The 144,179-nt window shown below is 39.8% G+C and overlaps 4 protein-coding genes and 1 long non-coding RNA gene across 13 annotated transcripts in view; 2 read left to right on the top strand and 3 right to left on the bottom strand.

The window, feature by feature from the left end:
- The window catches only part of si:rp71-68n21.9 (kelch-like protein 9), a 10,652-nt gene extending 7,345 nt beyond the window's left edge, over nucleotides 1-3,307 (bottom strand). The window contains exons 1-2 of one of the 2 annotated variants that reach the window (XM_040034666.1): nucleotides 3,289-3,307; nucleotides 773-826 (exon numbers count right to left, since the gene is read on the bottom strand). In XM_040034666.1, coding sequence (XP_039890600.1) covers nucleotides 773-777 — 5 coding nt within the window. In that variant the 5' untranslated portion in view covers nucleotides 778-826; nucleotides 3,289-3,307. Of the gene's footprint in view, nucleotides 1-772; nucleotides 827-1,703; nucleotides 2,257-3,288 lie in introns of those variants that run through there. The other variant, XM_040034665.1, reaches the window with a different exon arrangement.
- Nucleotides 2,377-29,919, bottom strand: hao2 (hydroxyacid oxidase 2 (long chain)). Of its 7 annotated transcripts, none has more exons than XM_040034683.1 (9): nucleotides 12,438-13,036; nucleotides 10,789-10,842; nucleotides 7,348-7,500; nucleotides 5,970-6,121; nucleotides 4,623-4,906; nucleotides 3,999-4,220; nucleotides 3,493-3,651; nucleotides 3,289-3,358; nucleotides 2,377-2,830 (listed from the first exon to the last, which is right to left on the bottom strand). In XM_040034683.1, exons 2-9 carry the CDS (start codon nucleotides 10,833-10,835, stop codon nucleotides 2,775-2,777), a joined length of 1,143 nt encoding a protein of 380 aa, XP_039890617.1. In that variant the 5' UTR covers nucleotides 10,836-10,842; nucleotides 12,438-13,036; the 3' UTR covers nucleotides 2,377-2,774. The 7 variants fall into 7 exon arrangements, with proteins under 7 accessions (XP_039890617.1, XP_039890618.1, XP_039890613.1 ...); XM_040034684.1 differs by having other exon boundaries at nucleotides 3,999-4,217; nucleotides 12,438-13,032; XM_040034679.1 differs by lacking the exons at nucleotides 2,377-2,830; nucleotides 12,438-13,036 and adding an exon at nucleotides 29,858-29,919 and having other exon boundaries at nucleotides 3,120-3,358.
- A 34,013-nt stretch (nucleotides 29,920-63,932) lies between these two features.
- wars2 (tryptophanyl tRNA synthetase 2, mitochondrial) lies at nucleotides 63,933-98,273 on the top strand. Its single transcript, XM_040034689.1, has 6 exons — nucleotides 63,933-64,108; nucleotides 86,405-86,665; nucleotides 89,202-89,282; nucleotides 91,490-91,572; nucleotides 93,916-94,034; nucleotides 97,307-98,273. Exons 1-6 carry the CDS (start codon nucleotides 64,004-64,006, stop codon nucleotides 97,753-97,755), a joined length of 1,098 nt encoding a protein of 365 aa, XP_039890623.1. The 5' UTR covers nucleotides 63,933-64,003; the 3' UTR covers nucleotides 97,756-98,273.
- Nucleotides 69,607-73,084, bottom strand: LOC120735354. Of its 2 annotated transcripts, XR_005696233.1 has the most exons (4): nucleotides 72,479-73,084; nucleotides 71,273-71,327; nucleotides 70,936-71,031; nucleotides 69,607-70,392 (listed from the first exon to the last, which is right to left on the bottom strand). It is a non-coding gene; the product is annotated as an uncharacterized LOC120735354 (long non-coding RNA). The 2 variants fall into 2 exon arrangements; XR_005696232.1 differs by lacking the exon at nucleotides 72,479-73,084 and having other exon boundaries at nucleotides 71,273-72,465.
- A 6,904-nt stretch (nucleotides 98,274-105,177) lies between the features above and the next one.
- tbx15 (T-box transcription factor 15) lies at nucleotides 105,178-137,316 on the top strand. Its single transcript, XM_040034667.1, has 8 exons — nucleotides 105,178-105,699; nucleotides 111,772-111,979; nucleotides 114,730-114,831; nucleotides 122,472-122,643; nucleotides 127,821-127,988; nucleotides 128,238-128,302; nucleotides 132,890-132,987; nucleotides 135,491-137,316. Exons 1-8 carry the CDS (start codon nucleotides 105,513-105,515, stop codon nucleotides 136,321-136,323), a joined length of 1,833 nt encoding a protein of 610 aa, XP_039890601.1. The 5' UTR covers nucleotides 105,178-105,512; the 3' UTR covers nucleotides 136,324-137,316.
- The last annotated feature ends 6,863 nt before the right edge of the window (nucleotides 137,317-144,179 follow it).

Genomic DNA, 144,179 nt, shown 5'->3' with positions numbered 1-144,179 from the left:
CGTTTTTTTAAAAAGTGCACTATGTCTCCTCTTAAAACGGTTTCCTGCTGTGGGTCTTACACTCAGGTGAAAAGGCATCTACATGTTTGTTCCATCGACAATAGGAAGACGTGGCCTCACATATAGAATAAAATCCAAATCTACGACACATCAACAATCTACAGAGCACCGCTCAAAAACATGTTCCCGTGTTTTCGAAGTGCAACTATAGACAAGCAGATCCTAACTTGGTTACTAATTACACGTGTGATGAGATGCAATATGTTACAAGTTATGAGTAATCTTTCAGTGAAACTGCACAACGAGAGACTTCTCAGAACACAATCATCTTTTAAACTCAACCTCCACTCTGCAGCTTTGTGATTGCAACGCTCTCAGCTGTTGACAAAATCTGTCTTCATACAGATATAAACATGAAAACACCTGCAGATGAGCTCAAAACTACTTTTTCGGGTGGGTGTTCCTGCTGCAGCAGGTGTCTCCACAACCACATTTCCCCAGACAGACACACACACAGACACACACAGACACACACAGACACAGACACACACACACACACACACACACACACACACTGAGTGAAAACGTCAGCCTCGTTGTTGTGGCTGGTAAAAACGTCTCTAAAGAATTTTCTTCTGCTCCTTCTTCTAAAACCTTCACCTAAAAAAATATCCTCAACTCATTTCTATTGTATGTTTCACAAAAGTGTTGAATATTGATTAACCAGATGAGAAATGATGAGATCTAATGTAATGATGAAAACCTTCCTTACCCCATGTCATTGGCCTCTTGGGGTTGAGGACTGTTGTTTCGCTGATGAGACTTCCTACATGAAGAAATAAAAAAAAGTAACAATGTATTTGTGTTGCATAAATGTATCTGCGGACCACAAAGCACCTTTTTGCGGTGTCTACTTTACTACAGTAAATTCTTTCTAGCTTAGGTCCGCATACAATGCGTTTCTAAGTTAGGCAAAGATTTGTACTTGTGTGAGTATGGATTCAACACAGAAATAACACTTCTCTGTTAGGCTGTTTTGTTGGTCTCGCACGATAATTTAGTCAGATGTGCTTCAAAGTTTCCTATTGCAGCATTCTTGTTTTTTCACAGCATATTTGATGTGGCCTCACATGATGGCAGACAACACAACCTTCACTGAACTTCACTTCAAATGTTCTCGTCATCATTCCCATCACAGCTCTCGCATTTCCTCGTGAAGAAAACCTCAAATGTGCATGCAGAAACTGACGTACAGTCTGTGAAAAATTCTGTAATATTTGATCTTGTTATGCACAAAACCCAACCCAACTTCACAGGTACTGTTCAGCAATCTGAAAATATGATTAGCATGCTTGTTAGCAGATAAGCAGATAAGATCAGCTGTGTGACAAACGCTTTGGTTTTGCTTTTTGAAAGGTTGATATTGTTGCGTTCGACCTTTATTGACCTCGTACATAAAGCTCATTGTCAACGATTTGTGCGCACACTTGCACTTTACCTCAACTCTTAATAATAATGAGAAGACTTTAATACCAATAATATCTAGGTAACTGGTTATAAATAAGTGAAACGCTACACTTCTGTAGTATCCTTGTACAGCTGAAATATGCACACGACTTGGTGGCACTTTGCTGTGTGCTGTGCAGCTGCCTCACCTGCACTTTTGTAAAAGTACAAAAAAGGGACATTTGTGGGTGACCTACCTGGAAGAAGAAAGCTTCCTCAGCAGACTTGACCCGAGCCCTCCCTCCAGCCTGGCAGTTGATCCAAAACAAACTCTAAAAAGAAAGACTGAGCAGAAAATGTCTGCTCCACTGTGCCAGCTGGTTGAAGAGTTGAAGCGTCTGAGTGAGCTTCACCGTTTTAGCTTAACCAAGACCTCAGTTACTTCCTGTGCTACTTCTCTTTCTCACTTTAGGTTTCTTTCCGCATTTTGATGCTCTCCACCCGACAGTGTCACACTTCAGATCATGTCAGCGAAATAAGAAAAGTTGTTTCAGAAGCTGTTTTTGCTTTTAGGTTTTTAATGAAACATGTTGACACACACAGGGCCTTTAGTGACCTTGTGTACTTGCATGATTTTGCAAATGGAGTAACTGCACTGTTCAAATTAGGGTTTTAACTTGATGGCATTTTAAAGTCTATAGTTAAAAGATGAATGGAAGCCAAAAATATGCAACATACTGAACAAGACATAACGCAGTGACAACAGACAACATGAACTTTTCAACTTAGAACTTCTCTGGTTCTGATGAGAACCTGACCTGCAGCCAATCCACTTATTAGAAGTTCAAACATTAATTTTCATATAGATCAGATCAGATACTACACTTCAGTTATCACATGAAATTAATAAATCCAGGAAAGAGCAACAGATATTTGCCACATGCTAGAGTTTATTCAGCCATAAGAAATGGCAGCATTTCAAACCACAGTGTACAGAGTGCACTCATGTTGATTCATTACAGCAGAATAGAAAAAAAAAGATTTCATGGTAAGTGCCTCCATCCTTTCCTCCCTTCACGATCTAAAACAGCTTGATAAACCTTGAACTGACTCCCAGCTTTCTAAAACACTCACTCACTCATGTAGTCTGGCATGAATATATATCAGAAGTCCCACAATTTATTCCTGATGATGGTTGTTTTCATGTACTGCGTGAGGTAAACTTGTTTCTGTTTGTTTTTTTGTTATAATGAATTCTCAGGCTCTTTGTTTAAGTCTCAGTCTGGTTTAGTGGGATAATTGTCCTCAGTGCTGCCCTCTGCTGGCGGTCACAGCTTGGAAAACTGAATGAGGTTCCTGTTGATTTCAGCTACATTCCTGCAACCTGGATCAATAAACATATATGGTAAATGGTAAATGTATGGGTGGATGACTGTATTTGTATAGCTCCTTTACTAGTCCCCCCTAGGGACCCCAAAGCGCTTTACACACCCAGTCATCCACCCATTCACACACACATTCACACACTGGTGGAGGCAAGCTACAGTTGTAGCCACAGCTGCCCTGGGGTAGACTGACAGAAGCGAGGCTGCCATATTGCGCCATCGGCCCTTCTGGCCAACACCAGTAGGCGGTAGGTGAAGTGTCTTGCCCAAGGACGCAACGACCGAGACTGTCCGAGCCGGGGCTCGAACCGGCAACCTTCCGATTACAAGGCGAACTCCACACTCTTGAGCCACGATCGATAAAACAGTAATAAAAATAATGCTGAAATGTTCCCTGAAGCCTGTTTGTATATTAGCATGATTACAGCCATGTCCTTCAAGTTTGCATCAGACTCACCTGACAGAGCCATAGACAGACGGAACTCATCGTTTAGGATTTGCAGTACGTCCCTCACTCCTTCTTCTCCCTAAAAGATCACACAGGGCTTATTTAAATTAAAAGCAAATTGAATTCTGTAATCTCAAATGCGTACTTGGTGTTAACTAAATAATTATTACAATCAATGAAAACAAACACCTCAATGTGCTGTCATAATCGTACCTTGTATGCGAGGCCCCACACTGCTGGACGGCCAATGAAAACACACTTGGCTCCCAAGGCCAGCGCTTTCAGTACATCACTTCCTGTTCTGATTCCTCCGTCAACATAGACCTCAATTCTGCCTTGTACAGTGTCCACAATCTCTGGCAGCGCATCAATCTGTTATAACAGAGACAGAGATAACCTTACTGCACCATTGAACACTCAGATATGTATCTGAGTAAGCTACTATAGGTCAATGAGCGAACAAACAAAAAGAAAAAACGTGCTGAAATTAGATTATAGCAACCCCGTACTTTCTGCAGCTCGGGTTATTGCTATGAAATTTTACTGCTGTGAAGCGGTAACATAATTTGAAAAATGCTGTGAAATAGACTGAAAATCTGTTTTGTGAAGAGGTAAACAAAAAGACTAATAATCCCAGACTTTCACTGGTTATCTATCGTACATTTTATGAATATGACCTTGAATAAAAGAATGTAGCAATGAATGTGGTCAGCGAGTACCGAGGCTGGGCCTCCGTCCAGCTGTCTCCCCCCGTGGTTTGACACGATGATGCCCTGAACACCATGTTCCACGGCCAGCTCAGCATCCTCCTTGGTCAGGATACCCTTGATAATGATAGGTAGGCGTGTGATGGACTGTAGCCAGTAGACGTCCTTCCAGCTGATTGAGGGGTCCAGGGTGTTTGCTGGTATCCCATACTCCTCTGGGCCTGCTGTCTCCTGCTTACAGTGCATGTTTGTGATTGTACAACTCTTCTTAAGTGTTCACTTTGGTTTATAAATGTGCTGTTTTTACTGAAAATGCAATAATGGGACAACTCTGACACTGCTGGTGCATTTAAGTAACATTAGAGTTTGGATATCTTGTACATTTAAGTTGAAGTCCACCTTCCTGATGGACAAATACTGTACTCCAGACTGTAAGGTAATAGATTCTTAGAAATTAGCATTGAAATTACTGCCAAGGGGCAACGATTGCATCTGTGCCATTTATGACGGTATAAAATCAACATCAAAAACACAGTTGAATATGAGTAGTCTTTGTCTTAGCTCATTTTGTGTTCTTAGAAAAGTACTTGCATGTTTTGGAGCACAATGAATATAGAGAAAACTGTTGGCTGTTACCTGAAATACTCCATCAAAGTTCTTTACTTTGAGATGTGGTGGAAGTTTGAACTGGTTGCGAATGTCATTGCGACGCTTTCCAGTATAGGGGACGTCGACAGTGAGGACCAATGCCTTGTACCCGAGCGCCTCTACGCGGTGCACCATTTGTTCCGAAAGCTTCCTGTCTCGGTACACATACAGCTGGAACCAGCGGTAACCGTTGGGTGCTGCCGCCACGATCTCCTCCACTGAACATGTGGAATATGTGCTGGTGATGTAGCAGGTGTTGAGCGCCTCGGTGGCTGTGAGATGAAGGCTGGGGTGTTACTATGACCCCCGCATTTAAATGTCCAACTTTACAGCAAAAGCATACTTACAGCCTCATGTAAAAAGTGTTTTTGGTGTCCACAGCAGATGTGGGTGAGATTCTCAATAACACACATCTCAAGGCTTAAGGTTATGAAATATTAGGCTTGAAGCCTCCTAGAGTGTTTTCAGTGTTCAGTGTGTTTAATTCAAACTCTGGTTCATTTTCCCCCTTAGTGTGTTTCCCTTGTGCAGGTGTTAACACGGTCATCATACTCAGGTGTGGACCAAAACAACTCCAACAACCACACCAAGAGCTTTTCGAGGAGTTTGTCTCAGTCGGGCTCCAAACGAACTCCAGAGTGATTAGTTTACGGTGTGAACGAGTGCCAACCAAAGTTCAACTCTGATCCAACTACCAGAAGTACATTACAAGTTTGAGCTAAACACCTTTCACTAGCCATGTAGCCTGATGCTGGAATGTATCAGGGTACCATAGATGCCAGCTAGCAGTGAAATTAATGTAATTTCTCCACAGTCTCCAAAAGTCCATAACATGGCACTTTTTCTCTTGCATTCACTTTTGTTGCTCTTGCCCCAGACACATTTGGCCTATAAGCTCAGTGAATGTTCTCACTTTGTGTATAATGATGCATTTTAGTTCGCTTGGAGTTCGCTTGAATTTTTCTCTGTGTAACAATCTAACCATGGGAAAAAGCTACAAATTTACAAAGTGGGCAACTGATTCAGACCACAGGAAACAAACTACAGGTGTAAAAACACCCTTAAACAGTTAAGCTGCCAATGAAATTCTCTGACAAATAACGGCTTGTCCCAAGGCTCACGCCATCTGCACTCCAGCTTCAGTCAATTAAATTCTACTATTTTATTAGCTGCTACTAAGTACTAGTTAGCAAGGATTTAACTCTGTGTGAAACACTCTTAGACTTTAAAATAATCTAGTAAGTAAAAAAAGCACACAGACAAACAGAAAGACTGATTCATATAGATATGAAAACCATTCACCGACCCACATAATCTTGACACAAAAGTCCTTACCCCGAGCTGTGGCTACCTCTCCTTCATGCCAGGCCAGGCAGTGAAAGGCAGTAGGTGCGATACCGACAGGAAAGCTGATTTCTGTCCCCTGCACAGTGGTCCGTGTGTCGCTCACTGACACGTCCCGCAGGATACGAGGCCTCAGACGGATCCTGAGCGTGAAGCACAGTCGAACATGTAACTAATAAGATCACATGGTACGAGAAAATCTTTGTATATTTTACTGTATTGTGTATACTCATTCAGCAGAAGCTTCACTTTAAAAACAATGTGTCTCAGGGTCAAAACCCTGTCATGATAACACATCAGTAAGGAAGCAACTGGACTTCTTTAAGTTTCCTGAAGACGTTTAAACGCTCATCCAAGAAGCTTCTTCAGTTCTAAGACCAAATGGTGGACGGTCCCAGGTATTTAAAGCTCTAGTGGGAGTTGTCCCTAAGACGGCTGCTGACCCACTACTGATCATGTGCCTCATTACACGAGGAAAGGTGTGAAAAAGGGAAAGTGAAGAGTGAAAAATGACACAAACCCTTTTTTACGCCTTGGCTCAAGTGACGAGTCTAGTTTAGCTGCTTTTCTTTCCAAGCTCCTTGGATTATTATGACCTGGATGACTGAGAACCTACACAGACACTTTCCTAATGAAGTTATATTCCTCTGAATGTGAAGAGGACTTGGGGATTCTGTTTTCCCCAAAGCTATTACTGGTGATATATTAAGGAAACAATCCAGTGTGATCATTTCTCAAAGGGACACAAGTTATCTGCAAAATGGTAACAGACTCGTGGCAAAAACATACACTGTGACTTTACAAAATAGGCACTTTATCAGTCTTCATGGAGACATTAGAAAAGCTAAGAGGAATGCAGAAGGAGACACGGGAGAAAACATCCTCCCCAAAATTCTTTATCCCAGCAGCAGTAGTGCAACTTTCCAAACTGTTCACCACAGGAAGTTGGAGGAACGGTGCAGCGTCAACACTGAGTAAAACCCAAACAGCCTGTTACTGATTATTTGGTATCACAGCAACAAAAACTGTACTACAGAAATCAGTTACAGCCATCCAAAGTCCACAGAAACAGGCCGTGCACTCACATGATCTTTGGCTCGGTACTGAAAATGTTTTTCAGTTGTGTTTGCTCCTATTCTATTCATAATGTAGAGATTATTTCTTTAGTGTGTTGAAGCTGCACCACTGCAGTGCTGCCTGCATTTCTGTGATCACAATGAACGTCAAAAAAATGTTTCTCCTTTGTGCTGCCTTTAGATAGATGGTCTGACAAACATTGTAAAAAAAAAAAAATCACCATGGAAACACGTGCATTATGCTTGTGCAATAACCTTGAATGTCTGGATCAACTTTATTTTGCTCACTGTACCTTTTGTAAGCCAGCAGATTGTCGTCCCTGGTGCAGCATTCATCTGCTCCAGCTGCATAATAATCCCAGGTGGCCTTTGAGAGATGCTCCTTAGCATACTCCTCAAAGTCTGTCAGGCATACCATCTGCATCTCTCCACAACAAACTCCCTCTCTGTGTAGGAGCAGAATTTTTCAGATTTCAGTGTAATCTTGGCAAAAAAGCAGCAGAAAATACAATCAAGCATTGATAAGTGTACTCTTAGATCTGTGCATATCATTTTAAATGAAAGCATTTCAACATGCTATATAACCAGTGACTGACTGAAAATAAAGATTTCTAGTGTTTAAAATTACTGCTGGTCAATGCCAAGCACTGCTGACTTCATCACAGCTTAATCTTATCTGTTCACTCAACCGGCTAAACAGAATTTTCTGCATTGCGTGCGAGACAAACAGCCCCAGTCACTCTGCATGTGTAAAGTTACAGCTTCAAGACTTACCACAAGTTACTGATATTCCAACAACAAAATTCCCCTACTCTAAAAGGACACAGCCTCTGTGAAGCACTAACTATTGCGACATCACTGCTCAAACTGAAATGCCCCTCCTATCAGTGAATGCAGTGCAATCGATGACCCGCCAGTTAAAGTTCCGCACATCTGAGTAAGAAACATAAACTGGTTTAGTTTTCCTTTTTCCTCTAGTTTGCGTCCAAGTTCTTGTTTTCCTACCTTTGCTTTTGTCTCAATCAGAATCAAACTTTCATTGCGGCATTATGAGAGCCGCTGACAGTGTAAGTGACCAGCAGGTGACCCCTGGCCTTATTGTGTTTACACAAGCTGGAAATGTGCTGATGATGACTCCGACTATAGTGAGGACGAGAGGCATCTGACAGTGTCGTGTGGTCCAGATGGAACATACAGCATATGGGCATACATATTTACTCACTGTTTACCCAGGATCCTACATGCTAACATATATACAACAGGGCCTTTTGTCAGGTGGGAGCTCCTGTTTTGTTACATGTTCTTAACAGTCAGCATAAAATTATGAGGGTATGCTCAACATACTTATGCTGAAAAAAAGTTTAGGTGCGCCTGTCCAACTGCTTGTTGATGAAAATGTCTTTAATCAGTCAATAACAAAGCAGCAACCCGTTTAGACATGTAGACATGAGATGACCTGCTCAACCTGAGCGTCAGAATGGAGAATTCAGGTGATTTTAAACATGGCAGGCTTGTTAGTGCTACATGGGTTGGTGTGAGTATTTCAGAGACTGCTGATCTACTGGGATTTTCCAGCACCACCATCTCTTATTTTTACAGGGAATTGGCTAAAAAAATAAATAAAAAAAAAATCCCGCAAGCAGCAGTTCTCTGGAAGAAAATGCCTTGTTGATACCAGAGGTCAGAGGTGAATAACCAGAATCTTTTGTCCTGACAGGAATACAATTGTAACTCAAATAACTACCCATTACAACTACGATATCTAGAAAAGCAGCTATGGATTCATGGATTCATCTTGGAATATTTTCTTAGAACACTTTGGGCACCTTAGTACCAATTGAGCATTGATTAAATGCCTCAGCCTATCTGTTAATAACCACGTCTGTCCATTTATGACCACAGCATAGACCCTTTGAGTCTTCATGTGAATGTTGCTTAAATTTAGCCAATATGAAGGCTAAGCTGTAATTGTGACATGAACATGGGCCTACCAGGTACAGGTGCCCGTTTCCCCCTTTCTCGGTGTGCTGATACAAGCACGTTAGCAGGTGGGACAGTTGTGAAAGAAGTGCTGAATGACGTCGTTAGCTCTTAGCAGTGTTGCCAACTCCTCAGTAAGGAAAATCGCTATTGGCTGTCCTAAAAGTCGCTAGAAGTCGCTAAATGACGTCATCGCCTAATTTGCATAATTGGTCATGCTAATGTAATTGTAACCTACGTTGTTGGAAAGAGAAATAACATCGTGGAAGAGACATAAAGTGAGTAAAAAACGTCCTAAATGCAGTTAGAATTTATTTAGAACTACAAATTAAATTTATTTTAGCAATTATTGTTATTGTCACAATTCCAACCCTGCTCCTTTATCCGGGCCTGGACCGGCAAAAGTGACCCCAAATTGGCAGTCTGGTGGAGTTACTTTGTGTGTGAGAGTGTGTGTTTATAAGTAGTTTTAAACCTTGTGAACCACAAAACAGCATAACAGTAAAAGAAGAAGTGCCTGCGTTACAGTCAGTGCGGGACCAGCGGCTTCGCGCATGCGCGATTCATTTGCAGTTTGGACGCACAGGTGTGAACGTCTCCTGCCCTGATAGCAGCTGGGGGAGGACTATGACCTATGAGCGCTTTGGCACGGGTGAGGTGCCCAAGGCAGCACCGCTGCTTGTTGAGAGTAAGAGCGATACGCGTTTGCACGTCAAAAAGTCGTCATAAATAAGTCTCCAGTAATACCAGAAAAAGTCGCCAGATTTGTCGCCAGTCGCTTTTTAGAAAAAAAGTCGCTAAGGGGTCTGAAAACTCGCTAAATATACCGACAAAGTCGCTAAGTTGGCAACACTGGCTCTTAGCGTTAAACCCGAACCAACCTGTGACTCATCTCAAAATCTTGGGGCGTGCCTATTGAATTTTAGGCTCCCTTAAAAAATGTTTATCGACATTTTTAGATACTTTTAAATATTTTTTTTAATAATTAAAGTGTGTTTGACTGTTTTAATTGGGTCTAAAATACAAATTAAAAACCAAAGACACTTCTCTGTATGTTTATATTTGTCTTGAAGTCTGTCTTGTACAAACAGAACCCCCCCCCCCCCACACTATTTGTTTTTGGTTCGTTCCTGCTGGAGATGCGTTACTAATGAACTTAAGTGTAAGTAAAAGTTAATTAAGTAAATAAATAAACAAATGTCATTCTCAACTCACGCTACGAAATATGTTTTATCTTAATAAGTGTATAAAATAGAAAGAATTTCTCTGTTTAAAGTGACAGCAACGAAAAAAGGTCTGACGAAACAGGACGACAAGCTAGCTGATAAACTGTTATAAGAAAAGCAACAAAATGTTTTGAAAATGAACTCATTAGCTCTTTTACCCATGACAGTAATTAACACTGTATCTAAATTTTAGATATAGAAAACCTGCATGCTCTGTCTTTATTAACTTATTAACGTGACCATAAAAATTTAATCAATGTTAAAACGGTTTTCTTATGTTACTTTTTATGAAAACACCATGGAGTTGTAAAACTGCTAAGAAAGCTTTGATGACATTTAAGACCATTTAACTATCCAAAGCTTGAACAAAGCTGGAATCCAGAGGCTGTTTGCTGAATGGCCGACATGTGCAGAAAACTAATGTGTTTACAATCGTTGCTAACTTGACAAAAACTTTCTGGCAGTGCAGTCAATGAATAGGGAGACAGAAAGCATAAAACGGATGTTAAGTTTGTATCAATTACTCACCGATTACAGTTGTTCATTCTCTTAGCAGAGCTTCTTTCCTGACACATTCATAACCTGTAAACAGACCACAACCAAAATGTGAGCACAACATGATTATTGCCAATACTGCTACTACAACTACTACTGCTACCGTTACTGCCAATTATGTGACCCACATAGCTTTTAGTTCCACAGCAATACTAACACTCGTACTATGCCAGTGGTTCTTTTAATACTGCTTCTTTTGCTACATTTGCTACATTTTAGTAGTATTACAAGTATTACAACTACAACCACCAGACAAACGGACATGGCAGCTCTTTCCTACACATAATACTGCTACGATTACAGCTAATAGTACTGATACTTTTTCTGACTTCTGCTCATGTACTAGCACTTCAAGTACATACATATAAAATAACAACACTGCAGAAATTAATACTGTTAGTAGTTCTGTTATTTTGTACACCATTTTTTTTCTTTTTATGCCAGTTAAAACAATTGATGTGTAATTACTAGTTAAGGAGTTCACCTAAACAGTTAATTTAAGTGTTATTTCCAATGTCTGTTGGGAAATAACACTTTCTGACATCCGCTGTCAGAAAAAAGGTGCATTAAAAAGTATTATTGCTGTGTCTGCTATATAGTAACTATGCTGCTATACTTACGTCTACTAGCATTTGAGATATAAAAGCTGTGCCTACTATTTTTTAAAGAATTGGTTGTTTTAGATTTTTCACCAAAGTGAAGACAAAGTTTGTGAATTTAAATCGTATCCAGAGATAAGGCAGCATTTGTTTTTAGTTAATCCACTGTGTTAAGTATTATTTAATAGTAACCTACAAAAACCTTTTAGAACAGAAAACCTTTCAGAATAGCTTTCAGCTATGAACACTTGAGGGCAGTCTAATACTGAATGAAGGTCCTTTCTTAAAGCTCCAGTCAACATCTGCAAACCAGATAAAGAGCTTGTATTTAATGTCTGTCATCCGTGAACACTATACATCTAAGACTACAGCACAACACGGCATAAACCTTGTTCAACCCTGCGCTCAGAGGTCTGTTAAACGTGAATGTATTAATATCCCAGTTTTTATGTATTATTTAAACCTTTTAATAAAAATACTTGAATACAAATGGGATAATTTGCTCAGTTAGATTTTTTTTATCTCCTTTTTAAAAAAAATGTTTACTAAAAATGTGTAAAACACAAAAATAACCTGCTTTTACTGCACTGTTTATTTTACAGCTCGGCAGGACTGAGATATTATGTTTATTTTTAGGTTGAGTTTTTTAAGTGTGGCTGAATGTGTGTGATGAATGTGAGCCTCTGTCCTGTGTAGACTGTGAAAGGTGTCAGTTATTTAGCTCCATTGAATGGCAGCTGTGAGCACATTGTCCAGGTAGATTTCTAGAATACCTGGTGTTTGGTTTTCAATGTAAGATACAAAGCAATTTGAAGGTTTAATGAGCTACTGTTATACAGTAGGTTGGTGTATGGTACTGCTAAGTAATGCTGCTCACCAAGAAGTAGAATCAACAGAAACTGACACTTTGCTGTTTTTAATTTATTTGGCGGCTAAATCCTGAGATCCTACATTTAGATGAATCCAATAACGGGAAGGCAGTGTAAGTAGATAGTTGCTGAAGTGGATAATTCAGTGTCTTACCTTAACCTGTGCTCTTTGGCAGGCCTACAGTAGGTGTTGGTTCCCTTCTCATGTGGCAAGGTCGTGTCAAAGGGCAGTGCAGCCCCCGAATCCTACCTCCCCCACCACAAGCTCTCTCACAGTGTGAGGCTCCGCCCACAGTGGGTCAACAACAGCTAAGCCACTTGTCAGCACTCTTTTTGCTGGTCTTTCTTTGTGCCAAAAACCACCAAAAGCTTGGTCAGGTCAATTCTATTGATCCATCACTCATAAATATACCAAACTCACAATATCGATTAGTGTTTGACATGCAGAAATACTTAGAACACTTGGAGCAACAAACACCTCCTGTTCTTCTTTTTTTATTTAAACTGTGGCAAATAAGTCTCAGCAAGTTTTCAAGTTTAACAGTTCATTAACACAGAAACACGGGGAGGCTGTGGGCACATCAGAAGAATATGACTGGTTGTACAATGAGACAGAATCTCTTTATACTTGTATGAAAGCTTCCTTCTATCTTTGAAAAATCCCCAGAATCACTGCTGCATGAAAATCCCGTTAACTGTCTATGCCAGGGGTGTCAAACTCAAATACACAGTGGGCCAAAATTCAAAACTGGAACAAAGTCACGGGCTAACACTAATATTCATTGAAAAAAAATCTTCCTCCAGATATAAGAATGAATCTTTTCTTATGGACTCAAATAAGTTTTGCTGGAAAACTGAATATGGAACAAGCAAAGCTTAATACTAAACAACAAAAAAACCCTTATTATTTTTGATTTTTATTTGAAGCTTATTTCATCCTCCTTGATGCCCTCACAACTTTCCTACTTTTCTCTCTCACATGCGCTCTTTAACCCTCCTTCCTATCTTCATATCTCCTTCCTTTCGTTTTTCCTCCCGATAAACACTCCTTCCTTTTCTTTTGCCTTTCTTTATGCTTCACTCTTTAAAGCATTTCCTCTTTCCTTCTATTCCTCCAGTTTCCCCTTTCTTGCTTATTTTCTCCTCTTGAAGACCATTTCTTCTTGTGTTTTGAATATTTTGTGAGAGTCAACAATTATGTGACTGTGTGTGTGTGTGTGTGTGCGCGCCTCTGAAAAGTTCTTAAGCAAAGTAAAACAAATGACCCTTCCATATTGAATCTTCATTGCACAAGAAAGGAGAATAGCTTTGTAATAGCTAGTTGCATTATTAAACAAGAGTAACAGATTTGATCCAAATCTCATCAAATTTAAGAAAAAAAAAAGCATTGTGAGATAAGAGACTCTTCCTGGAAATGTCAAACTGTTGAGTGGAGTGGGGACACTATGACAGGTGTTTTAAGAATCTCTGTATATAAAACACAGATGTCCCAACCTTTGACATAATAAGCTTGTTATGTTTAGGTCCCCACCAGTGAGTGATGGCTTGATGGAAAGATATGAGAGAAAATGGTATGAATGCCACAGTGTCTCAGCTCATTCTGGATGTAACAAAATGCCTCAAAAAGTTGTTCAAGCATTTTAAAACAGCAGTGGGGTGCAGCGATGCTAAATTAGATTCTCTCGCTCCAATTACGCTTCAGCGTTTGAATTGAATTTGCTCTTTGTAAATACAATATCTTCAGTAACAAGACCTGGCTTCCTGAGAGAAGCCTGTCTTTCTGTGTATGGCATGTCCCTGAAATGTTCTCTTTTTAAAATTTCATTTTAGCTTTAACATAAAGACCATGAAGGTAAACCCAAGGGCTAAATCTGACGAGTAGGACCTGCACGGGGAGGTGTGGCTGTACAGAGGAGGTGCAAATTGTGTTAATCCACAGCTGGCTTCGATGCTTAATACCACAGAGTTAGGTCTGGCTCCAGGGCCTTCGTATTGGAGGTACTGGACGTTCAGCTGAGTGGAAAACCTCTTCCACATGCTGGCTGAGGCTCTGCCCCAAGGCTGTGGCCCAGCATGCTGCGGCACATGTGTGTTGAATTGCCAAGGTGTTATCATGCCCTGGCGAGGCTCCGAGTTCCTCCACCTCTGTCTCTCTCAGGTTTATTATCAGACTAAATAAAACAGAGTCCACAAATAGGCCTGCAAATCCATGCAGCCCTTCATTTGTCTCTGCAGCAAAACTGTGCATCATGGTTTTAAGATCTGACACACATGCTAGCTAGGGAGACAATCAAGACCACTTATAAAATTTGTCCCTTTTCTGTATTTTTTGGGATAACTTTTGTGTCTCTTTGTTTCAGTGGAAAGTATTGGTTTGAGTATCAAAGTAAAGGCAAAGTAGCGAACACATCAGCGGCTATAAATGTCATGTAGCGGCTGAGTGACGGATGTCCAGAGCATTTGATGTCTGGGAGAGATCTGAGTATAACTCACAGTGTGCAGTCATGCCATTTCAGACTTATGATTTAATCCATACACACTGGCAGCAGATTTGTTCACTTTTATCAAGGGGCAGTAGTGTTTTGTGTTAAACTTGGGTGCTCAGTTTTTCCCTTAAAGGAGAGAAGCACATGGCTTGATTTGTTTGAAAGACTCATTCAAGCGGGCTTTAAGTTATAAAAAGTCGAATGAGATGACCATGAATTCTTCTGTGGGTTTTAGCTAAAGCATTAACATCCACTTAGGTTTGCCATGCTGCTAATAAACATCATTTTTCTTACCCAGTTCTTTTTGTACTCTCTAAGTTTTACTTTTTGTGGTAAATGTCACATGCTAATGTTTGACATTATTTATAAGGAATATGACGTCTTGAAATGTAAATGCATGCTTAATGCACAAGTCAGAGTTTGAGTCTGTCTTCAGGAGAGGGTTCGTTTGACATGACATTAAAACTGGAAGTTAACTGTTTTTTGAAAGCTAAGCATGAGGAAAACGTGATGACAGGAGAGTTTTAACTTTTGTTTTTGCGACGTTTATTTAATGTTAATTTCTTGACAAGTTGTTCCTCTTTAACCACAGTCAGAAACCAGTTGTTGACTTTGGTTGTTACCATCCATAACACAGTTGCCGTTACTGCTTGCTCCTCATGTGTTTATGGTAAAATGTGATCCTGGAGACACTATAACGGGATCTACCGCAAACCTGATTTGGCATGTATTTATGTGTATGTCTGTGTGTCTTCAGACAGAGTTTGTGTTAGAGTCACAGCAGACATGAACCTTCAGCTGTAAGAATAAATTGAATGCAAAGTTATAGGTTACAAGGACAGGTGTGGTCTAGTGCTTGACCAGTGAGTATGATGAGCATGTTGTTCCTTGTCCTAAAGTCAGTTTAATTTTTCATGTATTAATAACTCCCCAATTTGACATACTTGACATATATATTTGTCGTATAAGTATAAATGTAGTACTACTTACTGTCTGCAAAAGTTAGTAATGCCAGAAGATGAAAATCCACATGTCTGATTTGTCCTTGTGGGATTGTTGGGTTTAAACAGGCAGAGCAACTGATGTGCATTTTGAAATTCCACATATAATTTTCAGTGTTACAAAAGGACTAATTTAATATTTGTCAATAAAAGCTTCTCATTAAGTTTTAGGTAAACTGCATGACCAAGACCATGTTTCTTGACGTTGTACATTGAGTCTTACTATCATACTTATACTTATCATACTGAAGCATGATAAGGCATTTTATCTAATAACCTATCATACCACATATCAGTTAATAAGGATCCTCAATCTCCAACCTTCCTTTCATATCAAAAATCCTTGAAAGAGTAGTTGTCAAACAGCTAACAGATCATCTGCAGAGGATTGGCTTATTTGAAGAGTTTCAGTCAGGTTGCAGAGCTCAGCACAGCACAGAAACAGCTTTAGTGAAGGTTACAAATGATCTTCTTATGGCCTCTGACAGTGGACTCATCTCTGTGCTTGTCCTGCTAGACCTTAGTGCAGCGTTCGATACTGTCGACCATAATATCCTATTAGAGCGATTAGAACATGCTGTAGGTATTACAGGTACTGCACTGCAGTGGTTTGTATCATATCTATCTAATGTCAAAGGAGCTTGCAAAGAAAAGCGTTTGGACTTCTTTAAGTTACTTGAAGACGTTTCACCTCTCATCCGAGAAGCTTCTTCAGTTCTAAGGTCAAATGGTGGAGAGTCCCAGATATAAACCTAGTGGGAGTATCCCCCCACAGAGGGACAAAAGGACCCCCTGATGATCCTCTAATCGCCTGAACCAAGGTGTGAAACTGGGTGTGGGTCCCAATCAGCCAGAGTTTCGGGTGAGTTCATTATGAAACCTGGCCCCACCTTATCATGCGAATTCCTGAGATCAGATGGCCCAGGATGTGAGTGGGCGTTAAGGCGTCTGGGAAGGGATCTCAAAACTGGATTATAGATGGCAGAGAGTTGGTGTCTTACTTGAAGTTCGTCTTCAAGTAACTTAAAGAAGTCCAGACGCTTTTCTTTGCAAGCTCCTTTGACTACGATGACCTGGATGACTGAGAAACTTCACAGACATATCTATCTAATAGACTCCAATTTGTGCATGTAAATGGAGAGTCCTCTTCACACACTGAGGTTAATTATGGAGTTCCACAGGGTTCAGTGCTAGGACCAATTCTGTTTACATTATACATGCTTCCCTTAGGCAGCATCATTAGAAGCATAAATTTTCACTGCTATGCTGATGACACCCAGCTCTATCTGTCCATGAAGCCAGATAACACACACCAATTAGTTAAACTGCAGGAATGTCTTAAAGACATAAAGACCTGGATGGCCGCTAACTTTCTGCTTCTTAATTCAGATAAAACTGAGGTTATTGTACTCGGCCCTGAAAATCTTAGAAATATGGTATCTAACCAGATTCTTACTCTGGATGGCATTACCTTGGCCTCCAGTAACGCGGTGAGGAACCTTGGAGTCATTTTTGACCAAGACATGTCCTTCAACGCACTTATTAAACAAATATGTAAGACTGCTTTCCAGAGGTGTGGACTCGAGTCACATGACTTGGACTCGAGTCAGACTCGAGTCATTAATTTTATGACTTTAGACTTGACTTGAAAAAATGTTCTAAGACTTGTGACTTGACTTGGACTTTTACACCAATGACCTGGGACTTGAATTGGACTTGAACCGGTTTACTTGAAAAGACTTGATATTTCACCCCAAATATAAAATTTAACATGCATATTATATAGAGATTGAAAATGTGACGTCATTCAGGGGTAAAACCGCAAAGGATTCTGGGAACTCGTGGCAAGCGGTACTAGCGCACGCAGGCTTTCAATTAAAATCAGTTATACAGCGATAAAAAGAAACACAAAAATGTCAAGAAGCTGTTGTATTATTAACTGCAATAGCCGGTCGCATGACAGCCACGGGAAGCCGACGAGTAAAGAGATCGGTTGTTATCGGATTACGTCGTTGAAGAGAAATTGTTCAGCCATGTTTCCGAAGTAACAAAGACGCGACGGATGGCCTGGATTGCAGCCATTCAAAGATCAAATATAACGTCCCAGAACACTCCAGCTCACAGGTTAGTCTGCTCCAAGCATTTACACGAAGGTCAGTGTTTTTTAGTAGTTAATACGTCATTTTCATAACATAATTGGTGATATAGGTTACAAGCACGTCTGGCGCTGAACAGAAATTGTCGCGCTATGCTCCTTTATTTATTGTGCATAAATAGTGAATTGTCCTGACACAATATTGCGTTTCGCTTCTGTTATTATGGTACATTGACAAAAACATATACTTTTATTCACAGGATAAAACAGTTTTTTGTATCACTAATTGCCCAGTACGATTACAGCATACAATATTATTGTCACTGCTACATTTCTGTAACGCGTACCAGAAATTATTTCCACTACTAATTAATTACCCTTGAGCTCAAAGGTCCTATTAATAAACGGTTAACGAATGTGTATTTATGACGACGATTTGTGAGACTGGTAAACTTACCTTTGTTTGTACGATGGTCTTTCGTTCTACACGGTGCATTTCAAGGTCCTGCACCCATCCGTCGGTAAACTGTACCTGGGCTTGTTGCAGTGACCTGAAGTTACTAAACTTCATGAGTGTATGCACTCACTCCAAGAACCGTATGATTATAAATATGCATATAAATATGCTAAGATGAGATAGCTGACTTCACCTAACTAGCAAATGTTGTCCAGGCTACGTTGGTGATGCAGTTTTTTTTAATGTGTATGATATTTTTGTCATGCGATTTTAAAGCTGGTCCTACAACCGCATCCAAGAATAACATGCAGCTTATCTCAGAACTGTCGGTGAAAATTATTCTTGGAGCTAGGTTTAATTGAGCTGCATTCTAAAGAGGTGCAATTTCACAATTTGTGTATATTTTCTAAGTTCACTATTTTGTCATGTGTTGAGAAAAACACAGATTTAAAAATTACATGGTCTAATATTTACATTTAGCATATAACTGCAACATTATTTTTTCGTTGTTTTTTTTTTTAAAGACTCGAAAGGACTTGAAATTCAAAATTTCAGACTTGTGACTTTACTCGGACTTTTACACCAGTGACTTGAGACTCGACTCTGACTTGCCTGACATTACTTGAGACTTGACTTGAGACTTGAGGATAAAGACTTGAGACTTACTTGAGACTTGGTCCCACCTCTGCTGCTTTCTTCCATTTGCGCAACATCTCTAAAATTAGAAATATCCTGTCTCAGAGTGACGCTGAAAAACTAGTTCATGCATTTATTACTTCCAGGCTGGGACCTGGTGTCCCTCCATCTGACTTGGGTCCTCTTACATCGTGTGTCAAATCAATTGTCACCAACCTTGGAGTAAAATTTGACACAGCTCTTAAAATGGACAAACAAGTAAATACAGTGGTGAGAAAAAGCTTTTTTCAGTTGAGGCAGCTCTCTAAAGTAAAACCTTTTATTTCTTTTTGTGACTTGGAGAGAGTTTTGCACGCATTTGTGACCACTCGCCTTGATTATTGTAATGGACTTTATATTGGTATTGATCAGGCTTCACTATCACGCTTGCAAATGGTCCAGAATGCTGCTGCTCGCCTGTTGACAGGGACACGCAAACGTGAGCACATTACCCCTGTTCTTGCCTCCTTACACTGGTTGCCTGTCCATTTTAGAATTCATTTTAAAATTTTATTGCTTGCTTTTAAAGTCTTAAATGGCCTGGCTCCGTCTTACCTGTCAGACCTTTTACACCAATACACTCCACAAAGGTCTCTCAGATCATCTGACCAGTCACTCCTTGCTGTCCCCATGTCGAGACTGAAATACCGAGGAGACCGAGCTTTCGCTGTTGTGGCCCCCAAACTATGGAACAAACTGCCCCTCCATATTAGGCTGGCCCCAACACTTGAAATGTTTAAATCACTTTTAAAAACACACTTTTTTTCAAAGGCCTTCTAGGAGTGTTATCAGAGCCAGTTTGTAGTCAGTTTTTAGTCAGCTGTTGGTCATTCTTAATCTTTTTACTTTGTTAATCTTATTCATTGTATATCTTATTGTTTATTCTACTCATGTTGATTTATTTTTATCTTCTTTTTCAATTATATATTTGTTTTGTTTATTGATTTCATTGTATGCTTAAAGTATGGTTTTAACTGCTATCTCTGTTTTATTATTGGAAAGCACTTTGGTCAACTTTGTTGTTTTTAAAAGTGCTATATAAATAAAGTTGGATTGGATTGGATTGGACTACTGCAATTCATTATTATCAGGATGTCCAAAAAAACTCCCTGAAAAGCCTTCAGCTAATCCAAAATGCTGCAGCAAGAGTACTGACAGGGACTAGAAAGAGAGAGCATATTTCTCCTGTTTTGGCTTCCCTTCATTGACTTCCTGTTAAATCCAGAATTGAATTCAAAATCCTGCTCCTCACATACAAGGTCTTAAATAATCAGGCCCCATCTTATCTTAATGACCTTGTAGTACCATATCACCCTATTAGAGCACTTCGCTCTCGCTCTGCAGGCCTACTTGTTGTTCCTAGAGTATTTAAAAGTAGAATGGGAGGCAGAGCCTTCAGTTTTCAGGCCCCTCTTCTGTGGAACCAGCTTCCAGTTTGGATTCGGGAGACAGACACTATCTCTACTTTTAAGATTAGGCTTAAAACTTTCCTTTTTGCTAAAGCATATAGTTAGGGCTGGACCAGGTGACCCTGAATCCTCCCTTAGTTATGCTGCAATAGACGTAGGCTGCCGGGGATTCCCATGATGCATTGAGTTTTTCCTTTCCAGTCACATTTCTCACTCAGTATGTGTTAATAGACCGCTCTGCATTGACTCTGTCATGGTCCCTGTGCCTTCTCAGCTGACTCAGTATGGCCACAAGTGTTTTCCTTTGTGTTGTGTCTCTCTCTCCTCCTGCGCTCTGCGCTCTACTGCGACTCCAGCCCCTGGCTCTGACACCTGCAAACGATCATCTCATCATCACGCTCACTACTTAAGGCGGCTGCTGAGAATGCTTCATCGCTGGATTATTGTGTAACACTCGTCAGTGTCATCGCTAGAGCATCAGAGGAGCCCCGTGTGTTTCCCTCCCCATGCCTGTGTTTCCCGGAGACCCCCTTCCTGTGACCTTCACCTGTATATATCTGCACTTGGTGTCAGTTTGTCAATAAATTGTGAACTTTTGAGAGGGTCTGCTTCTGAGTCTCTCCTGTGCCTGACAGAATAATCCAGCCACTATTATGGACTCGGCAGACTCAGCCTCGGCAGCGGCAGCACCTTTGTCTCTGGAGGAGCTTCTGCACCGACATGAACAAATGCTAGTACGGCTCAGTGGAGAGGTGGCATCACTAACTCAGGCTTTTGCCCAACGGATTCCATTGGCCGACAACCCGCTTCCCGTGGCCCCTCCCCAGGTAACACACGCTCCTGTCGCCACTACAGCAGCTACAGCTACTCCGGCTGCTAGCGCGGTAGCCTCAGTAGCTTCCGCGGTGTCGCTGGATAAACTTTTGCTAACACCTGAGGCTTTTTCTGGGGAGACAGGGAAATGTGCAGGATTTTTGTTGCAGTGTTCCATGCAGTTTCAACTGTTACCTCATGTATTTGTTACTGACGGGGTTAAGATTGCTTACTTCACCCAGCTACTGCGGGATTGAGCCCTGGCCTGGGCCCAGGCCCAGCTGCAGGCTTGCCCTGGAATGTCTTACGATGACTTCCTGTCTCGCTTCAAGTCTCTGTTTGACAAAGGCTCAAGTACAGAGGCTGCCGGCTATTGTTTGATCAATCTGAAGCAAGGTAGGTGAAGCATGGCTGACCTTTCTGTTGATTTCTGGAACCTAGCTGCGCAGACCAAGTGGGGCCCTGAAGCTCTGAGAACCACCTTCTGCTGCACCATCACCTTCCTCTGGCGTTATTTTTGGTGGCCCTCCTTGGACAAGGACCCCAGGGAATACGTCATGGCATGTGCCACGTGTGCCCGGAACAAGCGTTCCAACCAACCACCCTCCGGCTTCTTCAACCGCTCCCCACGCCGTGGCGGCCCTGGTCCCACATAGCTCTGGACTTCGTTACGGGGCTCCCACCGTCTTCAGGTAACACCACTATTCTAACTATCGTTGACCGTTTTTCTAAGGCAGCTCACTTCGTCGCCCTCCCAAAGCTCCCTACGGCCTTAGAGACTGCCCAGTTATGTACCACCCATGTCTTCAGACTTCATGGCATTCCAGAGGATATCGTCTCAGACAGAAGACCCCAATTCACCTCCTGGGTTTGGAAGGAATTCTGCACGCAGATTGGCGCCAAGGTTAGTCTTTCCTCTGGCTTTCACCCTCAGAGCAACAGACAGACAGAGCGGACCCACCAGGGGCTCGAAGCTGCACTCCGTTGCATCGTCTCCCACAACCAGACCACTTGGAGTGAGTGACTCCCCTGGATTGAGTACGCCCATAATTGCCTGACCTCATCTGCCACTGGACCGTCGCCGTTCGAAGCCTCACTGTCACGACCGGGCGGCCAGACACAGGTAAGTGGACTCAAATGCAGACACCACACGGGGGCTCGGAGGTATAGTGCAAACGAACAATTTATTTGGCACTCAAAAATGGCACACCATGAAAGAGGTAAATAAAACAAAAATGCTATACGTGAACTAAGGGCGAGAGGGAAAACATAGACCTCTGAATATTAGCTACCTACTAACGTTAAGTTTCAGATTACGGTACTGAATGGAACATTTTTCTTCTAAAACATAGGGGGGCCTAGCAAAAAAAGTTTGGGAACCACTGCTTTAAGTTATAAAGTTATATTGTTATTTACACATGGCCTAATAATTATCCTTATGGCTGTTTTAGAGAGGAGCGGTGCTTCAAAGGATAGTTGCAGATTTCTGTCAAAATCTCCAGATTACACAGTACAAATAAAATGTTCACGTTTCTCCAACGTTGTCTTCCCAACAGTTTCACTAACATCTACAATGGATGGCCAAGAAGCGTTCGCAGTGTCTTCTGGTTTGTCTTCTCCAGCGATGATAATTGGCGTCTGTCCTGTGTCAGCGACGTAAAAGACGGATTTAATGGTACATGACCATTCAAACAGCAGTCACTTTCTAAAACATCAGATATGTATCGGATTCAGTACCATATACAAAATCCCAGGTTGGATTTGAATATCGGATTTGTGCCGTTCACATTGTCATACCATGATCGGATATGGGTCGCATAGGGTCAAAAAAGTCGGATTTGATGCGCTTTCGCCTGCAGTGTGAACGTAGCCTATGTCATGGCTGTGTGCAGGCAGGCAGGGAAAAAGGACCCAAAATGCAGGACTCATGGAGGCAAACAATTCCCAAAGACACAGACTTGACACTGAACTAAACCTATACTAAACACGAGGGCACAAGAACAAAACCTAAGAAGTAAACCCTTAACCAGAATATACTGGTCCTGTTTGCCATTTGTTCAATTCCTGTTTGCCATTTGTTTGAAAGTTGTGTTTTGATCGTGTCCTGTGGATTTTTGAAATTTGGCCATCAATTTCTGGAGCAAAGACTACTCAAATTGTTGGAACTTTTGGTACAACCCTGTCTGGACTACGACTTTGATACAGGATATTGGACTGGACTAATGGAGTTAACAAGGTAATTGCAGGCTAGCCAACAGGTTACCAGGCTAACAGCTGACTGAGGAATCAGCTGACTGAACCTGCTACCAGGGTAACCAGATAAAATGGGGCCGAAGAGGACACCAACAGCTGAGGAAGTCGAGGACATTAAAAAGTCTCTTGACTTCATAATGGAGGAAATTTCTACTATCAGGTTGCAGCAGAAAAATATCATTGAAATTGTGGAGGAGGTAAAGCTCCTCCGCATCCAAAATGCCGAAAAAGATAAAAAGATCGCATACCTGGAAAGTAAGGTCGCTGACCTGGAACAATACTCCAGGATAAACGACGTTATCATCACTGGGCTCCATATTAAACCCCGGTCATACGCTCAGGCGATGACCGCTGACAGCAATGAGGAACCTGGAGAGCTTGACATTAGCTACACGGAACAACAGGTGGCTGCTTTCTTGTGGTCCAAAGGGATTGACATGGACTGTAACTCTGTCGAAGCATGCCACCCTCTTCCCAGGAGGAACGGCAACATACCGGCTATTATAATAAGGTTTGTAAATCGAAAGCACAAGATTACGCTGCTGAAACAAGGAAGAAAATTAAAAGGATCTAATGTCTTTATCAATGAACATCTAACCAAACACAACGCTGAAATAGCCAAAAAAGCGCGACACCTTAAGAAGCTGGGAAAAATCCAAAGCACTTGGACGACAAACTGTAAAATATTCATTAAACTAAACGGATCACCAGAGGAAGCCAAAGTTCTGACCATTAAAAATATGGCGGATCTCGAAAAATATCAGTGAGCAACACGATCTGGACGGCAAACAAGGTAACAGACAACCACACACTCACTTATGACACACACTGGAAGGAAGAACTCAGATACATCTGGAAGAAACAGCTGCATCAGTCAGACAGTTGCAGAATATGATCAATTGGAACTGAAAACATTTAACTATATGGATCACAATACACAGGACTTGGAATATGAAATAGATCCAGACAACAACTTCTTCTCATCTAACAATAACAATTGCTGCTACTATACAAATACAGACTACAATCAGAGGATTAAAACTGAGAATAAATTATCAATTATCCACTTTAACTGTAGAAGTCTCTATGCTAATTTTAGTCATATCAAAGAATATCTTAACCAGTTTTCACATCCATTCAGTGTCATTGCCTTATCAGAAACTTGATAAGGCAAAAGGAATAGACTTTGAACTGGAGGGTTATGAATTCACATTTATAACTAGGCGAAACAAAGGAGGAGGAGGAGTGGCCTTGTATGTGGACAAATCCTTGAAATTTAATGTGGTGGAAAAGATGACGATGGTGATTGATAATGTACTAGAATGTATTACAGTTGAAATTTGTAAAGAAAAAAGTAAAAATGTAATCATTAGCTGTATATACAGAGCTCCAGGTAGTAGTATTGAGACATTTAAAGACTGGATAGAAGAAACATTTATTGAAATAGCTCACAAAAAAGTTTTCATTTGTGGAGACTTCAATATTGATTTGCTAAACCCAAATAAACATATAACCACTGAGGAATTTATAAACACAATGCACTGTATGAACCTATTCCCTAAAATTACTAGACCTACCAGGATTACATCACATTGTGCAACTCTCATAGACAACATTTTTACAAATGACATTGAAAATAAGACTGTAAGTGGACTCCTGATTAACGACATAAGTGACCATTTTCCAATTTTTACAATCTATGATAGGAATTACAAGATCAATAAAATGGACAGTAAAAAAGATACAGACGAGTAAGAACAGAAGAAAAAATGAATGCATTTAAAAAAGATTTATTGAAAGAGAACTGGGGTGAAGTATATCAGGAACAGGACGTTAATAGTGCTTATAATGAATTCCTTAGAATATTTACATTACTGTACAATACCAACTGTCCAATAAAGCAATATAGTAGGAAACATAAACATATGGACTGTCCATGGATAACAAAAGGTCTGCAAAATGCATGTATAAAGAAAAATGCTCTATACAGAGAGTTCTTAAGAACGAGAACTAAAGATGCTGAAATCAGATACAAAAGATATAAAAATAGGTTAACTAATATATTTAGATTTAGTAAAAAGGAATACTATATGAAGCAATTAGATATAAATAGAAATAATAATAAAAGATTATGGGAAATCCTGAACAGTGTTATAAAACGTAGGACTGGACAAAAGAACTATCCCAAGTATTTCATTTGTAATGACCATGAAGAATACAACATGGATGTTGTGGCAAATAGTCTCAATGAATTCTTTGTAACTGCTGGACCAAATTTAGCAAGAACAATCAAGGATCCTGGGAAAGCACAGGACAAACCGGATACACTGATTGACAGAAATCCATGTTCTATGTTCCTCACAGCCGTTGATGAAAATGAAGTTTTTGAAATTGCCAAAAAATGTAAAAATCAGAAATCTTTGGATTGTAATGATATTGATATGATAGTGGTTAAAAGAGTCATTGAGGCTATTATAAAACCGTTTACAAACATCTGTAATTTATCATTTCAAACTGGTCGATTTCCAGACAGAATGAAAATAGCTAAAGTTATACCTCTATACAAATCTGGGAACAAACACCACTTCACAAACTACAGGCCTGTCTCTTTACTACCTCAATTCTCAAAAGTTCTTGAAAAACTGTTTAAAAACCGACTGGAAAAATTTATAGATAAACATAAACTACTCACTGAGAGTCAGTACGGATTCAGATCAAGCAGATCAACATCATCGGCACTATTAGATTCAATAGAATACATCACAAATTCCATAGACAAAAAGCAATATGTGGCTGGGTTATTCATAGACTTGACAAAGGCATTTGACACTACAGATCATGATATATTAATAAGACAACTGGAACGTTATGGTGTCAGAGGGGTAGCTTTAGATTGGGTCCGGAGTTATTTAAGTGACAGGAAGCAGTTTGTGAAAATAAATGGTGGTTGCTCCTTATGTATGGACATTGCTTGTGGTGTACCCCAAGGGTCAGTTTTGGGTCCAAAATTCTTCAACTTGTACATTAACGACATCTGTAAAGTGTCCAAAGTATTAAAAATGGTTCTCTTTGCTGACGATACAAACATTTTTTGCTCTGGTGATGATCTGCAGAATTTATTGGAGGATATGACTAATGAAATAAGTAAAGTGAAGTTCTGGCTTGATAAAAACAAATTATCATTAAATTTGAATAAATCTAAACTTATGTTATTTGGAAATAGTAGTTTAAATACAAATGCAAAGATTCAAATAAATGGTGTTGATATTGAAAGAGTCAGTGAAAATAAATTTCTGGGGGTAATAATAGATGAAAAACTTAACTGGAGAGCTCACGTAAGATATATTCATTCCAAACTATCACGAAGCATTGCAATACTAAACAAGGCAAAGCAGGTATTCAACAGAACATCACTTCATATTCTCTACTGTTCACTGGTTTCACCATACTTAAGCTATTGTGCAGAGGTCTGGGGCAATAACTATAAAACCACATTACATTCACTTTTTACTCTTCAAAAAAAAAGCAATTTGAATCATCCACATTGCAGGTTACAGGAACATACAAACTCACTATTTTTGCACTGAAATATTGAAAATTGATGATCTAGTGAAATTCCAAACAGCACAAATTCTATTCAAAGCAAAAAATAAAGAACTGCCAGGAAATATTCTGAGTATGTTTTTTCTGAAAGAAGGAAGTTATAATTTAAGGAGTTTTTGTAACTTCAAAACAATGAAGGTACGTACTACAAGAAAAGGCTTTTGTGTTTCTGTTCATGGAGTCAAACTATGGAACAGTCTGAATATGGAATTAAAGCAATAAAACATAAAACAGTTCAAAAAGAGTTATAAAAATATGATCTTCTCAAACTATAAAGAAAAGGAAAATACTGAAATTAAGTGAATGTCTCTATTTAAAAAAAAAATCATGATGTGATATTATAGTATATCAGAAATCTGTTCACTATTTTTATTACAAATTATATCAGTAAGGAAGCTGACTAAATATTAACTGATAATTTATGGCAAAGGGGTGGGATTAAATAAGTGTTTACTTCTTCCCACTCCCTTTCAACATGTAAATTAATCAGAACGTTTTTTTTGTATGTAATTTGTATAGTATTTTTTTCTTTCTTATTTTCTTTTCTAAATGTACTTGTATATTGTTCACATGTTGAAATAAATTACCAATCAAAACATAGATTTATAATAATGATCAAAAAAGCACAACAAGGGAATCCGAATGTAACCCATAATACAAAATTAAACCAAAACATAAGAACTCAAAATGCTGGGTCAAAATTACCCAGAACCGTGACTGAATGAATGGATTATTTTGGGTCACTGTTTGAATCACAGAATGAACTGTACCAAGGAATTGGTATTACTGAACTGAACATCTTGTACCAAACGGTTTGACACGATTGCACGCATCGTTACATTTGCAGTTTGAAGAGGAGCGGAGTTTTGACAGGCTTGACATCGAGTTTGGGAATCTTTGTCGAGAGGCAGCCATGACAATTGGCAGTTCTTTATGTTGTTTTAGCTCAGCCCTGTGTTGTTATAGTTTACTGTCATCTCTCATAACAATAGATTGCATCACATTTGTCATCTATTGCTACTCTGTATATTGCATCAAAACATTCTGAAACGGTTCGAGGCAGAGTGTGTGCTCACCATAGCCACAGCTGGTTGTATTGAGCAGCTCCACCACATCTTCAGTGTCTTGCTTGACTCACATGATATGGGAACATTTTCTCACCATTTTTGCTTCAGTACTTTAATTAAGTGTCTCCATTGCTATGTTGTCTAGAACACTAATACAACAGAAAACTCTTCATAATCATACAACTGGAACATATGCACTACATTACATAAACAGTCATGAAAAAGAAGGTTAAAGGACATAAACACATTTTTCTAACAACTATGGCAATATGCTAATCATCTGACTGAAAGAACTATAAAATCTAAAATAATGAGGTCTGGCTGGTTGATACATATTAGCCACTTTTTAAATGGCCGAGCCTTTGTAATAATCAAAATGGATTTGCTATACAGACATTGACAGATCATTGCTGTTCCTTTTCTTGGACAGGATTTTCTAAGCAAAAAAGTCCAGATTTACATTTAAGTAACAATATTGTGAGATGAGATATAGATGCAAAAAACTCTAAGTAAATATTTAGAAAAGGTGAATGCATGAATATAGGCGGATTTAAAGTAAACTAAGAATTGCCAACCCACATTCTTCTATTAGCGCTACTATAAAAAAGAAGTTAAAAGGTCTTTTGTAACCACCGTCATATTGCAGTAATCATCTTCAAAAAAAAACGAACAAAAATGGAATTTTCTGCCAGTATAGTGAAGAGTCAGATAAACCATCATATTACTTTTGAAAGTGAACAATAAGTTGGTTTTGTGGTGCTTGTAGTATGAGCGCAGATGAGAAAAGTGCCTGTCAGCTTCAGGGATTGTTAGCGTGTGTGTGCTGTTGTCATTCTGTTTTTCTTCTGCTTTTTTTCTCTAAGAGGAAACAATGTTCCACAATAAAAAAAGAAGCTCTTTGAAGTCGAGGGGCAAAAAGCTGGACTTGTCTAATAACTTGCTTAAAAATGTGTCCTAATGCCTTTCTGTATGAACCCTTTTATTGGGGTGAATACTTGCCGTGGGAACATAAAGACTTTATGAAAATGAAAAAGACACATGAAGAACACATAAAACTCATGGTGCGCAGCCCTCGTGTTTCATAATATGTAATAAATGCTCTGCAATGAGTCTTTCTGATCATTGAAAATCCGCTAAAGCTTTGAGCTTTTAGTGCCTCTATGAAATACGAATAGGATAAGAACACTGTCTCGCTTGACCCCGTCTTCTTTCTTTTCTTCTTGCTCATCATCTGAAGATGTTTCGTGTGCCCTTGAGGCTCATTTGAAAACCTTCACATCCAATTGCTTGTTGCTGAAATGTGAATCTACCGTGACATTTTCTGTAATCAGCTCTCTGCAAGACTTTCCATCCTCTGACACATTATGCAGATTGCAGAGAAATAATGTGGCCAATTAGAATCAAACCAAAATCTTTTGGTTTGCCTCTTGAGAGTAGGAGAAGGATACAGCCTGTATTTGTCCCAGAGCTGTACATAAAACGTGGACATAATCACCCGTGGGTTTCTGGACCGTACGTTTTGACTCAGCAATAGCATTTTGACCATTGCCATGCTAGTTCTTTGGAATCAGACATGACTATAATTAGTCAAGAGGAGGGCTAAACCAACGTTATTTAGGTCAGAGATGTCTAAAAATTGTATGAGAGCAAAGCATAGACATATCTGCTAATTAGTGCTAAGTAAAAGATTAATAAAATACTAGAATTTCACTTACCGTAACTGTAGCATAGACTTGTGACAGGTTATGCCCCAGCTTATCTTTGCTGTTTGTTAGAAAATGCTGCTCCAAAAGGCATCAGCACCACAAACATAGTCGATATGCCCTTTTCACTGATTTGAACATTTGAGCTGGCTGTAAAACAGTTATATTTATGGTTTTAGTTGGGCATTTTTACAGGGTGGCCTAGGGGGATTGACTCACTTGTGGAGCCAACCTCAAGTTAGTGGGGTTGTGTTTTTTGGCCCGTCTGCATTGTGTTCATTTTTCAACCCTGGTGGGTGCTGCTTGATCTGTACACAAGTCAGGGATATAGCAAGGTGCCATGTTCTTAATATTAAAACTTGGTGCTATTGTACAGCCTCTACCCATGACTTCTCATTAAATCTGGATGGCGTCCAGTAGGAACAGGCAAGTATGCTGATTTGTAGATAGTCAAATGCACACATGGCAACATGCACACTCACATATATGATACCTGTACATTTGCACATGCTGGTCATTCCTTAGTCTTTGTTTTACTGTCTACCTCAGACAAAACAAAGATCAGTAACCGTCTAACATTTAAGGTCTGGTTTTTCTCATGCGTTGTGCTGCTGTCTTTGATTATATGCTTTATATCAGTGGTGTTATTAAATATGGTGTAATATGACAAAAATACGTTTTCAAAATGGACCTAGGAGCTTTTGGATATGTAGATATTTGAATGTATGAACAAGTTTGAGCTTTCGTAGGAACATCTGAAAATGTTTTAAACCACATTTTACTCGAGTGCTGAGTCTCAAACACTTTTTATACGAGATGGTTTCTGGATTCCCTGTTTTGATGCCTGGAGCTTTGGCATTTTTGCCATAATTTTGGAGGCACAAGTAACCATATGTTGTTGGGAGGGGGTGCCCGAGGAGTGTACTGAAATATAGTATCTATCTAATCATCCATCCATCCAGCTGTGCCTAATGATACAAACATCAATAAAATAGCTGGAGATGTACCTGTAGTGATAACAACCATCTTTTGCACCAGGGTGCAACCATGTTCATTTCTTTTCTAAAGTTCTATATTTTAACTTGAGGTCTTATAGGAATGGTTTACTTGGATCTGGAAATGGCATTTTTCTCACACCAGCTCTCCAGCAGAACGAAAAACAGCTGCTTGTTAAGAGTTTAAAAATGAAAAACTCCAAACTGTGATTTCAGAGGATCGAAGGCTTCAGTTTTGACACCAGTCCATGCCCACAGCAAGCTGCTGTACAGCACTAGTCTGTCACAGGATGGACTTGGCTGATGAAAATCAGACACCTGATTTGTGACAGCTGCACATAAAGAAAGACCATTACCATTTCTAAGAACCCAATCAGTCTGATGACTGATATATATTTATATATATTTAGCTCAAAGAGCGAGGCGGGAAGTAAATATTTTTACTGGATTTTTCCATTTAATGATATGCAGCAGATGTGGAATGAGAAAAAGGTGAGAGGCAACACTTTACTGATTGTGCCAGTGCCAATATGAAATGACTGAGCGACAAGTTAGCATTATAGAGGTTAAAGGCTGCATATCCTTTACTGGGACTCTTGTATGTATGAACTCTTAAACCTCAAATAACAGGGTTTTACAACAAAAAGCCTGCAGTTGTTTTAGTCAAATCTGAGCCTTTGATTGTATGGTTTGGCTGAGGGAACTGAGGATTTGTTATTCATTAAAGACATTATGCTAAAATCTCATTTTTCAACTCTGATGAAAACTGGACAAATTGTGCGCTCTTCTTAGGATCGGTTGGCTTTGGCGGGGTATGTGTGTGCATAAATGTGCCTTTGTTCCTATGCATGCGTGTGTGTGAATCAGTCAAAATAAGGCCTCTGAATTTCCCCTGCAGCCATCACTGAAAGTTGTCAATCACCTCCTCTTTTAATTCCAAAAAGATGAGCACTCACATGCTAAAGCTACACCCTCCTCGCTACAGGCTTTGGCACTGCCTCTGAAGCCTGTTGGTCTGCTCTTAACCCAAAATATGGTTCCAGGATGACGGGCACAAAAGACATATTTATCAAATGAATAGTGGCGCCACATTAACAATTCACATTTTTGTTTGATTCAAAGCATTAAATCTACAAAAATAAGGCATATCGGATAGCAAATGGAAAGCATGACTGTTTATGACTGTGTATTTCAGTTTGTGTGTGTGTGTGTGTGTGTGTGTGTGTGTGTGTGTGTGTGTGTGTGTGTGTGTGTGTGTGTGTGTGTGTGTGTGTTAGTATCCCCTGGAAAGATGAAGTGAGACGTGTTGTACTTGTCTTAGCAGAGGGGTGTTTCATTAAAGTGCTGTATATATGCATAAAAAATATAATTATAAAAAAGTAGGAGTATAATAAAAAACAGAGTTCTGCAGTCTGACTTTAGCCTATAAATAAAGAATAATACAAAACAAATATTGCTTTGCTGGGATTGATGAGTCATCGATGAGTCGAACAAATCATCTTGGCCTTTAACAAATTCCTAAAACAGGTAAAACTGCTCAACTAAAGTGGATCATAATCAAATAAGTAGTCTAATAATTCTTTTCATAGGAAATGCATAAAATACTGACTTTGGTTTAGCTATTGAAGCCATAATGCCACCACTGCTCCAGTCATGGAATCAGCAAGGATAAAAAAAAAAAATAGACTTGGAATATCATCCCAGGAAGACTTTATAGTCAGACAAACACCCTAAATTTACTCTGATGTTTTTGAGCTCAGTGTTTGCTTTCATTTCAGCCTGATCTTTAAATACATCTGCATATCTGTGTAATAACATGTTTAGAATATGAATGTTATGATTTGAAGTTGTGCTCCTTCTCATTTGCATTTTCTCTCATACCGCCCTTCTAAATCTGATAACAATACACAAAAACAGCAAGAAGAGTCACCTTTACAGATCCACTTAGATCTCAGGTTGTGAAATACTTTAACAGGAGGCGATTGATAGTGAGAACAGGTCAGTGTTGACAGATATTGTGCTTACAAGGGGTATTGTAGGCTCCTCTCTTTGAGCATTGCATTCCGTAAATGCATCTCAGTCCTTAGTTTCCACCTGCCATCTACAGTAGGACGCCCCCACCTGGCCACCCTTGGTCTTCACTGACAGGTGAGGACAAAGATCCTGCAGAGTGCAAGGCTTTGCACATGGCATCAGGTTTAACTAGCTGTCACCAGGCTTTAAGGGAATGGAGAAATGATGGAGAGTTTGAATATGCATGCACGTGTGTGAGTGTACTTGAATGTACTGTACACTCAAGCATATGTACACGTGTGTGCATATGTGTGTGTGGGGGGGACACCGCAGAAACAGGGAACCTGTTTCTAGTTAAAAGCAGAAGCCCCCACAACAAAGGCCCTGGCCGGGGGAGTCATAACGAGGAGAATATCATTTTTCTTTGGCCTCTGTGATCTGCCATTCTTACGTTTCACTTTCAAAGCTCTGCTTGCTGGCAGAAGTCCTCCGCTCCGCATCTCTGATAGACGGAAAGGCGGAAAACTGCCCTCTGCCTCTCCTCACCTCTCTTCTTCCAAAATAAGGAAAGAGAATGAAAAGAAAAATGCCTGCTTTACTTACCATGGCTGATAAAAGAGGTAGTGGGAGCCTGGCTCTGAGGAGATCCTGGTTACAGTAGTGTGTTTCAGATTTGTGACTTCCTGATAAAAACCTATTTAGGAATTGCCTTCAATTTTCCCACAAAGAAAACAAATCACTAGATTTCTCATCATTTATCCCCTTTTTAAAATACTCAAGATTAAGGACGTTGATGATGTTATACTGCTTTGATGAAGACTGTATTTCACTGGAGCACTGACTGTAAAATAACTGTTGTTGTAACAGGAAACATTTTACCTTTTAGTAGCTTATTAGAAGGAACTCTCGAGAGTTTCATTTAAAGCCTTATTCCAGCTGAATAAAGCTTGCAGACTTTCAAAAGACATTAAAAACAAAGTATGCCAGGGAAATCATTTGCCCACAGCCATGACCTACAATTCAATTATAGAAATTCTTGCACACTTAAATCATTTAGGGGCTATAATCCTAGCTCATTTGTTCAGTCTTTTGTTGTTGCTTGTACACTGCACAGTCCATGTTTTAAAAGCAGGATTTCTTGCATTTCCTTTCCTTGAACTCAACCGTAGGCTGGAACCTGGCCACTCACCACTCCTTACCCACAAAAGCCCCTTATATTGCCTTAAAAAAAATTCACAAATCATCACAACTTTACCACAGCAAATGTTCTGATCAGTGTGCTTGTCAACAACCAAATCATTCCAGTTTGACCTGCAATTTTTGTGAAACTTTTATTTTACCACATATACAGAAATCAAAATGATCTGTCTGGATTCAGTGTTCTTCCGATCACAGCACTTCATCACTCACCTGTTATAAGACATGTAGCAATAAAAAATGATTGATTTGTTTATTTTTAGACATAAATAGAATGTTTTTCAATTAAAAGGCAATAAGATTGATATGTGCAGATCATTATTACTATATATTCTAAAGAAATCACCTTAAAAGTAGATGCAGGAATTCAAAAACGATTGTGATGCTTCAAATATATAAAAATCTGACCTTTTTAAAAAAAATAAAAAATGAATGCTTATTTTGAATTCGGTGCTAGTAACTATTTAAAAAAGGTTCATTTTCCTAGCATTGCATTCTGTTTTTGTTTACATTGTACATAATGTTTTAACTTTTTTGGGGAAAAACTTCTGCTTCACATAGCTGCTCACAGCCAGTGAGAATATTTCTCATATTCAGTATTTATATTTTATGTTTGTAATAAAAACTTTTTTTAGGAGACAAACTGTGTATTTCCAGTTTGTAATGTTAGTGCGGCTCCCAATTAGAAAATGACTTAATGCAGGCTTCTGTTTGAATACTGAAATATCAGTTTTTAAAATACTTAGGCTGGATTATTGTAGGTGTTGAAGGGAGTTTTCAGTTTTATCTCCCCGCTATCAGGTCACTTTGTTGTGGAAACACAGCAGCCTCTGCAGCATCAATTGTACAATGCATATTGCACGAACTGTTGGGTATTCCTTGAAGTCATGATGGGTCCGCTCATGTGTTGAGCAGATCTAGGATTCTGACTTGATTCCTGCAGTCTAGCAGGGATATTATTCACTCTACTGGTATTTATAGGCGGAAGGAAAGCGGCTTTGATAGAGCCTCTCTTGAGCATACTCCAAGAAGAGATGTACTCATGTCCTCAACCTCTTGCCTCTTCCCCTTTTCATCTCACTTTAATTCCTATCAGACAGTAAGGGAAACTTCTGAAGCTATAAATATATATATATATATATATATATATATATATATATATATATATATATATATATATATATATATATATATGGACTGATGTGAGAAGAGAGATGGAAAGATCTGAAAAACTCAGCTCCATTAAACTACTAAGCAGCAAAAGATTTCCATTGAACTGCCTTGTAAAACGCTTAACGGATATTCAAATTTTAGACATCTAAGAGGTGTAAATTGGATGTTTGCTCAGAGGGGATCACTCTGTCAACCTTAATGTCACACACAGATTACACTCCTTTTCTTAATTTTCAGATGTGCCCTTAATGCATTTCATTACTGTCCACATTTTTTGGACAGGGTTTTGATGTGGAGTTCAGGCTTTGAAAAGCATTCAACCATATGTTGGAATTGTTGTTACTGTTGTAACTGCTGAACTCACACACACTTTTACCACTGAGAAGCCAGAAAAAGGGCCGATGCTGCCTGTGTGCCAGTTGTTGACTGAGATACAGAACTCTGCAGGGTTCCTGCTCACTGGATCCAGGCTAGGAGGCCTCAAGGGGAAATAATGAAGCTGTATATATAGGTATATAATTTAGTATATAATCAGTATCTAGTAGAACATCTTCATGGCAAACATTTCCACTTGCAGCAGGAATGCATTTATTCAGAGATTAATCTGCTTCATTGAGCCAGCAAGAAAACTTGTGCTGCAGAGCACATTTTCTTTTACATTTCATTCATTACCTATAAAATGACAAAATTAGAAAGAAAAGAAAACTAATTGGCACTATAGGGTTCAAAGCAATGCTAAACAGCTGCATATGAATCTAACTCAGATGGGATACTTCTATTATACAGGCTTATTATTGAATTTATGAGTAGGCTGTCTGATATTTGTTACACCAAATCTTTCCTCACATCTTCTCCTTATCAATTTCTCTTTCTGAATTTGAGTGAAAGCTCACAAAAGTGTCAGATACTGCAGCAAAGGTAAAGAAAAACGCATCTGGACTTGTCTGCACTGCGCTCTGTTGTTCTGAAATACTGCTCCTGCTGCTCGCTGCTTCAAACTCACCCAGTATTTAAGTTGCAGAGACACCATCATCCATACATCTGTACTGCAGGTTGAGAGTCACAGTGCTCTGCCACAGCTGCCTTAGAAATCTGCTCCCCATGTGTCAGAGATGTATTGGTATTGAGTGGTGTTTGTTATATGTGTGTGTGTGTGTGTGTGTATATATATATATATATATATACACACACACATACACATTAAAAAATAAAAAAAAAATAAAAAATAAAATATATATATATATATATATTTTATTTTTTATTTTTTTTTATTTTTTAATGTGTATGTATATGTATATATATATATATATGTATATATATATATATATATATATATATATATATATATATATATATATATATATATATATATATATATATATCGTCCGTAGTGCTGCATAGTTCTGCATAGGCCTGAACCCCCTCAGTGAGCTCATTAACAAGACTGGCTACGGATACCGACTACGGAATGGAGCAGTTGTCAGCCACCTCCTGTACATGGATGACATCAAGCTGTATGCCAAGAGTGAACGAGACATCGATTCACTGATCCACACCACCAGGCTATACAGCAATGACATTGGAATGTCGTTCAGACTGGAGAAGTGTAGTCGGATGGTAACAAAGAGAGGGAAGGTAGTCAGAACTGAGGGGATTTAACTACCAGAAGGCAACATTGCAGACATAGAGGACAGTTACAAGTACCTGGGGATCCCGCAGGCAAATGGAAACCATGAAGAGGCCGCTAGAAAGGCTGCAACCACCAAGTACCTGCAGAGGGTCAGGCAAGTCCTGAGGAGTCAGCTGAACGGTAAGAATAAGATCCGGGCCATCAACACGTACGCCCTGCCCGTGATCCGGTACCCTGCTGGGGTAATAGGCTGGCCAAAGGAGGAGATAGAAGCCACTGACATAAAGACAAGAAAGCTCCTTACCATGCATGGAGGGTTTCACCCCAAGTCCAGCACCCTGAGGCTGTACGCTAAGCGGAAGGAAGGAGGCCGGGGACTGGTGAGTGTCAGCACCACAGTCCAGGATGAGACAACGAACATCCAAGAATACATTGGGAAGATGGCCCCAACTGACCGAGTGCTCAGTGAATACCTCAGGCAGCAGAAACCCAAGAAAGAGGAGGGAGACGAGGAACCATCATGGAAGGACAGGCCCCTGCACGGTATGTATCACCGGCAGATAGAGGAGGTGGCTGATATCCAGAAATCCTACCAGTGGCTGGACAAAGCTGGACTGAAAGACAGCACAGAGGCACTAATCATGGCAGCACAAGAACAAGCTCTGAGTACAAGATCCATAGAGGCTGGGGTCTATCACACCAGGCAAGACCCCAGGTGCAGGCTGTGTAAAGATCCCCCTGAGACAATCCAGCACATAACAGCAGGATGCAAGATGCTAGCAGGCAAGGCATACATGGAACGCCATAACCAAGTGGCCAGTATACAGAAACATCTGTCCCGAGTATGGCCTGGAAGTTCTGAGGTCAAAATGGGAGATGCCTTCCATGGTGGTCAAGAATGACCGAGCTAAGATCCTGTGGGACTTCCAGATACAAACGGACAAACTGGTGATGGCTAACCAACCGGACATAGTGGTGGTAGAGAAACAGAAGAAAACGGCTGTAGTGATAGATGTAGCGGTTCTGAATGACAGCAACATCAGAAGGAAGGAACATGAGTAGCTGAAGAAGTACTGTGGGCTCAGAGAAGAGCTTGAGAAGACATGGAGGGTGAAGGTAATGAGTGGTCCCAGTGGTAATCAGATCATTTGGTGCAGTAACCCCCTAGGTGAATGGCTCTAGCAGATCCCAGATCTCTGTCCAGAAGAGCATAGGCCTAGGAACAGCAAAAACAAAACAAGACTATCAATATCTCATCATCTATAGTTCATAAAATCATCAAAAGATGCAGAGAATCTGGAGAAATCTCTGTGCGCAAAGTTGAAAATCAGTATTAAATGTCTGTGATCTTTGGACCCTCAGATGGCGCTGCACTAAAAGTAAGCATGGCTCTGTCATGGAAAACAGTGCATGGGCTCAGGGACCCTTCAAGAAATCACTTTCTGTGAACACAGTTTACTGTGCCATCCCCAAATACAGGATAAAGTTCTGTAATGCAAAGAAGAAGCCAAGTGTGATGCCATTGGAGGTGGGGGAATGTTGGCGAAAAGAGACATTGCAGACATTGCAGCTCCACTTTCTCTTGGCTCAGATAAAAATTACAAAGAAAGAGCGTCTTGCCTCATTCGTCATACTCACTGTCTCTCTGCTCACCACTCAATCTTCATGCCTCCCTATCTCTTCAACTCATCAGCCCACTCCCCACCCCCGTTCCTCCTTTCTCTTGCTCTCCTGGAGGATTACAGTGCATAAATACAATCCAGATGATTGCTAACCACAGATAACTGAAGAGCAGAGGGAGGCTGCCAGAAATTACCAGGCCTAATAATCATTGTGTGTGTGTGTGTGTGTGTGTGTGTGTGTGTGTGTGTGTGTGTGTGTGTGTGTGTGTGTCTGTGTGTGTGTTTGTTGCTGGTTGCTCCCGTCCTAGAAACCAGGAAGTCAGTTTCATCATGAATGTCAACCCAAACTGGTTGACATTCATGATGAAACTGACTTCCTGGTTTCTAGGACGGGAGGATGGTGCTCCTTACAGGTCAAAGCTTTACAGAGTTGGGGACAGTTTCTAGTTACTTTGCTTTCTCCCTGGTTGTTGTTTTTTTCTTTCTTTGTAAATTGATGGTGTCCACACGCTTATGAAAATAATATTCTTCCATTTTGTCTTTAAGCTATCTTGGACCATTTCTATATATTTATGTCATATCAGCCATGTTAAAATGCTTCCGGTCCAAGTTCAGTTTATCTTATGATGAATTATATACAGTGGCTTGCAAAAGTATTCGGCCCCCTTGAACTTTCCCACATTTTGTCACATTACAGCCACAAACATGAATCAGTTTTATTGGAATTCCACGTGAAAGACCAACACAAAGTGGTGTACACGTGAGAAGTGGAACAAAATCATACATGATTCCAACATTATTTACAAATAAATAACTGCAAAGTGGGGTGTGCGTAATTATTCAGCCCCCTTTGTTCTGAGTGCAGTCAGTTGCCCATAGACATTGCCTGATGAGTGCTAATGACTAAATAGAGTGCACCTGTGTGTAATCTAATGTCAGTACAAATACAGCTGCTCTGTGACGGCCTCAGAGGTTGTCTAATAGAATAATGGGACCAACAACACCATGAAGTCTAAAGAACACACCAGACAGGTCAGGGATAAAGTTATTGAGAAATTTAAAGCAGGCTTAGGCTACAAAAAGATTTCCCAAGCCTTGAACATCCCACGGAGCACTGTTCAAGCGATCATTCAGAAATGGAAGGAGTATGGCACAACTGTAAACCTACCAAGACAAGGCCGTCCACCTAAACTCACAGGCCGAACAAGGAGAGCGCTGATCAGAAATGCAGCCAAGAGGCCCATGGTGACTCTGAGCGAGCTGCAGAGATCTACAGCTCAGGTGAGGGAATCTGTCCATAGGACAACTATTAGTCGTGCACTGCACAAAGTTGGCCTTTATGGAAGAGTGGCAAGAAGAAAGCCATTGTTAACAGAAAACCATAAGAAGTCCTGTTTGCAGTTTGCCACAAGCCATGTGGGGGACATAGCAAACATGTGGAAGAAGGTGCTCTGGTCAGATGAGACCAAAATGGAACCTTTTGGCCAAAACTAACCCTGCACATCACTTTGAACATCCCCACTGTCAGATATGGTGGTGGCAGCATCATGCTCTGGGGGTGCTTCTCTTCAGCAGGGACAGGGAAGCTGGTCAGAGTTGATGGGAAGATGGATGGAGCCAAATACAGGGCAATCTTGGAAGAAAACCTCTTGGAATCTGCAAAAGACTTGAGACTGGGGCGGAGGTTCACCTTCCAGCAGGACAACGACCCTAAACATAAAGCCAGGGCAACAATGGAACGGTTTAAAACAAAACATGTGTTAGAATGGCCCAGTCAAAGTCCAGATCTAAATCCAATCGAGAATCTGTGGCAAGATCAGAAAACTGCTGTTCACAAATGCTGTCCATCTAATCTGACTGAGCTGGAGCTGTTTTGCAAAGAAGAATGGGCAAAGATTTCAGTCTGTAGATGTGCAAAGCTGGTAGAGACATACCCTGAAAGACTGGCAGGTGGTTCTACAAAGTATTGACTCAGGGGGCTGAATAATTACGCACACCCCACTTTGCAGTTATTTATTTGTAAATAATGTTGGAATCATGTATGATTTCGTTCCACTTCTCACGTGTACACCACTTTGTTTTGGTCTTTCACGTGGAATTCCAATAAAATTGATTCATGTTTGTGGCTGTAATGTGACAAAATGTGGGAAAGTTTAAGGGGGCCGAATACTTTTGCAAGTCACTGTCACATTTCTCGATTTGAGTTTTTTTCTTTTAATATTATAGGTCTTAATAATAGCTAAATTGTTCAACAATAATGTGATGGACTAAAGGTTGTTTTTCTGATTAATTTAAGAATTTGTACAAAATTACAATAAATAACTGACAAACTACCCTCAATATTACTTTCTGCATTGTGCGGCATATAAAAGATTGTGTTTTAATTGATCCAGAAACAGTTATCAATGCTAGTGTAGGAAAGGTAAACTTTAAACAGCAGCTTAATATTTTTTAACAGTAACACAAAATATAGTAGAAAGTGTGTCAGATGTTATATCTTTAATGTTTTCCTTAACCCCCCCCCCGCCTTTTTTCTCTGAAGCATGTATCTGTGCGTGTGTGTGCGTGTGTGTGCGTGTGTGTGCGTGTGTGCGCTTTGGACTGTTTAAGGTAATATCAACTGTTAAGTTCAGTCCTGGATAAGGAAGATTTTTTTTTCATACATACATATTTTGTTAAAACAATATCGAGAGAAGACATAAATGTTATTTTTGTTTATTTATTTATTTTTTTACTTTAAAAAAATATGAAACACATTGGAGCCGTTCTACAAAAATCAGCGTTCACATACACGTTGCTGGCTGCCAGCATGAACAAGAATCCTTACCCAGCACATGAAATGCCTAAGATTGTGTATTGTGTGTAGAAATTGGTATGGTAGGAAATAACAATATCCAAACAAGGTAATTCAAGGAGTGCAAAGACAAAAGTCTGTTAATTTGGGTACTGCTTACAAGGCAGTTTTGTGTGTTTGTAAGCTTATAAGCACAATGGTATTTAATTTTATGACGCAGCTCATAGCTTTATCATAAGGTAAGCAAATACACATCATGTCAAATGACATATTATGCTCATATACACGAAACATAATCCCATATGTGTAGTACCACTGTGACAACACAAGTAACAGAGGGGTTGTAAGTATCTAGAAATATCTTAACACAAAGTGAAGTGAATATAAACTTGGTAATCACACATGCACACGGAATAAACCACGCAGTATATCTGAAAACAGAAAAGACAGACATCCTAAATCAAGGTGAAAAAAGAAAATGCATGAGCTCAAATAATATACCAAATCAGCCTTTACTATCAAAATAACCACTTCTGAGCAATTATTGGTCAAAAAAATCTGGAGCTGCAAACGTATTTTAAGGTTTTTATGGAGGTGACCCTGTTAAGTATAAACTAGCCTATAAACATTACAAATAGGTGTAACTAAAATCTCTTGATTATATGACTACTCTGGTGTGTGCTATTTATGATTACTTTACCTTTGATATTATGCATTTACATTGCAATAACATTTTCTGTTACATTCATGCAATTACAGAACAAATTAAATGTTGAAGTATTAAAATACCAAAATGTCTTTACCAAGAAAGCAGAAAGTGTACTTATGTAAAGATCTGTTAGTATAAACAGAGTTGTACAGAGTGTGTATATACAAAGTTTTCCTGCTTAGAACTGATTTTTTGTTAGATTTTTTTGTGTGACATGGGTGTAATATAAAAGTAAATACCTATTTTAATACATTTAAATATATTTCTGTAAATTCATGCATTACAGACCAGTTGTGCTTACATTTACATCCATAATTGTTGCATAATTTCAACATGTAAATTAATCAGAACGTTAGCTATATTGAAATGTACTGATTTTTTTTGTATAGTATTTTTTTTCTCTCTCTTATTTTCTTTTCTAAATGTACCTGTATATTGTTTACATGTTTGAAATAAATTACCAATCAATAATTACCTCAAAGGCCCATTTAGGAAAAACACTAATGTATGGGCCTACTTTGCCACTTTGAGACCAAACTGTGTTTGCGAAAAACAAATAAAGTGTAGCCTGCTCGGAAAACATGTAAAACTGGTGCCAGCTGAATAATCCTAATTTATCTTTATGCAAATGTTATTCTGTATTCTGCTTTATTCCTTCTGACGTTGTGCTTATTTCTCGGTGCAGATCAAGCATGCTGGTAAGGATAAAGCCAAAAACAATTTTCCCTACCCTCTATTAAATTTTCCATGGCAACTTTTATTTCTTTGGATTTGTAATCCGTAGTCAGGGGGACTCAAGACTCACTATTTATATCTATACATCCATGCCACGTCCATAGTTGACAAAATATCGTATGATTATAGTAGACCAAATCTAAAGTAGATTTAATGACTAAAATATAAAGTGGAAAACTGTTTTTACTGGTGAAACTTGTTCTACAAAGTTTCTCATGTTCCATTTCCCCCAAAGTACTGTTCAACTCAAACGTGCGCATCTAACCTTACTGCACAATGACATTACTTCTGATTTCATCACAATATGTCCCGACTTTCTACACAACTTACTTGGTTCTGATTGGATCTTTTCAAAATGTTTCATCTAGTTTTTATTCTTTAATGAAATTGTCAAAACATTTCGTCTTAGTTTTTGTCTTCTTTCATTATTTTTTATATAGTTGTGATGTCTTGTCATTGACAAAAACTACAACAAAAAAATGGCCAACGAAATCCTGCTGTTCTCACCTTGTGTGTGTATTATTTTTGATGTGATCGATTTAAATTTGAACATGTGAACAGGGTACTGACCTTGTTCCTCTTCTGAGGAAAAACATGCAAGTCTTTTATTCTGATTTCAGTTGTACATGATATAGAAAGGTAAGCATGGTGATGACAGAAATAAGGAAGTTTGGAAGAGAGACAGAGTGAATGAAAGACAAAGAGAGAGAATTTAGGTTCTGTGGGACTGGATTTGAGCTACAGAGCTCACAGCAGGACTTGGTGTTGACCTGTCGTGCTTAAAATGAATAAACAATGCATTTATACCACAGAGAGAAGAAGGGCCTTTCTGGAACATGAAGCAATAACAGTGGTGAGAAAGTGAGTGTTTGCTATGTCATTACATTATTATTTAGTGTTCAGCTAGGCAACTGCTCTAGGATCCCTAAAAGTTCCCGTCTTGGTCATTAGGTCCAATGCTGCCCTGCTGAAGTTCAAAACTGATACTGTGAGCATACACTGCAGTCCCACATCCCCCTGCCTTTCATATTCTGTTATTGCTATGGCGCATGTGATAATAATAATAATAATAATAATAATGGATTGGATTTATATAGCGCTTTTCAAGGCACCCAAAGCGCTTTACAATACCACTATTCATTCACTCTCACATTCACACACTGGTGGAGGCAAGCTACGGTTGTAGCCACAGCTGCCCTGGGGCAGACTGACAGAAGCGAGGCTGCCATATCGCGCCATTGGCCCCTCTGGCCAACACCAGATGGTGAAAACTTATCAAACGGCAAAACGTGCTGGCTCTCTTGCTTCCTGATCCAGTTTCAATCCGCTTTGTAAGTGTTTTAAAGCTCTAACAAATACTGATCAGGCCTGCTCCTTCACTCCCACACTGCACACATAGCTGAAGAGCCGCACGCCTTGTTGCAGGTCTGGTTTCAATTTCTGGCAAATAAAGAGGTTGTGAGAGGGAGTGAGAAAAAGCTCTGCCTTGTAAATCCATTATTGTTCAGGATATATCAGAAATCCAGCTTTAATAGCACTGTTTGTGTAGGAATCTACTCTCAATCCCCTGCTACATAATTGTATTCGCCGACCAAAGCTTAGCTGCACAAATAAACACGCTAATGGATTCCTTCACATATAGCAAAGAAGAAGAGGCAAAAAATGAAGCACCCTAAGCCCAATGTTTTCCAGATGGCACCAATAGATCACATTATTTGCATCGGCTGTGTTCGAGTTCCTAGGACAACGCTGTTCTGTTTTACAATCGTTGGTTCAATGACCCAAATCATTTTTTGCTCCTCAGCCTTGATTAGCGCAGAATCCAGAGATGCAAGAGTATGCTGCTGATGCACAGATGTGGTGTCACTTCAACGCACCTTCTCTAGAGGAAAAACCTCCTGCCTCTCGTCTCCCCCCATATGGATTTCCTTATGATATTCAATCCTCAGGCTGGGAACCCATTATGGGCTGATCAGCGCGCATCATTTCCATTAATGTAGCTTGCACTCTTTCGTTCACCCGTAAACTGCGGTGCGATCTTTGGGAGTCATTACCCCCCAGCTCTTGCAGGGAAGTTATGGATAGTTAACTTCATTCATGGACCTTAATTCTGTCTTCTTGTCTTTTTAGCTTAGAGTGGGCGACGATGTTCGCTGCAAGATCTCTCCAGCAGGCGGCGACCTCTGCATGAGGAAAAAAATTGTTTGTCTTTCGGAATTTAAGATCAGCTCTCCCTCTGTGTCCCATTTTCATCACTGCAGAAATCAGTAAGGAATTAGGTATATATATATATATGTATATATACAGAGAGAGAGAGAGAGAGAGAGAGAGTGTGTGTGTGTGTGTGTGTGTGTGAGAGAGAGAGAGAGAGAGAGAGTGTGTGTGTGTGTGTGTGTGTGTGTGTGTGAGAGAGAGAGAGAGAGAGAGAGAGAGAGAGAGTGTGTGAGAGAGAGAGAGAGAGATAAATTGTGCAGAGGAATAAACACGATGACGTTTGCAGAAGGGACAAAAGGTTCTCATGATTAGTGGTTAGAGGACACATGGTCGATAGAGGTTTCATGGCTATCTGGTAGCAAGGAGATGACTGAACTGGGAGAAGAGTCTCCTGCTTGTTTATGAAAGGTTAGGCAGCTCCAGAAGCTTCTAAATTCAAAAGCAGCATAATCATTAATGCCCCGTGATGTTTGTTCAAAGCAAATAATAATGATGGATTGCATTTATATAGCGCTTTTCTAGGCACCCAAAGCGCTTTACAATTCCACTATTCATTCGCCCCCAAATGTGTTATTTCCCAGTGTATGTACTAGAAAACTACAGTACCTTAATATGAGTAGAGAATACAACACAATGCTCACCAATCCTTGTTTTTGCAATTATAAGTTGTGTAAAACGTGCTGTGGTTAGCACCAAACAGCAGTAAGCCAGTTAGTGAGTATTTAGCAGCTTAAACATCGAATTGTCTCCGGGATTGTGTTGAGCAAATGCAGACTTTAAAGCCAAATCAGTACTGGACTTGCCATTTGGTCAGAAGCATCACTCTGAATAACAGCTAATGGCCTTGTTATGCATGTATTAAAAAGCAACTTGTCAGACTTTTATCTCGTCAAATTAGGTTATTTTGAATTTTTCATTTGCAGCTCATTTCTGCTGCCCCCTTGTGGAAACAGCATAAAGCTTACGGGTTTAAATAAAACTGTTGCTTCTAAAGTTAAATAAAAGTGGTCTTTTATTTTTAATTTATGCAAGAAATAGGAATGTTAATTTAAAATTAGGGTTTTAGAAGGAAACAGGGCAAAAAACTTTGGGGTAATTTCTCTTCGTCGAGCTAAAGTTAGATGAAAACACCTGCGGCTTCAGAGTAGTCACACCATGTTGACTACTGACAGATTTGTAGATGAACATGTGTTTGCAGTTTTCTGATATACAAATGTGCAGCTAAATGCAAAAGCAAATGTGCATCATTGGTGACTTTGTAGCTGGAATTTTGCAACTACTTACAAGGACCACTTAGGAGCCAGTGAAGTCTCCGGTCATTCAGTCAATCCAAACTTGACCACACAAGTGTCCGCTGCCCGACTCGCGCCTGGAAAAATACACTCCAGCAACATGTGCTTGATTCCTGTCTTGACCTGATTCCTGTCAAATTTCTTTCACTCCTCGTGTTCTTCTCTTTGTGGCAATAAAAACTCATAAAATGTTGCAGAGAATGGGCTGCCTGCTGTCACTTTTCCAAAAGACTTAATGAAAATAAAACTATGAGGAGTTAGTGCACATTTTTCATTCTGCTGCTCCCAGGCAGGAATAAATCATTGTCTTTAATGACAGATTGGTGTATGATTTAAGCAAATATATGATGTGACAGTGAACCTGTTTTGAACCTACAGTACGTGAGCTGAAGCACAGGAGGATGAAGCTGGAAATATAATTATGATTAATGCGAGTGGGTGGGAGACCGGTGAGTTTGGACAGTAAGCAGAGGCTCGTCAGTCTGCCCCCGGATGGTTGCGGGTGTGAATCCCTTATTGCTGAGGCCGGTGAAAGCAGATGAATAAACCCAGCGGAGGAATGTCGAGGCTGGACACAGGCAGCAGAATATCTCATTAGAGGAAAGATTTGCAATTTTGAACATGTGGAATTATGTGGAATGGACATTTTAGAAGGTTTAGAAAGTGCACTTGTTATGACCATCAGATTTTGAGTGACAGTAGTGAAAGGTGCTTACTTGCGCCTTCATCTGTAGTCACATTCACATTTTTCACGTCCATTATTCCAGTGCAAGCTTAATTATGCCACTGGTAACTGTAAAATAAGTAAGCAGAAGATTGAGTGCTCTAGCTCTAATTATAGACTACAGCTACATTTTCTGTCTTGTCTTCTGGGGTCTGTGGGTCATTAGGGAGGACGAACTGAAGAGATTTTTTTTATTTTTATTTACTCTACTGTTTACTGAGTGCAAAGGCATGCATGTTTAAATGTTGTTTGACAAAACTGCTGTATACAGTCACCGCTCATGAAATATAGCTTGCTAGTACCAGGTTGGAACCTTAATTCTTCATGGCACACTCCCAACAAGGTGCTGGTGCTTCCTCTGAGATTTTGGTGTTTTTTATTGTTATTTTGAAGCCTCTGATTGAACACACAACTTTTCATTATCCCTAAAATATGGTGGCCCTGAGAGGCCAAACACCAGCAATAAAAAAATGCGGCAAAAGCACATAAACCACAATGGAAATAGGAAAAAAAAAAACAGAAATACTAAAAATGAAAACTGAAAAAGAAAAAAGCACAAGGAAAGTGTTTCTGGGGAGACAATAACCCGACGGACCAGTTGCAGGAACAAAAATATGCTAAGAATTGCGCTGGGAGACACTTAAAAGAAGTGGAGGATTTATTGGTTTTGTGAGGAAAGAAAAGATGAGAGGTAAGTATGTTAGCCTAACTATTAGCCTAAAAATCCGTCATCAGTATTATATGAATCATGAGATTAAAACACATTAACCTAGCATATTTTGGTTCCTGCACCTGGTCCGTCAGGTTATTGTCTCCCCAGAAACACTTCCCTTGTGCTTTTGGAAATCTGTTTTTTCCTATTTCCGTTTTTCCTATTTCCATTTTCGTTTTTCCTATTTCCGTTGTGTTTTGTGTGCTTTTGCAGCGTTTTTCTTATTGCTGGTGTTTTCTTAAGTTGCTGTCCGTTTGGCCACCATTCTAAAATAACAGAAATGTACAAGATTACAGAAAAGTTCACCTTTTCCCTGGAACTTTTCAGTCATTTAATTGTATTTAACTGTTACATAATTATCTTGGGATATCAATAAGAAAAGTTAGACAACTTGTGAAAATACTTAAAAGATCAAAATTTTTGCCCACCTTCACATTACCCAAAGCCATCCAGTTGGCTGGATTGGAGTCTAGGCAGGTTCTTGACACCGCTGCTCGAGACGAAACTTTTATGGGCTTCACTTTTTCTAAGATCATAAAGAATTATATTCTTCTCTTATTCTACTCTGTATTGTTAAGCAGCTATTGTTGTTCTGCAGACATTGGTTTTGGTTGCATACAACAATAGCTGATCTACAACAGTCACTCAGAAAAGTAAAAAAGAAAAACCCAAACAAAACATAAAAAGAGGATGACACTAACTCAAAGTTCAGGATGAAGGTCTGCAATTGAGAAGCCGCTTGAGAGAGAATAGAGAGACAAATGTGAGGAGGTTCCTGGTGACTGACCTATAATTTTACAGATGAGGAACATCTTCCTGTCACACCATCTCTTCTTAATCATGTATCTGCTCATAAACATGTCAGCTGAGAGGCACTCGTGTCTCCGGTCATGGCAGCAAGACATTACTCAGGTCTTTTCAAGTCTTTGGATGTTGTTTCCAGATGAGACCACGAAGATAATGCGACAGACTCAAAAATAATGCTATATTACATCTGTAATTGCTAGTTGGCAGATGCGATCTAAATGCCAAAAGTCTTTCTTTGTGCACATGTTTTGCTTGCTCCTGTGCTCTCCGTGCAACAGCTGGAGCCAGGAGCAAGATACACGGACTGTAATAACTATGACACTGAAAAGTCATTTATCATTTATTTATCATTAATTGGCACTAAGAAGAATACTGATTCAGATGACGTGATATCTTTTGTGTGTCAGTTATTCTTATGAGTGCTTTTTACTGACTGTGGTGCAAAGAGATTGATCACATCTTGCAAAATAAAGGTCCTTAACTTGTTTTGTTATTTATATTTATGACTATAAAATCTAACAGAACACCTTACCCCTAGTCAGTAGCCAGTTCCTTCATTTTAAATGTGGAATTTAAAGAAGTAAACTATCAAAAGTCTAAAAAGTCATTTCTCCAGATTAGCAAATGCCTTGTCCCAAACCATAATAATTCAATTCAATTCAATTTTATTTATATAGCGCCAAATCACAACAAAAGTCGCCTCAAGGCGCTTCATAGATACAGAGAAAAACCCAACAATGATATGACCCCTATGAGCAAGCACTTTGGCGACAGTGGGAAGGAAAAACTCCCTTTTAACAGGAAGAAACCTCCGGCAGAACCAGGCTCAGGGAGGGGCGGGGCCATCTGCTTGGGGTGAGAGAAGGAAGACAGGATAAAAGACATGAAGGCTCTGCCTCCCATTCTACTTTTAAATACTCTAGGAACAACAAGTAGGCCTGCAGTGCGAGAGCGAAGTGCTCTAATAGGGTGATATGGTACTACAAGGTCATTAAGATAAGATGGGGCCTGATTATTTAAGACCTTGTATGTGAGGAGCAGGATTTTGAATTAAATTCTGGATTTAACAGGAAGCCAATGAAGGGAAGCCAAAACAGGAGAAATATGCTCTCTCTTTCTAGTCCCTGTCAGGACTCTTGCTGCAGCATTTTGGATTAGCTGAAGGCTTTTCAGGGAGTTTTTGGACATCCTGATAATAATGAATTACAGTCGTCCAGCCTGGAAGTAATAAATGCATGAACTAGTTTTTCAGCGTCACTCTGAGACAGGATATTTCTAATTTTAGAGATGTTGCACAAATGGAAGAAAGCAGTCTTACATATTTGTTTAATATGTGCGTTGAAGGACATGTCCTGGTCAAAAATGACTCCAAGGTTCCTCACAGCGTTACTGGAGGCCAAGGTAATGCCATCCAGGGTAAGAATCTGGTTAGATACCATATTTCTAAGCTTTTCAGGGCCGAGGACAATAACCTCAGTTTTATCTGAATTAAGAAGCAGAAAGTTAGCGGCCATCCAGGTCTTTATGTCTTTAAGACATTCCTGCAGTTTAACTAATTGGTGTGTGTCATCTGGCTTCATGGACAGATAGAGCTGGGTGTCATCTGCATAGCAGTGAAAATGTATGCTATGTCTTCTAATGATACTGCCTAAGGGAAGCATGTATAATGTAAACAGAATTGGTCCTAGCACTGAACCCTGTGGAACTCCATAATTAACCTCAGTGTGTGAAGAGGACTCTCCATTTACATGCACAAATTGGAGTCTATTAGATAGATATGATACAAACCACTGCAGTGCAGTACCTGTAATACCTACAGCATGTTCTAATCGCTCTAATAGGATATTATGGTCGACAGTATCGAACGCTGCACTAAGGTCTTAATAATCTTAGTCCATCCAGTCATCCATTGGTAAAACCCCAACATACAGGCAATGAACTGGGGCATACAAGTAAACCCACCTTTGCCCACAATCTCACTGCTACTTCTCGACCTCAACCACTAGATCAGGCGCCTTCCCCACCAGGGAGATGACATTAAATATTCCTACGTCCTGATTAATGATGATGTTTCTTTATGTCTAAATTCTATTATATACAATCTAGGTTAAGAACAAGGTATGTGGCTATAAAATAATCTGTTGGCTGATTTCATTTTGTTCTCTAGCTTCACGCTAAGAACAATGTTGTTAAGGCTGTTTACAGTTTGGTTTGCAGTAACTAACAGTACCTCGTTGATGCTAAATCTATCAAAGCATACAATGCACAAGCATGTTTGCAAAACTGCTTTCTGCACAATTTTCATTCCCCATTATCTATATTTAGGTACCGGAAGAAACAGAGATTGTATTAGTGTTAAATAAACACAACCTTGCTCTGTAAAGTCTATAAAAAAATCTTTAGAATATTAATAGAAGTTTTTATTATTTCTTTTTTCATGTCTTTGGCTTTTAGAGCTCTCATTCATGCATTTATCACCTCTTGGCTTGACTACTGCTGCTCGCCTCTTTCTGTCATAAACCAAATGTCACTCTCTCACCTCGTGCTTGTTGAGAAAAGCAGCAGTTAAGCTTCTCACTGGTTTTAGCAGATGCCATCACATCATCAAAATCCTAGCTACTCCCCATCCGCTCCCTGTTGGTTTAAGAATTAATTTTAAGATTTTACTGATCACTTTTAAAGCACATCTGGGTCTGGTCCTAAGCTATGTAACAGAAGTGTTGTTGAGCCAGTTCACAGCCTTACGTCCTCAGGTGGGGCTCTTCTGGCTGTTCCATAGTGAAGGTGTAAATCTAAAGGTGAGTGTGCTTTTGCCATCAGCTTTAAAAGAACCTGTCTGAGGAGATCCAGTCATGTGAAAATAAAGTTTCCCCAGGACTCTGCACACTTTTTAGAAATGTACACCTTTATTATTTATAGGAATTAAGAGGGAAAGTAGCATCCACGTGCTGGTAATCACATGCACTGACTCATGAGCAGTGTGAGCACCTCTATAAAAGCAGAAGTTTTGACAGTTTGTTGGTCTACAGCAACATGGGTGGATGTCCCAGTAAATTCACCACAAGGTCAGACTGAGCACATAAAGCCCGAGAGCTACAGCTCAGACTGTACAGGCCTCAGTTAGCATGTTAAATGTTAAAGTTTATGACAGCCCAAGTATGTGTTGCTTGGAATGGTTGCCAAGGGAAAGGCTGTTCTTTCTACAAAGAGTATGGCAACATGTATAAGTTTTGTGAAAAACTTGTGAACTTTTGAGACAGTGTCCTTGGGATGGAGATCTTTGGTCATACAGCGCAGCGTCACGTTTGAAGAAGGCTAAACACAGCATATCAGTACGAACACTTCTTACCAGCTGTCAAACGCAGCGGTGGAGAAGTGATGATCTGATCTCATTTTGCAGCCACAGAAACCGGGCACCTTGGAGTGATTGAGTCTAGCTGTGAATGCCAAAGTATTTGAGTCATGAATCCCAAGCACAGCAGCTAATAAATAAGCTATTGAATCATAGAGTGTACATAGTTTTTCAGAGGAATACATGAGTTCTGTGAGAACTTTCTTTTTTTGCATGACTTTAATGCTCGCAGTATTTTAGTGGTATTAATACTTTACCAACATTTTGCTATTTATTTAATTTTTGGCCTCGCTCTTTGACTTTCTGTTATAATTTATCCAGCTGTCACTTTGTAAACCCAGCTTTTAAGTATGCTATCCAAATAATGTTAATAGTATTTAGGCTCTTCAAGCTTGTTCCTTATTTCATACTAGTAAAACCTGACCCTAAATTAATTTTGGCTGGATCCCTGGGAATAATACAAATCATACGTGCTTTACTACATTCTGCACCTACACACCACGCACACAATCAGAGGCTTAAGGCTGATATACAGCAGTTGGAACATGCGGATACACATTTATATTTTTCTCATTTCACTATCCTTACAAATCTTACCATTACATAAACACTCATTATTTTCAGCACAGTTTTTTGAGTCCTGAGTCCATATTAATAAAATCTACATGTCAACCGCATAGGAAACTTGAACCGTTTTGCATTACACTTCCAACAATTTTAATGGCGTATAGGAGATGCACATTAAACATATTACATGAATGAGTTTCCAATACAGGAACTTGTTTGGAGGCACCTTTCATGCTTGATGTTTGATATACAGCCTCAAATATGGAAGTAATACTTTCCCAGCCGTTTAACTATAAAATCTAAAGTCTCCCACAGAGCAACTGAAGTGATGTAACTAGTAGTAACAGTAGTTCTCACCAAGACAAGTAAATTTATTAGACATTTCAAAGATCTCTGCACTGCAGCTTCTTTAGTTGTAGAGCACCGGTCTGGCTTCAGTTTGCAAAATGACACATTTAGAGCTTATTTCCTGAACTATATGGGGCAAATATTCACACATCGTCATGACACTATTTATACAACATGCTTCCATACTGACATTAGAAACATTACTCAAATGTGGTTTCACGTTTGGATTCCCTAAAATTTGTTCAGAAAAAAAGCCCTTCTTTCCCATGGGAATTCTATAGGAGCCCTGGAATATCTCATTGGATATCAGCACTCAAACACAGTCCAGTGCACAATCAGAGGCAAACACACTCCCAGATGAGCGCACTGACTGCCGTATTGCTGCAAAGTTTCTGTTTTGCACAGCGGTCGGGCTGAAATGCAAATGAAAATGGGTCCTTCCAGCTGTATGTAAAACAATCCTCCGTCACACATGCTGAAGATCTGACTTGCTGACAGCGGTGATGAGGCTTGGGAACAGATATTACACATCTATTACACATGTGAGCAGACCCATATACATGCATTAAAGCACGCACGTACATATGTGCTATCACTGCGCCCGTCTCTTCCTCACATATGCACACACACATGTGAGCAGACGTATATAGTGCAGGGATGGCGGATTTGGGGTTAAATAGAGAGCTGAGCTACAAACTGAGCACCACCACTACATGAAAGTATTCAACTTAAAAATTACAATTATGTTTATTTTCTCCGCACTTGTAATGAAAAAATCCAATCAGTGGTGCTTTTACTTTTTTGTGTGATTGCTAAGTGATTGTTAGGGAAACTCATGCATTTCCTGTCCAGATGTTTAACATTAAAAGTCTTAAAAAGTTAAACAGCGGCACAATCTGCCACACCTGGTTAACAAATAAATAAATAAAACCCTTGGAAAAAATAATAGTGGAAGATTATTCTTCAAAAGAATCCCTTTCCAACTGCATTTCTCCTTTATTGGTTTCACGAGACCCGTGGCTTCTCTGTGGCCACACAGACAACACTTGTCAGCAGGATGGATTTATTAGTTCAAGTGTCTCCAGGGAAAATTGTAAAACAATATTGGGCTTGTTTTGTATTGTTTTATTGGTAGGGTTAATCATATAAATCACTGGTCATTATATTGTCACACTTGAGGTTTTAATAACCATATTGCGACCTCTCATCATAAAAAGAAAGCAGCTGTAACAAAAGTAAATACACTGAAGCCTTTGCTTATGGCATCAAAATACTGAAATACATTTATGGTTATTACATTTGTGTATGCAAATACACATGTGTGCATATCATGTATACCAGTGTGCATTCAGTTTTCTATGTTTTAATTGAATATTTGATATCTTACAAATTTTTAAAAAATAGCCTTTTTAGTTCACGTTACTACACTTACACATTTTCTTTTTTCCTCATGCAGATATTCATATATATACACATATATATTTCCAGAACAATACTCTGTATACTCTTGTATATTGGATTCTCATCTGGTTTTAGTGTACTTTCCTGCTAGAGTGAAAGCCCACCTACAGGGCAAAACAAGGCATTCTTCCTCAGCCTGCCAGTAATTTTGTTTCCCTGCAGGTTTGTTTAGCCAAATTGCCAGATAGTAGTCAGATGCACTAACAACTGGCCACAGATTAACGTGTGTCACTGCATGTTGGCACACTTCTCCCGACCGTGTTATACAAGTAAGTTGGTTAAACCAAACCGGCCTCTACAGCAACTCAGATTAAAGTATTATGGTGGAAATATGTTTTGATTTGATTTGATTCACTCAGACGCCACGGTGCAGTCTTCACATTATACATGAAGGATTCCTTAATAGAATAGATAACTTAATAGATAACTCAAAAACGTGGTGACCCTGTGGGAAATACGGTAGCGACTGGAAGTGCTTTTGGATTTGATAAAAATAATACTGCTTTTTAATACTTTATTAGAGTCACCTTGAACCAGCCTTTGGACTGAGATAAGCTAGTTAGGCCTCACCAGTGCTGAACCAATAAAGACTTTAGTGTATCTCACACATCTGGATTAGACATTTATAGAAGTGTGCATTTGTATGGTTTGATCATGACCACACTTAAAAAGATAGTGAATATATTAAAGTGGAGCATCATTCATTTCAGAGCCAAATCATGACACCAGATGCCTAAAGGTACTTTGTATCGTAAAGACCCTACAACAATAGAGAAAACCCCAACAATCAGACGACGTGTTCTGAGTAAACAAAGCAATATTAAGACCTTTTTTCCTTTTCCTAAATATTTGCTAACTTGACAGTCCTGTGCTGCAGCTCCATTTCTACCCACCCCCCCTAAAATTCTTTGACTTACCTTCAGCTCTTGCTAACCTGCACTGACTCTGAATTAAAATGTAAAGTGTCACAAATATAAACAATCTCCCCCCAAAGGCCAGTTTTACAAACTGCAGTGTGTGAGCTGTAAATTTCTTCCACCTATTAGTTCATGTGAAGCAGCTCTCTGATCCAACGTACAGAGTGTTTGACATCTGTATGTAGAGCAAATACCATTGACCTTTCCTTCGCTCTTTCCTGCGTTTAAATGAGAGTAAATTAGGTGCCATAATGTTGCGGCTGTTTTTAGTGGCTGCTGAGAAAACACCCAGACAGACGCAGGCACAAAGACAAACACACATATTTGTACACATGTGTGCTATTACTATTAGTGCAGACAGTTTATTCAGCACTCCAACTGTTCATCAGTCATTAAGTTCAAGGGGAGGCAGGCTATGCATGCGCACAACTACATGACTGCCTAACAACGTCACATTTAGATATCTGGATTTTTTTTCTTTTACCAAGTATGACTTTAACCTTTTAGCCAACTGCTGATGCTTGTGCCTGTTAGTTTCACACCTTTCCTAAATAACGTCATTTAAACGTGGTTATATTGCACGAACAAACAGATGTATTTTAAATGGCTGACATGGGGGGGGGGGGGGGTTGCACACAGAGGGGCATCCCACTGACAAATGATGCAATTTAACTCCATGTTGTGAAGGAAGGAAAAGATGACAAAAAGCCGAGGCATCTGATTTTGGGATCAGTCTTGAGGAATTACACTGCCGGGAAAACAAGGAACTGTCATTTAAATTGACTTTGTCTGCCTGAGTTGCATTTTCTTGGTGGGCTGTTTTGAAAAAATGGGGAGGGGGGTCATATCCAAAGAAACCATCATTATTTTTCACTTCATACGGAATAAATGAGCGCTGTCAGGCTGACTAATGACTGGGTCTCTGCTGCGGTGGAATCAAGAGAAGATCTCATTGTACCGGTGTCAGTCATTCTGTGATCAAGTCCAGCGCTGATGGATTGTAGGATCTGGCTCTGATTTTATGCTACACTGGCATCCACTCATCCCCTGATCCCTTTGTTATTTTGGAAACGGGTAATAAACACACATGGAAGTAGACACTGTGTGCCAACTCACACTCGTGCACTCGTTCCTGCTCTGCACTCTACATCATTTTTTTATATTTTCCTACGATCTCAGCCCAGTCAGACTCTTCGAAACTCAAAAACAATAAATAAATAATAACATCAAGAAGGGCTAAAATGACATGAAGTATGAATGCATGTGTGCTCTGCCTCCTGAAATGGTCACTGTTCAGACCGAGCAGATGCTCTTTGTTGTGACTTTTATTTTGTGCGACTTGGCTATGATCACTTTTAATGGAAGGAAGATCTTCCATATGAGAGGAAGCAAATCCCATATGGGAAATGTGGCTATAATTGGGAGAAGCATTTATAAAAGCACTCGTGGGAGATTTGTTTTATTCAGCAGTGTCAACTATTTATTTATCAGTTGATTGATAAATACCAAATTCTGCTTTTTCATGGTTGAAAATTTCAAAAAATAAACACCTGATGTGGCAAATATTTTATTTTATTTTACCTGCAAAAGTAAAGATGTCCAAATAATAATAATAATAATAATAATAATAATAAGTACACTTGTAGTATTTGCCTCAAATCAGAAGTAGCAAGAAACTAAAATAAAGTATAGGTACCTCAACTTTTTTTTCTTTATTTTTTAATGGACACCTTATGCTCAATTTCTTCAACATCATTACATCCATGGATATGACTGGAGTCACCTTGCATGATACACAATTAAGTATATTTTATCGCAAACTGAGCTTGAGCTGCTGTCTGAAACTAGATGTTTTCAGCCCCTGCCTCTTCTGACTGGATGCCCCTTTGCAATCACAAGGTTTGAGCTTTACAGCACAGAACTTTAAATGTATTTACTTTTCATCAGAGTTGTCTGTTTACAGAGTGTTGCTTTCAATATATTGCAGTTTATGTATACTCCAACACCTACTCTAAAATTTACAATTCAATAAGTAATTAACACTAACTCTATGTCAGCAAACGTTTACCATCAGCTTAGGTACAAGAGCAAATTAAAACTCACACATGAACATGGTCAAGATTAGTTTCAGGTGTGATTCACTCAAGTGAAAGACTTGTTTAGGGTATTTAGATTTTGACAAACAAACAAAGAACTCTAAAAATACCTCTGATAATATTCAGATCATTGCCAGCCTTCTCCTCTGTCTTACTTGCGCACTTTACTGAGGCGCCCTTTGATCTCATTCAGTTCTGTGTTTCACCCTGTCTGCCCCCTGCTCCTGTGCTGTCAGCACTACAATAGGCAGCGAGAAAAGGTGCTGAAACGGACTGCCTCCCTGTGGGACCTCGACACCCCTACTACCGACACACACACACACACACACACACACACACACACCTAATTGTACAATTAACAAGGATGACAGTAAAATTATTCAACACATATATTTTGTCATTTATTTTGATGGTGATCCACAATTCCCTCATATGTGACTTAGTGGTTTCTCTTTTAAGATAGTAAATAGACAGACTTTTATCTCAGTCTCAGTCTCGGTGCATGTGAGTGATCAGAACATTTTATTCTGCTTTCTAGTTTATCGTGTGTGTTTTCTTCGTCTGTGGGATTTGCCAGTTTTTAAGTTTTGAAAAGTTCCTTATCTTTGCTTCTTCCCTTGCATCTTCTTTGCACTGACATCACGTGAGCATTTCGGACACCTGGACTCTTTCTCCACTGTGTGCTGTTATTCAAGAATGTTCAGAACAGGTTTTTTTTCCTTCGAACAAGCTGAATTAAATCAGGTCTGACAGTCAAAACTACTTTTTTATAGTGATTATGAAGGGTTACTATAAATACTTTTTTTGAGTGACAACATTGTGTTAAATAATCTTATCAACCACATGGAAAAGTGCTGATAGTTTACTGTCCACATTTTTTTCCAGGGGGAGGGTGGGTCACTGTATAGAGAAAGAGAAAGAAAATGCAAAGAGCTGACAAATGCTCCCTCTTTCTCATATGCACAGTCACACAGAATGGTAATGAAATCCAGATCCTCCTCAGGGAAGCAAACATTGCTTTACACAAAATACTTTGTCCTGAATGTTTATTATGCTTGCCGAGGCTTCCCACTCGGAGCCGGTGAGGGAAGGACGCTGCAGGCTGTGTGCGGTCAGGCCGACATTTCAATCACTGACACATTCTCTGTGCTTCTTATTATTGTGCTTAGTTATTATTATTATTATAATCCCTCCAGCCAAATTCTATCATTCCAGTGTTCAGCCAGTGCTGTAGCTGATTCTCATCCATCTCTTTGCTTGCTCTTTTCTTCTTCTTTTTCTAAGTTTGTATTTCTGCCCAATAGTCATCTGTCCCTAAAGTGTCAGCCTGCTCAACTTCTGTTTGTCATTTTGTCTTCCATTTCTCTAGTTGTCTATCCATCCATCCATTCTTCCGCCCACTTGGGTGGTGGACATCCTGTGGACTCTAAATACCTATAATGTCAGAGGGGAGATCCTGTCTTTCAGCATCAGGTTCACGAGCCCAAGGAACACACACACACACACACACACACACACACACACACACACACACACACACACATCTTGTGCCGCTCACTCAGCAGCCCACCACCCTCCAATCACGCCTTGCCCTGCTGTATTATTACAGGTGGAGTGTCGCCACCAGCTGGACTTTTCTACCGACATCTCTCCTCAGCTCAGGGTGGCTGCTGCTGAGAGGGAGTGTGTGTGTGTGTGTGTGATAGACGTTGTACCATTTATGAGTGTTTACGTGTTCAGTAATGAATAGATGCCGTATGTATCCCAAAGAGTCTCCTTACAAGCGTGGCCTTTCTTTAACGAGAGACGAGTATAAAAGATGGAGAAATCAAGAAGGTGAGGGGAGATAGGGAGCAAGAGGAGACGGGATAGTGAGATAAAAAAAAGTGAAGAGGATGTGTGCACAACATTAAAAAAACACAAAACGATTTAAGATGTGAAGTTAAGGTGGCAGAAGACCAGCAACAGCAGGAGGTGCAGAGAACCAGGCAAGAATGAAAAATGAATTGGGATGATTTGTGATGAAAGCACAAAGTCTTCACTCGTCACCTGGACAGCTTCCCTTCTGAAGATCAGACTGCAGATTTACGTCCCCCCCCCCCCTGCTTTGATGTAAGTACCACATACACACTAAACACAGTATGAAGTGATTAATATTTAAAGGTTGTGTGATTAATGCTCAAGCCTCAAAAAATGTGTTATTGTCAAACAAATGCTACAGATTCAGGTTGTCTGATACCAGGCTGAAGCAGTAACTCTAGCTGCAGGAACACAATGTGTCTCTAGCCTCTATTCACACAGTTTTTATTTTTTAAATATGAATACAAATAATTAAAAAGACAATATAAACAAAATTAGAAAATGAGAGATTATCTATAGGTTGAAAGTGCAACTCACTCTGATCATTGCATTTCGTTTCAGGCAAAAACTATTTGCTAGAAAAAAAATGTAAACAACTGAATAAAACCTAGAGTGGCTTTAAATTGTCATTTTACATTCATAAATATTTTGTCTCACTTGTATGATGTTCATTTTTTAAAATTAAAATTACTTCCATAACTCCATTTGTTTTAATTCAAATCAGGGGTATCAAACATAAGGCCTGGGGGCCATTTTGGTCTGGCAAAGACTCCAATCTGTCCCACTAGGGGGCTTTGCGAAATGTGGTAGATGGCATAAATTTTGGACTAATTTCATGTGTTTTACAGCTTTTTCCCACTGATAAAGACCTCCCCTTTATCCATTCATACCACAACAAAGTAATTAAGTACAGTAACAGGGTCCTTTAATTGTTTATCTATCTACAAGTGCAATTTCTTTATTTACAGTAGCAAGGAGAAAGATATTTTCGATGAGTTAACAAAAACTTTCTGTTTTATAATTACAGGACAGTCTGGATAATGATGCCAAGTGTCGTGCTGACAGATTTTTCTTGTCACTTACTGCTGTATAAAAACATTATTATGTAGAAAAACTGATTCTCACTGTAAATGTGTAGTTAAGCTGCTTCACACTGACAGAAATGAGAGATTTGCTGGTCTGGCCAAGTTAAGATCACGGTGGGCTGCATGTGCTGTAAAACTAGTTTGACATCCCTGATTTAAACTGTTGAATGAAATGTAATTCATATAATTAAATGCAATTTAGTTTTCATCGTATTACACGTACAATGTCTTTGTGCTACAGAAAGCAACAGTTTATTAGTTGATGATTTAGTTCAAAGTGCAAAGCAGACCACAGATTGGCTACCTGAGTCAGCATGTGACCTGAGGAGGGTCTTGATGCACTGTCAGTCCAGCTTTAGTGTCCAGTCTGCATGCACTGTTGCTTTATCCAGTTTTATGACTTGTGCTATTTCAATTTTCTACTTACATGCTAAACGATAAAATTTAAACACAGCAAATGTGGATCCATTTTTTTTCTTACCCCCAAGGGCCCCAGATTAGGCTAATCTGGCCTTCAAAGACTATGCTGCTAGGATTTATTATTATTGACTTCTGCAGGCATTAAATGTGTGTCTCTGCCATGCTGATTAGAGCTACATGTGGTTTTACCCAGATAATTTATTTATGAGAGTCAAAGAAGCAAAAAAACCCCAACAAAAAACAGAGGAACTCCCTTTTAAAGAGAAAAAAGTGGAGGAGGCAGAGAGAAGGAAGAGGGGATAGACCTCTACTGGGTGGCCATGAAACAGGAGCTGAAGTTTTCTGCACAAATACACACACACACACACACACACACCAGCAGGCATGCAAACCCATCTCACTGTTTGCTGTAAAGATCTCCCATCGCCTAGGTATGAGAGAAAACAAAGACCCATGTCCGTAAATCTGATGCACCAAAGAGCTCGGCCTCAGCGCCTCGGGAAATAATAATGAATATGGAATGATAGTCTGTATTTTGTACTGCAAATGCAACCAGATGCAAAAGGTGGATGGGAAAAAAATCAAGAGCAGATGTTTGAGATATAAGAGGTCTCAGCGACTGTGAGCAGCCAGTGTGCCCTGCAAACATAATGTAACCTTAGCCAGCGTGCAGAATAATCACTTACAGTATGTGTATCACCACTTTGTAATGAGGGAAGCTATAGAGGAGTTCTGCAGCTGCTCCCTGCAGTTGTTAAAGAAGCAGGCAGACACAACAGCACCCAATTAACATAGAGATGTGAGACAATGAGGAAAGCACACATGTCTGTCACATTTCTATAGCCTACTGTATATGTGGTGGTGGGAAAGGGTGTAATTGCATATCTTTCTCTTCCATAAGCTGCACAGGCACAGACATGCATATACTGTAGCTCTGCACAGGCAGCTGGTGCACACGGGCAGGAAGGTCTTGTGTTGTTTTCAGTTGGAAGACTCAGTGATGAACTTTTCTCATATATTGTACAGTTTGGTGTTTTGTTTTTTTTTAATTTCTATTAGATCTCTGTTTTATTGGAGCTAAGAGCGAATTAGCTTTTTCATTCAAAAACCTGGCCTCAAGTGAAAAAGCATAAACTCTGATGATATGGTTATACCTCTCAGTGATACAGTCTTATTTCTGAAACGAAACGGGTTGATAGTAACAACAAAACTTGTTTTTTTCTAAGGGAAGGAAAGACAAAAAAGTGGGCAGACTGAAACAAAACTGTAGTTTGTTTTAATAAGTAAGAGATTCCTGATATGTTGAGTAACTGGATGCACACTTACTCCCATCAAACCAACAGCTTATTACATGAAATTCTCTTTCGTTGCTTTGTTGGCTGTCAGACAAACATTTAGTAATGAGAAGTAGTGTTAAGAAATGAAAGTGTTTTTGAGAAAAAAAACAACAATATAAATTTAAAACAGATGGTGGAAAAATGATGCTTTAAAATTAAAAACTGCTGGAATTTAAATGAAAAGCATAAAAAAGGCAGCAAGAAATAACATCATAATGAACTGCACTTACATATTTCACTATTCTTTTTTAGGTAACACTTTAGAAAACAGCCTACATCTTGGGGCATAGCTCCCCTGCAATTAAATCGAAGTTTATTTGAAGTTACAATTTAACTTTATTTACCTGCTCATAGTTAAAGGTAACTACACTAGAATAAGGGGTTAACCAACAAAGAAATAATTATACTGCAAGTATCTTTAAGTAGTGTGTAAATGATTTTAGGTAGTGCACTTTTAATTGTGTAATTTTAAGTAGTGTTTAATTTCAAACAAACTATATATCCCCATCTTACATGGTAAATATGATGTAGTTTTCAGAGCAGGGACCTTGTTATGATGTGAAGTATAATGAAGTCTTTGTTCACATCTCATGTCAAGCCATAAGCACATGGTATTTATTTTTCTTCTAAATTGGAAAGGGAGAACAGTCCTTATCACATTTATATTGGTAAAATAAAAGGACAGTTGAACAACAAAACATCTATCATGCACATGAACATAATAAATATTGGCTATAAATGTAAAAAAAAAAATAATGTAAAGACTTCATAACATGGCCCACACTCCGAGAAGTACTCTATACATAAAATGCAAGACGGGAAATATTGTTTATGTTTCCACAAAATTACCACGAAATTTTGCATAATTAAAATTACTTGAGCGGTACTTGAAATGACTAACAGTATCATTTCTGTCTCGTCTCCTGTGAAATACCCAGAAGTTGGGCACTACGCAAATTACTTGTGCACTAGTTAAATTTACATACGCTGCTACTTAAAATGACTAATGCTATACCTAAAATTGCTTACAGAAAAATTAGTGTTACATTGCAGTTATTTCATTGTTATAATGGTTTCATTTTACCGACCTTTTTAGGTTCAATGAAACAGTACATAGTAATAAAAAAAAAAATAATTAGGGGAATTACAACCTTAGATATCGGCCATATTATAACATGTTACCATTTATTTAATAGTGAAAATTTTGGATTCTACTAACTTGGCCACTGTTGTGTGGAGGAACCCTTAAGCAGTACTCAGTAATGGAAATATGCACATGCACTTTCCCCACTGGTATCACTGGACAAGAGTCTTATTTACCTTAAAATGCCCAATATCACAGGATCAGACTATGGATGCAGTATAACCAGTGACTAAACTCAGTTGGGTACATTTGCTCAAGTAATTGGTAAAGTGTAGTTTTAATTTAGTATACTTTATTTGAGCATTTCTATGTTATGCTGGTTTCTTCGTATTATTTTTGTTGTTGCTGTTTTTACTTAATAAGGTATTATAAATATATTTTGATGATAAAACCTCTGCAAGCTTACTATTACTGAAGTAGTACGATTATGGCTTTTACCACAAATGCTTGCAGCAGATGGCTGCCCTCTCTGAACCTGGTTCTGTTGGAGGTTGCTTTTTGGTGAAATGACATTTTTCCTTCCCACTGTTGACAATTGCTTGCTCACAGGGGTGTGTGGGATTGTTGGGGTTTCTTTCTAATTTTTAGGGTCCTTACCTTACCAATAGAAAGTGTCTTAAGGCAACTGTTGTGATTTGGCTAACATACAAATTAAAGTAACACATCTTAAAACGTTGCTCGGTGCAAAATGAAGTTTAATTTCTTGCTGGTGCCACTTTTTGTATAATACAGTGAGGGCAAAGGATTGCATATAAACCTTAGGCTGTGTTGAGTGTTTGCCAAACCAGTTCTGATCTCTGTTTACTTCTGATTAAATATTAGGCTCTCATATGGGCTCCACCTCCCTCCGTAGGCCGCCCGTCCTGCCACCACATTTCAAAACGCTCTAACTCTGAATTGCCGCTGTCCTTTTTGTCCTTTCACAGCCGCCGTAGTTGGAAGCTATAATCAAAGATGGCGCTCCCCATGCGGAATAACATGAAACATTTCCCCAGATTCATTCAGAAGTTAAACTCGCCGGTAAGGTTGCTTTGCGCAGGACTTCGTCCGGAAAACAAGGTATGCTTTGCAAGAAAGCTTTTGTAGTTATTCACGAGCTTCGTGGGTGAAAAATTCATACGCAATAAACGCTGTTCTGACAAGAGTTTCGTTGAAAGCGATGCTTTCGGTGTTTATTTCGTGTTGAGAACTCAAAGGTCAGCTAATAAATGACCAATGCACATTAACAGGTGCATTACGCTTTGAAGCAGTTTAGATGGCTTCTAAGTGTTGTGTCCGTTTCTAATAAACTCACACTAAACATGCTCTGTGTGCTGCAGCAACACCTTGACGTGTAGTTCTTCTTTACAAAGAAGGTGGAAAAACTCAATAGAGGTGTATTATGGCAGGGGCGAGAATTTGCAGATTAGTCAGCCTCGCATATGTCCTATTTCGATCCAGTCCGTCTCATGCATGTGCACCATGAAGTGCTGTTTTGCAGACAAGGATGTATTCACAAATCTAACTGACATAATGCATCGAACAGGCGACACGACCTATGTTGGGTCACATTATCACCATTATTTCCGTCATCACAGATATTTCTGTGACGTTAGTCAGGTGCTTGTTATTTCTTCTTTTACTCCCATTAAAAACACTTTCTCATTAGGTAAACTACCATAAGCTAATTAGAACCTAAACATCACTCTGACTCATTGTTTTTATTATTTTTTCCTGTAACCATGTGACTGATTTCTAAAAACTAAAAGAGAAGTATCAAAATCTGGCAATAAAACGCCAGATTCTTCATTGTGTTTACTTTATGATTTGATGTTTGCCTATATTAAGAATTTTCTTTAGACAGGGTTCTTTTCAGGGCTTGGCCAATTTATCTTTCTAAGAGTGGAGTTCTCAGAGACTGCTGATCATCCTGTGGTCAAAGCTTATTTCATAAGGAGCTGATGCCTGTGCTGTTGTTGCACCAAAACTCTATAATAATCTCATAAGGGACCTGAGATCAGCCTCAGTGTGGCTGTTTTTAAATTTGAAATTAATTTGGGTTATTTCATGTAAACTGTGAGTGAATGTAGTGTCAGATTTTTGTTTATTCTGTTTTATATTAATGTAAAGCTCTTTGGCTTTAAATCTGGTTTAGGAATAAAAATTTCTTACTTATTTAAACAATTGAAAACAATGTGTTCAGCTACTGACAGAAGGTACAAAAAAATTACCTGTAGATGAGTTACACCCACCTTTACCTGATGTATTACCGAACAAAAGAAGGTGCAGCAGACTTGTGTAACAAAGCTAATGTCAGTAATTACATCATCTTCTAGGATGTTTAGAACTTCACTAGATGACAGGACATCAACCCATTTCTCTTTTTCACTCATCTCCATAATCTTCCTGTAGCTACTTTGATCTTTTGCTTATACCGAGGCTGCTGGCTTGCGGCTGGCTCTGAGCTCTGGTTAGCTTTAGCCATCTTTCCTTTGTTAGCTTTTTTAAAATATCCACGTTCAGCTGGGTCAGGGTGATATGAGTATATGGTTAAGTTTGTTGTTAGCAATGTTTTTGTGTTGGATTACTTTACCAACCTGTGTGTCTTTACTTACAGCGGAGAGCTTTCATGCTAATGACATACTACTGTGTCACTGTACGCAGTATGAAGTATGAAAAGTACTGACACTCCTTTTGGCGCAATGATTAAATTACACTCTTTAGTCGCAGCTGTTAGATTTCTTCTTGTTCAAAAGAAGAAAAAAACTTGTACTTTTTGTTGCACTCTGGATGAAAATAAAGACAGATGATATTAAATTCAGGTTCCACATCCTGGAAATGAATATTCTCACTGAAACCTCATAAATACATTTTAAAAAACTGTTCTTTAAATTGCTGAAATGTACTGAAACGTAATAAGTTTAGCATTATTATTATTATTGTTGTTGTGTTTTGTTTTTTTAAGTTTGATTAATTCAACTACTTTTAGAATTTCCAAATTCATAATTAGACCCATTCTGGAAAAATTACAGGAATTCTGGAAATCAATCTAAAGTGATTAAAATGATGTGCAGTGTGGCTATAACTGGCTGGGATGAAGCTAATGTGTATCTGGACAACTGCTGACAATTTGGGAAAATGTTCTGATCTGTTTTGAACCTGGAACGCCTCATTACACTTTATGTTTATTTTTATTCTGTGCAAGAATTCAATCATCCAATATTCTTCCTTGGGCTGGAGGAATATTGGAGGCTGGGGCCGTAGTTTGGACTAGAACAAAACATAGTTTCACCCAGTCCCTGTTGGAAAGGGATTCTGGGAAATGGAGGAAGTAAACTGAGATTGAATTAAGCAAGCAAGACATGGTTGTCTCAGTTATATAAACTAATGGTGTCACAGTTCTTTTTCTTATCAAGAGTCATTTAGTGTGTTTTTGGTTTCTGCATGAGTTTGAAGATTTATTCCGTGATGTAACACATTGTATTTGTTCACTATTTTAGTAGTTTTCATTTGCTTGTCTGGCTTGAGTTTGTTTTGTGGAGTTTATTTTCCTAGTCTGGCATGTGACATCACATCCTCAGTAGCACTCCTTAAGTCTACCTTTTTGACTTCAGTGGATTCGAGAAACACGCCTAATATAAGTCAGCTTAGGGCTTTTTATCATTGTGCAGCTGCCCTTGCGAAGCAAATGATGTGTTAAGGCAAACGATGAGTCCCTTGGCACACGTAAAAACAACCAGTTTGTTTCAGAGTAACAACAATCCTAAATATTGAGTTGTTCTGGCATGACTGTGCACCTCCAAACTTCACCCATCTGCTCAAAACTCCACTGCTGGTTGATGTACGAGCTGTAACACAGAATCTGCGTTCACTGCCATCTCGTCTGTATTTAGTTAAGCCAAAGTCTCTGGAGGGGCCGGAGAAGGTGTGCGACGAGAGGGGAGGAAGGGGTGGAAAGCTGGGGGGGGACTCTGAAAGCATCACAGCAGTGCTTCATTACCAGCAATAACATCAGAAATGAAGTGTTGGTTTTCATTTGTTTTAATTTTCTCCAAATGTGGACGGCCGAGTGCAAACACGACCGTGCTCACAATGCTCCGAGGTGTGATGTGCGTCAAACAAGATGCTCTTTTAGAGGTTTTTCTGCACTGTAAAAAGTCAGTGAGCCTCAACGGACTGACACAAAGATGAAGTGCGACCGTTTGTCAGATGCTTTTGATTTGGAGAGAAATGTTTGTCGGCTGTGGTTTGCTTTTAAATATTGGTCTCCTTGATGCCTGTTTGGGAAAGCAAATATCAGCGAGGAAACATCAACTTGCCAAGGCCTAAAATTAAAATGTGTTTTTGTTTTGCTTTGTTTTTTGCAGTCCTGGCTGGATGAACGGGTTAGAAACGTATGTTTTTCCCGGCTTTTTTTGGTGGTGAGAAACATTGCAGCTGAAAGGTATAAAATGTCTTAGAATGCAGTTGTGGTGCTGATTAGTGCATCACTTCCAAAATAATTTCAGGAACTTTGCAGATGTCTTTTTTGTTTTAAGTCTTGAGATCAAAGGCGTGTAGTCTTGAGATCAACTGGTGTGTAGGCCCGGAGCCTACACACCAGTCTTCAGAGGGAAGAGGAAACTACACAGCCTGTGTCTGGGACGGCATGGTGATGAATTGGATGCGCAACACAGAGGCTGCGAACAAAAAGGGGGAGAGCAGGCTGCAGTTTCTAAAGAAGCTGAGATCCTTCAGTATGTGCAACAGCCAGTACTAGGCTGCGGACTGCTGGCAGAGCAGCATTGGAGCTGTGCGATGACTGAACTGAATAAACTCATCGGGAAGGCTGGCCCTGTGATTGGCTGCAAATTGGACTCTTTGGGAGATCACTTAACAAACTGTAATCCATCCATCCGCTTCTCCTTTTCAGGGTCGTGGGGGGCGCCGGAGCCTATCCCAGCTGACATAGGGCGAGAGGCGGGGTACACCCTGGACAGGTCGCCAGTCTGTCGCAGGACCAACACACAGGGACAGACAACCATTTGCGCTCCCATTCACTGCCGCATTCACACCTATGAGCAATTTGGATTAATCAATTAACCCAGTGGTTCCCAAACTTTCCCCCCTTTGTTTTACAAGAAAAATGTTCCCCCCCCCCCCCCCCCCCACACACACACATCCTCCAACCACACACACCCATATTTTGCTCCATTGCGGTTTATTTCACACCTCAAACATTTAGTAAACAATTAAGCAAATACAAGTAAACTACAATAAATTACAGGTAGTAATAAAATAAACTACTAACTCTTTTACGCTACGTCCGCACCTACACGGGTATTTTTGAAAACGCAGCTGTTTCGTCCACACGGAAACTGTGTTTACAACCGAAAACTGAGATTTTTTTAAAACTCCTTTTTTGCGTTTCCGTGTGGACGAGGAATACAGAGTTCCTCACGCAACATCAAAGGGATGTGACTTTTTTCACGTCACGCTGTGCGCCACGTTATTGTTTACATGAGATAAATTGCAGAAACAAAATACTGTTAATTTGACTATCTGCGGGTTTTACACTCTTACATACATACACAGTTACTGTCCCTCCATTTACAAAGGCAGAGGCGTCACGGTGTGATTATTTTACATGTAGTTGTTTTTTTCCTGTGTAATAATATTCAACATTGCTATCAATACATTTTTCAAAAAATGCCTCTCTGTGCAAAATGGGTTCATAAACCATAAACAGCTGTGAGGTACTGTTTGTCTCTGATTTAGACAGGGGGAACAAATCGTGGCAGGATCAGCCTGATGTTATTTGTATCCCGCTGTAACTTTACCGTATAAAGAGCTAACGTCTCCAAAGTAGATAGTCATTACAACAAGTGTTTGTGAACTAAAAATCAAGAATGTGGGATCCTGTTTGTCCATGATTTGAACAGCCCAGCGCTGCTCCCTACGAAGGGGAAAACCAATTCTGTAGGGAAGATTTGCTTCACCATATTTTCTAGTCTTTGGCTTAGAATGAAGTTGGTTTGGAAACAAATTCAGCGATGCTTCATCTCCTGCTTTGCGTTTCTGTGGGCGCCCTGTGCTAGCAGTGTCCAATCGTTGGTGTTGTTGTTGTTTTTTTTTTTCCCCTTTTCATACACTGTAAAACCTAATAAGCTCACAGAACTCAAAAATTGTTGTGTAACAGATTACACAACAATTTTTTAGTGATGTTTTTAAAAGTTTTAAGTTTAACTAAAATAAAAATTATAGTTGCAGTTGCCTTAAATTACCTCAATGTTAACTCATAAATGTTGATATTCCTCAACTTATAATTAGGGAGTAATAAACTCAAAATGTTCAATATGTTTCAACTTAATTAAGGTGGGAAATACACTCAAAATATTTTACATATTGCAACTCATACGATGTGGGAAATAAACTCAAACTTTTTCATATTTTCTAACTTATAATATGGGAAATAACACTTATAATCTTCAATATTTTTAAAATACTGTGGGAAATACACTTACAAATAATTCTAAACTGTTTGCCCAGTAAATTATAATCAGCCAAAAGTGTTAGAAAACATGAAAGTAACAACACTAACAATTTAACAACTTTTTATTAAATACAATGTGCTTTTAAAAAGGCACAAACAACAGAGCTCACTCATAAAAAAGTGCTTCATAAATAAAACAAGAGAAAAAGACTCCAAGGGTCTCCATCTCAATTCTAAAATTCAATAACATTTTCAGTATTAACAGCAATTGCAGCTATTAGAACATTGAGGCATTTAACACTTACTGTACCTTGACAGCTGCAGCTCACTTTCTTTTTTAAAAATACATTAAAAAAAAAAAAAACAAACAGTACTGGTTTCCACTGCTGTACTTATAGGGAACAAACATCAAGGCAGTGCATTTACGTATTAGGCAACAGAACATTAAACATGAATAGTGAACTGAACAGTCATTCATCTTAAATGTGAGGTAGAAGAGGCAAATGATTAGGAAAAAAACAAACAAAAAAGCTTCCTCAATACTCAGCTCAACAAGTAGTCCATTCTGAGTGATTCACTCATTGAACAAATCATTCTTCAGCATCAGTAGATGCCCTTTCAGTGGTTTGTTGTCCTCAAGGCACATCACAACCTTCTGGATAAATGTGAATGTAAGCTCAAGTTTCTTTGGGTATTGTAGGTCTAGTGCATAGATGTACCCAAAGAGCAGGAGAAATGAGTCAGCCAGATTTGTGGGACCAATCACAAGTATTTCATCCTCAACGACAATGCAGATGCTTTCGGGACTGAAGAGGGCCGAATCAGTAGTGTCATCTGTGACAACTGTCAGCAGAGCCACAGGAGTGTCAGTGAGGTCTGGACCATCTGCTGACTGCAAAACAAAAATAATACAAGAATGAGTTCAGCCCCACAAGGACACAAATCATGCTATTGATTAGAGGTGTGAATCTTCATAAGTCGCACGTTTCTTTTAGGATTATAATGTCAACGATTTAATTTGATATTGCGATACATCATGATGCATTACAATAATCTTAATTTGGGTTTGGTTTCAAAACATATGTTTAAATAAATGTTTTCAATAATAAATATATGCCAAGATATTTGTTTTTGTTATTTACCAAACATTTCTCTGACCACAACATGGCACCTCCAAAAAAATAGAACACTTGAATTTTAAAAAGGGAGATAGATTATTATACAAAAAAAATCTGCAGATAAAAACTTTCAACTATTTTCATGTTTTCTGGTTTATGTGTAACAATCTTATTGCAATCTTATTCAACAATAGTTGATATATGGGAGAAAACAAGTCAGATGAGGACTGTGTTGAACCTCCTTCCTGATATACACCCTGGTTCTCCTTGAGTTCTGAGTGATGTCATATGGTTGATGCTGAGGCCAGTATACTTACATCACAAGTCCTGAATAACGTGGAGGCATCTTCACGCAGGTACACAGGAAGTGCACGAAGGACGAGGGCCTGTCTTGTATTTACATCATGCTGTTCCTAGATGAACATACAATATCTATTAGAATAGTAAGTAACACTAAAAACAAAGTGTTGGATAGCCATGTTCTGATTGTCATTGTTATAGATCAGGGGTGTCCAAACTTTTTGTGTAACGGGCTAAACTTGTCAATCTAGAAGGGTAACCCAAAAAAAATCTAAAAATTTTGAATAATTCCGGGCAAAATTCTCTAGTTTCTTTGTATTTATTTTTTATTTAAATTAGGACACAAAAACTCACCCACTGACAGCTGGTGAAATGTTGACTCTCTGTAGCGCTCTTTGCAGTCTGATATCTGTAAACAATATGTGCACAAAGACGACTTATTAATGTTCAAAAACATTTTTTGCACAGCACACACACGTAGTCAGCTGATCTCATCTGATGCAGATCTGCTCCTTGATCAAGTGACATTTGTCTGGATTTTTGGCACGAGTGACGTCGAATCAGCACCGCAGCTGGATGGCCCGATTTACATACCCAGCGCAGCTGATACTCACCACAATAATTTACTAAGATTATATGCACTCCTGTTATTAAGTCCAGTTCAGTCTGTTAATGTTAACCGTTTCAAACTAATGTTAATAGGTGTGTTGCTAAGCTTAATAACTTAAATAACAAACTTGAAATTTACCCGTCCTATTTTCCCTTTTATTGTTTTTTTCTCTGTGCTGTAAATCTTCTGTCTAAGAAGAAATCTGAGGCTGCTGTTCTGAAAATGAGCTACCAAAGCTTTTTCTGAATGAATCAATAAAGATCCATTTATGGAAAGCTGTGATGAAGGCAGTTTTGTCTTTAATTATATTCAACAATATAACATATTTGACCACTTTTAAGTGATTTTGTGATCTTTAATACACTAAAGTTAAGGTTATTTACCCAATTTCTAGTAAGTGGCCCTCAGTGAAAAAAGTTTGGACACCCCTGCCTTACAGGTTAGGGAGTATTTGTGATCCGCACAGTCTGCATCAATGATTCTTTCTTAGCCTGGGAGCAGAACGCGGCTCTTTATTTTCATTTCATTTCAATTTATCTAGCAAAGATCGATAGGGTCTGGCTTAAAGGTGTCAAGGAGGCGCCTCAGTCTGGCTGGTTGAGCCTTGTCGAATTAGCGCGAACAATTTAGCTGAACTTCGTTCATAGCACCGAGTTCGACCAGTGTATAATGTTAGGCTGAATCAGGCGATGCGTTTTTCCGCAAGCCTTGACTTGTAGAGCTCGCTTAGTGGAATACCCCTCTAAACTGTTAAAAGGATTTCGAGATTATCTCACAACCACACATTTGAGACTACGAAAAAATACAAACATGTGTCTAATTACCATCATGATAACACACTCATGTTGTTTATTATTGTTCGCTTCATGCTAGCACACACACACACACAGCTAAACAGCGTAAACTACTGACTGTTTAACACGGACACTTATTGAAATAAGTATACTCACAATACGCACGTGCATTACCGGCGAATACGACAACCGGTAGAAAGTTCAAACGCATGGAGCTAGAACTGCCACCGTCAACTTCCCGGGCAAGAATACAATGCATTATGGGAAATGTTGTCCCCCACGGAAAACCGCCAAAACGTTACACCATTCTAATTTGAAATAACATTACGTATTTGTCACATTCGAAAACTTCTAAAATTACAATTACTTGGATTCGAATTCATTTATAACAAACATTCACTGTGCACAAAGTACGAATATATTTCCAGTAAAAAATAAAAAAAGAATGTTTATCGAAATTAAATTTAAACAAAACAAAAACACGTTAGACTTAACAAATTTAGGGCAATTGATGAAAAAAAAATAAGGTGGTGGGTTGAAGTTGGGGACTCTTAATCCACACGGTCTGGCCAAATCTTCCCCGCATCAAGGTAAATTCAAGATGGCTGACTCAGCTTTCCTGAAGGAGCGACAAGACTCCACCCACCTGAACGTCACTAATATATGCTTCTTAAACTTTTTGAGCGTTCCAAAAAAATTAGCTAAAAAATATTGAGCCCTATTCAATTAAAGCTGCATAAAAGCCAACAGACCTCAATACTTTATAGTTTGCTCAACTACAAAACGACATTTGAGTGTTATGAGCTTATTAGTTATGAGCTAGAACAACTGTTAGGGATTACAGTGTACCGCGCCTCCCCTGCAATGGCTCTGCGCCTCCCCTAGGGGGCGGGCCCCACACTTTGGGAAGGTCTGAATTTTAAATGTTATATACCAATGTGGTATGTGACTTTTGTTGCCATGATGCCTCTCTTGGAAATGAGATTTTTAATCTCAATGAGATTTTTTTACCTGGATAAATAAAGGATTAATAAAAAAAATTTAACCTATCCCCACAAACTGCATGTCTTTGGACATGCAAACTCCACACAGAAAGACCCTGGCCTGAATTGAACTCAGGGCCTTCTTGCTGTGCAGCAACAGTGCTAACCACTGTGCCACCACTTGCTGGACATGCGGCAGAGAAGCTTTCTAAAGGGCTCAAGCTACGTCTGTACAGCGTAACACATCTAACAGGGAATCATCTGTTTTCTCATTATAATCACTTATTTCAACTTTGCACTGTTACAACTCTTAAAACACTGTTACACTAAACCACTTTTATGCCATCATTGTTTTTTTTCACTACTTTTTTTTACAAGAACTTTCGAAATAAGTAAAGTATATCTATGTTTTATTTATTTATTTATTTTTATTTCATCTTGTGAGTTCCTTAGCCAGGGGTCTTACTCATTACAAGCACATGAGACGAGATATCACAGGTATTTAATGATTTAAAAATCCAAGATATTGGCCGATATTATTTCTTTTCTTTTCAGACATAGGAAACAAACAAATTTCCCAAACTTTTGTTATGCATAAATATTTATGAGACCTTCGTAAAACGATATGAAAATGCAGTTTAAAAATAACTTGTTTATGCTTCAGCGGGCTCTGCTTGGATTAGCTCGTTGTCGTGTTTGTGGCGTTCCAAACACAGGGACGCTGCAGGGCGCCCTCTGTTGGAGGAACTATGCAACATCAACAGTCATAACATGAATAAATAGTTTTCGTCCTGTGTCTTTAGTTTTTAATTACATTTTTTTCTGTTATAGGCTGTTTTAAAAATTCAATAGCGTTAATATCGGCTGGCTGGTACATCAGTGGAGCTCTGTCTAACTCGATATATTTACTGTTAAGTTTTTATGTGTCTAAATTAAATGAAAAAGAGGCATTAAGTAATTTTTAATATAGTATATGTTGTCTTACACTAGCTTTTAGAGGTACTGTGATAGCTTTTTTTTTTTTTTTTTTTTTTTTTTTTTTTTTTGTCCTCAACAAAAAAAAAACAGTTCTCAGTTAAAAATAAGCAAATCTTTATATATAAATCTTTGTATCTTTGCACTTGAGAAACTGCAGATTTGTTTGGATAGCACTGAAATATTTCTACTGTAACTCTACAGCAGGGGTCCCTAATCCCAGTCCGCGAGGGCCGGTGTCCCTGCAGGTTTTAACTCTCACCCTGGGTCAATACATCTGAATCACATGATTAGTTCATTACCAGGCCTCTGAAGAACTTCAAGACATGTTGAGAAGGTAATTTATCCATTTAAATCAGCTGTGATGGATCAAGAACACATCTAAAACCTGCAGGGACACCGGCCCTCGTGGACTGGGATTGGGGACCCCTGCTCTACAGCAGAGTTACCTCCAGCCTCACATCACTTGTAAATATGTTCCTCCCCTGTCCAGGCATCCCCGGCCTGTGCTCCTGTTATTGGTTGATATCAGTCATGTCAGCCCCCAGCTCCAGGAAAGAGGAAGTGACTTCTAATTTTTCTCTCCGTTCTCCTTGACTCCACGTTCACTTACTCGAGTGTCAGTTAAAACCATTAGAGCTGTTCCCACACCACACAGGAGGGGCCTGCGAGAGCGCGGAAACACAGTCTCTCCTTTGAGGATGTTCATTAACTGCCCTATTTATTTTCAACTGTCAGAAAAGCCCGCTAATTCTCAGCAGTCCCTCCTGTGTAATTAGGTCTGTCGTAATCATTCTGCAGCCGGGGCCCTCACTCAGATGCCGCGCACATTACCCGTCTCTTAAAGCAAACCCATATGTCAGCGTATTCGTTTGGATAATTTCATATAGCTAAGTCGAATTACAGAGTCGCTCCACAGACGTGCCCACAGTGGTACCTGACAAATCTTACTAGTTCTTCCATGCTTCAGCTTGTGCTGTCTGCAGCACTGTTCCCCAAGCTTCTGACATTTTTAATTAAAACCAAACGAGTATCTGATATTGTGTCTTTTGAGTCGCACTCAAATCGAGAGACGCTGCCTTTGGAGACGGAAATGACTGCACTCTTCAGAGGTGGAGGTTCACCCTGAGTGTTACTTTAATTACATATTGTCAAATTTATGACGTGTGCGCTGGCTAGGTTTTTGCTGTCTTGTGACGCTTACTTGTTTTTCTTTTTGAGTTCCTGTCAGTCATTTGTTTCCAGCAAGTGAAATGAAATTAAACATATCCATTGTCAACATTGAAAGGGAAGGAAATGGTTTAATGAAGCTATTTCAAATGGCTTGAACAGAGCCAAAGCATGGAAGTAAGTAGCTCTGGTATAAATGTGTTTATCTAAGAGTGAAAAAATTGCAATATAAACGAAGTTTCCCAGCTGTGCACAGCTGCTGTTCATGGGATCGTTTTTGTAGGCAAACTGGTTTGGCTCCAGCAAAGCTGAACTTGAGCTGGGTTGTAGTCAGTGATCCTGCTTTTGGATTGATTCATCTTTTGTGAGAATGATAACCTTTATTATATTAAAATTAGGATGCTAAATAGTTTGCTGTGAATGGTTAGCGATCTTATTCTGTCTAGAAGCATTTAAAGTGAAAGGTGAGCTGAACTTCCCCCTCCAAAAAACTGCATTGGTGTGTTTGTCTGATGCTGCCATGCTACCTCATTATTTGATAAATACAAATGCAAAGCTGCTCTGCATTTTTAGTATTTGATTGGTCCATCAAGTTCATGCGCCCACTGTTTAGTCTGAAAGATTTGTGAACACTGTTGCATGAAAAACGGTGCTTTATGTCTTTACAACAGGTTCAATTTCATCTTACTCTGATCATAGTTTATTTAGTATATATGTGTGTATGTGTGCTTTCTCTTTAATTATGGGGTGAACAGTCTGAATGAAACTTTTTTTTTTTCCAACATCATCACACATAAAATGATTATTAACATATATTTTTTTTTTTTTAAGAAAAGATGTATTATAAATGATACATTTTTGATTTTTGTATATATTATGCTCATTTCCTCATCCACAGGCTTGGCTAGTTGAAATTACTATCTGCAGTGGAGATTTGGTTTCTAACCCAAGTTACCCCTTGGTCATATAGCTGTAGATGTTACATACATCCAAGAGATGGGAAGGTTGGCAATGCAGTGGTTAGCACCATCATGTCAGAGAAAGAAGTTCTTGGGTTCAGATTTAATGGCTAGCCAGTAAATTTTGAGTTTGCGCATTCTCCCAGCTGCTTCCCACAGTCCAAAGACATACACTTAAGGTTAATTGGTGTTAATAAATTGCGCCCCCTCCACGATCCTGAATTGTATAAACAGAAGGAACAGTTGCCCAATGACTAGTTTTCATCACAAATTATCATCCCTTCAATCTTAATTTCAATTACTGCTAATCAGCTATCCCCAACGCTTCCCATTTTTTTGAGTTTCAGTGAAGTAGACGTTGTTCTGCTCTGCAGATGTGCTGTGAACTGGAGGGGAATCTAAACAGGACGTGCAGCAGCTGCAGGACTGGTTTATGTGCCATTGGTTCAAGTTCAATGAGGCAACGAGAGCTATTCACTAGGGGTGCAACGATACACAAAATTCACGGTTCGGTTCGATACTTTGGTGTCACGGTTCGATATTTTTTCGATACAAAAAAATGTTCATGCATTTTTAATTTGTCATTTATTAAAATTATAAATATATATTTTAACTCAAAAGTACAGTTTTTAAATTTAACCCTAACCCTTGTGCGTGTTTTTTATTTTGACAGCGAATGCGCACCTGCGGACCACTTATGTGCAGCCCTGGTTATTTAGCTCATCATATTGCAGCCACAGAAATTCTTTTGTCCATGAAACCATAAAGCTGCACTTTCTTTTTGCCTTATAGTCTGATTTGTCATAACTTCTCCGTTTTGTGGTAAGCTTTTCTTTGGCTGTCACTTCTTCACCCTGACCTGTCTTATTTGGCTCAGCAGAACTGAAATGCTTTTACACGCTCACTCACATAAGCTCAGCGATTCTCTGCGCGATCAACCTCTCACATGTTTAAGCTGCGGGAGATTTCACTTGTCATGTTTGCATAGTAAGCTAACGATTAATAAGACGATGTCAGAGGAATTGGTGCACAAATTATCATCACTCACAGATCAGTGCTGTCGCTCTCTATACACAGTTCGCACGATTGCAAAGTGAAAGCAAAAAAAACAAGCGCAAATTCAAACGCGACTTCAATATGTCACATATTGACAGTGGCTCACCGATGCCAATGACATAATTACCCAGCTACATTTCTGAAAGAATGCAAAAGCATTGACATATATTTTTCCTACAATAGCCCGACGGGCAGGGAAGAGATAGATTTTGGTAGCCTGACTGAAAAAATCGCTAGCTCCGGGACGTCGGGCTGGCGATATTGCAAGCCCTGTATCTGATTGAGGAATCACTCATCTTTGGAAAAGAGAGTTTATTACAGAGAAATGGCTCTTTCCAAAATAAAAGCTATACTATCCGCTTCTTCTGGGCTATATTCTCAGCAGCATAAGGAGAATCATGTGCTAACAGCTGTCTAAATGACTCGGCTAAAGTTAGTAGCATGCTTGTTGTTTTTGTCTTTGCACTAGGATGATGTCGGCGTAAATGTGCAGTCATATTCGTTGTGTTCCCACTAGTGCTTTCAGGTTGATCTCGTTGAAATGACCTTAACGCCACAACACGGCAAATCTCCGTTAACGAGCTACCGCCGATCGCTCCGTGCATGGGGCTAGACGGCCAACACGTTAACGAGCTAACTGCGCTAACACACTAGTTCCCATCCATGTAATTGAGCATTGCATGGCACATCCAACATACTGTTTTACTTTAGTCCATGACTCGCTTACCTTCAGGGTCATACGTCACATGAAAACCAAAATAATTCCAAACGCCAGATCTGAATGTTGCAAGTAGAGCTTAACTTCTGTCTCGCTAGCTTGCCCTGCGCTCTTCCTTCTGACTATGCTGTCTGTGTTGAGCGCTCAGTGGATCTGCGCTGGACAGTGCAGCCTAGGCGGAGTAGTCGAACACAGATTCACTGAGCGCTCAACACAGACAGCATCGTCAGAAGGAAAATTGATAAAATAAATTACAAATGTTGTATTGTTCGATACATATGCGTACCGAACCGAAAGCACTGTATCGAACGGTTCAATATCGATACGAATATCGTTGCACCCCTACTATTCACATATCCTAGCTAATTTCTAACCAAAACTGTGGGTTGGGCATCTCAATAAAGAGGCAGCTGATCATTTCTGTGTTGTTTATTTGTCACAAAATATCTGTACTTACATTTGCGAAAGAAAACTGTTTAATTCTTTTATTAATTATTTTAAGGAAGTGTGATGGTGCGCAAAATATGCATCCACCTGTGCATGTATCCTTCCCTGCCCTGCTGCCAGCAAATCAAATGGAGGTTTGTGGGAAACACTGAGATGTGTAATGTTGTTAAAAATTTCTAAAGTATTCAAAAGTAGTCTTTTAAATCTGTGTTAGGAAGATGTTTTATTATGGGCCTTAATGTTAAATGGTGTGAAGTTTCTGCTTCTTTGGATTAACCATCTTTCACACGTGTTATATATAATAACATCAGCACCTAATAGGACACTGTCATTGATACACTATCGGCTGTCAGTGTTTGTCACTTCCCATAAACTAGAAAAGTCATTAAATGTTTAGTTTCTAATGAGCCAGATCCAAGTTTCCTGTCTTAAGTAGGCAGCGCTCCTCTTGATGATCTCCCCCCAGGCTATACTGAAGTCTGGTTTCTTCAGAAGCTGCAGACATTTAGGACTGGAGGCCGGAGCTGCCTCTGCTGCCTGGTTATTTTTGGAGCACTGTTGAGCCCTGTCTGCGGGGAGTGCTGTTTTTGAAGGGCCTCCAGTCCCATTAATCAGCCAAGGGACCCCACGGCGCGAGCGGGCCCTGAGCCCTGGCCTGCCACACTGCAGTGTTCTGTTCCTGTAGCCCCGCTCTCTGCACAGTGTGAAGCTCAGAGGAACCTCATCAATCTCACCTGTCCCACACGTCAACCACAGATTTAATCAATTGCTCCTTTTTGGCCTTCTCTTCTGCTGCCCCTGCAACCCACTCTATGGGGGGAAAAAAGGAAAAAAATGCCTTTGACTGGACTATAGTCCGTCTGATTTAAAAAAAAAAAAATCATATTGCTTCCTCCTTTAATATTTTTTCCTGTTCTTCTGTCCCCTGCTTTATCCAGCACTTCATTTACTTTTCTTCAGTTAAATTCATTAATACACTTTTCATGGTGTGTGCACATTTTCTCTGTGGTCATATGGACTTTGTTTCAAATTTGAGTGTATCCTCACATTGGCTAAACACACACATGCTTTCAAGAAAAAAGCGGTGAGGATGGTGGGAGTACAGTAAGCCCTATTTCCTGTTTGATACCTGACTGAAGTGCAGCTCTGTCGGTCGCCTGCTTTAACAGGTCCCTAAGTGAGCGGTAGACAGAGATGAAGAAAGATATGTGGGTAAGGAGGGGAGGGGCTCTGTGTCAAAGTGTATTTCAGCATGTTGGCGTTAATGGGGTGCCTGCAGTGCCCAGGACAGAATAAGAACACTGGATCCAATGTGCAAGACACTCAGCGGGAGCGCAGCGAAAATCCTCCATCCGTGGCCCCATCTCTGTGCTCCACAGACATGGTTAGATCTGGGGCGCTTTGCTTGCCCACAAAGAGCTGATGGTAATTCACAGCAGGGAAAGCAGCGATGCTCCCAGAGGTGTTTTTTCTTTTTTCCCCCTTCAGACGTGCTGAAATTGGCGTAGTAAAAAGGCGGTGACTGTCGTACCTCCTCCTCGGCTCCACGGTGAGAGAGATATCAGTGGACCACTCCAGGACACTGAGGCTCTGATATGATGTATGAGCTCTGAAAAGCAGTCTGGAGGAGATCTGAGAAGAGAAATGAGGTGTTATGCAAGTTTTAGCTCAACCAGAACCATGGCTATGATTAATAACATAGCTAGTTCGAGACTGTCAGGTCACACTAGCTGGAAGCTACAAATGCTTGATAGCAGCAGTTGTAGTGATAATAATAATGATGATGATGATGAACCTGTGGTCTGTTTTGGCTTGCTTTTTTTTCAGATTACGTAGCAGCTTTAGTGAACAAAAGTAACAAAAGCATAAATTCTGCGCAGTTGGCCATTCTCACATGTAGCACAAAAGGAAATGGTCTGCGTGAATTTCTCACTACTGGAAATTGGTTTAGAAATTGAAGTTTTCACTCTTATGTGCGTCTGCAATGATTAATGTCTAGATTAAATAAAGGAGTGCCGGGGATGTGTAAAAAGGCGAATTAGGAAAACCCTGCTTGACATGATGTGTAAAAGAATGGGTGCTTTTCTCCGAGACTTCAGATGAGGTGTACATTTATTCTACGTTTCGAAGGCAAACAAAGTGTGATAGTATCAGCTGGAAATATAAAAAACAAAACAAAAAACAAAACAAAAAACAACGTTGCAGTGCTCTCTAAGTAGGCAGCCATGAAGGAGAGACATGGGTACGGTTTTCCACAGTGAAAACTTTTCGATCACGCTTTGTCCAATTCAGCCTACATGTGAGTTGGAAGCATCCAAATGTATGGCCTTTAAGCTAGCAGAGGGAAATCATATATGATTGTAGATTCAAGCCCAGAGTCTGTGTATCCACTTTTATGCATCTGCTCCCACTGCTATCTGTCATTTTACACATTTCTCGTTAAGGGCGTAATTTCATTGTAGCTCGCACTCAGTCAAATGATGAATCCAATATTTGTCATTTCCCAATATGCAGTTGTTCCAGTGCTGCAGGATACTTTGGAGAGAAGACGGAAATTTTCCTGGAATGAGACTTTCTATTAAACTGTGGGAAACCAATCACTGATTTCTCCTCGTCTTCAAATGATTGGAATGAAGTGGCGCCTGTGACAGTTGTTTTCCATTTAATAACGCAGCTTGTGGATGGGATCGAAGTCATGTTACTGTTTTGGATAGACTGGCTGATAGTGTTCTTTCCACTTGATGTGAGCTGTCAAATTCACATGGGCAGACACCTTCACAGCTTCGCTGATGTTGATGTAGGCATAGACTACACGTGTGGACATATGTCTGTTTGCACATGATCGCTATCCCTACGGATAATACCACACACGCGGACAAATGAACACATATTCCCGGAAAGGTAGTGCAAGTGTGAAAGCATGGCCTTTTTAGTGTATGTAACCTTCTAGCTGTTGGCGTTAATGTCACACACACATGGTGCGTAATGCATTTAGCATATGGCAGACGTGGATGAAGAAAGCTTTCGTCGCCTTTGCGACGGTGCGGTCTGAAAGCACCGCGCTCCTGTCGGTGTAAAAATATGAGACGAGAATGGCCAGCGTTTTCCGTGTCTGCTCCGTGTCATCAGCAGGTATCCAGCAACTATGAGAATGAGGCAGAAAGAGACAGAAGACAGATAACACTGCTCAACAGAGGTTTGCTTGTATAAAACAGCAACTGGACAAGAAGGAAGTGTTTCATTTGTTAACTAAGAATTAACGTCTGCTGTTACTCAGGCTTTCGTCTCAATTATTTTTCTTTTGGATTTTTGTTTTTTCTTGAATTGACAATATGTGAGCCAGACACCATCTGTCATACTCCAGGGACGGCAGTGTTGTAAGGCCAGCTGGCCAGAGTTCCTTCACTTTGGTGGTTGAAAGTGTTTTTTTTTTTAGTTTAGTTTAGTTTTTGGAATGTTTCAACCCACAGAGAGTGTCTGTTCCATTTTCAAATAAAGGAATAAACACAACATTTGGTCCAAAATATTATTTCCCTCAGAAAGAAATGATCAAAGAACACAACAAGAAGCACCTCAAGAGTGCAAAACCTCTGCCAAGGCAGCTCGCTCTCTGGTCTTTTAAATGTACTTTGAGAAGTTTGTAGTGTAGTAAAAACAATTGCAAATTGCAGCTTTTATTATTTTCCCTGTTGAAATATATTTTAACATGCACAATTTTGAATATAAATATTTTTTTTTAAAATAATTTTTATCTTTGTAGATATAGTACGTGTATCTATTTTCAGTGTTTAGTGCAGTTCCTTGAATTATTTAATAATAAATATGTGAATAAGTAAAAAAAAAAAGGTTTTGATCACAAGTTTCATTTAATTAAAAAATTATTCAGGGAAGGCACATTGCACATGTATTCAAATTGTTGTGTATTTAAATGATTAAGACCTGTTACTGTAATGTACATAACAAAATGTATATTATTATTACAATCATAAGAATCATATTCTCATGAGGTGGGTATGTATCATTGTAGGGTCTACCTTACACTATAAAGCGCCTTGAGGTGACTGTTGTTGTGATTTGGCGCTGTATAAATAGAACTGAACTGAATGAGCTTCAGATCAATCTATTGACTTTGTTGGAGGGGTAAAATGTGACATCATATTGTAAGAATCATAGTTTCTGAGTTTTAAGGTTTTTTCCAGTTTAGACCAGTAAAATATTAAACTGACCTTGAAGGCCATTGGTGGACGTAAGATTGTAAACACGATCCCGCTCTACACCCCTACAAAGTTTTATCATAATTCATTCAAAACTTTTTGAGCCACTGTGATTACAGACAAATACATGCTGGTAAATGCTATGAAACACATAAGCTCTGTGGCAGAGGTGATATTGTAAAATAGAATAACTTGTGAATTCTAGCATTTTGTAAATGGCCAAACTTTAGCACTGTTTTATGATGGTTTCAGGTCTTTATTAACATGTTTAAATCTGGTTTAGAGTAAGAAATATATCTGATTTATCTTACTGGAAATTGTCTAACATACCACTGGGAGTCATTTAAAGATGTAAGGTCAAGCACTATACAAGTATTTCACAAGTTATTGAATTTAATATCGTGCGTGGCAAAAGTGTGCTTGTTGATAATATTTTATTACTGTTGGCTTTGCAGCGCAGTATTCATTACAAACATTAATTGCTTTACAGCGTTTGCTGTCGCCTCTGTCATCGTGCTCTAGTTGATTTACTTACTTGCGTAGGTTACTTTCTCCTCCAAGAGCTATAGTGGCATGTGTTTAAAGACACTTTCCTCAGACCAAAAGTAACACAGAGGTGTCTGGCGAAGTGGCTTAAAGCGTGATAGCCCACGATTGCCCAGTGGCTAGTTAGCTGTGGCGTTGACTCTCATTTGACACTCGATTGGCTCAAATGACACCATTACCATGTCTGCATGGCTAATGGCCTCCCCTGGGGGCCGGAGCAGAAGGGGGGGGAACATGCGTTTGGCATGTCAGCTCGAGGTGAGAACACACATGAGCCAGACTCTGGGTCCCGTCCGCACCCAAATCAATCCTGACACCTCTTAAGAGGCTCTCAGCATCAATGGCACTCCAGCGCAATTACCCTGTCGGTAATGACATAAGCACCCAGTTCCTTCCTGCCTCTCTCTCGCTGGGTGGAAAGCTGCTCCCTCAGGCCAGTAGATGGAGACTTTGTGGACCAACGCTGGCCTCCCAGCAGTTGTTATTCGATCCCTCAGGGTTTAAAGATGTAGAACCTCTGGGCTACGCCGGTGAGGGAGCAACTGTTATCTGATCTCAGATGCTGTGGTGAGCCTGTCCCTCAGTCAGATTGAATGTGATTTAGTTCAGCAAGCTGTCAAGATAACTGATTTCTGAGCGGTGACTGAAGAGGATATCCTCTGAAAACTTCAGGTTTTAATGATTAGTTATAATAACCTTGAAAAGTGCAGTGGGGAACATATGATCGCCAGTCAGATTTTGAGGCGATAATGCGGAGATCCTGTGGGCTTTGTGGGGTTGGGGGGAGTTTTAAAATGGGCTCTTCAGTCAAACGTCCAGGTGTTGCTGTTTACAACCCATCAGTGCTATCTCATATAAAGCTTAACATATTTTCTTTGAAAACGACTGCGAGGTTATTACATAAAATCTGACAGTTTAGCACAAGTTTCATTTTCAGAGGTTTTGGATAGACATAACTTGGAGCATACAGAGGTAGTAATAAGTGGGGAGGATCCAATCCGCGGTCCAGTACTGAAAACTATTGAGCACCTTCTAAATGGATCTTGTGGTAAGATTGATTTGTCTGCTGCTGAATCTCTTCCTTTGCTTCTTGCCAGCATATTCAGAGCATATTTGTAGGACAATTTTTATCCTGAACTCAGAAGTACAGCCTCCACTTTCCATCCAATAAGACCCCTGTGTGTTGGTATAGTGGGGGATCCTACAACAAAAACAATGCAGGTTCTTCAGGCATTAACAGTTAAACAATTAGAGATCATCTAGCAACTATAATGCACAGACTGTTCATTAAACACACATTCCTAATATATTGCAGTGGTACTGTTACTAGCTTACAGTTACCTACTATTGGTGGATTGAGGTGCTTGAGCCATACACATCACCTTGTGTAAAGTCCTGTAGATTGCCATACTATCTTTAAATTCACGGATCCATGTAGTTATTTAAAACTAGACTTCCAGATTTGTATTCCATTGTATTTTGGTACACAGGTAATAATACACCTGTAACAATGCAGCCCATGAACCTTCCTTTTTTTCTAAAGCAGGCAATTGGCAGGTATTTCTGGCCACGGAGTCATCCTGCAGACCTCAAAGGTCTAGTCCTCAGGCATGCGGTGGTTCTTTTTATCTACCTTGAGCATTCATCCAAGCCACTTCTGCCGGGAACTGAATCCTTGTCTCCACTGTGGGCTGTTATGTGTATTACCAAAGCGCCAAAGATTTTGTCTTTCTGCCAGACCAACAAAAACAGTTCCAGTCTGTGTTCATGTGTCTTTCTGCTCTGTTGAAGCCCTAATCTACTGTGTAACGGTTTTGGTCGAAAAGCCCTAGTTTTGGATGCCAGCGTGGTTTCATGTGTCATAACAGGTGCCACTCTGCTTGCCCTCTAATTGTATCGTGTGGTGGCACAAGCAGAGGTTAAGACTCTTGCCTAGCAAGGCTAATTGAAAGCCAAGGTTCAGTGAAGTCGACTGATGCCAGGAGAAATGAGGTGTTTGGCCCCAGTCAGACTCTGCAGGAAGAGAAATATAGTTTTAGTCCAGTGGTACAACCACAAATACTGATCTCCCTTTTTCAATTGGTGAGTGTTGAGACCCTGCTGCTGTCTCTAAAATAAGGTCCTTGTTTTAATTATAGAAAAAACCCTTACTCTATGGTGGGCTGCTGTTGTTATATGTGATGTATTTATGCTGTTTTTTTTATCCCCCCCTTTTTGTGCAGCTTTCTGTTATGGTAATGAAAGGCTTTGAAGCTGGTTGGATGGTTGTAAGTGATATTGTTGGCCAATGAGGTGATGCATTCTTTGTGCTGGATGTGTTTGGGAGAGAACAGAGGTGCTAGCCATGGAGTTAGCATCTTAGTAATACAAGCATGACTGCTAATGGCCCCCAACCTGCCAATAGTTTAACACTGACACTTCGGTCTCTACAGGCTTCTTTCTAGTTGTAGCTTTCTCCCTTTTTAAGGATCTTTTGTCTTGGCCTTTGGCTTTGACTTTTAAAGTCAACCAACCATTGTTGCGCTAATCTGGAGACATTGGTGTTATAGGCACTGTTTTAAGAACATAAGTTAATGTGCTAAAAAGGGATGATATTACACTTTGGCTCTATTTCTTTCCCCTCACCCCTCACTGGTCCCAGCCTCCCCCTGAGCCTGGTTCTGCCGGAGATTACTTCCTGCGATAAGGGAGTTTTTCCTTCCCATTGTCACCAAGTACTTGCTCATAGGTGGTCGTCTGATTGTTGAGGTTTTTTTGTGCCTTGCGGCCACTGTTGTTGTGATTTGGCGAAACTAAACTAAAATTGAATTGAATAAGACCATTCATAGGTATATGGTCTTTGTTTTAAGGGAGACTAGTGTTCAGAGGTGTGATGAAGACAGTGGAACATCTTTGATCGCTCATGTGATTATACATGACACCATTTGTAATTACATTTCCGTGATGTTATTTCATTATCAAATCCAAAGTGCTATAGAGCCAACTCGAGCAAATTCCTTCTTCTTTTTCCCCAGGAGGCTCCAAGAAGTGGCCGTGTATTCTCAGGGATTCAGCCTACTGGAGTGCCCCACCTGGGAAATTACCTGGGTGCTCTGGAAAACTGGGTGTCCCTGCAGGACCAGTACCCCTCAGTCCTCTACAGCATTGTGGATCTGCACTCTATCACCCAGCCCCAGGATCCAACGCAGCTCAAGAGTAACATACTGGACATGGCAGCCAGCTTGTTGGCCTGCGGTATCAACCCAGAGAAAGCGATACTCTTCCAGCAGTCTCAGGTGAGTTGGGCATGTTTGATTGATGCCGTTTATAAATATATATGATGTGTTATCTTTGCTGTGTAGTTCCCTACATAGTGTGTTGGATGCATATACACTTCTGTCTATAAATGAATACTCACAGGTGGAGAAAGTACTATTTATATGTGATAAGTAATGCAACCCAACATGCGCTTTGCATGTATATATAATTTAGATTTCACACTCATGTCTGCAGATTATTTTTCACATTTCATGTGGTTATCAAGTAGAGAGCACATCAGTGTTTGTTTAAGAAAAGAAGTGCCCTTTTTTGTCTTTTTTTTTTTTTTTTTTTTTAAAGCTGGGCAGCTTCTTCTCTCATTGCTGGTTTTTCAAAGAAGAAAAACGGTTTATTTTCGTGATGTCGACTCTCATATTTACCTTCCTACATGCTGACAGACCCCAAAATGTTTATTTCCTTGCTCCTGATTCTTATCTCCAATGTGTGCTCAGCCAATTCACAGAGCCTGTAAAAACACAAACTGACACAAACCACCGTTAAGTCCTTCTTTAGGCCACGTGAAAGAAACTGAGAAGGATAACGACAAGTCTTAACATTTGCAGCACTTCAGCACATCATCCCCGAATTTAGGCTTGAGCTCACACTGACGATGGAGAGAGAGAGAAATCAGAACAGCTGTTTGCTTCTCCCCTGACACCACATGTGTATTTTTCTTTTCTTACTCACAAGTTAAGTTGGGTGGGTGCGTGTGTATGTGTGGATAGTTCAGTCCATCTGTGTTTCTTTGCCACCCACTCCTCACACACACACACACAAACACAGAGTCCTATTTTTATTCTTGTTTAGCTTCATGCCACATAACTTGGCAGCAAGGCGACCCCCGTGTTGAACACGCCCGCTCCACATGTAAAAATACGATGGCCGCCCAAAGAAAATACTGGGCTTAATTGAAAAAATGCAAAGAGTTGGTGACGAGCTAAACTCGGAGGATTTGCGGATCTGCTGATTCATTGACTTCATTTTTTAATACCACTGAGTTTTATAAGTATTGACCAGAAAAGTGGATTTACTGTGTTGGGACAACTGTTAGCTGTTCTCTAAAATCCCTTCTTTGCAGCCTTAGGAGCTGCTGCCATGGCTGTTACTGTCAGTCTAATGCTGATATGATCCGTAACATTAGCATATCTCTCGTTGCGGGGCTTTCTTACAATACAGCATGAATGGAGGCTGTGTTTTTACTAAGCCTTTTAAATATCAGCGTTTTATTGCACTGTTCAAACCATATCCTTGCCCTCTCTTTGTTGTCATCGACATCTGTCCCATCTCTTGTCTGTCTGCAGTGTGTAATGCATACCGGCCCCCTACATGCTAGCCTGAAATCCTGCTTTATGTCCCTGCTGTCTGCTGTTGACATCATGCTCCCCAGAATGCTTTTCAAGCTGCAAGAGACGGAGAGGATGGCAATATAGTCAGCGTCCATAAACTTTAATTTGCTGAAGCACAAGGATATTTCCTGCATCCCCAAACACTGGCTGTTAGACACAGAAGCTTTTTTTTTTTCACATCGGGTTAATTTACTGCTACCAGATGCATCAGCTACACTGCATTAACATTCACCTCTTTGTGTTGTGGTTTATTTGTCCACATGTAAAAACCATTTCCTTAATCCTCTAATTGAATAACCAACCTACCTCCACTGAGAGTGAACGGTTGTCTGTGTGTATGTGTTAGCCTGGCGAGCTGTGCAGGGTGTACCCTGCCTCTGGCCCTACGGCAGCTTTGATAGATTTTGAATTAAAAGATTTCAGTTATGAGCTTCTGAGAGAGCTCTACTTTCCATATATACAAAGTTCTTTTCCCAGTAGCTAATTTGCTGCCAGGATTATTAAAATAAATGATCGATAAAGGTATAGAAATCCAGCATCGGTGTATGAAGTTTAGGCTGGGTCAGCTTTTAGTCTGCCAGTATTTATTTGTTAGTATCCCACTTATTAAACACATTAAAAAAACTGATACAATGAGTATAAGCCTACAGGTGAGAGTGGGTGCACCTGTGTGACAGGCAGAGGTGTAAAAAGGCAGTATTCTTCTCTTCCACTTAGAGGCGCCAGGGAGTTACCCTCCTTTTCCTCCACCCCAGCTGTCCCGTGGATGACTTTTTATCCATCCGTCTGTGTTTGTTTAATCTGCCTGCGTAATTTATTTCTTCTGTTTATCTCTTTGGTGCCTCCCTGAGGTTAGGCTCTCTTCTTTAATTAACTGGACTAAGCGGTGCAGTGAGTTCAACGTGCTTGGGAGTTTGCATGTATACAGCAGCAGGAGGTTGGCTCTTGTACACATGTAACAAACAGTGTTGGTTTCTGTTAGATTTCGTGTAAAGAAATCTCTTCATGACTGCAGCTTATAAGGTACCGACTGGTGAGCCAACAAGTTCGTAGATATTTGTGATTCAGCCATATTAATCTGTAGTGGTAATATTATTAATATTGCAGCCTGGTGATAGATTGAAAGGTGTATGCTGACATTTGGATGTGTCCCCACTCGTCACTGCAGGTGTCCGAGCATGCTGAGCTCTCCTGGATCCTCGGCTGTCTCACCAGTATGCCTCGGCTCCGCCACCTACCACAGTGGAAGGTGAGATCTTCTCCAGCAGACACTTGTGTATAAAATGATCACGCACAAGTCTTTATTTTTGTTGTTTGTATCAGTGCTCATTTTAAAATAACAAATATAATTAAAAGAATTACTGTGGTGCAGATTTCACTCATGCAGCACCAGCATGTGGACATGAGTAAAGAAAACTATGTCTGAAACCAAACCGCATCACTTGCTGGTAAATATACTTGTATATGTATCCTTCTCTACCCATCTGTACTTCTCTGAGCCTGGGCCTTCTTAAATGGTCTTCCTGTTAAAAGGGAGTTCTTCCTCCCCATTGTGGTTGCTTAGTATGTATATGTATGTAAGTATATGGCAAATGGGTCAGCTACATGTTAAAGATGGCTTGCATGTATCCACAATCAACAAAATTTCCTAAAACATTCAGAATGATTAAAAAATAATAAAATACAATGCAAATGCAATCAACCAGTTAGCCTATTGGAACCTTTAGAGAAAAGTTGTTACTATGAGACATTCATGTCATTGTTGTTTAAGGACGGAGTAATATTTATGATGCATTATATTTTTATATGTTTTCATAATCTTGTCTCTTTTGTCTTTTACTGTGCAAACTGAATTGATTTATTTAAATGTGGCCCGTTAAAAATGCAGTAATGCTTTACAAGTCACTACGAGCATCTGTCAAAATTTAAAGCAATTCATTCAAACATTTAAATGTTGAACGGCTGAGAAGGAGCAAGTGCCGCGGTGGTCGGGCGAGCTTGTGAACAATGACAGAGCGTCGGTGAGAAGAAAATAATAAAACATTTTCTGATAGTTTCACGCTACGCTTCTGAACACAATTAAACGCAACCACACCCCCGCACAATGCAGGAAAAGGGCTTCTCGGTTGGATTTTGCATGGCCTCTCTGCTCTCTGTGTGTGGGTGTGTGTGCTAGCACTGCTATCGGTCAAACAGACAAACATCTGCAGCTCTTTACACATCAGTGACAGGCGGAGAGCCAGAGTTGTAACCTGGTCAGTGTGATTTTAGAGACTCAGGAGCTATGCACAGCCAGCATGTAAAGGACATACAGGCACCCACATACACTAATACAAACTGGAAGTTTCTGGCAAAGCGATGACTCGGAGATATAACTTCTGTATATATTTATACAATATCTACAAAACACAGTTATAATTATAAAAGCTGCAAACGGAGTTTGTAATGTTATAGCTATTTGCCCTCATGGCTACATTTGTTAGTGTGTTATAACTATGTTATTACACATAAAGCAGGGAGTCTTAAATAATTACCATGTAGAAATAGATCCTTTATTTTTTCTTCAGTTCATGTGAAACTGGAATAAAAAAATGTTTATTCACCAATAAAAAACATTTTATTTTTTTAAATGAACCTTTTCTTGGTGTCGTAATTTCCTTTGCTGTTCAATGCAAAAGTTAAAAAGCTTTATGTAGCACGCATTGAAAGTTTTTCATTATGTCCCCAGTTTGCTGCTACTGTTTCTGGATGTTACAGATTGTGAGTGTTTTATAAATCACTTCCTGGCATTCGGAGGAAATACATGTAAACATTGAGTGACTAAATGCTTTAAATTGTTGTACTCTTATAGACTGCAAGTAGATGCAATGGAAAAATTTGAATTTAATTGACAATAAATGTAAATCTACTCAAAATTGTGACACAACTTCAGCACAAAAAAAAATCCAGATTTTTGTAACTGAAGTAATATTTCAAACACAAATCCCACCATATCAGTTCTTACCTTCAGTGGAACACTTAGAAATTAAATTAATTCCTCTGTTTTCTCTTAAGTTTCATCATGTCTGTGCGTTTTTATTTTGTTTCTCTGCAGCATTTGCCGCATTTTTAATTCATATAATTTTTCTCCACACCTAGGTGCAGTTTTAATACACGACGAGCGAGGACCAACAGAGCTCAAGTCTCTCTGTTCTTGTTCTCTGTTGCTCTTTAGAAAACACCTTTCGTTTACCCAACAGATGAGTTGATTTCAAAAATGGTGGAAAATGCCGCGCAAATTCATCCGTACCTCGATGAGTCATGAAAGTGAAAATGGCTCTTTATGGGGAAAAGGAAAAAAGTCAGCTTGAGTCCATCTTTCTCCTGTCTGGCTCTATTTCTGGTTGCTTTTAGTGTTTCTGCCTCATCGTTGTTCTTTTTCTGCTTCAACTTCCTTCCCTCTGTCTTTTCCTCCAGATGAAGAGCAAAGTGAAGAACGAAGGCAGCGTTGGTCTCTACACATATCCCGTCCTCCAGGCTGCTGATATTCTTCTCTACAAGTGAGATTTCCATTCAAGTAGCGTACAAGTTATATTGTGTGTGTGTGTGTGTGTGTGTGTGTGTGTCAGTCAGATAACTCGTATTTCTTAGGCTGTGTACCCTAAGCATTCACGGCTTTTCGAAAAACACTTCCAAAAGCCATTCCTTCTGTGAATAACTGATTTTTATATTCCAAACTCTGTTAAAGACTTTAAATAACTAATTTTCCCCCTATCATTTACAACTTCTTCCTGTAAAGACTGACTGTTACAGTGCTTTCTGTCAGGCTTCCTTATTTTACTTGATGAAGATGAAGCTGAGAAACCATGAAGGGGGATACATCCCTGCTGAAAGCATGGCTTGCAGCCTTTTGCAGACATGTGCGACCATCCTGTGCTCATAAGTGCATTTATCCTAGCAGCTGGAGGACAAAACAAACAAACAAAGGAACTGCAACAGAGGTCTTGCTTAAGTATCGGGCCATAAATGACAATATACAGTATCTCTCACTGAGGTATTACTTTAACAGCAGTTTCCTCTTAATGTTGTAGTTTCTTGTGACTGTTAAGTTTTATATTGTTACTTATGGTGCTGATAATTTATCGGGATGGCTGTGGATCAGCAGGTAGAGCAGGTCATCTACAGATCGGAACGTTGGTGGTTTGATGCCTGGCTGCTCCAATCTGCTCCAGACTGCAAGATACTGAACGCTGAGTTGCTCCCGTTGCGTTCATCTGAGTGTGAATGTGTGTGAATGTTTGCTAGAAAGCACTTGTATGTAGTAAAAAGTTGTCGCATAAATGCGCGTGTGAGTGAGACATGCAGAAAGTAGAATTAAAAAGTGCTATTTAAGAACCACTGCAGTTTACAAACCCCAAACAAAGTCCCAAATTTTAAACGGACCCTTTGTGTTTTGCCTCAGAGAGATTTGTGTTTTTAGCATCAAACCCTGATGTAGTTTGTGTAAATATCTGGGTCATTATGTATCTTCATCACTGGTTGTCCAGCAGCGCCGAGCAAAGTAGCAAAAGCTAAGCTAATCTTTTCCCCAGTGTTTTTATCTTTAAAGTAACCAGTTAAACTTCTGCTTCATCTTTGCATTCTTCTGCAGTGTTGGGACAACACTGGTGTTTTTACATTTATTCAAAGATAGTGAAGTTTCCATGTTTTCCATTCCAGTCCATAATGTGTGCTCAATATGAACCTGGAAGCTAAAATCGCCTCCACTAACATAAGAAAGAACGAAATGCGTGAATTAAAAGAGTAACTGCAATGAAAAAGGAGCAGAGCCAGTAATCCACATAACAAATACCAAACACTGTGAGCCTACTAACTTAAACTGATCGCGAGCAGTGTCCTAATTTAAATATTTTTATTATTTGATTTATTTTTGCAAGCTCTAGTTTGGCATCACCTGCCTGCACAAAGCCTACAAAATACTGTTTAGCAGAGAGGTTTACCCGGAGTACAAAAGAACAGCAGCATTTTTGGATACTTTTGGTTTTATTTTTGAAATCTCTGCCTCTAAGTTTTATACTTTTTTCCACCTCATTATTCACAACACAGAAAATCAATTCCACAGCATCTTTTTTTTCATTTTTATTTATTTTTATTACAGAGGCCATTTTCCTTTTAATCCACAGCACATGCCACCTGCTCTCAGAGGCCATTTCTCCAGCAGAACATAATTCCAGTGCAAAGTGTTCACAGTGCGATCTGTAATTTATCACGAGTAACGGGGACAGCGTGTCTGGCAACGAAGACTGCTGGTGAAAATGTGTTATTTTTAATATCTCACCTCTGCTGCGCGGGGGTGGAAAGAGAAACATAACGTGCAGATATCTCCAAATAAAACCTCAAAGTAGAGATTATAAAGAGGAAAAAAAATGCAATCTCTAATTTCTTTGCCTCTGACGTGTTCGTATAAATATCAGTGTCACACATTTCTGGTGGAAATTTGTCTGAGACAAAGAGTTTTGTGTGTGATCTGTGAGGTGCAGCCTGCTGATGAGGCGTCAGTGGGTTTTCACGTGAGATAAGTTGGTTGGGTTATTGTCTCGTAGCGTTTCCAAATTCGCATTTAGAAGGCATCTTCAGCTGTTTCTGGTTCAGCAGCCATATATCCAAAAGCTCATTTCCTGTGGAGAAACTGAGTCTCATCTCTAAAGAGAAAATTAATGAACTGCTTCCTCCTCCAGTTACAGAGTTGCCAAACACATGCTGAAAAAGTCTCCTGCAGTGACTCCAAGTGTCTCCAATTTGTCCTTGCGTCTCGCTCTGTATTTTAAACTCTGTGCTGTCACTGTGCACAGTGCTGCACGGATCACGTCTCTAATGTGCTGCTGTGGAATCATCTCTCTCAGGTCCACTCACGTCCCTGTCGGAGAAGATCAGGTCCAACATTTGGAGCTGGCTCAGGATCTTGCTCGCATCTTCAACAACCGCTACGGAGAGCTGTTCCCTGAACCCTGCGCCCTGCTCAGTAAGAATACGTGGCATGATGGCGTGTACACACTCATGATTTAGGCTTTTTAAGGTCAGCTTCTTAAAATCACGTAGCTCTCTGGTAGCAGCAGCTTTATGTTCTTATGTAGAGAATGTCATCATGTGACATTAAAGTCGCCTGTTTTAGTCTCTTTAGGCTTTAGCTGTGTAAGTGAGGCTTCACTTGTGCGATGGCCTTATGCTGTATATACCAAGTCATTATATTTTCAAATGTGCTTGTTGCATTTTATCAAAAAGTTTTTTTTATTTGCTAAGGGTTGCAGATTTTAGTTGATTTTTATTAAATCTCCATCTTTATGAAGTTTTCTGCTTAAATATTTTTTTTATATAAAGTCTTCTAACTGCCTGAAACAAGCTGAGTGCTATAAGTGAAGTGAATGTTTTTGGAAACTAGAATTGTTTTCCTGCATTAGAAGTAAAGCTTTCTTTCTGCCTTTCCATCCTTTTTTTGTCTTGAATTATTGTCTCCTCTGTCGGGAAAGTTTGTGATTGATTGGTTCAATTTCTCTTTCTCTTTTTATTTAATTATTTTTTTGTTGTTCCTGATCTAGAGCCTGGAATCTTTGGAAGTGTATTTTGAATCACATACAGAGCAAAACTGGAAAATGAAACTTAACTTAAATAGCTGAAGAAAAGTCAGTAGTAAGATGCTTCTGGGCCTAAAGCCTTCCCTAAAAGACGGTCATGGCTGGTTTAATCTTCCTGGAGGATTAACATGAACAGACAGGGTTTCCTCATTGCGACCTTACTTCTTTTTTTGGTTGTTTTTTGTTTATCTGCATAAATAGATATCACATTGAAATGAGAAAACTGGGAGAAAGTGTCTCGGTTTTATCAACAACAAAAAAAATATCAGGAACTAATCCAAATCCACGTGTCCGTCTGTATCCAGGGAATTTTCAGCCTCGGAGGATGTGTGCCGTCTCTGGCCGCTCGTGTTAAACAAAGTCCCAACGTTTGAATGGACCCTTTGTGTTTTGCTTCAAAGACATTTATATCACTGAAGTCATTTTTAGCCCTGATGTAGTTTGTGTAAATATCTGGGTCATAATGTATCTTCATCACTGGCTGCCCAGCGGCGCCGAGCAAAGTAGCACAAAGCTAAGCTAAACTTTTTTCCCAGTGTTTTTGGTGCATCTTTAAAGTAACCGGTTAAACTTCTGCTTCATGCCTGCATTCTTCTGCAGTGTTGGGGAAACACTGATGTTTTAAAATTCATTCAAAGATTTATTGCCTTTTCCCTGTTTTGTAAACTAAGTCGGAGTGGGACATGCTGTTTAGCTAAAGCTAAAAACCACCAACTGCAGGGCAGCCAATCAGAAATTAGAGCGAGGTTCAGGGGATTAAAACTGACAAGATTTGAAATACAATATGACGCCGTTATTATTAATATTTTCTTTTGAAACGTTTCCCAAAATGTACCAACCAAATGTTTTTATACACGAGGCCAACATTTTGAAAGATCCCACCCTCCTTTTACTTTCATTCCTCATGATTAGCGGTATGGTGGAAGCACGGGATGGAGTCAGTCATGTGTGCATTAGAGCTTTGATTAAAGAAATATTGTCTTCCTCTTGTATAATAATTAGAGAGGTAGATTTGGAGTGCATGTCATGAAGATGAGTTTAGAGATGTGTGTATGCGTATATGTGTGTGTCCGAGTGTGTATGCACTCTTGCGTGTAATCAGTCGGCAGTATATAGCTCATACCGGTGGACCCCACCCTCGTTTCTTGTCTTTGGCATAGCAGAGTTGGCAGTCAGTGGTCTTTCCTTTGAAATGAACCAGAGTGTTTTAATTTGCTTTAGATAAAGACATCTTGGCGTTGATGAACAGCCCACATGTGGCCTGCTTGTACAGGACCAAACAAAGAACTGGAGCTGGGGATGATTTTAAGGGTGAAAGAAAGAATGAAAGGAAATACCGGCTCCCGTCGTCTGCTGATCACTTCACACTCGCATACGTCTGTTTCACACCGGGATATTTTTACAAGCGCACACAAATGTGTCAGGCAATCCTATTTCAACCATCTGAACATAGAGGAATAAATGGAAAATTACACCTAGCACCTGAAATCTCCCCAAAATGCAGATATTTTAATAATTAGACGTTTAAGTCATATTTAAAGTGGCCTGACTGAAACGCCTTTTTGACCATTTAAAAAAATAAAGAAGAAACAAAGTCAGATTCTCTCAAAAGGCTGGGGCTCGCTTACATTGCTTTTAGCTGTCAGCTTGGACTGAAATCTGCACTCCAGACTTTTTTTGACTTGGTTTTTCATCGTTTGGCTGACCTACAGTTTGATTAGCAGAGGCTGTTAAAGTTAAACAGCCTGAGACGAGAATGTGTCGACACTGCTCAGGCTTCTGCGTCCACCTTTTGTCTCGGTGTAGATTTAGTACAAACAAATCTCAAAAGGCATTATTTTTAAAGCAATAGATTTCTCACGTGTTTGGATCTTTACTGGTGAACCGCTGTGGAATTAAAGCACTTTGAAGTCAAAATATTCTTTTTGGTACTCACCGGTATTTCCAAACAAAGGAAAAAAATCAGAGTCAGGCTTTAGTAAATATGTATTTGTGTTTTTTCTCCCTATATATATGTATATATAATATATATATTTTGTTGTTTTGAAGGCAAACCTTTACCCGTATTCCTTGGAGGTTATGTTTTTTGGTAGTGTTTGCATGCATATTATTGTGTCTGTAAACATGATTGGTTGAAAAGTTTTGAATGAATTCTTGTGAAACGTTGTAGGGGTGTAGAGAGGGGTCATACTAACGATCCATTAAAATTTGGCTCTCATCCACCAGGGTCCACTTAATGATTTCTTGATTAAACAATGAGAAAAATCCTCATGACTTCGAAATTATGATTCTTACAAATGTCATGTGTATTGTCAGCATATAGAAAATGCATTAAAAGTTTGTTTAAAAGATGACAAAAAGATTCTATATACGAGTAGATGGATTATAAATTCCCTTAAAAGTAAATACTGCCCAAAGATTGAGCTGCTTTGGTGGACGTTTGCACTTTGGTGCTTCTTGTCTTCCTCTGGGACCGGTGATGCTCAGCGTTGCCTCAAACATAATAGAAAGCAAATGCTTTCTGATTTAATCAGAACCTAAATTTCTTGACCTAATAATTTTGAATTTTGCCAAATTCCTCCACGCTTACGCGTCTCATTTAGAAATAAAAGTGTTTATTACACTGAGAGGTTTTCCTGATCCCTCTCGTTTCTCTCCGCAGGCTCAACACGAAAAGTCAAATCTCTCCGCGACGCCTCAGCCAAAATGTCCAAGTCAGACCCCCAAACGATGGCAACCATTTCCGTCACAGACACTCCTGACGACATCGCCCTCAAGATCCGACGAGCCGTCACAGACTTCACCTCTGAAGTTACTTTTGACCCGGAGACGCGTCCTGGTGTTTCCAACCTGGTAAACATTCACGCTGCCGTGTCGATGATAAGCGTGCAGGAGGCTGTGTCTCAGGCGAGAGGATTGGACACCGGAGCCTACAAGAAGCTTGTAAGCGAGGCTGTGATCCAGAGGTTGACGCCCATCAGAGAGGAAATCGAGAGGCTGGTGTCGGACCGGGCTTACGTGGAGCGAGTGCTGGCTCAGGGGACGTGCAGGGCGCGGGAACTTGCTGCACCTGTGCTCGCAGAGGTCCGACAGAGAGTGGGCTTCTGCTGAGAGACAAGAAAATGACCCCACATTTATACTGTGAGCCTTTCAGTAAATTACTGCTGCTGGTGGAAAAAGACTCAGCAGAGTGATGCTGGTCAGACTTTACAAGGGTGACTTCTTATTTTGCTCCGTGTATGTCCTCAGTGAAATCAAAGTGGAAGCTCGTCTTTCGATGCAGTTGTTGCATCTTATTTGCTTTTGCTCATGTTTTACATAATCATTCGCAGCCTGTTTATTGGCCTTCTGTTTCAGGCTGAATGGGTTTCCTCACAAGCCATCGTTTTATTTTTGTCATTATTATTATTTTTTTTAGAACATTTTATCTTCTTGTTTCGAGCGTGTCCAAATAAAGATTTAAAAGTTGTGAAAAATGCTTCTCATTTAAACCGTCTTCACTTACAAAAGTGAGCCAAGTGTGCTTTCACAATTAACCTCCTAGGACCTGGCGTCCACATATGTGGACATCACATTTTGGGTTATTTAGACCAAAATACTCAATTTTGCTCTACAAGGGCCTGATATCCACTTACAAGAACATAATACTGCTACTGTTCTATCGCAATTTTAAACGAATATCCTCAAATGTGGCTCTGATTTTTCATAAAAACAAAAATAAGGTAAAAAAAAAAAAATCTGGTAATTCTTTGTTTTTACATTCATCGGGCCCCAATATGCCCAAATATCAAAGAGAAATTAAAAATGCATGACGTGGAAGAGTTTGGGTCTTAAGAGGTTAAAGCTGCAGGATTAAATACTTAAAAAATAAACAGTGACATAATAAAAGCATCCATTCTAGATTCAACATGTGGAAGAGGTCCTGCTTCCTGACATTGAAAAGTTCTGTGTTTAGTTGGGAGAAAAAAGCTGAGTGAAAAAGATTTTTGAAATGTAAATATATTTGTCAGTATCATTTAAACATTTGCAGCTCAGCCGTTGTTTGTTCTTTTGCCCTGGGTGTCTTATTGACAGTTGTTTGTGCGTGTGTGTTTCAAGATGCAATGTGATTGAACAAAATGAATGAATCTATTGTAACATTCCTTTTTGATTAGCAGCCACATGTAACGTGCACGTAATTACACATTCACCACGCACACACACTTGTTTGAAGTCCCTTTATTCATTCATTTATTTCTTTTCTGCACTTTCCCATAAAGTGTCTGCTTACACAAACAAACACTGAGTTAGTCACTCAGGTTTTACACGCGGTCCATTAAACGCATTTATCCAGTTTACTGTTAACGAGGCTGTCCAATAGGAGGAACCGTTATAGTCCTGTAATACTTCAGCAGGGGCGTGAGATGTACCTTGAATATTTCAGTAGGAGCAGTGACTTTAAACATTTTCGCCCCACGTCTCTCCCTTCTTTTCTTTCTTCTCTGTTTTCTTTCCCGTGCTCCCTCTGCTTTTATTTCTCCTCTTTCCTGTTTTCTATTCTGTCTACGAGTGGTTATTTCATCAATTCTGCTCACTCCCGCTGTTATTATTCCTTCTTCCTACATTATACCCACTATTTTATTTTATTTTCTACTCCCTGTAATCAGCTTTCTGTTCTTCTGCAGGGGCATCCCCGGGGCCTGCACAAACACACACACGCACATCATGAAGCTGGACTGCGCTGTCGTTTTTCCATCCCGGTGTTTACCTGGGAACAGACCACATCCCTGCATGGTTTACTTCCCTTTTGCTGCCCCCCCCCCCCCCTCATGTTGGCTTAAGGAGCTGATGGAATATAAATAATATATAGGCTGCATTTACACAGAGGAGCGGGCTGTAAATCCCGGCGACCTGCTATGGGACCGCAGCACTGTGACAAATACCTGTTTTTGTTTCAGAAGACACGGCGGCAGTGATATAGTTGCGCTGTAATAAGTAGTGCGTTTCAATGTGAAGGCGACACAGCAGCTCACCCGTTTTATGCGTGGGGGGTAAAAACTTTAACAGAGTCGTAGTAAATGCGCCTTTCTTTCGTTCTTTCTTTCTTTCTTTCTTAAAGAAATCACCGTAAATCGACCGGGATCCACGTGTCGCGTGGAAACAGCCACAGACCTGAAGAATATAAAAAACGAGACATTTTTACTGATGTTGACCTAACAGGGTGTCCACGCAGTGAGCAAAAGAGGAAGCTGGTAAACCTTAAACCTCGGACATTATGCCCCCCCCCCCCTCTTAAATTAAATATGTTGCTCAGTGTTGTGTGCTGACACGTGATTAATTACCAAATAAAACACGTGACACTGTTTCTCTTGCGCTTTTACCCAATGCGAGGGCAATTAATTTAGCATGCAGGCTTAATGTTACACGTTTTGATTCTAATTTGATGAAAATTTGGATATACGCATGCGCTGTTCAACAAAGTTTAAAAGCGTGTACCTGAGAGAGGCAGATAGAGAGCTATTAGAGCTTTGGGCTAATTGTTGGAAGAGAGGATAAAGTGTGAGAGTCCAAATGTGCGCGTACGCATGTGCGTGCGCGCGCTAGCGACTACAATTGTGTTTTTTGACTTTCTGCTGATCGTGGCTACACCGCCTCTTCTGTAAAGGCTTCAAATTATTAAAAAAAACTTTTTTAAATTTAAAAACAGAACAGAGAATTTGTCCCGATGCTATTAATTTTATTTAGCTGCTGATTAAAGTATTTTATCTATGAAGGTATGAAACAATAACACACACAGCTCCATTCACTATATTCCCTATTCACATAGCCTCGTTCACTCAGGCTATGTTTTTGCATTCATAAGTGCTTTATATCTTACAATCATACTCCGTTGGATGCATCGAAGAGCAGCTTGGGGTTAATATTTGACATGCAGACTGTATGCCAAATATCCACCAAGCCTGTGATTAGTAGATGACCTTCTTTACCTCCCGAGCTGCCCCCCCCCCCCCCCCCTCCCCCCAATTTATATAATCTGCATTAGCATTACACTGGGGAAGTATTCCGCTTCACCAGATACATTCAGATTATGGACTTTTTAAATTGAACATTACTGTAAATGAGCCCCCGAATTTTTTAACTTTTTAAAAATTTTCAACTAGTGTCCAGTTTTAATTATGACCTATATATCTTATACACTAAAGGCCAAGGCCGTGGGACCTAGAGGTGCTGGGGGTCGAAAAAGGCAGACCTCGTAAATAAATAAAGGTTTAAACACTTAGTGCTAATTGTGTCATTTTTGGAATTGTCTTAAATTAGTTACACCCCCCCCTCCGCCCCTGACAAAATGACGTTACATACTAGTGAGCGATAGAAGTGGTGGATTAAAATGTCTGTGAGTTAAATGTCCTCACAGATACACGTCGGAACAGCAAGTCACATTTGGACCATTATGACCTGCACCCAGATGAAGGTAACGCTTTGGTTTATTATGATGCGCAGTTTGACTTTATAATTATTCAGTAATTTCACAGTCCTGCCTTTGTTGCAGAAGGGTAGGCTACTTCACAATCCGTATAAATTTTGCATTAGGGCCGAGTATGAAAATATCCATATTTGGAAAGGTTCTGGTCAGCTATGCGAAAATATGTTATTTTATATATATGTATATCATGACTTGTAGCTGACCGACTTGTATACTGCTGTTTGTGCCTGACTTGTGTGTACGCGCGCACGCGCGCGCGCACTTGAGCATCTTCAGCTTCAAGTCTTTAGCTCTGCTAAAGACAATCACCAAAGTTAACTACTGGGTGATTTCGTCATGTAGCTTATCCAGAGTGTAATGGTTTGCATATATTCGCCTTAAAAACGGAAGGTTTCCGGGACACAATTCCCTCTGGGGTTGTGCAGGGCATCCGGATCGTGCCAAAAACTGATTTCCGGTTTTCATTATTAAAAACAAAAACTTGTCAAACCTATGTCATTAATGATATAAATTAATTTTAAGCCAGAAACGACATTTCAGTTAGAGGGCAGAAACTGAAATCGGCTTTTGGTAAAATGCCTTTTTATAGATCCTCCATGATCCAGGCAAAGGAGCGTCGCTGACATTAATAAAGGATTTCTTTAGAGTGGTCTGGCCAAAAGTGCAGCAGAAATTGCGACATTTATCCCATAATAGTTCTTTAAAGATATTTTATTAAGTATCCAAAAATGACTGGATTGTTTCTAATATAGGTACAGTAACACAGAGTCATAAATGTGCTTGTATTTCTTTATTTTACATATAACAATATAATAATATTGACTATGAACCAACATAAGCAAATACATTTCACATAAAGAAAAAACAATAAAATTCGCAGTCAATTTTTGGCAGATGATCACTCTTTGGACAAAAAAAAGGAAAAATTAAATAAAAAAAATCTGCAAAAAAAAGTCCGTGTGTGTGTGTGAGAGAGAGAGAGAGAGTCGGGGGGAATTTTACAGCTCAGGCGGAAGGTGCTTACAGAATCCGAGAGTTGCTGTCAGATTGCACGCTCCATTGCTCTCTTCGTCCCTCGAGGTCAGGCGGGGTCAAACCCTTCTTTTAGTTATTGAATATTAACTGCACGTTTGACCGTTTCCGCCCACCACCCTCCACGTGTCGATCTCGCGGGGCCACGCCGGATTTAATCGAAAACCTCACTGTGGTCGACGTGGTATACCCTAACTCCGATTACTAAAGGAATCTAAAAGGGAAAAGAATTTTTAAGGAAACGGATTTATTAATACTGCCCACTCATTTCATTTATTTATTTATAAAGCACATTTAATAACAACAGGGAGTTGACTAAAGTGCTGTACAAAATAACAATTAAACAATGACATTAACAACAACAAGAAAATTAAAAGAAAATTAGGATAAAAGAATTGGTAACTCTCATACAGTTTCGAAAGCCAGAATAAAAAAATATGTTTTAAGATGCAATTTAAAAAGAGTAACAGTTGGGGCCTTTCTAATGTGGAGAGGTAGATCATTCCACAATTTCGGTGCCACAACCGCAAATGCCCGATCTCCTCTATGAACCATCCTAGACTTATGTAAGGTAAGGAGCAGGTGATCGCTTGATCGAAGGGCTCTAGAGGGCGTATAAAGCTGCAATAGGTCAAACAAATAGTCCGGTGCCTGGCCAATTAGCACTTTATAAGTCAAAAGTAAGATTTTGAATTTAATTCTAAAACGCACTGGAAGCCAATGAAGGGAAGCAAGCACCGGAGTAATATGCTGGTGTTTCTTCACACGAGTCAAAAGGCGAGCTGCAGCATTCTGTACAAGGTGGAGCCGGGCCAAGCTGGACTGACTGACACCCACATATAGTGAACTGCAGTAATCCAGTTGAGATAAAACAAACGCATGAATTGCTCGTTCCAAGTTTCTAAAGGATAAAAAAAGATCTCCGTCGCTTGCTTCACTTTTTGGGTGAATGAGATGCCATCAGGGCTATAATTGGGATCTAAATGGCAAACAGTTGGTTTTAGTATTTAACGAGTTTCCTCCCACGGGGGATTCAACGTCCCACACCCCACACCAGTGCGCACACAATATTTACTTGTTTACTTTTGGAAGAATTTTACGCACAAACACTTTTCTTCTTTCTTTTACAAAACATCAAGAATAAATAAAAAGAACCCGTGATATAGAGTCACACAGACTGACACAGTTTGTTATAATATTCTAACACAGAAGTCCGTATTCCTCTTTTATCCAAGTAATTAGTTCAAATATGTCCGCAAACGTTTTGCGCGCATATTGCCATAAAGACCGTAGCGCAAGTAATGTCCTTTTAAGCCGCCACAAGTTCACATATTAGTATACCTGCTGCGTTGATCTCTGTACAGGATAATGAAACTACCCACCTCTATTTCTTTTTTGCAATGTGCTCACCGTTTTTCTTCAGTTTCCTGCGAGCCATCCTCGTGTGCGCGCAGTATTTATTTCAAGATGACAGATGCACAGCAATAACCTCTGGAAAGCTCCTTTTTCAAGAGCGGCACTCTGACTTGGGGCCTGCCCGGTTCCCACAGACGCGTTTGTGTTGACTGATCACACAGGCAGCGATCATCCGCGGCTCTTCCCCACCCCTGACACTTTTCGACCCGCAGCTGATGAAAAATGTGTAAATTATTTCCCCCAGCAGGAACTGATCGTCCCCGAACTGAGCGTCAGGCCTGCAGACTGATCACGTGCAGCTCAGCAGCTCAAAACAGTCTCAACAAAGGGCCGCCGAGTTTTTTAAAAGAGGGATTTGATCCCAAGAAACCGATCACCTTCCCGCTGTATTATATTATAACGCTGAGCGTCATTTTTGTATCAATATTTAATTTTTAATATTTGGTTGCAAAGGTGGGGCTAGTCTTCTATAAAAGCTTTTCTACCTGCCGGTAAAAATGCTTGGAAATACGCTTCTGCGTCAGGCCAAAATATTACAAATAGTACATTTTTACTTTCGCAACTCAAAGTTTCTATTTTCCAATCGTTTAATTAGCTGGAATAAATAATCGTTTAGTCAGATTTATTTCAGCCTGATATTATTCCATTATTGGTTTTATATGTGTCGGGAATTTAAATGCGGATTTTTTTGAGGATAATTCATTCTCAGATTAGACAGTTATTAACATCAATATGAAACAAAACAAAATAATCAGCCGAGAATTTGATGGCAGTGTTTTTTTTCTCTCTCTCTCCTTTTCCAAGCAAAATGATCTCATCTGTAAAAAGATGTCTCTAAGCCCTGGACGCGTATGTTTCTTGCGACTCTGTTTTTCTTTTACTGACCTGCAGATCTGTTAAAAACGAGCCCTCAACGAGCTGAGCAGAGCACAAGAATTTCACTTGCTAATCGTCTCGTTCCGTTTGTTGTGTCCTGAGCGCACAGCTCTGAGATCAGCCCACCTGTCCTGCTGAAGCTCTGTTCCGGTTCCTCAGCTGTCGGGCTGACACAATGGAGCTGTAATTGAGCTTTTCCTGCAACGACTTTTAATGATGGAATCAGGTTCAAGCACTTTGTGAAAGTGTAAAATATCAGAATAATATTTTGTGGTGGTCTCCGTGAGGCCGAAGGCCTCGCCTCGGCCTCTGCAGTTCCAAAGCTGATGATCAACAGTCAGATTAGGACTTAAAGTGAAGTTGCAGGATCTGGGTATCAAAGACTAAAATAGGTGTGTTGCTGAGGTCTTTTTTTTATTTTTTATATATTATTAAGCCCATAAAGTTTGAACTGATAATGATCTGATTGGTGTATTTACATGAGGCCCTGCCTTTAATGTCGATAAAAGCACAGTAAAAACATATATGTGTCTCCATATGATTCATTATGGAGTAAGTTCGTTAGGCTGTTGAAGTCGGAGAGATGGCTCCTTTTCCCGGACGCGCTCCTTCCTGCTGCTGCCATTGGACAAAACACTTTGTCTAGCTCTGTGTTCTTACTTCTCATTGGACACGCGGCTTTGCCAGAGCGCAGGAGAGCCGCCCTCTGCGCCTTAGAGAGAGAGAAAAAAAGACTCCTCCAGAAGTGATTATCAATCAGAGAGAAGTGAGGGGGACAGAGAGAGAAAAAGACACGGAGTGGAAGCACGGAGAAACGCGTGAAGCAGCACACCGCATCAAAAACACCGAATCCTGCCGCGCTGCCAGGATGACACAGTCCTCCAAAAGTTTGTCGCTGCGTTTCTAGTCACAGTTGGGATTACTTTGGACACTTGGTGAGTTTGCGATCCGCTGTAAACACTGACGTGTGCATTTTTCCTTCTTCTTCTTTTTATTTTTTTGATTGTTTTGCTTCGCTGCGTTGGACGGACGGAGTGGGTTTTTCGCCGCTTCCCCCCACTTAGGGTGGATTTTGTGAGAAATGAGTGAAAGGAGGCGATCTGCCGCAGCTCTGAGCTCTAGAGCCCACGCTTTTTCCGTGGAAGCCCTGATCGGCTCCAACAAGAAGAGGAAGCTCCGGGGCTGGGAGGAGAAGGAGCTGGAGTTGTCCATGGAGAGCCTCGCCACGGACGGAGAGGATCCGGCGCACTGTCTGGATATGGATCCCGGTCAGTGCGCAGACACGCACAACACCGCTCAAATGTCACTGCAGAGCACTGCAAATCCACAAGTCCCGAGTCAAAACGTGGCTCTGTGTTCAATGACCCAACCCCATGCAGAGCACACAGAGTCCACGCTCCACATTGTTCAGATCTTTACATTAAACAGACTGAGATGCAAGCCTGTGGAGTTATGCGTTTGGTCTACAGGGATATTGTCTCATATATTCAGCATATGCGTTGATTTTCATCAGTAACAACAATAATAATAATAATGAAAAAGCACAAAAACAGTTAGGACTTAGTTGATATTTGGTAGGTTTTTTGTGGGTTGGCCAAGTTTTGACTCTGGACTGGCGGATTACAATGTGAAGCTGCACCAGAAACACATAAAAACACATTTGAATCAGCTGTTTGCTCCTTGAGCCATTTTAGCCCAGCAATAATCTGCTTGAACTGTAGGGAGGCCTCAGTTTACTGCAGGAAGGTGCGCTGGTTGAAACTAACCACTCAGTCTAACACGTTTCATCCTCGAAGAGGAGCAGCCTTTAAATAGTCACAATTACACTGTCCTCTGATGAGAGTTTAAAAAATAAGTGTCTGTGGAGAATTGCATTTTGCGCTTAAGGCGCACAAATTCGCAGAGCAGCCCGTCCATTCTCCATTCACGAGTGCGCACAGAGAACGCTTAAAGAAAAAGAAAGAAATCAAATGTTGTCACGTCATCTGCTTAAAACGGGTAAGCGCTTTAAATGTGTTGTATGAAACTAACAGTCACACAAGATGATTATGAAATATTTGAGTTCATAACTGCACTCAAGTAGTGGAAAGGCGGGTTGTGTAAAAGCAAAGGAAAACTAAATAATAATAATAACAATAACAACGGAGTGAAATAAATATCACAGTTTAGAAAGCGTGGCAAAAAATAATTATATTTTATTGTAAGTAGTTTTATACGTATCCTTAAAACAAGCATGCGCGATGAAGCAATTAAAAAAATAAGTTTATATAGTTTGTTCTTTTTTATTTTAATTTTTAAATCATAGCTTTTTTGCAGCTCAAAACAAACTTCATTGTAATTTTTTTGCGCCAAGTCAGCATTTCTATATTTTCATTGCGCAATATAATTATTTTAAATAAAACATAATCTGTTTTGTCTCAGCAATCTTAAGGCGTAATGCGTGGAGATTAAGTAACCCTGCAAAATAACCCTGACTGTTTTTTTTGCTTGTTTTTTGTTTTAAATACCTTGAGGCTTCCCTTTGAGTTCACAATGTTCGTTTTTCGCTTCACGGGTTTCAGCTGCAATTCAATTTAGTTTTATCTTTAAAATCATTCACGAAAAAAGATTTTTGTTAAGTCGGTCACTTGAAAAGTAAAATTAATATAGAGGACTAAATGAGCCGTGTAGATAATGTACGCTATGCACATGTGAATTCACATTAGTTCGCCGCGTGGGCCTGTGTGAATCAAGTTATATCATAACCGCATCACTGCTCATTAAATGTTTGTATGAATGCGCAGAAAGGTAGAAGCTGAGCTTTGAGCCTTGAGCTGGCTCAGACGGTCTCAGGCCAACACTACCTCGCCGCCTGCAGCAGTCTGACCTTTGGGGTCGCACGGCTACTCTCCGGTCTTCAAACGGATCCAAACGCAAACCTTAAAGAGTAAAAGCAATAATAATTAAAATAACAAAAGCGAATAAACAAAACCAAACTATAGTTTTCTCGAGGGTTTGCCTCCCAGGAGCTCTCTTGGGAAGTTTGTTGTTATTGAAGGCCGTCCGTGGTGAAATGAGGAAGGTGGAACTAAACGCTGATTACAAGCAGCTCGTTTCTGTATGTTTGAAAGGGTAAACGCATCAAGAAAAAATAAAGCTTGGTAGTCACTGAAAAAAACCTTCAAGTCATTTACTAAAATGTTGTTTTTGGCTGCAGCGGGGAGCAGAAAGGTCTCTAAGTTCATCTCCTCATAGTTTTTGTATAGTTTCAGAATTTGTGGCTGAGTGGACCAGTTCCTGGTCCCTCTGTCCCGCTCATTAGCAGGCGGATTCCTGGCAGGTTCCGCGGGCCCTGCTTGAGTCCGAAAGCCTCCACTTTGGCGCGTCGGGCGGAGGTGACCGAGAACAGCGAGTCTCTGTGGTCAGATTATGTGGTTTAGAGGAATCCTTAACGGAGTGATTTTATTTTTACTCAACTCCAGGCGATGCTGGAAGCCGGCTGGTCGTATAACACGTTTATTAGCCTCAAAGACAAGGGCAGGACTGAGACAAGCACAGAACTGAACCAGGCTCGGATTTAACAGCCTGCCTGGAAGAGCTCAGCAGCTCAGTTAGCTCTGAAAAAACGTTGTTTTGTTAGACCTCACAGAACTACTTCCACCACACACTCATAATATTTATCCATTAAAACATCGATTAACAAGTTAAACTACATCTACTGTGAATTCAGAATTATGCGATTTGTATGGCGGTAATTTATAATAATTACTTTTTAATACGCAAAACTGAAGCCATGCAACAAACTGACATTTTGCTAAAAATCGGGTATTTATAACCTATTAAGATCAATGTAAAATTATACATTAATGTCACTACACCGCTCCTTCTGTTTGCCATTTCTCCAAAAGCTCCCTCTCTGTGTAAGCATGCAAGCTGATAGAGAGAGATGGGCTTGAAGTTTGCTTACCTCCAGTCTGCATCAGTGTAGGAAACAGGTGCTCTCACGGTGTGGATGGTGTTACTCACTGGTTTCATGCTGGGCAAACCGCCGCTGTCCACTTCAGATGGCGTTTTTCCAGTTTTGCAACCTAAGACATGACATCTTTTATCAGTGCACCCCAACATCAAACGGATATTTGCAGATCATTTCAAAGGGATATATTTGGCATGTATTTTCAATTTTTTTAAAAAGTTGCATGATTTGTAATATTACCTACTTGTGGAATTGTTTTTGAAGTGTTGCAGCCCAAATCAGGTTAAAAAGGTTAGTACTGTTCATTAGAAGGAAATTAATAAGACATCTATACTCGATAATTTAAACCAGTATTTTACACTGATGATATAGATCCGATCTTGAAGTTTTAATTGGTGATAAAATAAATTCAAATAACAATAATCTACTTCCTCATTACTTTCAGCATTTTCCTTATTAACATATTAATAACTATCTATTTACAGTTCAACCCCGCTTGAGTTCTGCTGACAGTGTAGTGACAAAATGTGAACTGCAACACAAGAGACCACTGTAATGTACAGCACAGACGATTCAGTTCTGGCCAATTAGTGGCTTAGCATCAGTGTTAGTCTCAATTTAATAAGACCTGGCATGAGCTTAAAGAACCACAAGGTGCTGGCCCCATGTGATATTCTGTTTGTGTGTGTGTGTGTGTGTGTGTGTGTGTGTGTGTGTGTGTGTGTGTGTGTGTGTGTGTGTGTGTGTGTAGCTAACCACAGCAGATGTCATGACAGAATTCTGCTGAGTGGGCAAATTTTTGTCTATCAATAAATGTCAGTTTTTATTTGTTCAGCATAAAGTGGGAACTTAAGCTCTGAAACAAAAACCCAGGTCTTATAATCTTGGTGCTGTGCGACTCTGGACTAAAGGTTTTATGCTGTGTTTCCTGTTTTGCTCGATTTTGACACATTTGCTCTGAGTTCTTAAACTGTGACCTGACCTCAGACGTGCCATTTAAATCTACACATGGACATAACGCACACATTGAGCTCTACCTGCTGCTAGGTATGTTTGCCTGTTTGTCATTTAGGTTTAGAGCTCTGCGTTCGTGTGTGTGTGTGCAGCCGCCGAGTGGCAGAGGACAGGTCCTTCAGCCTAGTGTCAGGGCGGCCCGGCTCCAGCTTGGTCCTTTGGTTCGCCCCCTCTGCATCTTGAAGACATTCATACCAAAATTATCTCATTTAATCGAGCTGCTCTTGCTGTCTGGAATGCATCTGTTTCCTCTGAGCGCCTCTGCTTCACACACCATCAACTAGCTTGAGATGCCAATAGTGGATTGCACAGGGTAGCTTTTCAGCCCATGTTTACTGCAAATATTCCGATCGAGCTTAATTTTGATGGCACAGATGTTCGCATTCTTTATTTGTTTGGAACCTCGTTACTGTTAGAGTGAACTAGCAAATGTGTTTAGATTATTAGAAGACCCCAATTCAACACTGAAACCTGACAAATGATATTCTTGTAGATTTATACCCTTATTTGAGCTTCTTATTTTAATTTGGTGACAGACTTACAGTTGTGCCACACAGCTTGAAACAGAGTTAATCAAACTTCACTGCGGACATTTTTGAGACTGATGGTGGTGCAAGGCTGAAAACACTCAACCCTAGGCCAAAACATTATATGAAAATTATATACCAATAAAAAAAAGAATACAAGCAAATGTCTAAAGCAGGTTAACAATAGAAGTCTGTTTATCTTAATAAAATAAGGTGTTTAATTTTCATTGAAAGCCCTGAGTTTGCTTGATCTAACCTTACAGGCCCCTTTAAAAATTAATTAGAGTAATACAGACGTGATTTTTTTCTTCATTTCACTTAAACCCTCCATCCTGTCCTCTTCCTTTGGCACCAGGAGCATGTGTTTATAAAGTGTGAGGGGGCAGCTGAATGACTGTGTGCATGAGTGTGAACAGTTAAAGGGAATCATGTGTGACAGTCCTCACTGGCTGCAGTGACACTGGAAGGATCTCCCAAGAAGATGATAGAAAGACTTTCTCCGTCTCTCTGTGGTCACTGCACCCCTCGCCCCCTGCTCGTCCTATCTCTCCCCTTCACTCTCTTGTTTCCAGCAGGGTTGGCTCGGCCTGCGCCTCGGTGTTTTTTTCGCCTGGGACTCTGTCCAGTCTCTCAGCAGCTCTGCATTTACATAACCATATTTGTGTGCCCTTAGTCTGCCAAGTCAACCTCCTTGTGTCAGGGCCCTCAATAAATAATACATTATTAGATTCTTTTTATTTTTTACTTTCTGGGTGGTGGTGGTGGTAGTGGTGGTGTTGGAAAGGGTGTAGGATATTCGACTATAAACTATTTCTGAGAAAAGTGAAACGAGAGAAAGCATGTGGTGATCTTGTGAAGGTTTCTATCTGGATAAAGTGCAGGTTCAAAGATTTGAGCAGTGAGGTTTTTGGCAACCCAGCTGGAAAAAAAAGATGATCTTTTTTTTTTTTTATATTTAAGCCCTAAAGGTTGAAATTTTAAATCTAAAAGACATCACATGTGTTAAATCACATTACAGATTCAAGCAGAGAAAAGGGGGCAGAGCAACTGCTGGTTGTGTAAGTCTACATTCCTCTTTCCGTGGAAGGGATTTGGGGGTTTTACAGCGTTTTTTAAAATTAATTCTATTTTTATTACAAGAAAGTAGCTTTTAATGTAGAATGCAAACTTAAGTAATAAGTGTTTCTGATGTAAATAACACAGCTACAGCTTGGGTGACGTATTTCAACTGAGTAAATTGAACTTCTCACAGAAAGCCACTCGAATTTCTTAGGTGTGCTTTTTATTTTGTCCGCTGTATAGTAGCCTGCTAGTTTAAAGCACACTGAAATAGGGCGACGTGAAATAAAGTGAGGTCATTCTGGTTGTTTTTTGGGGGAATTAGAAGCTCAGAAAGATGGAAAAGCTCTCCTGTAGGTCTGGATTTGCTTCAAGATCGGAGCAACGTTTTATCTGGTCTAACGCTGTGACTGCGCTGATGACTTTGAACGGTCAGTCTGTAAAACTTGGTCCAGGAGGAACACTTGAGGGGAAATTTCATTTGCTAAATGTTTCCCAGTAGAATTCTTCATTGTGTGGCCCGACTTAAAATTTAATATTTTCTAAGTCGCTTTTCAAAGGCTTTTACGCAGCATTTATTCTGCTTTTGACACCGACCCAGAACTCCATGACGAGCCTGAGCCAGTAAGCCAAACGCTTCTCTCCGGCTGTAGCCGGCAGGTGATTTGGAGTCAGCCGAGAGAACCGCGCTGTACTTTCTGGCCGTGCCAAGTTTCCTGCATAAAGCTTAAAGCGCTTAATTCCACTGTTTCAGAGCTGCCTTCTCATCTTCCTCATTCCCCCCTCAGACTCAGAGGCGAGTCCCGGCTCGGACGGAGAAGGTCTAGCCGAGAGGACGTCGTGTTCTTTCGGCTCATCTGCCGATCTGGCCCCGGGCCCCTGCGACCCGTCTCCCCCGGCCTCCATGGATGAGATTCAGGTGGAGCTGCAGTGCGCGGACCTGTGGAAGCGCTTCCACGACATCGGCACGGAGATGATCATCACCAAAGCCGGCAGGTAAGGTTCATATACACCCCCTGCTCCATCCAAACTTATCACACACATCCACCCATCTTTTTTTTCTTTTCTTTATTTTATTTAATTAGAGGTAAGCGTATGAAAACAAGTCTCTCCCGCACAGGCCTCTCTCTCTCTCTCTCTCTCTCTCTCTCTCACACACACACACACACACACACACACACACACACACACACACACACACACACACACACACACACACACACACACACACACACCTCTTTGCGCTCTGTCTGGAGGGTGTTAATGTGTTGCACATGCAGGCCGCAGTGCTGCGTTCAGGCCCTCGTGACGCGGCAGGTTATTCCTGATGTCGGAAAAGAAGGAGACCTGCTTCTAATTAATCTCTGTAACATGTTCCGGCTTTTTTGTGCTCTCTCGGGCCAACAGTCCAAACACGGAGCGAGAACAGAAGTTGACCTGCGGATCCTGAAGGAAGTACCTTTATCCCTGCACCCGCAGCGCCGTGCGTTTCCGACATTTCCCCGCTCGCTCCACAACAGTCGGCATGACTAACAACACCTCTGATAATGTTTCCACTTGAAGGCAAATAGCCCCCTTTAACACTGTATCTGTTATTCCATCTAATTACACTCTGATACTCTTTACACTTCCGTAGAACAATTTGCCTCTTTAAAATGTTTTAGGTCTATTGAATCAAAGTGTTTTGGAAACACTGCGAAATGTTCATGTAAAAATCTCATTCATGTTTGTATTATTATTATTATTATTATTATTATTATTATTATTAAAAATATTATTATTAAAAATATTATTATTATCAATACTACTACTACTAGTAGTATTGATAATTAAAAACACTTCCATTCCCCAACTATAGTAGAAATGTATGTAGGCCTGTGGGAGAACTGCTTTTTCCTTTCTGCAACACAGCTAAAAAATAAATTCTAAAAATATCGCACACTACATTATTATCATTATTATTTCAGTTTAACAGGTGAGTTGTATTTGTTTTACATTTAGAAGAATTATTATGAGATCTGCTTTGGTCCATCTTATTCAGCTCTTTTCTTTTCCTGTTGCAACACTTTGGAAACCTGAGTTCAAATATACCCAAAGCTGTTTCTCAGCTCTTCCTCTCTTCAGATTGAAATACGGTCTCATGTCGCCCTCCTCCCGCCGTCACACACTACACTTGGCCGTTTTTATGAATTGGGTTTAAATTGGTAATCGGCTCATAAATAGAGCAGCAATCAGTTTGCGCCGAAGCAGAGTGAAGGCGGACGCGACCGTCGCCGAACGTATTTCACGGCCTGCTCATAATAAGCTCATAAATCCAGAAGAGAAGGGAAGCAAGAAAACAGCCCTCTTTTCTCATTAGGCAGGCCCCGATTTACGACCGTTAAACGAACAGGGGAACAACGCGGCGTTTGAAGTGCAAACTTTTATTTAATATGGGTGCAATTTTTCCCTTTAAATTGGACATTTTTCATGCGGTTTGCATCACTTCCAGTCTCAGACTTTGCAGGCTATAGTTTCCAAATATGAAGAGCTGGTTGATAATATTTAGGCATAAAATCCAAATAAATCATCGATACAGGATAAAAGGCAGTTTCAACTGTCTTAAAATAAGGTAATACACCTGCACAGTATTGTTAAAAGCCAAAGGTCAGGGGTCACTGGCTTGGCAGAATGGATAATAAAATGAGGATTCTTCTCCACTTCAATAATGGAAATGATACACACAGAAAAATCAACTATATATATATATATATATATATATATATATATATATATATATATATAGCATAATAGCATTTTTCTTATAGATGCAAAGGGGATAATTAAAAAATATGTTCAAGAAACGTAAAAAAAATACATGTGATTTAAAATATTAAATAAATCTGGAGATAATATGTAAAGCTCAGAAGACTGTCAGCTGTACAAGGCAGAAGTTGTCCAGACTGGATTTATGGCTATTAAAGGAATAATCAGGGCTAATTGAAACTGTACACAGAAATTTGGGATCTTTGGAAAATCAAACGAAGTGAGATTCCAGTGTCTTGAATAATTAGTCTATTTATCGCCTGTTTTAATGAGCATAAACAGCCTAAAATGTGCTGTCTCACATCCCTGCGTCAACAATAGCCGGACTGTTCAAATGAATGAATACACACTAATGTTTCCTCATTACAGAGAGGGAAGGCTGACAGAGCAAAAGCTGAAAAAAGTTTAATTAAATATTTTTAAATCAATGTTCTTGTATTGTTATCATTATTAATATAATTGTTGTTGTTGTTGTTGTTAGTGTAATTCACCATTTAATGTGGTGGTTGTGATCATTAGTGTATTTTTTTCATGCTCCTAATACGAGTGTCTGCACAGTCGGCAGTGCTGCATCATGACAAACATCAGGAGCGTTTAGGGTGACAGATGTGCATACAGCAGCATTTCTTTGTTGTGTTCTTGTTTTTGTTCCCAATTTTTCTTCTTGTTTTTTCTTTTTTAACTTTTTTTGTAAATATTTAAAGCCATAAATATATTTTATACTCCACAGTAGGAGTAAAAAAGAGACCCCTTTTCTTAGTAGCACAGTCACTTCATCTGAAGAATGAGCTAATGAAAATCACAAAACCATTACATTTTATATAAATTTTATATATTTATAGGTGTGTGTATGCGTGTGTGTGCGTATATATGTAGTATGTTGTTATTTTGAGATAAATCTCTCTCACATCTATTACCATATGTTGCTTTTTTCCCTCTAGGAGGATGTTTCCAGCCATGCGTGTAAAGATAGCAGGTCTGGACCCTCATCAGCAGTACTACATTGCCATGGACATAGTGCCTGTGGACAACAAGAGATACAGGTACCTCCTGTTTGCACAAACATTAATGGGCGTGAAGGTTGATGTAGCCTAGTCTAGTGAGTAGCATCTAAAACAGAGGTCCTTCGCTAAAGAAAGTAACAGGAAACAGTCTTTATTATGTCTTTATTTATGTTCCCTTTCTGTTCTACTCCCTTTCAAATGCAGAAATGGACTTCTCCCTACCCAAATGCCATTAAATCAAAAATGATTTCGTTCTTTTGGGTTTTGGTGGGAAAGTTTAATGTCCCGTGATGGTCTAAATGTTCTTTCAGATGCTTTTCACCCACGTCAAGAATTAAACTGTGGCGAAAATGCTGAGTAATTTTATTTTATCAAAGCCATTAAACATGGTCGACTATGCAGATGTTATCTATCGGCATCAGAAGGGTACCTTTTGTTCGCTTCATTCTGAAAGTAGCAGTCTCTTTGCCCAATAACCCTGCACGGCTAAACATGCACAGTCACATCTCTGTGTGGGAACGCACGAGCGAGCCTGCACCCTGCTGCTGCTGTAGCTGGACGCAAAACTCTACTTTCCTGGATGATTCTCAAAACGCTGGATGGAGCGTAAACATTTTGACCTAGTTGGATTGTTCTCATCTTCCTACCATTTCTCATGTTGGTGTCGTACATAACAGGATTTGGATTAAACAAAGATATTGCAGCTTTTTTCCTGCTTCACATTTTTCAAAACGGCTACTTGAGGTGTTCTTGTCGTCTTCTTGGCCGAGCAGGAAAAAGTAGTTGCTCCCATCATTTGATTAAGGAGAGCATGTGTAGGAAGAAGGCTCGCATGTGATGAATCTCTCTGGATATGCAATAAGACTGATATCCAGGCAGACAGTATTGGCCCCTGAAGTCAGAGCCAGAGAGAGGAGATTGAAATGTATTCATCATCCCACTGGCCGAGCAGCAGAGCCAGAGTCTGCCTGCAAATAGGATAACACTCAGCATTCGAGTCTAATCAGGGAAACGGGTGGAAAAAATGAGGTCAAAATGGGAAAAATGCAACGCTGCACATCTACCTGCTGCTGCCGTAGCTGACCGTCCAAGTTTTCTAGGCTGGGGTTCACCTGCACATATTCTACACAGACCACGTCTGGTTTTATTCTTATTATTGCTAATACAGGCTGGAACTTTGTCCTGAAGCAATAATAAGGCAAATAACCCATGACCTACATACTTATCTCAATCACAAGGTTTTTTTCACAGATGCTGCTATTTGTGTTTCAAGTGATTTGGCAGTGGGTTCCCCTAAGCACCAAAAGCAATCACAGCAAAGCAGACAGAAAAATCTCATTTAGCAAAGGTGAGGTGTAATAACCTGAAAGGGTAAAAATGGCAAAAATCGATGTTTTATTACTGCGACATGTCTAATCCTAAAGATAACACAAAATCCAACAATGACTTACTTTGTAGATGTTACGTCTTCTCCCAGCACATTTGTTTCACTCGGTCTAACCATTGTTACGGAAAACTGAAAACTCGAGATCGATCGAAACAAATGCAACCCTGTTCTAAAAAGGTTGGTGTGCTGTCGTGTAATGTGAATAAAAACAGAATGCAAATCTTTATTTAAGTGAAACTAGTACCACAGCACCTATCAAATCTTTAAGATCTGAAGTTTTATACATTTTTTGGGGAAATGGGGAAAAAACATGGATTAAATGATAGGTTATAGGTCCTGATTGCAGACAGGGCAGTTTAGAACCTGCACCCTTGTTTCCTGTGCTGTTGTCATATGTGCAGATTGTGGTGTGCCACTGTCTTGCTGAAATAATCAAGACCTTCCTTGTCAAAGACTTAATCTGGATGTCCCCACACAAAAAGCCTCTATATCCTTCAGCACTACTGCGGTGCGTTCACTGACAGTGGATTTCAGAAGCTTTTCTGAGTTCATGGAGTGATTTCTGCTACATAAGTTTCTGTTTTTTGGCTTTTAACTTCACCACAGACACTTCTTTAGATTCCGTGAAGTTGTTTAAAACTGAACTTCAGTTGCTGAACAATTGATCCAAACAGTCTGTCACAGAGTGGCGAAGCCTTTTTCTTACATTTTAACCTCTCTGCGATGCTCTTTTCATACTTAGTGATGTTTATAATGCAACTATTTAGCCGTGAGCTATACGATGAAGTGTTTTTGAGCATTAAACACATTTTCCATTTCTCTCCTGCTCTGTTGCTGCAGTTTTTTTTATTGCGCTTGTTGCATCATCATAATCAATATTCAAAATTCAGAAGAAAAAAACGGAACCTGTCTTATGTTTGATAATAATAATACTTTTCCTTCTTTAGCTATAGTTTAAGAAAATATTCATGTTAGTTCTTATAATCCAAAAGTTATGGTTGGCATCTTCAGCTTAAATTGGAAGTGTGTTTTTAACTTGCAGCGTGGATTTAATTTCAGATGTTAGGGTTTTTAAACAATGTTTTTCAATGATGAGAAAACATAAACAGCTTTTTAATTTTTTTCTTTTGCCTGGATAGATAAATTGATATAGCACTTTAAAAACATGTATGTATTAATAATGATCAAATTGACTGACTTAGTGGCAACATAATTGCGTGTGTGTGGTAGATCTGAGTGTATCGGCAGTGTTTTACAGGGCATATTTTTAAAGCAGATAGTTTTGTTGCACGGAAGATGATTGCAGCGAGCTAGTTTGTTTTCGTGTGAGAGTGACTATTTGTTCAAAAGCTGAGTGCACCACAAATAGATCCCCTCTCTTTCTGCGAAACAAAACCATGTCATTCCCTGCAGAGAATCTCCACTCCCCCCACGACCACTCAAACTCAATTAAAATTCATTCATCAGGAAGAAATAAAAGTCTGCATAAAAGACAAATTAGCAAATTAAAATAAAGTGACTTCTGCAATCAGTGCATTTTATTTGACCTCCCTGCACCCTTCATTTCATTTCATTGTTTAATAATGTAAAGTTTTCCACCAGAGCGTATAGCAGACGTTCTGCCCTGCCGCCTCTCCTTGCTCTCCCACCAGCGAACCAAGACATGGAGGATTTTTAGAGGCCAGAAGATCTTGTAAAATTAAATAGGATTTTCTTCCTGGCTGGGGAATTTACCACAGGGCTTTGCAAACTGAGCTGGGAGCTGTCACTGGTGTGTCTCAGAGTCCCAGGGAGTTTGGGGTCTGGAAATAAGGTCTTTATTGGAATCGACTTGCTTTACTTGGGCTCCCTGCCCCTGCTTAGGAACGTCTCATTGGTACCACGCTCATTAAATCTCCATATATTACACTTCTTTTATGTGGACAGTCATTTGGTTCGTTCTGAGTTAAGGCCACTGAGCGTGGGGTCTGTCTGGCTCCTCAAGCATACCTCTTTGCTTCGAGTGTGTGGCAGTGCACGTTGCAGTTTTGCTTTAACATGCGCAGGTTCCTGCACAGAAATGGGAAAATGGATCAAACAGCCACCAACATATTCACAGACATCTACAGGGATAAAAGACAGATGTATGCAAAAATAATTACGTTACTTTAGTCACGGGGTCAATCATAGTTTCCCAACCCTATAAACTAATCCCATCTTAATTTTAAAAATGCTGTAAATGTACGTTGACTGGAAAATTGACTTCATTTTGAAAGAAGAAGAAAACCTATTCTAAGTTTAAACATTATATAGATGTATAACTTTTACATAGCTTTTAATTGTGGCCATTGAACAACTATATCCTACATATCCCCTCTGAACAAATTGACTGTCCTTAACTTTCTTTAAACAAATGTTTATTTGCTTCTATTAGCAAATATTCTGTTAGGATTGTGTTTGGTTCTTTTGTGTTGAAGCAGAAAAACACACACGTAGAAAAGGCACAGAAACAGCCAAAGATAGACAGTAATTCCTCCAACCAGGGTTCACCAACTATATCTTAAACATAGTCTCCACTGAAAATTGAAGTCAAGTTGTAAAAGTAAATCAACCTTCTTGACTGCTGTTTGATCTTCATAAGTATAGGAATAAAAGAACCCATATGATACTCAGAAACAATTAAAAGAGCAACAGCACACACACACACACACACACACACACACACACACACACACACACACACACACCCAAAGAGCCTTGTCAGATTTGCATGCACAGCCGTTCATTCCTCAAAACTCATCTGATCGTTCAAAGCCAGATTCATGTAATCACATCAATTCCAGACATTCTTTTTCTTTATGGCAGTTTGTGAGGACCTTAGATCTTTGTATATAAATAGAAACACACATATAAAAATGAGTGAAGCCTAACATTAAGGAATGCGTACTCAAAGGGGAAACACGCCTCATGGGCCTTCAGTCTGACATACTTATGAGGACCACTTTGACATCAGCCTTAACCGGTACCTCATCTGAACCCTAAGCCCACTTTCAGCTTTGAATAATCCCAGTATTTGTCTTATAAACAGTAACCCTGCTTCACGGGTCCTGTGAGAACTTACAAAATAACTTCGCAGGGCAGTTTGGGCCTCCCAAGCATAGAAAATCAAGAGCACACGTGTATGCGTACGGAGAGCTGCTGGTCTTCTCTTACAAACTCAGAAGTCAACCCTGAATGGTAACTCAATAGCAATATTTACTCTGTCAGTACAGTAACTCAATATACTGTCCGGGCTTGGCAAGTGTGTAAATGTGTGTTTTTATGTGCATGCCAGCCTCTGTAAGAGTATATGTGTGATGAGCTGGACAAACACACACACACGTGTATGCATACAGACACATACAGACTGACAACCATTTTTCCCTTCTTTTTTCTTGTGTGTTTTTCTATTTGTGTGTTTCAGTGTCCCAGTCTATATGACTGTGTGTTTGTGTGTCTGTGTGTGTGAGAGACAGAGAAAATTGAGAATTGGGCCAGGCGTTGCAGTTCAGTTTTGTCAGCTGTATGGTTTGGTGATGGCTGAGGGACGGAGTTCCCCTCCCCTCACCCCCATCTGCCCAGTAAGAGTGTCACATAAAGTCCGGTCGTTATTGATCGTGCCGGTGCCAGATGGCAGATTTATGGAAGATGAAAGCGAGGGACTAATCAGATTTCCAGTCCTGTTTGGGGCTAAAGTTTCCTCGTTTCTTAACACGTTCTCTACTACGCTGAGCATAACCCTAAACAGCAGTCCAAACAGGAAATTACAGAAACGCCTGGCATCCTTTGTGGGTCTGCATATGCATGTGTGTTTGTGTTAAGGTCAAAAGTCAGGGCCATGTGTGGAGGTGATATTAGATAACACGGTAGTCAAATAGGGATTTCTGTTAACTGTACCAAACCTCTGCATTTAATAGCAAGCAAAGACATTTTAATAAATACCTTTTATACATGTTATATTTTAACTGATATTTACAATCGGGAAGAAGATGTATTTGTTATAAAGTTTCAGTGTGGGAGTATATATGTTATCATTTATGATAACAAACAACCAGAGAATTATTACCAACCGCTATTTTATTCAATTTTGGTGGAGACCAAAAATGGAGCAAAAAAAAGAGAAAAAAAGGAAGATACATATTATATTATTATTACACCTGTTCAGGTCAAAACACCAGGTAAAAACATGTCATAACAGTGATCAGGAGTGGGGAGAAATCTCATGTAAACTCATGTTTTGGTGCGTGGGAAATCCACAAAGAACGAATCCATCATAGATTAATGAATGATGAAATGGATTGGAATAATGAGTGTAAAAACCCCCCAGAATCAAATTGGCTTAATATGGCATCTCATCATGTGGTTTCTGCAAACTGTGCAGAAACATTCAGCTTCGTCATGGTTTGCTGAAAACTGGATTCCTGTGATGATTACGCTGTTTATGGTGTAACAAACAGGGGAGAGAGAGGAAGAAATACCAATGAAAACTTTGGCTTGTGTGGTTGTGGAGTGCATTAGACACGAGGCTGTTAACAAAGACCATTTGCAGATGCAGCCTGCAGTTCACTCGGTGTCTGTGTGTGCGTATGCGTCTTCACTCCTCAAGTCCAAGCCACTTAAGAAAACATATTAAGTAAGCTGAATGACTTTTTACTAGTCCAGCATTGAAAACGTTCTTGTGAGGATTTTTAAGAGTTTGTTTGCTAAAAACGCACACATCAGTGTACCCAGCACACGGGCCTTCCCAGGCTTTTCAATGCTGTGATGTGTGCGAGCTGTTGGAGTGTCATAGACATATGTAAGGGGTCATGGCTAAATGCTCCAGGTTGTAGCAATGCAAAAACGGGACTCTCAATCCTAACTTTCCTTGGACTTAATCTTACTGGCTAAGCTTCATTCTTTTTAAACATGCAAGGCTCCTAAAAGCAAAAGTTAAAAAACAACAATGCAGCGCAAAGTGAAAAACACAAAGCTCCCAAACAAAGCATGAACCACTCCTCCTGTCTGACAAACATTTACTTACAAATGTAATATAGCATACTGACTTTAGCTCCAATATGGTGGCCAGAGGGTGTGTTTGCCAGCATTCCCAAAAACACCCCCTATATGCTTTTTCAAATGCTCACAAAGAGGCCGAGTTGGTATATTCTTTTTATTTTTTGTCTTGGACATAAATGTGTGGTAAAACGGGGTGGTGCAGCCCTTCAAGGCAATAACAAAAGGACCAAATGAGAGTTTTGTCCATGTTTCAGGGGTGAGTGATGACTTTGGCAGAGACGCTGCAGATAAAACACTTTCAAGTGAGCGCAGGGCCAGAACTAAAAGCAAACAGCTGTGCTTCCCACTCTCTCTCCCGCACTCACTCTCAGCCTCTCTCGGCGCTTCACTCCTATCTCTCCTTCACCTTTCCGTCTGCTGATTTCATCTCCCTCATTGTGTCCGTCTCTCCCGAAGGCCGCCCATCTCGTCTCCACGCATTTTAATTCCCCCTCATTGTTTCTTGCATTATTCCCTTGTTTTCCATCGCACTCATTCCTTTCTTTGTCCTTTCCTGTGTTTTTAATCAGCACACACAGAGTTAACTTGTGGCTTGTCATTTCTTTTTAAAATGAGGGTAAAAGTCAGTTACTTTTGTCGTGTTTTTTTCTTTCTCTCTCGCTTTCTTCTCCCTCTCTCCCTGCTGTTTAATGGGTGGGTCGCCCCATTGTACCCAAACTCACACACAACATCGTCAAATATTACGGCTTTGCTTAATTGAAACTATGCAGCAGAGCGTGCGACTGCATATGGAATATTTTATGTTGTGCTTGTTAGAAATTTCAAGCGCAATGAAGAAACAGCAGATGAGTTTTTTAACAGCCGGTGTTGTGGCAACGTGGCCGAGTGTTTGGAGTTTGTTTTCCAGCGAAGCGAAAAAAGAAAGTCACTCCAGCTTATTTGAAATCCAAACAGGCTTTATAATAACCCCTCTAACCCTCAAATAACCTCAAATGAGTTTTCAAAACAGTGAAGTGGGGAGGGAATACTAGTCATGGACTAACTTTCTGGGGAACATGATTAAGAAATCAAAGCAGAAGTCTCAGTGAAGAGACATAGAAAAAAACAAGTTTACAATAACATTTAGAGTTACTCGATTTAAACATGCACAGGTCTTCTAGAACATGCAATGTCAAATGAAACCTTTGTATTTCTAGCATAAGCTCAGACTCATCCTCGTGTATCCGTTTGTGTGCGCCAGCGTTGCTTAAACCAGGTTTCCCACTGTGTTTTCTAGGTATGTGTACCACAGCTCCAAGTGGATGGTGGCGGGAAACGCAGACTCTCCGGTTCCTCCGCGGGTCTACATCCACCCAGATTCTTTGGCCTCAGGGGACACGTGGATGAGGCAGGTGGTCAGCTTTGACAAGCTCAAACTCACCAACAACGAGCTGGATGACCAGGGGCATGTAAGCACAAGACTTTTCTCTGCTACTAAGTTAACAACAACAAAACATCTGTTATGGCACTTTTGAGTCTGGATGTTTCATCACTTCCACTTTGATGTCTGGTCAAATCTATCCCCTCCACAATTGTAGTGTGAAATAAGCAAATTCTTCCTGTGACTGGAATTTATAACAAAGCTGATCAACTGCACATTTCTTCATGGCTGACTGATTTGTAACTTTAAAAAATACAAGTTCTACAAGTTCCTTTAATAAGATGATTTTTTTGTATTGACTTAACAGTGAAGACACATGAAGAGTAGAACTTACTTACAAAACACTAGATCAGTCATGCTCGCCTCCTCTCTTGCTAGTCCATGTGCAATAATTTCGATGTTTCCCAAATAATGTAAAGTAGTACAAGCATATTTACAACAATGACATGAAATGATAACTTCAAATCATGCAGTGTAAAATGTTAATGGTTTAATTTTAAGCTCACTTTCTTAAACTGCTGCTGAAGGGCCCATGTGCAACTTTAAGGCCACTGGACCCAAAGGCCAATCAAATGTGAGTAAATGGTGCTACGCAGCTAAATAATCTGAATACAAAGCAGATTATTTGTCAACATTACGTTTTTAAAATTTGCAAATAAAAGTTTTGGAATCGTCGTTTATGTTCGTCGTTATATCTTAGAACAAAATCTAGAAATATTTTAAATAAAAGCTGAAGCAGCAGTGCGGATAAAACTTTGGACCACAACGACATACACAAACAGAGTGACCTATCTGAGCTGCATTTGGTTTAAATGTTCATGCTGTGATTTATACACATGCACTCGCTGCACTCCTGGAGCTGTGTGGCAGCTTGTGGATGGAAATGTTTTGAAGTGTTTTCTTGAAATGAAAGTTGACACGTTTCTTTGTAGATTTTACGCTTTCGGGACTCACAGATCCGTGAGACTTGTTCAGAATCGAACCAGATATAGTGCATTCACGCTCAGGCCGCCCCCTTTTTCGAAGGATGGGCTGCTCTGAGCTCATTTAGAGGATTAAAGTGGAAAGATATTAAAAATTTCCTTGTTTGAATATATCATTTTCCTTTCCTTGGGGGATTTTGTTAAGGTCATTTAAATGATTGAATTTGATTTGTAGTACACTCCAGCAGCCACATCACTGTGCTAAATTTTAAGTCTGACCACAGTCTCTCTGATTTACTGCCCTGCTTGTATCCAGTCAGTAACAGAGGTAGTTAGCTATAGTGAGCCTCTTATTGCTTCTTGGCTGCTTAAAATATGTTATCCGGGCTTCATAGGTGAAATATTTAACTGTAAAGCAAAAACTTCGCCCATAATTTGTCTGATTTATTGCCCTCCTTATATATAATCAGCAAGTGGCCAGCAAGCTAAAATCAGTCCTGTATTTCCACTTGATTCCTCCTCTTAAAGTAGAAATGAGTTTCATGTGAACGGAATTATAATAGGTGAAAGCTGTTAGTTTAATTGTCCTCTTATGCTTAGCCCTAGCTAACAGAAAAATTGGCCAAATATAATACAGATAATATGAAAACTACCTAAGGTTGTTTGTGTAGCAGCACTGCTACCTATGACGTCAGCAATCGCCAGCAGCAGACGTTGCATAAACACTGAGTGATTTGTTGGAGTAGAGTTCGAAAGTTACTTTTTTCTTATCAACACTGGTGGAGGAAACAAGTCAATCAAAAGTTAAGTTTATTCTAAATTCAGCAACCTGTTTGATGTATAAATATCAACCTGTTTGCTAACATGCTAGCCACAGCCGCCATAAAAGTCTGTCATCTCGAGTCTGCATGAACTCCATGTGCTTTTAGAAACTAAAGAAGAGCTGGTGCTAAGAGAGGAAGGATGACACAGTGCCTGTCTGAGAGATCAGAGTTTCTGTTGCTACAAATCAACTTTGTTACTGAGAAAAAAGATCATACAGTTTTTATAGAAGCCTTGTAGTGACACCGCCATGACAGAGACGTCTCCTGCTCTGTGACAAAATGGCGGGTTCCACATTTGTGCAGCGCACTGCGTGGGCACGGCAGGTTGCTGCTCTGCAGATGATCACATCAGCTCAGTGGTGACAAAAGTAACAACATCTGGGCGTCAGCGCGCGACGATTCGCTTGAAGGGCTTCTTCAGAGTGACGGGAGGTTGTCTTTCCTTTCCTGCTGCTCGGCTTTAGGGTCTTTGTTTCCCTGGAGGGTCTTTAGAGGCCAAAGAAAATTAATTTTGGAGCTTCCTGTGTGGGAAACCTCACCACGTCTCACTTATCCTCCTGACTTGTGGTGTCGTGAAATGTCTGCCTCATCACAAACAGAAACCATGAATCATCAGGTGTCACAACAGAAGCAGTCTGTGAGCAAAATCAATATTTTTGCACGTCTCTCCGAGCGCATTATCAGAGCAGCGTTGCCATTTTACAATAAAAACTTGATCCATTCACAGCACTTGTCAGCAGATATGAGGTGATCTCACCTGTGTAAAGCTAAACAATCAAAAATCAGAATTAAAAGTAAAGCGCAGACAGTGCTGGAAGTCCACCTCGAGATATTTAGAGACAGGGGTTAAATATAGAGCACATATACAAAACATTATCAGCTTAAACAACATGATTTATTGTTGACTGTACGACTTTAGATACTCTTTTAACCTGCAGCGCTCCGTCATTCATTAAGGATAAAATTCATCCCATCATTCTGTTTTGGTCGAGTATGAAAGAAATGCCCAGGTTGCTCAATTCAAAATAACACAGCAATAATATAAAAACACATTAACTTAATCATGTCATTAACTTTAACAAGTCATGTCATATTGTTTTTCATATTATGTTGTTTATTTTTTGTAAATTATTATTTTATAATGAATTTCTTTATGTTAACATAACCGTAAAATAAATGACATGAAATAAAATGGACAAGAATTTCTTGTGGAATTTAAAATAATCTAAAGTGACATCAAATCCAGCAGGAACTTATATATAATATTCTTATAATATAAATCATTTTACATAATAATGCTATTCTATAGAAAATCTGAACATAAAAATATTAGCAGTAATGATATCAACCAAATTACTGTAACTTTTTGTTTTGCCTTTTTTTTGGCAAACTAATTACATTTTTTTAAAGTGTGTGTTGTTTGAGTTGGTAAGAGATTACAAACAAGTACACTTTTTAAACTATGTTATTGTATTACTAATGCATTCACATTTTATTTGTATTTTTAAACTGCAGTTATTATCAACATGCAATTAATTTGGAAGTATTTTTGCAAGACTGTTGAATGTTAGTCAAAGCAACAGTGTAACTGTTTTATATCAAGATTGCACTTTGCTTTTTTTGCTTTTATTTTTCAAATGCGGTGAAAACTCTCCGTCCAGCAGTTTTGTGTCATTTGCACACGGGGGAAACCGTGCTGCAAGCTAAAAGCTTCTCTTACCTCAGTGCCTGCATGGACTCATTACCCTCAGTCTGCATTCTTATAGCTTCAAATCTGCCTCATGCTGTCCCTCTCTCACTGTTCTATGGGAAAACCTAATAAAATGCTAAAGCAGACTCGACTAGCCAAAACATTTTTTGTTACTTCTGTTTTGTTCTTTGTTAATGATCCATTGCATGGTAACGTATCAATGCTGCTGTGTGAAACCGTTCAAAATGCCACAGAAGATGTTTCTACAGTCTGCTTTGAGGCCTTTGCCCCTTTTTCTTTTATACTGAGCAAAAGACCTTCCAGAGACACAGCTGACTCATATACAGTCAGTGAATCCTCGACCGTTTTCACAGCTGAAATCACAGGCTTGCTTTGATTACTAATTGTTTATGGTCATTAAAGTGTTTTAACTAGGTTTTTAAAAAAATCAATTAAAGCCAAATGTGCCTTAGACATTGAACGGGATCTAACTTGGTGGACATGCACGCGACATCTGTTATGTGCATGTGTTGGTGTCCCTGGTGTGAATGTCCAGATTATTTTCAAAGGGGGTCCAAAGAACGTCATTACCTACCACGGAAATGAAAACACCACTTATTAAATAATTGTATTTGAGCGTGAACAACTGTCAGCTGATGTCCTCTGGCTGCTCCTTGAGTCATTTGTTCTGAGTTCAGCGAGTCAAAGTGTGACTTTGAACCATAAGATAGTTGTTTCATTATTTTAACTTTTTTTTCTTTTTGATAATTTACATTTTATTTAAAGTCTGTAAATAAACTGCAAATACGACTGGATTTTGCTTGAGCGCTTATGGTTGGAGTGGCAGACAATACGAATTGAAACTTGTTTGATTTGAACATTAAAATCTCCAAGATCAATTTTTTTTCGCAGCTCTGTTTTATCAATTGAAACAAACGTAGTCTGAAAACAACCCACAAAATGTGAAAGTATTTTTTCCATGGTGCAAAACTTACGCCTGGACGTGCTGCCTGGAGACCGTTCCTCTGACCACCCGGGTAAAGATACACCACAGCACCCGCCCACGCAGTTTGATTGGCAGGTCATCACTGGGCAGAGCATGCCAAAACACCACAAAAATGAATACCGAGCAACACAGATGGAGACATGTCTTTAAAATGAGGATTGCAGATCAGCACATGCGTCTCCACGCAGATGCCCCGTCATGATTCGTGTGCGTGTAGTGTGTGTGATTTGAGGTCTGGAACACTGAATGTAATGTTTTTGATATTCAGAGGTGTTTTCCCCCTGCGGCTCTAGTTTGAAATGACCCCCTCTGTTGTAACAGAGTGCTGAGGTGGTGGGGGGGTTGTGGGTGTTTGGCTCTGGGGAGGTTTTCTCACTCTCAGATTAATCAGGAGCAGACTGAAAGCCTGAGGCGAGGTTGGGGCCGACACTGTCTGACGCCTCCGCTCTGCTGTGAAATAATGTGAAATAATCCTCAAGCCAGCGTCACTGCAGTGAGAACTTTGTTTCCGCTTAATGTCACGTAGCCCTGCTTGGGAATCAGTGCAGCTAATTGATGTTTACAAGAAAGCGTTTTTTTGTTTTTTTAGGACGGAGGTTTTATGTTGTATTTTGAGTGTTTTGTACATTTCAAGGCACCTATAACGCATTCACACACAGATTTGTAACTACCGAGATCATCCTTCACAGATTACGCACCCCTGCGTACATTCACACAAAATGACTGACTGCACTTCACTCTCTTCTTTTCTCATATTTACAGATCATCCTCCACTCCATGCACAAGTATCAGCCTCGTGTTCATGTCATCAGGAAGGACTTCAGCAGTGAACTGTCTCCAAACAAACCAGTGCCCAGCGGGGAAGGAGTTAAGACCTTCAGCTTCCCTGAGACAGTCTTTACCACAGTCACTGCTTATCAGAACCAGCAGGTATTCATCTCTGATTTTATCACCATAGTAAAAACTGATTACAGGATATTACTTTAAAACAAAAAAAGAAATCAGATGTAATTTCAGAAGTGCTCTGAAATTACTCATCTCAGAAAAGCTTAAAAAAATCCCTTTATATAATCTGCTTTCTTAAAAATCCTCACAGTTTATAGCGATGGCATTTTCTACTCAAGCATTTTTGAAAGTTTATAAATAAAATGTCTCTTTCTATGTTGTCTTTTTCTGCAGATTACCAGACTAAAGATTGACCGCAACCCATTTGCCAAAGGTTTCAGAGACTCTGGAAGAAACAGGTACATTGTTACAACATCATCCAGGCAATACGCCCTCCTTAGGTGTCTTCAGTGCTTTGTCTCTGTTATCAGCCAAAGCAGTTATACTGAGTCTTAGCTGACACATGCAAAGAGATAAATAACAACCACGTGATTCAGATTCTCCAATCAATCTAACCTCTATGTTGTTAGACTCTATGGGGGGTAAACAAAGAACCCCATGCTAATTGTTGCACTGTGTGACCTTTATTGTGGAAATAATCCTCTGAAGATAGCACACATGCAGCTGTTGCCCAGATCTGCAGTACAGACAGACACACTGATGCACAAGCGAGAGAAAACAACGTTTGTTCTCTTTTGCTTTCATTGTTTCATTCCTCTGAATTTCAGGTCTTAGAATAATAACCTGTACATGCATAAACAGGTTGAAACTGGAAATCAATGTCAAACGCTGTCAAAACACTGAACAGATACTGATGTATGTATTTATTATGTATTTATTTATTTCCACTTTTTGATTTTATTAAGACTTAAAGCTAGGAGTTGTTTCTGCTTTGAAAGGTGTTGTGACAAAGGGTTGTAGCTAATGCCCGGTTATATCAATACTGATTCAAGTAAAGGCCCAACTATGTTTGTGTTGTTGGTGCCTTTCCAACAAATAATATTACTTGCCGGGATGTATAGACTGTCCAAGAAGTTTGTACTTAACCTTTGAGTAAATTTGAGTATTTTACTAGTCTGTTGCTTGGAACTGATATATGGCACCTGTGCAGCTTATTAACTGAGCTTAGCGGTAAACCTGCCTCTCCATCACCTCGTCCAAATATTGTTACTTCTGGCTCAAACACAAGTGGGTGCATGTTGCTGGTCCTAGAATATGGTTTGCTGCACTGTGACTAGCTAATGAACAAGTATCCATACATCTTTAATCTTAACTGTAAATATTTGCTTGTCTCTGACATCTGCTGTGAGCTGATTATTAGTTTTTCCACATTTTGTCAAAGGTACCAAGTTTTCATCTCTCTTACGCTCACCTTTAGCTTCAAAGTGGGCTGATTGTTTTTATTTTAGACATTTAGCTCCATAAAACCCCTAAAATTTCATCACTCACTTAAGACCTGCTTCAGACTGAAATAAAGCCATAAAATGTGATTGGAACAACGGCTACATGCAACTAAATTTAGGCCAGTTTAACCTAGACGTCTAGACATGCTTTGACCTGAAAACCACCATATCCATATTACGGGAATATTAACACTGTCTGTACTCGTGTTTTCTTTCTTTTTTAATCATGCCCACATTCCCACACGACCTATGAAGCAGTGAAGCCGGCCATTTAGTCGCTATGAATTACAACCAGAATTCCGTGAGATATGTTTGCTCTCCTCTTCCTGACACAAATCCAAACAAAAGGCAAATGAAACACAATACAAAAATGGTTTGACTCTTATTGTCGCACGGTAAAAGGTTGCACTGGGACATGTTGTCATTACTGTCTTGTTACTGTGTGATGTTAGCCAGAGACAGCAGTCTGACTCTGCGCTGTGGAAGACTTACTTCTACTTACGTTTCAGGCTAACTAACAACATTATTGATTATGTTGGATTTTATCCTGATGCTTTCTTAGATGTTCTACATCACTGTTTACCTTTCCTTCTGCCTCTATCCCCCTCCTCTCGTCTCCTCCCCTCTTTTCTCTTGATTCGCCTTGTTGCACCCAGTCACTGAATCATCCTATATCTATAACATAGTGGAGGAGAGGAGGAAAGAGAAGGGGTCTCCACACATGAAAGCAGCCCCCTCATCTGGTCCGCATTATTGGCGCACAGATATTTGAGACATCTTTTTTCGTTTTTCAGACAATAGACCGTTTGATTTATGAACTGGCATTAGAATTTCATTGCAGAAAAGCTACAGATGAAAAGATAACAGAGCACAAGAGATTTGTCTTTAGAGAGAGAAAATGAATTGATCCTCACGTACTGCTCAGGATTCCTTCCCTTCACGCCCGTCTGGGATTTGTTTTGGTTCAGATTTGGCCAGGACACACTGAGATTTCAGACTGCTTCTGTTACCTTAAAAGCCCTCTCTCAGTCATTCTGAATTTCATGCTTTGTGTCGGAGCTGATTTCTTTTTTTTTATTGCGTCATTCATGAATATTGTTAGCGAGCTGCAGCTCTGACCTTTGACCTTCATGCTGCTGTTTCAGCATAATTATGGTGATTTGGGAGTTTGGTCACACAGGATGAAGTTATTAGCTCAATATGAAATGTAACTGTAGATACGGCGTGTTTCCAGCTCACAGTCAGGTCTGATTTTTAATCAAGAAAAAAACTACAAATATTCAGTTCAATCAAACATAAACGTCTGATTATAATTACACTTTGGCAAATCTTGAATTATGAAGGTCAACCCAGTATTAGGGCATAAATGCAATAAATGATCATATATCATCATCATGATTATTATTATTATTATTATTATTAACTGCAACATTGCTAATACAAGAGATAGGGCCAAGGGCAGATGCTTCTGCATCCCCTGAATTATTTTCACAAGATTTCTCAACATTTTGATGATCAAATGATGATAAACGAAACCACAATTAGCAAAAACTAGGTTAAAAATAATTAACCTCATGCTAATGAAATTAGCATGATAATCATGATTTTTCTCTTGGTCAAAAGTTTGTCTATCAAGGAAAAATCCTGCAACACGACCATGTCTGACTGACATTATCATCGATTTGGATGCAGTTTCCGATGTGGCAGTGATTGGATGCTGGCATCAGCATCAGGTGCAGCTTGTTAGGTTAGTGGCTCCTGTGAGCAGTCAGTGGATGTTGTCTGAAGCAAATGCCGATGTGTGTTGGCAAAGCCAAGAAATTCCAGCTGCACGGACAGATCAGGCGGAGTCGTTCGTAATTTTATTATGTGCACATGTATCCTTGGTGGCTAATGTGTCAGATTAGGGTTAGAAAGGTCAACAGGTGAGACAGACGAGATAAAAGCAATTAACATTTCCTGTGCTTAGCCTGAACAAGTCACAATTATCTGTAATGAGTAACGACAGTCGTTTAGTTCACATCTTTCTTGTCACCTTGTGGTAAACACTAGATAGGAAGGAAAATCAAGGTAATTTCCAGTGAAACCAAACCTTGCTCGCCCCCTAATAAAATACTAACCCTCTCTTGATTTGCCTTCTCTGCAGCCAGGTTGAGCAAAATGTAAAAGTGCTGCAGCTGCAACTGAAAGCAGTGGAAACAGGCAGCTGCGCACATAAAAGCAGGTGTGACATATTTTGTTATTATTGCCACGCGCGTCTTTTAAACGTTACTCAGCTTCTATTAGTATCGGATATGGGTGACATAAACAGTTATAAAAAATACCTAAGGTACTTTCTTTGGGTTTTTAAGCTGTAAAATGAATGTGCAGCTCATTTGCTGTGAAGCATTACCAACCGATTCCATATTCAGGGGAAATTCCAAATTAATAGAAAGGCCAAACTTGCACTGCTAATTCTCAAATTAAGCACCATCTTGTTTTCCTTTTTCTGAGTTTCTTGTTGAATCTTAATGCGGTCCTCTCTCAGCCTTACGGTTATGGGGGTGTTGTCAGTTGTCTGGTGACCAGGCTTTATGGCCCGGTGGAGGGATACAGCTCATTTGTTGGGTTTTGGTCCCGCGGCAGCAGTGCAACTGTATGAATGAGTGCAGTGATGATGAGGGCTGGGCTGATCAGCATGGCGCACTAACGAGCTGCCACAGCCAGGGAGCTGGTGGCCCTAAAATAACACAGGGAGCAGAGCGGACGCTGCTTTGCCTGGGCCAGAGCCGAGCGCCATGTGGGGAAGTAAACCAAGCAGGAAGGAGAACCATGTACAGATTCAGGATGAAATGTCACCTCAGATTTATATGCACACTAAAATTCTGCTCCTTTTTAATGGCCCCAGTTTCCTCCTAGCTGGACTCTGGTTTATCCCACCTCTCTCTCCATCTACATTATATATCTCAAACCCACCCCAGCTCCCGATGTTTCTAGCTGTCTCACTGACATGTAGAGTATCACTGCCCATTTTTCTTCCATTGATGTTTTCAGTATATTTAGATTCTCCCTCTATGTACTCGTCAAGTCACAGTTTATTAATTCTATTAACGGAAACGAGTAAATTCCTTATTTAACTCTATTAAAAGTACAGTTTTAAAATAAAGTTAAATATTAAAAAGGCTGATTTTGTTGCAAGAGTGAAGAAAGAAATATGAATACTTTCCCCAAACTTTGGTTATTGTTCTCATTAAGCGTTTCAGTGTTCATTTCAAACATTTAAATGTCTATAGTAACAATCAAAGCTCATAATTATCTAAAATCAGGCTTCTAGGACTTTAAATACAACAGTGAGCCTGATCAAGGCTTCAAGCTTTAGACTTAAAAAAAAAAGAGATACATGCTTAAAATCAGTGATTAATCTATGACTGATAATATTATTTTCTCTGTCCTAGCAGCAGCTTTTATTGTAAACTTCATTTAAAAAAAACTTGCCTCTTGTTTTCATTTCTTTTTTTGTGTTTGTGTGTGTGTCCTAAAATTGGTTTTGTATGTCTCTGTCAGGACTGGCCTTGAGGCGATCATGGAAACATATGCTTTCTGGAGACCTCCAGTGAGGACACTCACATTTGAAGACTTTACAAATATGCAGAAACAGCAAGGTATGTAAATAAATATATTTGTGCAGTCCTTCTCATCTGTCTTAAAGGAACAAATTTACCTTAACTTTGTGACATTAAAAAAATTATTACAGTAGAATAATGTAAGGCAAAAAAAAAAAAAAAAAAAAACCCAACCTACTAATAAACTACTGACTGTGAAACTGTATCATTGCTTCCTTTTACAATATGCTATATTCAGTCGATATTTTAAACCTTTAGATCTTCTTTTCTATGTGTTGAAAAACACACCACACAATTATAAGTTTCTGTATTATAAAGCTTTTTCTCAGTTTTTGACCAATAAATCAGTAAGTAAACTTTGAAGACTTTGATGGGTGTTAACCAGATTTTAATGGATTGTTAAAATGACCCCACTTTACACCCCTACAAATTTTGGCATAACTTTTTGAACTATTGTGTTTACAGACAGAATGACACGCGCGCATACGCTAACAAACACATAACCTACTTGGCAGGGGTAATGAAATGCAAGATGATGTTAAAGTCATATTTATGGTTAAGAAACACACACACACACACACACACACACACACACACACACACACCATAATAAGTTTATGAATGACTGTCAGTACATCAAGGATCGCTGTATCATGATACCATCATTGTCACTGGCGACTTGTTGTACGAGTATTGTAATTATGAATTCGTTTGTGTTTTCAGATAAAACCTGTAAACTGAAACCAAACATGAAACGATCACTGACTGGGACATTTTTACTTTCGGGTTTTTTTTTTTTGTGATTTTAAATGTATTTGGTTTAAAATTGGATTTTCATAACTGAAATGTCACATCATCTTTTTTTTTTAGGGCTCATTACAATGTAGTGTAATACATTACTGCACAGTTACCTAGAGTTGTGTGCAGTGGTACTTACCATGACCTTGGCGCATTGGTGTCCCAGTGTGAACTCTCCATGTGCATATTTTCCCTCCATATATCAGCTGTGGTTGTCCTTCATCTGAGCTTGGCCATACACTGCTCCTCTGGCAGGTCTGCCTGCGTCTGCTGAACTTTTCACATCATGCGTAGCCGTTGCAAATAAAATCGTTAAACAAACCCTGTGGCTTTTGGACGGCTCCACGACAAGAGTCAGCGTCACTTGGGCCACCTCCCTTTGTCTCAGCTCCAGAGTTGACAACCAGGAACGAGTCATGGCTCATATCAAGGGCCTCGCCGCTTTCAAGCAACTCTAAAGCAACGCTGACCTGATCCATGTTACCCTCGGAGGTCAGCATGACGTGATGCTCCATGTTTTGTCAGAGCGGGCTGACACGTGTTTGTTATCTTTAAACTTCTCCGCAGTGATTAAGATTTAATTAAAGTCCTTGCTCTGTCAGTGAACCCTGTATCATCTCATAAAGACTCTGTGTTGTGTGCATGTGCACTCTGTGGTAACTGTAAGGAACTGTGTAGCTTTGCTCTTATGGCACCAGACACCCTTTTCCCCTTCAAAGCAATCAAGCATTCTCCCTCGGCACTGAAGCCCCCTGAGCCCGTCTATCCAGAGGAAAACATGACATCACTTAACTATCGTTCTCTCTTTCCGAAATATATCTACCTTGCCCCCCTTTTCTTTTCTCTCCCTCCTCATAAGCTCCCCCCTTCATCTCCTTGAGCTGAGCAGAGCGCTGCGGCGATATTATCGAAGGCATATGGTGCAAAAGAAGAGCCCGAGCCAAGCGAGTCCTGGATTATTTAGTTATGCGTCCTCCTCATTCCGGTTTCAAACTGAATTTTAGGACAGCAGCATGAACGTGAGCCAAGTTCTTATTAACACAGAAGTATGTGATTAATACCTCACAGCTTTCACATCTCTCTGAAAGGCTTGGCCTGAGGATCTTACTTGTGCCACCAAACTTATATGCATGTATTATATGTGGGGTGACACGAATCTCCTCAGAACAGAATATTTAATGCGGCGTATTTTACAAAACAGTTCGTGATCGTGTATACAGAGTACGGCTGCAGTTGGTCTGAGAACAGGGGTTTGACAAAGCCCATTTGGATCAACTGACTGAGTTTGCATAACAACACACAATCTCATGGGAACTTCAGTTTGAAGCCTGTAGTTCTTCAGTCTAGTGCAGGGGTGGGCAATCTCAGTCCACGAGAGCCGGTGTCCCTGCAGGTTTTAGATGTGTCCTCGAACCAACACAGCTGATTTAAATGGCTAAATTAGCTCCTCAACATGTCCTGAAGTTCTCCAGAGGCCTGGTAACGAACTAATCATGTGATTCAGGTGTGTTGACCCAAGGTGAGATCTAAAACCTGCAAAGAAACATAAGCAAAAGTTGAATGCAACAGAAACCGAGACATGTCAGTCACAGTGTGGCCATGCCCTAAGGGATACCCTGCTTTATCGCTTTTTAATGCAGGTTTAAGGCAATTTGGAGAAGCCTTTTGAGGCATTATAGTTTCTGGTACTCCCACATTGGCTTTTGTATAGTTCACTCATTCTCTCTGTATTTCTGTTTTGCAGGGGGCAGCACAGGCACTTCTCCTACCACCTCCAGCACAGGAACTCCATCTCCCTCTAGTGCAGCACACCTCCTTTCTCCCTCCTGCTCCCCTCCAACCTTTCACTTGGCCCCTAACACCTTCAATGTGGGCTGTAGGGAAAGCCAGCTTTGCAACCTGGGCCTGTCGGAGTACCCTGCCTGTGCTCGCAGCAACATGGCGGCCCTACAGGGGTATGGCGGCCTGGCTGAAAGTTCATATGGACGCCTCCAGGCTGCAGGGAGTGCTGTGGCGTCTGGTCAGCCCTCTGAATCCTTTTTGCCACAGAGGACTTCCTCTTTGATTGCTGCCGGCATGCAGGGTGGCACTCACGCTTCCCTGACTGGCAGCGGCAGTGGTGGCGGCGGCGGGGGCAAAATGGATGGCTATAGCGGTCAGCTCGGCTCATTCCCAGCCTCTCAGCTTCAGTACGTGATGCAAACCGGGGGAAGCTCCAGCTCAGCCTCGTCCTCTTCATCCGGATCCGCCCCTTCCTCTGCCCACATGTTTGGTGGAAGCCACCACCACGTGCAGCAGGGCTCCTACAACGCTTTCTCCCTCCACAACCCTTACAATTTGTACGGATATAACTTCCCCACTTCTCCTCGCCTGGCCGCCAGCCCCGAGAAACCCCAGGGCGGTTTGCTCTGCTCCTCCACTCCTGCAGGGGCATTCGCCGAGCGCCAGTACTTGTCCAACGGAAGCATGGACACCATGCACATGATCAGCAACACCACCGGTGGCCAGCAAAGCAGCAGCTCTTGTGACGGACGTCAGTATGGCTCCTCGTCTCAGATGTCCATGCACATGGTGTAGGAACTCAGACCCAACCTTGCAGGGCGCCACGTTTTTAATGTCTTCAATATGAAAAGTAAATCTACGAACCTGGTTTGGTGTTAAGTTTGAACCAGTGTTTTCACATGAAGGATAGATATACTGAGGTACAAAGGAAGCTTTCAGAAAAAGGATGTCCTCTCAACATTTTGTTTTTAAAGATACTTACAGTGGAAGACAAAAATATTATTTAATTATCTTTGTATTAATGAAGGACGGCAATTTGACAGCAATGAAACAACAACCTCATTCAGATCAGTGTTATAAGAAGTGGCAGTGTACTTACTCTGGTACAGAGGGGATTATCAGTTGTGAGTGTCATTGTGCAATAGAAGCAACAGGTTCTTCAAAATGACTTGATTTTTTGGGGACTCAAATGTCATCTGCTCTTCCTGCCATTCTGTAACCAAAGAACCTTCTATGTGATACAGAGGGCTTTTACTTCACTCGGCACTTGTGCCATATTAGCTTGGGAATGCCAAAGTGTCAGTGGTTGCTGACAAAATCCACAGTTTTTGGCTGGAATGAAATAGACAACTGGACCGGATCACCGAATGACTCTCTGCTCCACGTACATGCAGGAGAGAAACTGGTGCATGCTGTGGCAGATGGTGAAAACACACAAATCTGGTAATTGTTGCAAGAGTTCACTGAGGAACTTTTGCTTCATCCTGAAAATGCCAGCATATATGCACATTAGAAATCAGGACTTCACCACGCAACTCAACCTTTTCTCCTCTAAGACTGGATTGGTTATTTTTTGAGTGGATTCTGTTTTAAATATATATATAAATATATGTATAAGATGGCGAATGCAATCAATAACATAAGCTTAAAAAGTTGTTGTGTGACGTAAAGTAAGCAATAGCAGCACAGAGTAAAGTATGTTGTGACGTGTATTACAGATGTGTATTTAAGTGCTGAACAGTATAGCAATTTTACAGGACAATCTGTTATTAAAATGTGTGAAAAAGGGGAAATAGCAAAGTAATTCTTTTTTTTGTGAAACATTTTAAAAAAAATGTAAATACAAGTGCCAAGCACCTAAAAAACAAACAAACAAACAAAAAAAGAAACCCTCAATAAACGTTTTAATTCATTTACATGGGTTGGATTTCTTCCCTCTCTGTGAACAGTACAGGCAAATATTCTGGAAAATTAAGAACATACGACGTTTTCTAATTCAGATGAAAAAAATACGTTTTTGTTAGTAACATATAGACTGTATATAAGGACTTGACAAGGTTCCTAGTTTGAATCCCAGCTGAACCCTTTCTGTGTGGAGTTTTCATGCTCTTTCTCTTCTCTGTGAGATTCCTGTGGATACTCCAGCTTTTCTCAAAAGTGCAAAGACGTGCATGTTTTAAAGAGACCACAGCTTTGAGGTAGATACAGTCCTGTAAATATATATAATAAAGCACTGTACAGTTAAAATGTAACTTAAACTTTAAGTGATCACTAAATGCAAGCACGTTGCATTACATTAATTCACTTATTCGTTTGCGCGTTAAAGTCTTAATTTGAGCATTTTGGCTGTTGACAACTTGTGTTTTCAGTGCAGGATGTGAGAATATTTAAAGGAGAAGCAGAGTGTTAAATGATCATATTACGCTAACATGCTTGATTGTGAAGTGCTTCCAGAGACTGGACTGGATTTGACCGACACTGATACCTTTTAAACAGTTGAATGTGGTTCCACGGTGGTCCTACAGACAAGTGTCCTTTTTCATGAGGTGTTTTTGATCTTTCACATTTTTTTCTCATTAAATTTGCTGTAGTTAGTGCAGTAAGTAACATCCTTATAAAGTACAACAATCTATCTCACTTCTTAGATAGCACAAATGTCTAAGACTGTGACTCTTGAGTACAAAGCACTGCATAGCAGGCCATACTATTTGTTAGATTACATAAAAAAGGCTTCAAAAGTCACCTACAGCACAAATGCAAATGAGAGGTTCAGCTTAGTGACCTGAATTAGCAGATGGTTGTAGTTATATGGACAAAAAGATGCATAATTTTAAGCCTTAATACAACTTCCCCCTTTCCACCCCAACCGACCCGCACACCCACCTTGCTGTTGTTATGAAGCAGGGAAGCTGGCTACAGACCAAGCGCCTGTTTTGTGCCAGGCTGTAAACATATTCTGTAAAATGGAAATCTATCTGGCTCGGCCTGTTTTACAGCCTCAAGTGGCCATTTGAACAACTGTAACTTTTAGCTCTTTCACAGCGTTTTGGCTTAATTTGGTGGTTCCCGCTTGGTCATACGCCTCAAACTCAGAGGAAACAGGAGTTGCGCATAAGCAAAACAAATTAGACTGTTTAAAGTAGGTAATCAACAGAATAATGATGCTTTTACTCACCACATGTTCTGTATTTCACAGCTATATACTGATTAACTCTTGGAAATGACTGATAAATATCATCTAAGAAGCATGCCATTTTGAATGGAGCTTGACATTCTATCTACGAGAGCTGATTTGCCAGTCGCAGCCTCTTGGCCACAATAGCAACAAATGGCGTGATTATTAATCACGCAAGAGAGTGTTCTCTGCTTATAAAACACACACATCTGCTCCGCTCCACATCACAGGCACGGGCTTCAAACGCTGACGCAATGCATCGATCATAAACCAAAACTGGGAGAAAAAGACCCCAAGAAAAAGACGATTTTTCTCCCTGCTGGTTCTGTTTATTATGAGAATGAAGAATAAAGCTCTTGTGCCAACTGCACTCAGCTGCACTACTCCTGTTGTGCTTGTTGCACAAAAATATGGCACCTGTTTAAAGAGACAGAAAAATCCCCTTGTAATCATTTGAACCTCCAAGCGAAGGAAAATATTCAGCTTTTAGGATCGTTCCTACTCCAGCCTTGTGGTTCTTCTCTTGTTATACAGACGCAGATTCCAGCGATTTAGCCGGGGCCAATCAGCATCTATTACACGGATGTCTTCTGAACGGCTCTCTCCAATCACTTCCTATCACGAGTACAGCTCCAGCCATGAAATATCATATCTGAACCATCATCGGAAAATGAAGGGGGTAAAGGACCGTGGAGACGGCGACCCACTATTGGAAACACCTGTTTTTCCAAGCATGACTTCAAATAATGAGCAGGGTGATGTACCGGAGAGAAGCGTATGATTTCATAATTTGGCATCGCTCCATCTATCTGGACATTATTTCCAATAATTATTCACATTATTTGTCTGATATGCGCCCCATCTCCTGTTCCAGCAACATTCAAAATCACCCTGTTACCCACCCCCCACCCGACTTCACCGCAAATCTACCTCAGGGCCTGTTAAATAGGAGATGTATTGGTAAAGAGGAGCAGTGCACATGGCTCTACAGAGAGGCGGCATGACATAATGCACAGCAGGTCTGTTTTTATACCGTAAACTATCCATCAGGTCCTTAAGTGGAAAAGAATGGCAAGAGGCTTGAGTAACAGCCACTCACTGCCTTTCATCGTGGCGTCTTTCATTAGAAACAAAATATGCAAAAGGAACTCACTGATTGATTAATGGCCGAGCGTGGCCGACTCACCGTAAAACATGAAACTGTAAGACTTGGAGATACGGAACTGGAGCTTTTTTAACGAGATCCTCTGACAGGGATGCTGCTTTGAGCCTGCTTTGACTGACAGCACGCTGACTGAAAGATATTCCATAATCCCCACATCTCAGCCATTGATCTTTCCCTCCCAACACATTTCAGAAATTTTAAAAGACTCAGAAATTGCTCTCTGGGGATTTCTACTGGACGCGAGTCCAGTTGAGGGGGGAGCTGTGACCATGTGCCAAAGTGAGGAAAAACACTGCTTTAATTTCGGAGAACCCTGAGCCTGGTTTTGACATGACAGAGTGTGAGTTTATATCGGACACTTCAATCAGTAAATCCTGGTAAACTATTGCCCTCTTGTGTTTATTCCTCTCTTATGCTTGAGATTCCTTGGCCTGACTCATCTTCACAGTAAATTATTGCTGACAGGAGACGCAGACCCACTTTTCTGAGGTGTTACAGTGGGCCTGACATGTGTATTGGAACACTAAATCATTGTTCTTCTGCAAAGGGCTCTCACATACCTTGGGCCGTCTTACACCAGCATTCTTTTCTCCTTCAAGGAACATCTTGAAGCTATTTTAGGATTGATAAAGTCATGATGCAGATGTCAAGCGTTAAAAAAAGAAACATAACAGGTTCTGGCAATGAGGCTAAAGTCTGTACAGCCACAGGAGTACAGATCTCTGAAACAACCCTGTGCTTGTTTGTATGTCTGTCTATAGAATGAAACAAAGGGAACATGTAGAAGAGGAAGTAAATATAAAGTCTTCACATTTATTTCAGCACTGCTGGATGTCTCTGTAGCTTACAAAGATTAAATAACAGCCAACTGCACTTTACATCTGTGAAAAGTGCAATAAAAATACATTTTACTTACAAATTAGGAAAAGAGAGGGTTTAAGGAGCCATTTTCATAGTGAAAACTATGTGATGTGTTTGGATTTTGCCAAATGTCACACTTATGATTACTGGTTGCACCTATCCGAAGGACATTGTTCCTGAAGTCTTGTTTGTTCTAATGCAACTTTGCCAATCTAAGCTGTGTTATTATGTTCTTTTTAGAGAGAAAAGGATTTCTCCTTTAAAACAGGCCGTACGTGTTGAGTCTTTTTCTAATTGTACTGTCATGAACTTTAACACATTTACACTGAGATGTAGCTCCTGGGGTTTTTGCAGTATCTCTGAGCATTGATCGGTCTGACCTTGGGTTGAGTTTTCTGGGATGTCCACTTCTGGGAAGTGTAAAATTGTCTTGTCTTATAACCTTCCCCAGAAAATGTTCTTTAAGAACCTTGCTGCTGTCTTTCCTCTTTGGCATCGTGTTAAGACGCACCTGAAAGTTTCAGATCAGGAAACTGCCAAAAACTCTGCTTTTATAAATGTCTTCACAATTGCCGATGATCACTTTATCAAGTGCATCATTTGATTATCAGCAGCTGGCTGGGACTTATCCTCGTGATTCCTGTGTAAGTAGTAAAGGTGTACTTAGTTTTTCATAGGACCTTATACATGTAAGATTAATGTCCAAAGCCAACACTGCAAAAATAAATGAATAAATACAAATTTAAAAGTAAAAGACAAACAAACAAATACTTAAAATCAATATCTACTATGTTTTTTCACAATTTCTTACTTTGTTTTTGTTTTTCTTTGTAATTTCTAATGATAATAATGGTGATCCTTGAGCTGTTTCAGTGATTTTTTTTGTTTGTGTCTCACAGAACTGATGATTTAAAATAGGAAATGACCTACAATGAAAAAAAGATAATATGATAACTGGCAGCAGGGTAAAATGTAATAACCCCGCAAATAAGCAAAAGTAATATTCTTTAGCAGCACTATTTTACCTTAAAGCCTGCTTTGTCCTAAACTGTAGTTCTAAATTTGGCGTTTAGAATTATATCCAAAGCAGAATCAAATTTTTCTTGGGCCAAATCCTTCAACACTGTTACGCTGTTAATGCTGTCAAATAAATACAACCACAACATTCTCTAAAATGGCATAAATTCACATGAAAGAATAGCAAAAAGTCTGATATTCTCATTGTAGGAACTCCACTGGAAACCAGGAATGCAAGTGAAATGACTGCCAATAACAGTACTTTTCAGGATGAAAGAAAGTGAGATAAAAAAAAGTAAATGTAAAATGGATAGATCAGCAGAATATTGGAATAATGAGCCACTGAGTTGGAAACTTTATGTATCCCTCAGTCTCAAAACTGCATAACAGACGGTGGCTACCATATCAGATATTATACTGATTGAGACAATTTACCACAACTTATGTTTAAAAGAATTCTGCACAGTTAGAAACTTTGATGATATTAGGTAAAATATTCAGTCAGCAACAGTCAAAGTTTGTGTAATGTTCTTTATAGCTGCAACATTTTGTTACTGTCATAAATATGCATTATTTCCTGGGCAAATGAAGTTTAAACATGCCTATCAGCAGAACATCTTTGTAACACAGCTACAGTATTTGGTAGAAGACAATAAATTGAGATTTTCAAGCCTTGGATTTGATGTTCATTGTTCTTATGCTCAGTTTTACGCACAGAGATTAACTAAAACACAAATAAATATTCTCACACACTCAGAAAAGGGCCTCAGCCATGGCATGTGGGTCAACAGGAAAACAGTCGAAATGATTTTCCTTCTTCCTCTGGAGAGAAAAAAAAGATGTTTGAGATATGGTTGACCCTCTCGGGCAGGTGGTTCTGATAAAGACCCCAGGCCCAGATGGAGACAGACCCGTCCGAGGCAGTCCCATGGTGCCATGCCTGCTGAGAACAAAGACGCCCCAGTGGAAAGCCCCCGTGTCTTAATGAGAGAGGTCCGGTGCTTTGTGGTGGCTTGCAGTCAGGTCCTCAAAGATTCAGAGGATCAGGTGACTGACCGGGCAGGTGACCCGGATATTGAAACCCCGTGGAGGGTTGATTTTTAGACTGTGAGAACCGGGGAGTTGGTGTGAGATGAGTGTGAAGATGTAACAGTAGGCTCGGTGGAGCTGAAAGGCAAAAAAAAAAAAAAGAAGAAGAAAAGGAAAAATTGTTAAGAATGCTGGTAATACATTAAAAATCGAGTCTTTCTCGTGGTTATACCTGAAATTGGATTTTTAAAAACATTGACCTTTTAAATACTACAGCTCGAACTATGAGAAGAACTTTTAATTCATAAATGAAAAAACAGCACTGGCTTGATTTATTTTAAAGTACACTTTAAAGAAACATTTGTTTAAAGTAATGCACTAAGATGGATGTATGGATGAAACATTTACAATAAATTAGAATGAAATTTAGAATAAAAAGAATATTGCCTTAAAGTGGTTTAAAATATGTTTGTGCACATGTGCACACTATGACAAGTGTGGGAGCTGAAGTTATAAGTTATTGCTGACATAGCAATAAAATAGGAGAGCCCTGGATTTTTCAGCATCCTACATTTTATTATAAGCCTTCCAACTTAAAAAAAATAAATAAATAAAAAATTCAGTGATGTAAACAATGTTGAAAGGCATTTCAAATCCTCCATTCCAGCATCAGAATGTAAATGCATTGAGATTATCTTGAAAATTTCTGTTTTATTGTCTCCATGTAAGTTGTAGTTAGTCTTATAACCTTCAACAATGGATTTAATCCTTTATTTTGTCTTTAATATCCCCAAAAAACAGCAGAAGCAATCACAGCCACTGAAAACAGGGATATCAAAACTAATTCAGATAATGAATGAGATGAATCCCTCATCTGAAATTATTCTTTTCTCTCCTCTGAATTTTATTTTGGAGTCTGGAGACTGAATCTTCAGGAAACTAGAGAGCGGGAGCAGAAACTGAAACTCATTTAATGAGTGGAGTGGGAACATTTATTGTTTTACTGCATATACAGTCTATACCTAAATGTCAGGCGGAGCAGTATGTTTGGCACCAGATGCAATGACATGTATTAAAGCTACATAAGCTTTTCTATTAGTTAATACAGATTCACACCTTACAAAGGCAGAAAAGTTGCACTGTATTCAGAGGACGACAAACACTTAATAGTTAATGAAGTGAGCCACAGTTTGATTGTTAACTTAAACTGACCCCACCACCAACTGCACTCGACGAGATCTGTGGACATTTTAAAGAAAAGCAATGGACTTGAGTGCACTATTGGCCCAGTTATGCTATAAACGAAAGCGTACAAAAGAGAAGAAGCCAGAGGTCGGTGCCATACAAAAAAGGCCGTCTCATAAAAGAGTCCTAATAAGTGTTTGCTTGAAACAGCATGCTTCC

This window comes from Simochromis diagramma, unplaced genomic scaffold (assembly GCF_900408965.1).
Source record: "Simochromis diagramma unplaced genomic scaffold, fSimDia1.1 OVJJ01000091.1, whole genome shotgun sequence".
Classification (NCBI taxonomy): Eukaryota; Metazoa; Chordata; class Actinopteri; order Cichliformes; family Cichlidae; genus Simochromis; species Simochromis diagramma.
Note: the sequence above shows the minus strand (reverse complement) of the source record. Positions and strands in the feature narration are given on the sequence as shown.

Excerpts from the sequence above, each read along its gene's own strand:
- hao2 (XM_040034679.1), bottom strand. The coding sequence starts at position 10,835 with ATGTGTCAGGAAAGAAGCTCTGCTAAGAGAATGAACAACTGTAATCG. Across the intron at positions 6,122-7,347 it reads AATCTGCTGGCTTACAAAAG|GATCCGTCTGAGGCCTCGTA; the intron begins GTACAGTGAGCA and ends CTTCACGCTCAG. Across the intron at positions 3,359-3,492 it reads TGTGGGGCCTCGCATACAAG|GGAGAAGAAGGAGTGAGGGA; the intron begins GTACGATTATGA and ends GTGATCTTTTAG.
- tbx15 (XM_040034667.1), top strand. The coding sequence starts at position 105,513 with ATGAGTGAAAGGAGGCGATCTGCCGCAGCTCTGAGCTCTAGAGCCCAC. Across the intron at positions 122,644-127,820 it reads AGCTGGATGACCAGGGGCAT|ATCATCCTCCACTCCATGCA; the intron begins GTAAGCACAAGA and ends TCATATTTACAG. Across the intron at positions 128,303-132,889 it reads AGAGACTCTGGAAGAAACAG|GACTGGCCTTGAGGCGATCA; the intron begins GTACATTGTTAC and ends TGTCTCTGTCAG.
- wars2 (XM_040034689.1), top strand. The coding sequence starts at position 64,004 with ATGGCGCTCCCCATGCGGAATAACATGAAACATTTCCCCAGATTCATT. Across the intron at positions 64,109-86,404 it reads GACTTCGTCCGGAAAACAAG|GAGGCTCCAAGAAGTGGCCG; the intron begins GTATGCTTTGCA and ends CTTTTTCCCCAG. Across the intron at positions 86,666-89,201 it reads TACTCTTCCAGCAGTCTCAG|GTGTCCGAGCATGCTGAGCT; the intron begins GTGAGTTGGGCA and ends TCGTCACTGCAG.